Source organism: Haematobia irritans, chromosome 4 (genome assembly GCF_050003625.1).
Source record: "Haematobia irritans isolate KBUSLIRL chromosome 4, ASM5000362v1, whole genome shotgun sequence".
NCBI lineage: Eukaryota > Metazoa > Arthropoda > Insecta > Diptera > Muscidae > Haematobia > Haematobia irritans.
This window is the reverse complement of record NC_134400.1, coordinates 206,586,283-206,708,178: the sequence shown is the minus strand read 5'-3', so window position 1 is coordinate 206,708,178 and position 121,896 is coordinate 206,586,283. Positions and strand designations below refer to the sequence as shown.

The 121,896-nt window shown below is 33.9% G+C and overlaps 5 protein-coding genes and 2 long non-coding RNA genes across 18 annotated transcripts; 3 read left to right on the top strand and 4 right to left on the bottom strand.

The window, feature by feature from the left end:
* Positions 1 to 1,286: 1,286 nt before the first annotated feature.
* On the bottom strand, positions 1,287 to 31,091 carry nwk (FCH and double SH3 domains nervous wreck). Of its 10 annotated transcripts, none has more exons than XM_075306824.1 (12): positions 30,960 to 31,091; positions 19,109 to 19,493; positions 18,472 to 18,701; positions 16,689 to 17,772; positions 16,487 to 16,622; positions 13,683 to 13,864; positions 12,983 to 13,616; positions 8,409 to 8,462; positions 7,402 to 7,428; positions 4,449 to 4,474; positions 3,169 to 3,496; positions 1,287 to 3,105 (listed from the first exon to the last, which is right to left on the bottom strand). In XM_075306824.1, the coding sequence occupies exons 2-12, from the start codon at positions 19,127 to 19,129 to the stop codon at positions 2,759 to 2,761; spliced, it is 3,069 nt and encodes a 1,022-aa protein (XP_075162939.1). In that variant the 5' UTR covers positions 19,130 to 19,493; positions 30,960 to 31,091; the 3' UTR covers positions 1,287 to 2,758. The 10 variants fall into 10 exon arrangements, with proteins under 10 accessions (XP_075162939.1, XP_075162938.1, XP_075162942.1 ...); XM_075306823.1 differs by having other exon boundaries at positions 30,874 to 31,012; XM_075306827.1 differs by lacking the exons at positions 19,109 to 19,493; positions 30,960 to 31,091 and adding an exon at positions 30,314 to 30,840 and having other exon boundaries at positions 12,983 to 13,399; positions 13,457 to 13,616.
* On the bottom strand, positions 29,476 to 30,307 carry LOC142235567 (uncharacterized). Its single transcript, XR_012721860.1, has 2 exons — positions 29,791 to 30,307; positions 29,476 to 29,727 (listed from the first exon to the last, which is right to left on the bottom strand). It is a non-coding gene; the product is annotated as an uncharacterized LOC142235567 (long non-coding RNA).
* A 5,423-nt stretch (positions 31,092 to 36,514) lies between the features above and the next one.
* Pdss2 (Decaprenyl diphosphate synthase subunit 2) lies at positions 36,515 to 39,777 on the top strand. The gene is made up of 4 exons (XM_075304395.1): positions 36,515 to 37,099; positions 37,745 to 37,934; positions 37,995 to 38,544; positions 39,146 to 39,777. Exons 1-4 carry the CDS (start codon positions 36,699 to 36,701, stop codon positions 39,415 to 39,417), a joined length of 1,413 nt encoding a protein of 470 aa, XP_075160510.1. The 5' UTR covers positions 36,515 to 36,698; the 3' UTR covers positions 39,418 to 39,777.
* Positions 39,628 to 40,759, bottom strand: LOC142233459 (methyltransferase-like protein 22). Its single transcript, XM_075304396.1, has one exon. The coding sequence runs from the start codon at positions 40,597 to 40,599 to the stop codon at positions 39,772 to 39,774; it is 828 nt and encodes a 275-aa protein (XP_075160511.1). The 5' UTR covers positions 40,600 to 40,759; the 3' UTR covers positions 39,628 to 39,771.
* Positions 40,760 to 45,453: 4,694 nt separating this feature from the next.
* Positions 45,454 to 68,780, top strand: fmt (phosphatase 6 regulatory subunit 1-like protein fmt). 3 transcript variants are annotated; one of them, XM_075308507.1, is made up of 14 exons: positions 45,454 to 45,584; positions 46,505 to 46,643; positions 46,766 to 46,845; positions 49,609 to 49,728; positions 49,788 to 50,112; positions 50,409 to 50,716; positions 50,797 to 50,938; positions 51,006 to 51,124; positions 51,212 to 51,449; positions 60,568 to 60,632; positions 60,700 to 60,996; positions 61,082 to 61,118; positions 63,787 to 64,481; positions 66,589 to 68,780. In XM_075308507.1, the coding sequence occupies exons 2-14, from the start codon at positions 46,584 to 46,586 to the stop codon at positions 66,821 to 66,823; spliced, it is 2,721 nt and encodes a 906-aa protein (XP_075164622.1). In that variant the 5' UTR covers positions 45,454 to 45,584; positions 46,505 to 46,583; the 3' UTR covers positions 66,824 to 68,780. The 3 variants fall into 3 exon arrangements, with proteins under 3 accessions (XP_075164622.1, XP_075164620.1, XP_075164621.1); XM_075308505.1 differs by having other exon boundaries at positions 63,682 to 64,481; XM_075308506.1 differs by lacking the exon at positions 45,454 to 45,584 and adding an exon at positions 45,984 to 46,204 and having other exon boundaries at positions 63,682 to 64,481.
* Positions 61,142 to 63,473, top strand: LOC142237145 (uncharacterized). Its single transcript, XR_012722365.1, has 2 exons — positions 61,142 to 62,961; positions 63,023 to 63,473. It is a non-coding gene; the product is annotated as an uncharacterized LOC142237145 (long non-coding RNA).
* A 36,922-nt stretch (positions 68,781 to 105,702) lies between the features above and the next one.
* Positions 105,703 to 107,273, bottom strand: Prdm13 (PR/SET domain 13). The gene has a single exon (XM_075307212.1). It carries the CDS (start codon positions 107,271 to 107,273, stop codon positions 105,750 to 105,752), a length of 1,524 nt encoding a protein of 507 aa, XP_075163327.1. The 3' UTR covers positions 105,703 to 105,749.
* Positions 107,274 to 121,896: the final 14,623 nt, after the last annotated feature.

The window sequence follows — 121,896 nt, the reverse complement described above, 5'->3', positions numbered from 1 at the left end:
CATTTGCGACGGTATAATACGTATGTCGCTAAAGTCGTAAACCTACTGTAGAAAACCAAATTTTGAATAGAAGAAATCCTGAAAATTTTTTAATTTAGTTTGACAACATTCGCTATGAGTTTCTGCAGAAATTTGAGAAAGTTTTCCCACGGTCAAGCCTATTTTTTTAGGTAGTATCGATATTACCCTTGGTGAGTGTGCAAAATACCTTGGGGTTATATTGGACAGGAGACTGAACTTAAAGCTAAGAAAGGACGAGAAGATCCACGGTTACCGTGTACTCGTGCAAAAGGCAATAGGGAAAATGTGGGGGCTAAAACCGAAAATGATGAACATTCCTAAGAATTGAAACACCTTCGCACATACCATCGTCTTGGTTATCTTCGAATTCGCTGACTAGCTGACGCGACTAAAGTATTTTGAATTTGCGACTTTTGTTACTTTTTCTACATTTACGTTTACAACTTTGTGACAGTCGCAAACCTAAAAAAAATTGATACAGACCATCTCTGCCCGCAATGCCACCACTTGTATACTTTATGAATTACAACATTATCACACGAAATACCAAAAATAGGGACCTTTGTTTTTTCTTATTTTTATCAACGTAGAAATTTGCAGAGAATATACTAGAGAAAGACTCTCATGTTTGGAAAGTTATATCTGAATTAATGCATTAATGATAATATTCAGCTCCAATGTGTTATGGGTTTAAACAATTATTTTATTTGTTGTAAAAATTATAAACAATTGACAGGCTAGTATTATATCAAGTGTTATATATGTAAGTAATACATTCATGAATGCGATTATGAGTGAACAAACAAAGGATTATTAATAATTTAATTTAATGTAAAGTTTATTTAATCAAAAATTGTTCTATATATATTGAACTATAACCAAATACATTTTTGCAATTACATTTCTACGTCTTTTTTAAGCAGCACAACTTGATGAAGAAATTCATTCACACGTTAACATTATATTTTGCATTGAAAAGTTTCATTCAGGGATTTTCTAGCATATTTACACATTATATATAGTATTGTATTATCATGTATATTTTTGAATAAATTATTTTTTATGAATTCCCTAATAAAGTAGTATTTTTGGGTATTTTTTTTTTTATTAAATAATTATTTTATCTTGTCCTTGTTTTGTATAAATAGTGTTTATGGAAACATTGTGGGATGTGATGTGATGAATAGGAATGATACAAATACCAATTAATTATATTTTATACTTTTAGTGATAAGAGATATTTATTTGGTTTTACTGCGTTTGGAATATTTTTGGGTTATTCGAAGGCTTTGACTATAGAATTTATTGTAATATTCTAAAGTTTTGAAACTCAGGTCGACATTTCCTGGATAAAGCGTAAACAGTTGACATCAAACAGAAAATCTAGAAAAGATCGGATAAATGTGACTTTTCTTAACATGTCATGATTTCTCAGTTTATTTGACACACATGATATTTTCCAAATAGAAATATTACATACGTATGTAAATATCGATATTAGGGTATAGTTTTATGAGAACTTAAAAAATATATAAAAAATATATATTTAGTAATGGATAGTCAAGTCTTGGTTGACTGAAAGAAAATACAGAACTCGTTTATCAGGCACACGAAATCTAGGCTCTGTAAAATTAAAATTAGGATTAATATCTCAATTTCATTCCATTTTTTTGCGACATATTAAGAAAGCTAATCACATATAAGCTAATTACATGTTAGTTTAAAAATTTATTATTGAACAAAATAAATAACTAACATGAATCGATGAAACACACACTACATAGGAACGAGCAATTTGGTTAATTTTAGAACATTTTATCCAAACCGTACAACAAACGACGATTACATGCCTATTTCACAAAATAAGTAAATATTTTTCAACAAATTCGAACAAAATTTATTTTTTTTCACTTGTTAAAGAAAGAAGAAAATTTCGTAGTTTAAAGGAAAACATTGGAGTTCAAAATTGCAAAAATGTCTTTAGTGCCATACGATGGTCGCATTTGTGGTAAAATGTACACATTTAAAAAATTCTGAACTATTTTGTGGGGTGAACGAAATTAGTAAATATTTATGCTTTATTTGTGTAAAATTTTTTACCCTGTTTTAGTTCATTTAACTAACTTCCGCAAAAAAAAACTTTAAAGTCAATGACACGTTCCTCCAATATAATAATGCCATGAACTAAAATAGAGTTAAATTGGCTTTAGTGCCTTAGAGGGTATCCAGTACCAAAGGAAAACTATCCTATCATTGTCGGATATTTATATATAATCGGATATTTATAACATAGTCGCATATTTATACAAACATCTTATTTGTATTTCCATTTGCATTTCGTCAGCCATCCAACTGAAACACCTTGTCTTGATGTATAATTCATTTGATCAGTAAAAGAGTACTTGGTATTTTTGCCTTGAGCATTTTCATAGAGTAGGAATTGTAAATAATACATTTATTGTGAATCATTGGGTTGTGTTTTGAGTATTTTCGTTTGCCTTAGCTCTTAGTTCTAGTGCCCATAATGTAGTGTTTAACATATTTTTTGGACTTTCTTTTAATAATTTGTTAATTTGCATTTCGCTGCATCATTTGCCTGTGTGATTGTTTTTATGTGTACATATTCATATTTATATATATATAGTATTTTATATGTAGAAGTAGATGTATTCAAATATTTGTATATAGTACTTGTGGCTAGTTCACGCCAGTACTGATGTTGGGAATTGGTAATTTCTTAAGCGTTAGATTCCTTTAGATTCTGCAGTCGTGCCAATTGATTCGAGTCCAATTCTTCGGGTATACTTGCTCGGCCGCCCACAACTTGTTTGGGTGCATCCACATCAGTCTGTTCCTGTTCAGATTCATCGACACTTTGTGGACCACCTCCTCCGCCGCCTCCGGTATTGGCAAAGGCATCATCGAAATTCGCGTCAAAATTCGCCTCAAAATTTGCCTCAAAGCCACCAGCGGAAGATTCTGAAGCTCCGGCAGCATTCGATTTTTCATTGAATGGATCTTCAGCCTCGTCCAGTGGCTGGACATCGGATGAATCATGGTCCTGATCGGATGAGGGTAAATCCTCTGGATTGGGTGTAGGCGAGGTTAGTGTTATTGTTACGCTTACAGCCTCTAAGGCTATATTACCTTCTATTACTGGGTTTTTATCCGTTTGTCTGGTGGTTGCCTGATCTCCTTTCTTCGTCTTGTTCTTGTCATCACCACCACCTGTAACAGTCTCGGCTTTGCCATTGTCCTTATCCTCAACTTCACTATTATCTCTCTCTTCTATTGGAGGGAAAGATTTATCGGATCCGTCTTCAACCATAGGGGTTGCAGCGGTAACAATAATTTGTGCCATACCTAAATTTAAATTATTTCCTTTGTCCTTTGGTACCTTTGCATCCAATGAGGGTGCTGCAAATGAAGGTGGTGGTTGCGATGGTGGTTGATTACCATCTTCCTCTATATCGTCCTGTAAATGTAATACAAATATGATAAATATTAAAATCGAAATTGTGTTGAGCATTTTGAAAGAGGCGATGTAGAATCCCCGAGCAATATACTGGTAGCTAACACGAAGATTTACAAAATGTACACTAATATATATTAGTCAGACTAAAAATATCAAGAGCTTAATTCGGCTTGTTTTAATAACGGCTCATTATATTATATGCAATTCACCAAATCAACTGCGACTTTGACACATTATTAATCAGTGAACGCACAAAAATTTGGTGGTTTATATTGGTAACAGTACGCGTAAGCCACTATTTAAGTATCATCATGAGCCATTGAAAGGCTCATCATCAAAATAGTTTAGTTACCCAGCAAAAAAAGCGTCGCCAAAAAAGTAATGTTCTTTTTGGATCCGGAAGTGGTGCAAAATTGACGCAGAAGCGATTAAGTTAACATGGGCTTGTCATAGGACGGAAGTCCTTCATTTCAACAGCCGTTGCACTGAATTTGCCTCACTTCATTAGGTATGATCCGAATTCAATGTTTTGGATGTAAATTAAAAAGTTCTGTGAGATTTTGTCAAATAAATAATTTTTATAATTTTTTATAATTTTTAGTGGATTCTAACGCTTGTCGGAAACGTTTGACTTCAAATATTTTCAAAAATTCACAATGTTTTCAGATTGGATTTAGCATATTTTTCAACAAAATTTTAATGATTTGTACCATTTTATGAATTCTTACTCTGTTCTTAACTATTTCAAACAAAAAAATTTTAAAATTACCCATTAAAAGTATGAAAAAAAAACAAGTTATAAAATATTGAATTAAAAGAACTTCTTGGGTAGTTAAAATAAAGAACATCATTGGGAGTGCATCTTCTGGAAGTGCTTTTAAAGTTGTGCCTTTGGAAGAACTTCCAAATTTTTTTGCTGGGTATTTATATAAAATATATTTTCATTATTTACCTCATCCTCTTGCTCCTGTATGAGCACTAATGAAAGCATTAAATAAAAATAAAATATTCTTCAATAAATTGTATTTAAACATTGGTTTATATGTCTAACATTTTCGATATAATTGTTATTTAGGTTTATATTTATGTAATGAAAAAAAAAAACTACTACAGTGTAGAGAAAAAAATAATTGAAATAAATACAATAATATTACATGTACTTTAGCACTAACTACGGGATTTCAAATTTCTAAAAGCCGGAATGTTCTCTCGTCAGGAAAATTTTTCACAAAACATTATTCCAGACGGAAAATAATCGTTGAACCAGTGTTTAGTAAAATTAAACATAGATCTTTTTACCGGCTTTTAAGAAGAAAAAAAAAAAACAAAAATACAGGTGGAAAACACAATAACATAATATATAGTGTAATTCAAACATTTTTGTGGTATTATCATGCGTTTTTCAACGTGCTTAAGGATTCGGAATTGTCTGGTTTTTTTGTTCACAAATATATAAAGAATTATTTAAGGACAACCATTAATGTAGTAGTAAACTTGTAGGAGAACAAAACTTAAATAGTTTGGTACAGTTAACAAAGGAATAAGGATAAAAGTTGACAACAATAATTGGACCCAAACTATCACTACACTCAAAAAAAGTGAACCCTATATGTCACTAAAGCCAATTTAGTTATGTTCTAGTTAATGGAATTATTATGTTTTAAGAAAATTTCCTTGAATTTAATAATTTTCGCGTAGGTTAGGTAAATTAACTAAAAAAGTGTAAAAAATTATATACAAATGAAGGATAAATATTAACTAAATTCGTGTCTCCCACAAAATAGTTCTAAATTTCACCAATATTGCTCTCATTTTGTAATTCGCTCTAAAAACTTTTTTGTAATATTTGCAATTTTTTTCCTACCAACCGAAATTTTTATTTAAAAAGTAAAAAAAAAAAGAATAATATCCAAGAAATCGACGTAACATCTGTTTCGTTAATATTTTCTAAAATAAACCAAAATTTTCCTTCTTGGTGGGTTCACTAGTTTTTGAGCGTATATAATTGAAAACATTACAAAATGCAGAGTGTATTAAATATATATGTTAAAAAAAGACAGTGCTTCCTACCCATTTTTTGTGATATATACTATCCATTTACAAAACAAAATGAGTATTGTAGCTGTTGTACTGAGTCCTCATGTTATGCTCATAGGCTTAGAAAGGCCTCTGGGGGAGGGCTTAGCCCCTCCAGAAAATGTTTAGAATTACATTACTGTATCATACATAGGGGGCTATAGCTCTCCTAGCTAAAATTTCTAGAATCGCTAATGGTAAAGTCGAATCAATATTTAAGTCCAAAAGTGTACCTTTCTTTATAATCTCAAACTTTCAAAAAGGGCACTTTTTTGAAATGTTACCAACAACCTTTGCGGATGTTGTGCCTTTGTAAGAGACAGAAAATAATTTATTGCTTCAAACAATGTGAATTTAATATGAAATCTTAAGGTAAATCCCAGAAAAAAAAAATAGGTAATGAGGTGAAAAACTGTTTACCGACAGCATTTATGTCATGCCCCCAGCATTACCATGTGCTTGGAAATAATGACTTAGCATCACATGACGATTTCGATTACCATACATCACATTTTGTCATAAGTACGTATGAAATAGATTTATTGTTTATTTCTCGTAAACCACATTGTTTGCTCACCAGTGCTCCAGTGCTCCAGTTTGTCACAATTTTTAAATTTGCATATAATTTACTGATTTCTATATTCTATTGATATTATAACCTTATTGCATCTACATATTTACTGAAATGCAATTATCAGAATAACATAATCAATTGTTCCAATATTGCAAGTTTTTCTTTCTGGTGCGAGTTTTTCTTTTCGTTTCTTAAGATTCATGCGGACATGTTTATGGGGTAGTCAAACAAATTTGACACAGGACATTTCTTATGGAATGAGTCCTATCCTACAGTGTAAATTCACGCCATTAATGACAAGCCCATGATAAAGTGACCGATCCCTTGCATACGTTTTGGGATTGGACTGGTCCATACACACCAGGGACTAGTCCTGCATCGTTCTTGGGTTTGGTTCATTTTCTATAGAACATGTCCGTGCAAAAGCAATCAAGATTTCCATTTAATGGTAATTGCTTACCAATTTTGAACTAAGTAACCTCAAAGTTTATTTTTGTAATGAGAGTTTTTGCTGGGACAATTCCCTCTCGTGGTCTGATCACATGGCGCAAATTTTCACAAAAAAATCCGATTCCCTCGAAAACAACTGCATTAATTTTACAGTAGAATACAACAGATAGGGTGTTATCGGGACAAAAGGCGAATAAAATATACATGCTTTGAGAGATAAGAAATACAAATTCTCCATTTAAAAAAATGTATTGAACTGTACTTCACGTATAGTAGAACTAGATTTAAAATAGCTAAAAAAACTAACACCAACAAGTTTGAACTTTATCCTTGGTTGTACTTTTTGTACTGCATGTATTTGTATGAGAACATCTAACCAAAATATCTGATGATTTAAATACATAAATTATTTTTTTTTGGGAAATTGAATCAGCATTCTCCACTTTTGTAATATTTTCTAAATTCAAATTATCGACTGTCTCAAATTTGGGAAATGCCGATTTATGGGCCTTTTGCTAATGTCGGACTTAACCGATTTTTTTTTTCAAAATTTCCCAAATAACCGTTTGCACTTTTTGGTTTACAATAATTCAATGACCACCTCATACTGCAAAACTCATCGAAATATTCTACTCTATAACATAAGGACAAACGAAATAAAACTAAGGTTATATTGAGTCATTTGAAGAAACTTGATTAAGAATATATTTTAAGAGAAAACTATTTTCTACCAGAGGTGTAGTATATAAAAAAGAGATCTCAACGAAACAACACATAGAACGCAAAAGAAAGAACAAAAAATTACCCTTTTTGGCAGTGCTTTTTTTCGGTGCTTAAAACGAAAGGATTAGACGCATAATTTCAAAAATAAATAAAATACATTTAAAGCGGCAGATAGGCATATCACACTCAGAAACTAAAAAATTTTAATTAAAAAAAAAATATATATCTTAAATCATACGAAAAACAAATGAAAATTATCACACGAGGTAAAAACAATGGCAACTCTTTGTTGATTGATTATCAAACGGAAACGGAAGAAGAAAACAACAACGATGACAAGCATCGTATTGCCATAGTCGTCATTATCCTATTGTAATCGCTGGTTTTCAAGGCTGTAAAGAAATCAAAAGAAAAACCCACAGGACACATACACACCTACAGTGGAAATACCCACACACATAGAAAAAATACACTGAGATATAAAACAATATATATAAAAAACTTTTGGGGGGGAAAAGTTATACATTTTTACTGAAGATATGACAACATTGGAAATTTTGAAAGAACAAAGATTAGTTTTTATCAAATTTGTTAATAAATAGTAAAGAATTCAGTAAAATGAAAAGGGGATTGTAGATAAGAAAATACCAGAATTGAAAAAAATAAAAGATTTTAATTTATAGGTTTCTTCAGACTTGTTCGAAGCAACACGTTTCTACACCCTCGACCATATTTAAGGGGAGGCGTTTCCCAAGGAATTTTTGTTTTGTTATTTTGTTTTTTACCTCTTAAGATATACAGAAAAGCAGTAGGATTATTATGGGTTATGATCTTATTGATATGAAAATGGGGGCAAAACGATACTTTAGGAATGGAGTGAATGTTTTAAGGAAAGAAAGTGAAAAAATAACTTAGTAGAAATTGAATCGTGAACTTGTTGAATGATATAGTACGAAATTAAATTAGAAAAATGATAGTCGAACAAGGAAATCGTCAAAACTATATGGTAGAGAAGACTAAGGGTATAGTGAGAGAGACATGAAAAATACACACAATTTTTAAATATTACCAAAACTGAGGAACATTTACCTGGAGGAGGCATACTGGGTGCAGTACCGTTAGGTATATAACCACTATCGTCATCTGTAAAAGAAGAAAATACAAAAATACTCAATTGTTTAAATTTCCGAAAGTATAGATAAACAAGTAAGGAAAGTCTAAAGTCGGGCGGGGCCGACTATATTATACCCTGCACAACTTTGTAGATCTGAATTTTCGATACCATATCACATCCGTCAAATGTGTTGGGGGCTATATATAAAGGCTTGTCCCAAATACATACATGTTTTTGGGACAAGCCTTTATATATTGATAGACTTCTACAAAATCTATAGACTCCAAATTTAAGTCGTCTAATGTACTAGGGTGGAACACTAAAGGGTGATACGGTCAAAATTTGGTCAAGGGAAAACGCGTGTAAATCGGTGAAATCGTTTATTTAAAAATTCAAATTAAATTTCTTTTTCAAGTTCAATTAGTATAAAATTCAGGAAAAATATTCAGTTAGGCTTTCGCTTTTCCAAATCCGAATTGCCGGGCCTCACGTTTGACACCTGCCATCAGATTTTGTACAGCCACCTTGTCCACCTTCTTCGCAGAAGGCGGTTTGCCTTGAACTGCTGCTCGTCCTTAGCAGTTTTTTGGTATTCTTTTGGTTCCGCTTGACAATAGCCCAGTATTTCTCAATTGGGCGGAGTTCTGGCGTGTTGGGATGGTTCTTGTCCTTGGGAACCACCTGTACGTTGTACCACTCCATGGCCTTTTTACCGTAATGGCAAGATGCCAAATCCGGCCAAAACAGTACGGAACAACCGTGTTTCTTCAGGAAAGGCAGCAGACGTTTATTCAAACACTCTTTCACGTAAATTTCTTGGTTAACAGTCCCGGAAGCTATGAAAATGCTGCTTTTCAAGCCACAGGTACAGATGGCTTGCCAAACCAGATATTTCTTTGCGAACTTACTTGAAAATATCTGCTACCTTTCCCCTTCCTTTTGCCGTATAAAACTCCTGTCCCGGAAGCTGCTTGTAGTCGGCTTTGACGTAGGTTTCGTCGTCCATTACCACGCAGTCAAACTTCGTCAGCATCGTCGTGTACAGCCTCCGGGATCGCGCTTTGGACGTCGTATTTTGTTTATCATCGCGATTTGGAGTCACTACATTCTTGTAAGTCGATAGTCCGGCTGGTTTTTTGGCTCGATGCACGGTTGTAGACGATACACCCAGCTTATTTATGGCATCTCGGAGAGAGAGGTTAGGGTTTCACTTGAAACTGCCAGCAACTCTCTTTGTCGTCTCAGCGGCTTCCGGTTTTCGATTTCCCCCCGATCCAGACTTCCTGGCTGTCGACAAACGTTTCCCAAACACTTTAATTACATTTGTAACGGTTGATTTGGCAACTTTTAGTGATTTTGCCAGCTTTGCGTGCGAGTAGCTCGGATTTTCGCGATGCGCGAGCAAAATTTTGATACCCTGCTCTTCTTGCTTGGACGGCATTTTGACAACTGAAGAGTGAATTCCAAAATCAAAATAGGAGCAACATTCTACACACACACCTTCAAAATGAGGGGTGTTCAGGTTTTTAAATACAAAATTGAAAGAAATACGTCAAGTTTATATTGACCAAATTTTGACCGTATCACCCTTTATGTTAGTAAAAAAATGTGGGAAACATTTAAATCTGAAGCAATTTTAAGGAAACTTCGCAAAAGTTTATTTATGATTTATCGCTCGATATATATGTATTAGAAGTTTAGGAAAATTAGAGTCATTTTTACAACTTTTCGACTAAGAGTGGCGATTTTACAAGGAAAATGTTGGTATTTTGACCATTTTTGTCGAAATCAGAAAATCATATATATGGGAGCTATATCTAAATCTGAATCGATTTCAACCAAATTTGGCACGCATAGCTACAATGCTAATTCTACTCCCTGTGCAAAATTTCAATTAAATCGGAGTAAAAGATTGGCCACTGTGGTCATATGAGTGTAAATCGGGAGAACGATATATATGGGAGCTATATCTAAATCTGAACCGATTTCAATAAAATTTGGCATACTTGACTACACTACTAATTGTACTCCTAGTGCAAAATTTCAACCAAATTAGGGTAAAACTCTGGCTTCTGGGACCGTATTAGTCCATATCGGGCGAAAAATATATATGGGAGCTATATCTAAATCTGAACCGATTTCAATAAAATTTCGCACACTTGACTATAGTACTAATTGTTCTTCTTGTGCAAAATTTTAAGCAAATTAGGGTCAAACTCTGGCTTCTGGGGCCATATAAGTCCATATTGGGCGAAATATATATATGGGAGCTATATCTAAATCTGAACCGATTTCTTCCAAAATCAATAGGGTTCTATTCTGAGCGGAAACACATACTTGTACCAAATTTTAAGTCGATTGGACTAAAACTGCGACCTAGATTTTGATTACAAAAATGTGTTCACGGACAGACGGACATGGCTATATCGACTCAGGAGCCCACCCTGAGCATTTTTGCCAAAGACACCATGTGTCTATCTCGTCTCCTTCTGGGTGTTGCAAACATATGCACTAACTTATAATACCCTGTCCGCAGTGTGGCGCAGGGTATAAAAAGTTGACTTGGTCTCGAAAATATTTGCCTATGTTACATTTCATTCTACATATATTTTAATTTTCTTTTATACAGTTATTTGGATCCAAAGAGTTTAACTTACTCTTAAGGATTTTGGTATTGATTCCGAGCCTGAGATGTGGCTACCTTAAAATAACGACAGTTTTCTAAAAATGTATATAACTTTGAATCTAGGCTCTATAAAATTTAAATTGGGATTAGGGATGCCAGATTTTGAAGATGCAAAAAGAGCACATTCAGTGTATAAAAAGAGCACATACGAAAAAAAGTGCTCACTTTTTAAAATAAAATAAAAACATTTAATTTCATAATAATTCATTTAACCATCTGTAGCTGACGTTGTGTTCTGACAGACACTGCAAAATTAATTTTCTTGCGTATCTTCCCAAATTACGAAGCATCAATGTCTCCGCTCTCATTACATTTTTAATTTATTTAATTTGTTTTTTAGATTTTGTTTGCTTAATAACCATATGCTTTTAAGGAAAATATGGCCAAAAACTTTTTAATCAGAAATGTTAACGTAGGTATCAGTTTATAAATGAGGTCTGCTGGGGTGGATCTGCTGAGGTGGATTAAATCACCTCAGTTACAGAGGGTTAAACATAAAAAAGGTTCATAACATATGTGTACATAAAATAAACCACTTTCAACTCAAGCTAATTTTCTTACAATACTTTGTAAGTCATTTTTTTTTTTGTTAAAAAAAATTATTGCAAAAAGTTTGTTTACATTTAGGACCTTTCTTATTTTAAGAGCACATTTTGTAAAAACGAGCACATGTGCTCTTTAAAAGAGCACGTCTGGCATCCCTAATTGGGATACAGATCTCATTTATCGGATTTTCATTCTACTTTTGCGAAACTTTTCAAAGCATACAAATGTCAATTTAAAAATCCAAATTATAACAAATACTTCAAAGTACAAAATGTTTTCTAAATTTCAAATAAAAGCTATAAATCAAAGATGCAAAATCCTCAAAAATAAGTCTTAGCCTATATTGAAGCTGTTTTATCTTTAATCCAAAGACTCAATCTCTCTGTTTATTTAAAGTTTGTTTCAAAAATAGTTTTCTTTACTTTAAGGAATTTTTTCTTACTTCAAAGACATACAAGTTTAACGGAGGGACTCAAAAGTCAAATATTCGTGTCCTAATATAATATTGTGCAAATTTACGTCCTAAAATTTAAGTTGCTTAAATATTCATATTAGGGCCATATATTTCGTCCAAATGCAGTCAACGAATCTCTTAAAATTGATTAAATACAAATTGTGAATTTTGTGAATAGGACAGTGTCGGCTATATGATAACCTAAACACCTTACTGAAGTATAGGGTTTTTACTATACTGAGAGATGTAACAAGGTTAAATTTAAAGATTTTGAACTTTGTTTAAAGATTTTTGTATTGATGCCGAGTCAAAGGCGAATTGTCTGGATACGAAAGACTAGATAGGTACATTTATTTAAAAGTGGTATGCAAATTTCGTTTATCAAATAAGCAATGTAATGTAAATTAAGGAAAATTTAAGGAAACATTTATATGAAGAATGAAATTTACTTCCTGTTAACTGGCAGTTAAAGTATAATGGAGCTACATGAAAATGGGCGTAAAACAAATAAGCTGTAAATTAACTGAGATAGTGAATCTTTGTATTAAAGATAAAAAGAGTCAAATATTGGATAATATTTAATGTGAAGATGTTACTTTACAGATTTATTTTTCTCTGAGCTGTCTGCTGTAATTTATATTTTTTAATCGGACCTTTATTAGTTCGAACATAGTCATGTATTTGGAACGGAATCATTACCAGCGTGAAGGACAAAATCTGACTGACGATTGAATTAATTGTATCGATTGATTTCTGGATTAAACCCAAAAAAATATTTTTTATGAACATATGTGATAGTGATGATGGGTATACACATTTATCTTTTGATCTAATCTTCGTACAATGCCTCGTTCAAAACTTACCCGCTGTATCTTGTGAACCAAACATATCTTCAGTCAATTCATGGGCATACTCTGGCGGTAATGCTGGGGCAGGTGGGAGTGCAAAACTGGGTGGAGCTGTCGGTGGTGGTGAATCTTCCCCACCTTCCGTTAAAGGTTCACCATTCTCATCACACTCTTCTACAACCAACGAAGGGAAATTACCAAATTTCCCATCTAATTCACCCTCCCACCATCCATCGTCTACCCCATGGGCCGTTTTAGTAACAATTTTAATGATTTGACCTTCTTCAAAGGTCAATTCATCTTCGGCCGTAGCATCATAATCGTACAAGGCAATACAATACATAATATCCGATTTCTTCTTCTGTGGAGCCATAATAACCGAAACCTGATCGGGCGATTGCATAGAGTCCACTGTTTGATCTTCCGTATCAACTGTGTAATCGACAGATGAAAAAGATATCTGCGAACGTAATTGATTAGCCCCACTACCATTGCCAGCTGCGTCCTGTTCAATGTCCAAATAGTTGTGTGGTACATAACCTTCTTCGCCTCGATAATTGCGAGCCCTTAACCAACCATCACCGTCGCCTTCGCCAATCACCTCAAGTTGTTCATTCTCAACAATGGTTAATTCATCAGGATTTTGAGCCTATATAGAATATAAAAAGATGTGATATACAAGGTATACGGCCTAGAACTATGGGGAAAAACTTACAGTATAGCTATATAAAGCCGTACACTTAAATATGGCCTCTTTGGGTTCAGGAACAATAGGTTCTTCTGTTTCCTCTTCTTCATCGTCGCCTCCCCAATTAACTTCAGTAGGATCTTCCCAGGCATTGCTGGAGGTCATTGCTGGCATCGATGTGGTAGGCTCCGGTATATGTTCTTCCGTTTCTATAAATAGGAAAATCATCTAATTATTTTGGCTCATACTTATAAATATGTATAAACTCAAAGCAAATGTTACAATAAGACAAATAATAACTCATAACTCTCCACCTGTTGATGGGTTGAGTTGTAAGGAGGATCAAGATTTCGTGGTGTCAAGTCGGCTGACACACACCTAAGACAACATCATCATACACTTCCTTAATTCCAATAATTCATTAATTTGTTTCCAGCTCCTGTTTTCAAGCTTAGGCTTGACCTCATGGAGTCACCATGATCATACATAGGGACGTGGGCTCAACCTCAGTTTCCATCGAAATGACATTTCTGAGTATTTTAAGCTTCTCTATGTGGTTTCACCGCAATGTGGAACACCGTTCGGACTCGGATATTAAAAGTAGGTCCCTTGTCATTGAGCTAAAACGTAGAAACGAGCATCACTCAGTGACAAGAGAGAAGTTCACCACTGTGGTATCACAATGTACTGAATAGTCTAAGTGAGCCTGAAATATCGGGCTGCCCTTTTTCTTGATAGGGTTCCACATGTTATATCCTATATCTATCGCCAAATCATTTACCTTTATCAAGTTTGTCTTTGTAATGTATCGAAATAGTAGATGTAGTTGTATCAACTTACAGAAGTTGTTATGAAAGGTGATCATCGTAAATTTGCCATTAGTGATTACGTTCTCCGAATTTTAGACGACCATATAACGTTAATTGATGAAGTAAAAGGATATTTCTTGTGATTCGCTACTAGAGATAGATTCCGACATGTTTGGATATGGTTGCCACATCTATTTAATACTTATCGGGAGCCTGTAATTGTCGCGAAAATTATGTATTTTGTCTTTGTGAAAAGAAATTTCTAGCCGAGAAAAATGTTTGCTGGCAATAAGCATTTAAATGGTTCTCAAATGCCGCAAATATGTTCTATTATTTAAATGATAGAATTTGAGACCATTACATAGACGGGAAAATCATGTACCCATTAAATTGTTGCCTGAAATTTGAAATGCGGAGGTATTTTAGGATCATAAAGAGGTGTTCCAAAAATGGTGACTATCGGTCCGTGTTTTGGTATAGCCCCCATATAGACCGATCTCCTGATTTTACTTCTTGGGCTTATAGAATCCGTAGTTTTTATCGAATTTGCTTGAAATTGAAAATCTAGAGGTATTTTAGGACCATAAAAAGGTGTGCCGAAAATTGTGAGTATCGGTTCATATTTTGATATAGCCCCCATATAGACCGATCTCCAGATTTTACTTCTTGGACTTATAGAAACCGTAGTTTTTATCCATTTTGCCTGAATTTGGAAATATAGGGGATATTTAGAACCATAAAGAGGTGTGTCAAAAATGGTGAGTATCGGTCCATGTTTTGATATAGCCCCCACATAGACCGATCTCCTGATTTTACTTCTTGGGCTTATAGAATCCGTAGTTTTTTATCGAATTTGCCTGAAATTGAAAATCTAGAGGTATTTTATGACCATAAGAAGGTGTGCCGAAAATGGTGAGTATCGGTCCATATTTTGATATAGCCCCCATATAGACCGATTCCCGATTACACTTTTTGGGCTTGTAGAAACCGTAGTTGTTGTCCAATTTTTAGATTTTAGACTCGCAAAAACCTGTACCGGATTTAGTTTTTATCGGTCCATTTGGTAAGGCCTCCACATAGACCGATTTCATTTCTTGAGAGTATAGAAGGCGCACTGAAAATGAAAATTGCTTGAACTTAATGTACAATTTCCGGATTTTACTTCTCATAATCATGTAAATAATGGGGGTGAAAATCTACATATTTTAGATTTCAAAACAAGGCGATATTTCATAATTTTCTGGCACACTTACAAGAGATGTTAATGATTCCTCTAAAACTCAAACAAAAATGGTTCTTATAAATCCAGAATCTGCTATAGTTCTCATAAGGTGAGTATTAAGTTCGAGTTTAGCCGCTAAAATCGTCATTTTTTCACTAAAGTGAAAACTAAATCCGTAAAAAAGGCATAAAAGTATACATATTTGTTGCAGATTTCATTATAACTTGATGGGGAATAGCCCAAAGCAAATGTTCACAAAGTTTGTTTTCCATAAAATGGATTATTAAAGAAAAGTAATCGTGAAAAAATGACGATTTTAGCGGCTAAACTCGAACTTAATACCCACCTATAGGTAAAAATCTTTAAATTTTTCTTAAGGAGTGTACTAATTGAACTGCTCTGCTTGGAAGAATATCTGTCATAAACTATAATATTTGATTCATGGTGGTGGGTATTGAAGATTCGGCCCGGCCGAACTTACTGCCGTATATACTTGTTTTTTAAATCATGTTTCTTCTCTGCTTTTATTGGTATAAAGCTATTATCCTCTCACCATATAGTAATCAGTTACTATTCCCGTGATGGTGAAATTTTTATCCGATTTCATACAAGCCTGATAAAAGAGGATTTTAATAACCCACAATAACTTCTTATAGATATAGAACTAATCATAGCATCCGTATATCCGAATCCGAAAATTTACATCTTGAACCCGCCTGAATTTTAACTGACGGGGTACTTAATAATCCACCATATCTATAATGCACTTTATTCATGTGAAATCGATGAATTGAACTTACCTTCATCACTGTCACTGAATGTTCTATCCCGAGTAAGTTGAGGCTCTTCCTTGGTACCGGAGGCCGCAGCAGCAGGAGCTCCTCCTGCAGCTTCCTCTTTGTCACTGTCATAAAATGAATCAGAACTTGGATTCTCCTATAAAAAAAATCAAATATTAAATCTTATCCTCAAATAATGTCGTTATTATTAAATTGAACTCACTCCTTGTCCTGAAGCATCGGTACGCATGGAAATCGAACTGGCTGATCTGGTAAGCTCTTGAGCTCCTATAATCTCTGCTTCTTGTACCCATTCATCTACGTTAATACCTCCCTCGCGAAGACTTTGCAGACAGGCTTCAGCCTTGGCTTTCTCAGTTTCTGATCTTCGTATTTGATCGCGGAACTCTTCAATCTTAGTATCTAGATCGGGACCATTGGGATCATTTGGATCGGAACGTTGTCCTGAATCTCTAAGGGCTACACACACAGCCAACTTTTTGGCATTTTCTCGAATTGAAACATTTTCTTTAACCACTCGGCCAGCTAGATTTTTAGCTTCCTTTGTTAATGTTTCGGCAGCGGAATCATGTTCTGTGGTAACCTTACGTACCGGATCATTGTCACAAGGTTCGAAATCATATTGAATGTGTTGTTTGAGCACTGGATAAAATAGGTAACAACATTGCAAATTATACTCCCTCGTCAATTGTTGGGCCTGATCGCGAATCTTTCCAAATGAATTTTGTGTAGCCGAACAAGTTAGTAATTCGGTGCGACCCATGAGAGTCAGATACTCGGCTACACGTTCGAAAACGTAGTTCTCCATAGTGGTCATAGTTGTCTGCAAATCGACCGTAAAATAACGATTCTGATGAGCGTTGGCTGCGGCCAAACTTAAAATGTAATCATTGCGAGCTCCCGTGGATTTCTCCTCCAGCAATTCCTTACGCGAGGTAACACGAGCGCTGTTTTTCTGCAGCGATGTAATCGATTGGAAAAATGAACCTTTTTTCTTTTTCAATTTTTCCTCAATGTCACGTGCTTTGTCACGAACATCGTGGGCACAATGTTCCTCATCGAAATATTGTTTTTTGGTCTTGTCCAAATCACCAACACTCAAGTGCAACTCCTTTTGGACATTCACAATATATGACAGAGACTTTTTCGCAATACCCAATTTGTAATCTCTCAAGACTTTGGCCTCATCGGCAATTTGCTGTTGGAACACCTCAATAGCAGCAAGACGGGCACGGGCCAACTTTTCATTTTCCTCTAAAACTGTACGCCAAACACTCCACATGTTCCTATATAGATAGGGAGAAAGAAATAAAAATATATTTATCAGTATACAAAATATATGGGGTGTGTATCGGGTGTCTGCTATTCACAAGAAATGGTATTGATTATAAAAGATCCACCCTCAAAATACAAGTGATTACAAATTCTACACAAAACACATGTTGCTTTATTCCAATTAAATATTTGGAATGAACGGTTTGATTGTCAAAAAAAAAATTAAAAAAAAATATTTTGAATATTTTTTTCTCTGGTTGTGGCGTTTTGTCTGCCCTTAGGTTAGGTTAGGTTAGGGGGCAGCCCGATGTATCGGGCTCACTTAGACTATTCAGTCCATTGTGATACCACATTGGTGAACTTCTCTCTTATCACTGAGTTCTGCCCGATTCCATGTTAAGCTCAATGACAAGGGACCTCCTTCTTATAGCCGAGTCCGAACGGCGTTCCACATTGCAGTGAAACCACTTAGAGAAGCTTTGAAACCCTCAGAAATGTCACCAGCATTACTGAGGTGGGATAATCCATCGCTGAAAAACTTTTTGGTGTTCGGTCGAAGCAGGAATCGGACCCACGACCTTGTGTATGCAAGACCGGCACGCTAACCATTGCACCACGGTGGCTCCCTTTGTCTGCCCTTGTCTTGTTATTATATTCGACCCACATTAATATATGTACACGTGCATAAGTACATTTTTCTTTCGACTTACCATCGCTCCTCCATTCCTTCCATTTTGATATCGGGTATATTGGGTATTTTTTTATTCAAATACTGCGAAGATATCTTCAACAAAGCTTCACTGTACGACTTCTCCACCGCAGAACGCTTAATGGTGAATTGTCGTATATCCTCGAGCAAATCGCATTCATGTTGATTCTTCAACTGCAACTTGGCCACTTGTTCCGTGTGCAAATTCTTTAGGAATTTCACATAGTTACCCTAATTAGACACACGTGAAGAAAGGAAAAGATAGATAAACAAAAATAAATAACAGGATACATATAGGGCAAATAAGTTTCAAACATTTTATGTAGGAATGATTGATAGAGCAAGGAGTGATGTATGTTTACATATGCATATTACCTTTAAGACAAATTGCAAATTGTATGGGTGATTTCTATACTCATAAACACAATGCATGAATATAGTTATGAGTACGAGTATGCATCAATAAAGTTATGACTATGAGTATCAATGAGTGTTTGTATGAAATGTTATTCTACTCGTATATAAGCAGTGAGTAATAGAATAAAAACTTGAGTAACTTAAGGTCCATTTACAAACGAAATTCGATAGTTATGATTGGTACTGTTTAGACGGTATTCAATTCATATGGATATGCTTACCTTACGCGGTGGGGGCTGCATTTTATTAATATGTGTTCTACTTTATATTAATATTTAGTCCAAATTATGGATTGATATCTTATGGCTTATTATTTTTGTTCTTTTAAATTTGGATTTTCTTTTTAGCAGTTTTTGTTACTTTTGGTATATTGATGTAGGTGTGTAAATGTGTATATGTGTGTACGTGTATATTGTATCTATTATGGGAGCGTTTATAGCTTTAGGTTTTTTCGATTCCTGAAAAGTCCTCCAGTTTTTATTTTGCTATAATATGCATGTAATATGATTGTGTGGATGTTTAGTGCATTTAAGCGTTAAGCATTTAGCGTTTTTTTTCTTAATTTCTTTTAATCAACACAAGCAGGAATACATTTTTCGTTTTTATCTAGAAATACAAAAATAGAAAATGATACCATGAATATTCATATTGATAGATATTTATGAATAGTTTAATTTATTAAACACATATGTATGTGTGTTTGTGTGCATTTCGTCAGGTCCTCCATCTCCACCATTATGTTGACCTGTTCAGAGGTCATACCACGCCTATGAAAAAATGTGTGCCAATCAGCATTCTTTATTTTTTATTACCCTACACTGAAACAAAACTTGCCCATTTCCAAATGATTTTGGCCTTCATTTATTTAAGTCTGTGGACTACACAAGTCTTACTGACCAACAGAATTAAAAGTAAATAAAATCTAAAGTACACCCTCAAAAAATAGCTTGTCTAACATATGTTCCATACATATTTTGCAGGAAGCACATATATTCTTGGATATTGCCTAAACATAATTATGTTTGTTTTATGTGTACATATTATATGTTTGGAAGCATTTTGAGTCCAAAAATATTATAGGCTTGGAAGAATTTTCTCCCAAAGACTATTGTGCTCAAGAAGCATTTATTTCGGCCTAATTGCATTTTCTCTCACACCTTACTCACTTCCACGAGGTTTTTTTTAGTTCTTAGCACCTTTTTCAGTAACACAAACAATGTTAAAGAAATTATTAAATTTTTTAAATTTTACCTTTCGCCTGGACGGAGAATCGAACCGAGGACCATACAGTTTATAAGCCAACACACTCTCCACTGGGCTACGTAGCGGTTATTGTCATCAATAGACAATTATCGTTATAAGTTATATTTATATAGCATAGTTTCCGGCGCCCACGAACCGATGCAAACAAAACATTATTTAACATAAACATATATTTGTTGGCCAAGTGGAACAATGGTTAGCATGTCCGCCTTGCATGCAAAGGGTCGTGGGTCCTATCACTGCTCCGACCGAACACCAGTTTTTTTACATTTATTCTTACATATATTCCAAAAACTCCGAAAAGATGTTCGACATTACATGTTACTATATTAAATTTTTACAATGAAACTTCGAAATGTGGGTTATGAAAGATTTACACTCAGAAAATAACAGTGCTTGATATAAACGAAATCGACTGAGCTTTTGGATAAAATATTATTATTTTTATTGCAAAAATAACAATATTCTAGCCATAAGCGTAGGAAGGTCTCTGGGGAGGGGGCTTAGACCCCACCAGAAAATTTTTCGAAAACACTAAACTAACTAAAGTATATCAAGTTTTTGGCGATGCCTTTTTATATTAAAGGATTGATTGAACTCAAGGCGACTGTACGGACGAAAAAGACTGTGTTTCATACGTTTGAGTGTAAAAGTTATATGTTTGGAACTAAAATTTTTTAACACAATATTTTTAAGTGCAAGCATACAATGTTCATAAACTAGCATAAGATGTTTGGGACATATATGTTAATATGTTACAACATATTATGTTTGGGACATAAAATGTTTGTAAATATAATATGCTTGGATGCAAACATATATTAATTTAGAAATAGCCTATAAACATATATGAGTTTAGAAAGAGAGACCTAAAGAGTATGCTGCAAGTAAAAGAGTGGAAGTAACCAATTGGCGCCTTAAAAATATTTCATTAAAATTTTTTTCTACCCGTGTAGGCCTAATGTTAAACATAATATGTTTGAACAATACAAATAATATTTTAATTGGACCAATCCTGAAAATATATATGCTTGAAGCAAAATGTGTTTGGGGTATATGTTACAGAAGCAATTTTTTTTTGAGGGTGTGCACTTCAAAAGAATTTTCTTTTATGTAAAAGTACTATTTTTTTAAAGTTGAATCGCTTAATCTACTTCAATGAAATGTTTAAAAAAAGTAAAAAATCTTTGTTTCGAAGAAATGCGTCTTCTATGCCAAGCAAAATTCGAATTCGGATATTAAGGATAAGAAATCTTTGTGCTTACAACAATATTTTTTCAGCGTAGATTAATTATGAATTATTTTTATATATATGATTATTTTTGATATGGATGTGCCATGTTTATGTATGTCATAAAACTAACTTCAGATCGTCTTTAAATTGCATAATTCTAAAAGTTAGATCTGAACACACACTCAAAAAAAAGTTTACTTTTATTCAAATATCCAAAGGATAAATTGCAAATAAGTCTGTTTTAAGTTCATAATATAACAAATACTTCAAAGTAAGAAATGTTTCAAAAATAAACTTTAAACCAAAGACGCAAAATCGTCCAAATAAGTCTTAGTGTATATTTCATTTTTATCTTTAATCAAAAAATGCAATATCCTTGCTAATTTAAAGATTATTTTTTTACGTCAAAGTGTTTTTATTTGCTTTAAGGAAAATTTTCCTTTTTTCAAAGTCTTCCGAATTCAAACATTCAGTTTCAAAGATTGTACTCAAAAAAAAAGTGAACTATATATTTCACTAAAGCCAATTTAACTTTATTTTAGTTCATGGAATTATTATATTTGGAGAAAGCTTCATTTACTCTAATATTTTTTTGCGTACGTTAGTTAAATTAACTGAAAAACGGGGAAAAAATTATACACAAATTAAGCATAAAGATTTACTAAATTCTTATTTCACACAACATAGTTCATTATTTCTTTAAATTTGTAAATTTTACTAGAAATACGTTTATTATGAACTTCGTATGTCACTAAAGACATTCTTACAATTTTTACACGCAAAGAAAAAAACTTTTGGAAAACGTGTACCGAAAACGTTTTTCTTTTGTTAGAGTTTTTTGAATTGCTTGGAAAAGTATACACTTTTATCACCAAAAAAATTCGTTTGTTACAAAATTTTTATTTTTTCAATAAAAAAAGTTATTTTTGAACCAAAAACACAGTCCATTTCGTTTATCTCAAACACTGTTCTTTTCTGACTTTAGGTATTTAATAAGACACATTTTAAAGTTCATAGTAAAAATTTAATATAGTAGAATGTAATGTGAACATTTTTTCGGAATCTTCCGACCCTATCTGGAATATATGTAAAAAAAAAACAACAAAAACTTTGGTCGAAGCAGATATCGAACCCACGGCCCTTGGCATGCAAGTCGGATGTAGCAACCACTGCTCCACGGTGCCCAACTAAATGTATTTTTCTGTTAAATAAACTTTTTTTAATCGGCTCGTGGGCGCCGCAAGCTATGCTATATAAATATAACTTATATGGGTAATTGTCTATTGATGACAATAACGGCTACATAGCTCAGTGGATAGTGTGTTGGCTTTCAAATTGCATGGTCCGCAGTTCGATTCTCCGTCCAGGCTAAAGGTAAAAAAAAAATTTTAATTTATAAAATCATATAATTTCTTCTACATTGTTTGTATTACAGAAAAAGGTGCTCAGAACTAAAAAACTTCGTGGAAGTGAGAAAGATGTGAGGGAAAATGCAATTAGCCAGAAAAAAAATTTTTGAGTACGTCTTTATGAAATTGTTATTACATCCTGGAATAAACGTTTATCACAAATATACACTGTTAGAAAAATATGTTTTTCATATGTTCCGATATAAACAAAATGTGTTTCGGGCACGATTTTAAACCACAATATATTTAAGTGCGAACATGTAATTTTCCTAAACTAACACTAAATGTTTGGGACATCTATGTTAATATGTTAGAATATATTATGTTTGGGGCATGAATGTTTCATAAAAATCATATGTGTGAATACAAACATATATAAATTTACAAATTTCAACTAAACATACATATGTTGTGATATTTTATTCAAAGCGACAGAGAGAGTATAGAGAGAAATAGAGATGGAAACCGGGAGAGTTGACGAAAGATATCAATATAACACAGCAAAAGAGTCAAAAGAGAACAATTTCTGTGAAACCGCTTGTATGTTGTTTCGGAAAACTGTTTTATGATAAGGCCAAAAATTTGATATGTTTAAGTCTAAATATTATTTAATTTGAATAAAGAGAATATACATTCTGAACCAAGAGAATAGACATTTGAAAAACAAACAGCTTATGTTTTCGCCTTGAGAGCATCATTTTATGTATGTGTGGACATATGTTTTGTTTATCATTTTGGCATTATTTTTTTCTTGGTTCGTTAAAAGAAATCAGGGGTCTTCATAAAAATAACGAAAGGGCACTATACTCTTTTTAGAGTTGGGACGGTAAAATGAAATAAGGAGGAAATAGTGAAAAATTACACAGTAAAATGTAAAAAAACAAAGTTTAGTTTCTCTTTATTAAAAAGTAGTCCACTAGGAGTTGACGGACACCATCAAATATAAAAGCGGGCATTAAGTTCGACTTTTACAGCTAAAACAATTTAAAAAGTTTATTTTCTTTAAAATGAATTATTAAAGAAAAATAAAAGGAATTTTAGAGCGATGGTGTTAAATGCTAGTAAAAAACTGTTCACTCCTAAATAAATTTATGTTTATATTATAAAATTATGTATGTATGTTTATACTCGACTCCACGTTCTTCTTTTGTTAGTTTTTGAATTCCTTCCAAATTTTAAAGTTTTGTACAAAAACAGTTTTTTATTACAAGATTGTTATTTTTGCAATAAAAAATAATATTTTATCCAAAAATCATTCAATTTCGTTTATATCAAGCACTGTTACTGACTATAAATCTTTAATAACGCACATTTCGATGTTTCATTTAAAAAAATTAATATAGTATAAATATAAATGTGTAAATTAAAAAAAAAAACAAAAAAAAATGTTCGGTCGGAGCAGGGATTGAACCCACGACCCTTTGCATGCAAGGCAGACATGCTAACCACTGCTCCACGTGGCAAACAAATGTATGTTTCTGTTAAATAATGTTATGTTTGCATGGGCTCGTGGGCGCTGCAAACTATGCTATATAAATGTAACTTAAAACGATAATTATCTACTGGTGACTATAACAGCTACGTAGCCCAGTGGATAGTGTGTTGGCTTACAAACTGTATGGTCCTCGGTTCGATTCTCCGTGCAGGCGAAAGGTAAAATTTAAAAAATTTATAAAAGTGAATAATTTCTTCAACATTATTTGTATTACAGAGAGGTGCCAATAACTAAAAATTTCGTGGAAGTGAAAATTACGAGTATGTTAGGGAATGAGCACAATCGTGTTTGGGAAAAATTCTTCCAAGCATATAATATTTTTGGCTCAAAATGCTTCCAAACATATAATATGTTCACATAAAACAAACATATTAATGTTTCGGCAGTATGCAATAATATATGTGCTTCCTGCAAAATATGTTTGGAACATATGTTAAAGAAGCGATTTTTTTTGAGGGTGTATGTATGTAAAGGGTGATTCTTTTGAGGTTAGGATTTTCATGCATTAGTATTTGACAGATCACGTGGGATTTCAGACATGGTGTCAAAGAGAAAGATGCTCAGTATGCTTTGACATTTCATCATGAATAGACTTACTAACGAGCAACGCTTGCAAATCATTGAATTTTATTACCAAAATCAGTGGCAGAAAATCCGCTTTTTTATCGACAAATTTTGTTCAGCGATGAGGCTCATTTCTGGTTGAATGGCTACGTAAATAAGCAAAATTGCCGCATTTGGAGTGAAGAGCAACCAGAAGCCGTTCAAGAACTGCCCATGCATCCCGAAAAATGCACTGTTTGGTGTGGTTTGTACGCTGGTGGAATCATTGGACCGTATTTTTTCAAAGATGCTGTTGGACGCAACGTTACGGTGAATGGCGATCGCTATCGTTCGATGCTAACAAACTTTTTGTTGCCAAAAATGGAAGAACTGAACTTGGTTGACATGTGGTTTCAACAAGATGGCGCTACATGCCACACAGCTCGCGATTCTATGGCCATTTTGAGGGAAAAACTTCGGAGAACAATTCATCTCAAGAAATGGACCGGTAAGTTGGCCACCAAGATCATGCGATTTGACGCCTTTAGACTATTTTTTGTGGGGCTACGTCAAGTCTAAAGTCTACAGAAATAAGCCAGCAACTATTCCAGCTTTGGAAGACAACATTTCCGAAGAAATTCGGGCTATTCCGGCCGAAATGCTCGAAAAAGTTGCCCAAAATTGGACTTTCCGAATGGACCACCTAAGACGCAGCCGCGGTCAACATTTAAATGAAATTATCTTCAAAAAGTAAATGTCATGGACCAATCTAACGTTTCAAATAAAGAACCGATGAGATTTTGCAAATTTTATGCGTTTTTTTTTTTTTAAAGTTATCAAGCTCTTAACAAATCACCCTTTACTTTTCTTCCAAATACACTTCATTTCAACGAAAAGCAAATTAGAAACGAACTTAGGTTAGGTTAGGTTATGTGGCAGCCCGATGTTTCAGGCTCACTTAGACTATTCAATCCATTGTGATACCACATTGGTGAACTTCTCTCTTATCACTGAGTGCTGCCCGATTCCATGTTAAGCTCAATGACAAGGGACCTCCTTTTTATAGCCGAGTCCGAACGGCGTTCCACATTGCAGTGAAACCACTTAGAGAAGCTTTGAAACCCTCAGAAATGTCACCAGCATTACTGAGGTGGGATAATCCACCGCTGAAAAACTTTTTGGTGTTCGGTCGTAGCAGGAATCGAACCCACGACCTTGTGTATGCAAGGCGGGCATGCTAACCATTGCACCACGGTGGCTCCCGAAATACTTAGAAATACTTTGGGTAACATTTTACAATCAACAAATTTTACGAGCTGTTAGCCCCCAGCCCTCAAAGTTCAAAAAATTAAAAGGAAACATTTTTCTATGAGTACATATAAAAATTCTTTGTTTATACAGTTTTCGCAATTAATTTAAATTTTATTATTTCTACAGAGCATCTAAAACAAATGTTTTACACTCAACAGTGAACTCACCAGGAAGGAAAATCTTGGTTAATATTAAAAAATGCGGTTAAATTTTGAAAATTTGAACTAAACTGTATTACAAACAACGATGCCACAACGATATGATGATGGAAAAAATTTAAATTCAAAATTGTAAGAATGTCTTTAGCACCATATGAAGTTGTGGTAAAATTTGCAAATTTCAGGAAACTGTGAACTTTTTTGTGGGAAATACGTATAATTTTTCTTCTTTGTAGTAAAATTAACTAACGTACGCAAAAAATTATTAAAGTGAAGAACATAATAATTCCATGAACTAAAATAGGTTTAAATTGGCTATAGGGTTCACTTTGTTTGAGTGGGGAAGTGCACAGACCCATTTCGCGGTTAATGTGGAATTTGCGATAAAATATTTGACATTATAATTCTTCATTAAAGTCTTCATTTTAAATACATTTTTATACCCTCCACCATAGGATGGGGGGTATATTCACTTTGTCATTCCGTTTGTAACACATCGAAATATTGCTCTAAGACCCCATAAAGTATATATATTCTGGGTCGTGGTGAAATTCTGAGTCGATCTGAGCATGTCCATGTGTTGAAATCACGCTAACTTTCAAACTAAACAAGCTATCGACTTGAAACTTGGCACAAGTATTTGTTATTGATGTAGGTCGGATGGTATTGCAAATGGGCCATATCGGTCCACTTTTACGTATAGCCCTAATATAAACGGACCCCCAAATTTGGCTTGCGATTGCTCTAATAGAAGCAAATTTCATCTGATCCGGCTGAAATTTGGTACATGGTGTTAGTATAGGGTCTTTTACAACCATACAAAAATTGGTCCATATCGGTCCATAATTATATATAGTCCCTATATAAACCGATCCCCCGATTTGGCTTGCGGAGCCTCTAAGAGAAGCAAATTTCATCCGATCCGGCTGAAATTTGGTACATGGTGTTGGTATATGTTCTCTAATGACCATGCAAAAATTTGGTCCACATCGGCCCATAATTATATATAGCCCCCATATAAACCGATCCCCAGATGTGACCTCTGGAGCCTCTTAGAGGAGCAAAAGTCATCCGATCCGATTGAAATTTGGTCCGTGGTGTTAGTATATGGTCTCTAATGACCATGCAAGAATTGGTCCATATCGGTATATAATTATATACAGCCCCCAAATAATTCGATCCCTTGATTTGTCTTGGCGGAGCAAAATTCATCCGATCCGGTCGAAATTTGGAACGTGGTGTTAGAATGTGGTCTCCAACAAACACGCAAGAATTGGTCCATATCGGTCCATAATTATATATAGCCCCCATATAAACCGTTCCCCAGATTTGATCTCCGGCCTCTTGGTGGAGCAAAATTCATCCGATCCGGTTAAAATTTGCAACGTGGTGTTAGTATAAGGCCGCTAATAACCATGCCAAAATTGGTCCATATCGGTCTATAGTTATATATAGGCGATCCCCAGTCACACAAAAATTGGTCCTTATCGGTTCACAATCATGGTTGCCACTTTAGTGTCCATTTTTTATTTTTATAGAAAACATTGTCAAAATGTTATTTCTATAGAAAATTTTGTCAAAATTTTATTTCTATAGAAAATTTTGTCAAAATTTTATTTCTATAGAACATTTTGTCAAAATTTTATTTCGATAAAAAATTTTGTCAAAATTTTATTTCTATAGATAATTTTGTCAGAATTTTATTTCTATAGAAAATTTTATCCAAATTTTATGTCTATAGAATTTTTCTCCAAATTTTACTGCTATAGAAAATGTTGTCAAAATTTTATTTCTATAGAAACTTTAAACTTAATTATATACGTATTTAATCGGCCTTTTTTAGTTTAATATATACCACGTATGGACTATGTGGTATATATTACGGTGTTAGGAAGTTTTAAGATACCTTGCCATCGGCAAGTGTTACCGCAACCCAAGTAATTCGATTGTAGATGACAGTCTTCAGTAGAAGTTTCTACGCAATCCATGGTGGAGGGTACATAAGCTTCGGCCTGGCCGAACTTACGGCCGTATATACTTGTTTTTATTTTTTTAACGAATTTCGAAATACTAAAGTGACATCACATTTGAAGAATTAATGCCGTGGATGCTTTATGTCCCAGCAAAAAAGCGTCGCCAAAAAAGTAGTGAAAATGTTCTTTTTTGATCCGGAAGTGGTACAAAATTGGCGTAAAAGCGATGAATTTAACATGAGCTTGTCATAGGACGGATGTCCACCATTTAAACAGCCGTTGCACTGAATTTGGGAGCCACCGTGGTGCAATGGTTAGCATGCCCGCCTTGCATACACAAGGTCGTGGGTTCGATTCCTGCTACGACCCTCAGAAATGTCACCAGCATTACAGCGGTGGGTTATCCCACCTCAGTAATGCTGGTGACATTTCTGAGGGTTTCAAAGCTTCTCTAAGTGGTTTCACTGGAATGTGGAACGCCGTTCGGACTCGGCTATAAAAAGGAGGTCCCTTGTCATTGAGCTTAACATGGAATCGGGCAGCACTCAGTGATAAGAGAGAAGTTCACCACTGTGGTATCACAATGGACTGAATAGTCACAGTGAGCCTGATACATCGGGCTGCCACATAACCTAACCTAACCTGCACTGAATTTACATCACTTTTTAAGGTGTGATCCGAATTCAGAGTTTTAGATGTGAATTAAACAATTTTGTGATATTTTGCCAAATGCATTCTAATGTTTGTCTGAAACGTTTTACCTCAAATAATTCCAAAAATTTGCAATTTCTATAGAATGGATTTATTCTTTTTTCGTCAAAATTGTAATAATTTGTACCATTTTATTATTTCTTACTCTGTTTTTGACCTATTTGAAACAAAAAAGTTAAAATTTCCCATTAAAACTATGAAAAAAGCTAGTTATAAAAAATTGAATTAAAAGAACTTCCTGTGAAGTTAAAATAAAGAATGTCTTTGGGAGGAAATTTTTGGAGGTCCTTTTAAAGTTGTGCCTTAAGAAGAACATCCAAATTTTTTGCTGGGATGATGAATTCCGCCCTTTCGATAACACAAGTCCATGTAAAATTCATTGCTTCTGAGCCAATTTTGCACCACATTTCGATTGCTTTCTTGACTACGTTTTTTAATGGGTATAAAAGCAAAGGATAATATGTTTTGAGCAAATAAAAAATCGATTTAAATAAATTTTTAAATAAATCTATTATAGTTATTTTTTTATTTGTTCGTTACCAGCTTTATTAACATATCGCAAATTTTTTTCCAAAATGTATTTATTTAAAGAAGGTGTGCTTTCGGATAATCCGTCGAAGTTATTTGTTCGACAATGTAAAGCTATTTAAAAAACAATTATTTTGCATTTTATTCCAGCCAACAATTATTTGCTTTTGTGTGGAAAATCTATACATAGAATCAATTAAAATTTTAACCCAAATCTATTAAAAAAAAATTAAAGAAAACATTAAACATTGCTATGACGAAATTTTCTTCATACATACTTGTCATTGCCATGGTGGAGTGTGGAGGGTGGTATGGTGATAAGTTTTTCTCGGTCATGAAATTCTGAACATAAAAAGGATATTTTCGTTTCGTATGTGTGTGGGTGTGTTTGTGTCTTATGTACACTTATGTAATGTTTGTATATGAAAAAGAAGAAAATAAGACGAACACACTCAGAACACAAATGCACAATTTTCCATTGCTTTCGATATAAATGAAAACTTCGAATTAGATTGACCCCAAAATTGTATATGCAATTTTTAAATCATAGATCATCCCTTTCCACTTTATTCCATTTATTTATGTATATTTTTTATTTGATGAACCAATTTTCACATCACAATGCCAAAGGCTATTTTAGCAGCAAAGGCGGAGGCCATTAAGCAGTTCTCTTCTATCCGAGCTTTAATAATCGAATACAACAACAGGAATTTTGAGGAGAAAGGTAGTTTGCGGCAGTAGAGTAAATTTTTAGGTGTGATATATGGTAATAGATATTAAATATATTGAAAATTTTCTAACACTTTTCTTGGTTGTAGTCTCCTTTCTGGCCATTGATTTTCTTCACATATACCAATAGAAAACACAGGTTTCCCGTTGCGAATGTAGCACAATTTCTTACACTTGATATTTTCACCGAGATAACTTTTTCTTTTATAATTTCATTTGACTTTCTTACGTATCGATTAGGACAGCGACGACAATGTCGTCGATGTTGATGGAAAAAAAATTGTTCTGTTCCAAAGAAATCTTGTTCTTATTCGTGTTGTCGTTATGTTGTGGTGGCTTTTTTGATTTCTATACTGGATGTGAACATTTTTAACTATGAAACTGGAATAAATAGCGACGACCGAGTTTATGGGCATTTTATCGACTCTAGTGAGAGAGAGAGAGTATAAATTTCCAATATATTCTCTTTTCAGTGCCGCAAATGTTTATCATTGGGGGTTGCTTTAAGGATATCGTAAATGTTTTCATTCATAAATGACACTTGGTCCTTTCGCATGGTCAAATCAGAGTTGTATTTTTTACACATGCGCTACTTTAAACACCCTTCCAATCAGTCACATTGTTTGGCATACCGTTAATTTCTGAAATGCTTTACAGTCATTGTCTAACGGTTAATGCACTCTTATTTTCACCACGATTAACTGTTTGAGGTTCATACCACTGACGATGATAAGATTATGGCTAAAATTCTTAATAATGGATGATAATACTCCATTATACTTTTTTCATTGCTTGCAAATGTTAAACTAATTTTTGTTTTTTTTCATTTATTTCAACGTGTTGTTTGCTGTTACTCGATATGTTTATTTTATCAGTTGGGCCATTCTAACAAAAAGACCTTCTTCGTTGACAACGTTTTTACTCAATTGGCGCGACATAGTACGAGTGTAATAAAGTGGTCGAGTCTAATACCATCTCGAAGATAAAACAATAGATGTGTTTTAATTTCATTGTAATTAAATAATTTATATAAATCCGAAAATAAACGCCAAACAATCCGGTTTGCTCTAACAAGAAATATTTTCTAAAACTAAACTCAAGTCAATAACGGAAATGAACTACTTATGCAAAATATTACGATTTGTTGCCTTCCTTCAGTTCGGCGAACTGGTCGCTAACGGTCACTTGTCCTAAAGGAAGAGGCCTGTCCCTTTTATTAGTAAAACAACAAATTAACATGTGGTTGTCATAGGAGGGGTAAATTGACACCCATATAGATACCTATAAACCAATCAATTGATCGGTTGCTTTCAACTCATCAATTAACAAGTTATTCTGTGCTTTGCACACAAAGAAAATTTCATTAAAACTGAGACAACGAAAATTTTTCATTGATATAACGAAAAATGTTCATTAATACAATTAAATAAATCGTTAGTAGTACGAAACGTTACCTTGATTAACAGAAAATTTCATTGTATTAACGAATTTGTTTTATTGGCTCACTTTTAATGAAACATTTCGTTAATATAACGAAATTTTTTCTATCAGTGTGGAAGTTCATTTGAATAGAGAAATTGAAAAAACTAAAAAGCAATTTTACTTTTTATTTTCATCACTATTTGTATTACATTTTTATTTCCTAACTATCTAATTTTTACAATTTGAAAAACTTTTTCTCTCCGACCAGGGGCGGAACCTGGGTTTGTTGGGACCATAATAGAACATCTAGCACACTCAGCCGCAAATGCCATAGAACACGTAGCATCGAAACGTCAATTCAAATGTTTGTGATATTGGTAGAAAATGAATAATATGAACTATCCCTGTTACAGATGCCTAAAGACCAGAAAGGTGTGATAGAGACATTTACAGCCAATTTCTCATATCCGAAACGAATGCTTTCTTTCGACTAGAATGCCCAAAATAGCTGAATTTATAAAGGAAAATCAGTTGTTTTTGGCATTTCAGTCGAACGAAAGCGTTCGTTTCGGATATGAGAAATTGGCTGTTAAACCAGTTAGGCGATAGGTCTTCTAAAGACAAATGCTTGAAGTGGCTACCAACCAGCTAAATACAACCAGTCCCATGACTAGTATAAATTTCCAACTGCTTGGAAATAGGAGTCAATTGGCACCCAAAAAACTGAAGGGATATTATTGATATATTAGGTAAACCCAGAGAAATGGTTGGTTGTAATTCGATCATTACAATAACCCTGCCAGCATTTCCAAGTTCCATTTCATCCTCATCGCTAAGTGACACTACAACAATCGCCAACTGTGATAGTATTTTGCCATCACTATTGTTACAAGAGCCATTTAATATTTTGTGAAACACCAAGCACAACTAGCTTTTTATAATTTATTTAAATAAAAACGATAATGAAGTGCTCAAAACATAGTTATTTCGCTTAAAATTGTGAAAGGTATATTGGTGAACAATTTTTTACTTTCCAAATAGAATAAAGTGATAGTTTTTTCAAATATTTTTCCTCCATTGGGAATAAAAGCACTGGCTGATAGACGCTACAACATGTAACTTGCAACTTGTAACTCAACATCAATCTTTTATTAATGCACAAAAATATGTTAACTGTGATGTGATAGTCGTATACATTTTATATTTATGAAAATTTATAAATGTTTAATAAAATTAATAAACATCTAAACAATCGTGTTTTACTTGACCACAATGATTCTTTTACAACTACCTTAAAATTCACTTTTTCTGATTGTTTGAAGGGGGCTCTTATTGGTGTCCTTCTAAATGTATCCATAAAGGCACCTAATAATTGCGATACTCATGCGATACTTTTTTGTAGTAACTTGGCGTGGTACAACTTCTCAATAGTGACGGCGCTTTTCCGAGTAGTTTTGGATATCGTATACGACTGTTTTCGACGTAGTGGGGATTCTCAGAAGCGCCCCCAAATTCAAAAAATGTTGGCAGGGAAGGAGATAATGACAGTAACATATTTTTTTGTTACAAGAACAATGTTTTGATTATTTCCTCCATTATATATCCAACACAACTGTAAAAAAGTTCACAAAATCAAATAGGAATTCCCATAACTATTCACTTGGTTACAATAACCAATGCCGATCAATTTAGTTGTATGTTTCATAAAATTGTGGAGCTAACCACCAGCATAGTGAGACCTACACCATGGGAATCAACAAATGGTTAGTGTAACTAAAAGTTGAGTATACTAAAAGAATTTTAGTTCAATCATGGGACGCACGTAAGGTAGTTGTTGCAACAAATAAATAAAAACAATAAATAAATTTGGCTTAAGGTAAGTATCGTACCGATTTAGTAAAAACAGAATATTATAAAAATTTCCCTAAAATTTGCATACACCAACAAACACACGGCAGCGAGTTTTTTCTACTGTATTAAGCACATAAAATTCTAGAATGATTCAACGGCGTTTCTAAGTCGATCTGTATTTATATCTAGAGGCTTAGGGAGGAAATCTCTTGTAAGTATATATTGCATTAGGTTTTGTATTTTGACCACATAACAACTATCTGCCATTGGTGTACAAAATTACCCCTATAAAAGTAGACAAAAATTATTTCATCCTTCTGTAAATTGATCTCACATATAGGGCAAAAACCTTTGTTGTTACACGGGCGAAAAAGTCTGTTTTTCGTATGCTTGGGTGTAAAAATTATATGTTTGGAACTCAAATTTTTTAACACAATATTTTTAAGTGCAAGCATATAATGTTCATAAACTAGCATAACATGTTTGGGATATATATGTTAATACCCTGCCAACATTTTTTGAATTTGGGGGCGCTTCTGAGAATCCCCAGTACGTTGAAAACAATCATATACGATATCAAAAACTCGTCGGAAAAGCGCCGTCACTATTGAGAAGTTGTACCACGCCAAGTTACTACAAAAAGGTTTCCCATGAGTGCAATTATTAGGTGCCTTTATAGATCAATTTAGAACGACGCCAATAAGAGACCCTCCAAACAATCAGAAAAAGCACATTTTAAGATAGTGGTAAAAGAATCATTGTGGTCGAGTAAAACACGTTTGTTTAGATATTTAATAATTTGATTAATTATTTACAAATTCTTAAAAATATAACATTTATACCACTATCACATCACATTTAACATATTTTTTTGCATTAATGATGAGGTAGAGTTACAAGTAGCGAGTTACATGTTGCAGCGTCTATCAGCCAGTGTTTTTATTCGATGGAGGCAGCGTGTCTGTAAAATATTTGAAAAACAATCACTTTATTCCATTTGGAAAATCAAAAATTGTTCACCAATATACCTTTCACAATTTTAAGCGTAAAATCTATGTTTTCAGAACTTTATTTTCGTTTTTATTTAAATAAAATATAACAAGCTGGTTGCGCTTGGCGTTTCACAAAAAATAAAATGGCTTATGTAAAAGTAGTGATGGCAAAATACATGTATGAAGTACATTTTGTACTTTATGATATGCTGCCCCCATCACAGTAGGATGGTTGTAGTGACATTTACGAGTCTGTGGTAGCGATGAAGATGAAATGGAACTTTGAAATGCTGGCAGGGTATGTTAGAACATATTATGTTTGGGACATAAACTGTTTGTAAATATAATATGCTTAGATGCAAACATATATTAATTTGGAAAAAGCCTATACACATACATGTGTTTAGAAAGAGAGACCTTGAGAGTATGCTGCAAGTAAAATAATGGAAGTAACCAATTGGCGCCTTAAAAATATATCCACACAAAGAAAATTTCATTAAAATTTTTTTCTACCAGTGTATGCCTAAGGTGAAACATAATATGTTTGAACAATACAAACAATATTTTGTTTGGACCAATCCTGAAAATATATATGCTTGAAGCAAAATGTGTTTGGGGTATATGTTACAGAAGCGATTTTTTTTGAGGGTGTAGCACCTAATCTTTTTTATATTTATTTTCATAATTTATTATGATTGTAAATCTTGTAATAAATAATAAAATCTCAATATAATCTGCACTTTTCATTTAATATTGGAATCTGGTTAGTATATCTAACAATTTGTTAGGGTAATAATAAATAACATAGAGGACGGTTGCACCAACAAACCAAACAATTAATATGAGATTGCAAAGTTGGTCATATACTACCATGCAGTTACAATTACCAAATGTTATGTGTGCTGACAGATATCATTGATAGTTTATGGAATCACCCGCTTTCGATTGGGAAATAATTCGGTTGAGGCAACGAATTTGTTTTCTGTACTAATTTTGAGTTTGGCAGAACTGGAATAGGAATGATCCAGAGCAAAAATTTAAAACGTTTATTAAAACTTCTTTAAAAGTAACTTTTGAAGAAAATTAAATATTATTTTTTGTAGCATAATGCGAACATCATACCGGTCTTAGATTTTTGGTTATATATTCAGCTATTTGTCTCCATTTCAGTCGATCTATAGAGCTCGTTCGACATACAGAAACAGGCTGTTAAGGCTATTTGACTCAATTGAACTTTCTGTGCAGCTAAATTAAAGAACTTCTTTGGGAGGACATTTTTGGAAGTGCTTTTAAAGTTGTGCCTTTAGAAGAACTTCCAAATTTTTTCACTGGGCTCTTATTTGAAAAATACGTATTACCTTGTGCGAATTTCATATTTTGATTTAGTTGTGTGCTTCATTTGTATAAAACGTTAAGTTCATGTCATTATAGTAAGCAAAAAATAATTAAATTAAATAAAAGTGTTCTCACATTGTGCAAAATGTAACTAAATTCAACTAATTTTAATGAACTACAATAAATTTAAAACAGCTATCGATGGAATTAGAATAGATTTTAATGATATAGTATTGCCATCGCATATCCAGTTTTTGAACTCACCACTAAGCATTGTTGTTGCTTGATCATTTGAAAATTCTTTTTCTTGAAATAACTCAACAAATAACAAAACATTACATGTTTTTATTAAAATACTTTATTAAAAATGAAAAGTCGTGCAATATTGACCATCAAAAACACGCGGAAACAAGAAAAGAGGAAATTTTCACCGACAAGATTATTGTATTTGTTGTCGCGGCGAAAATGTTTCGCCTGTCGCTATAGTTATATTTACACACTTTCATGGATTCCACTATTTACTACGCATTATTTGCATTAAAGGAGAAATTCCAGTAAAAACGTAAATAATTAACAAAGATTTTAAAATTCTCTAATCACCCTGTTGCCATTGGGGATCAATAAAAGTCTGGCATCACCATCCACCTCATCTGTTATTGTTTTTTGATTGAACAGCTGTTTACTGTTGGCCCAAAGTTTGGGCCTAGCTTTTAGTGAGAGCTAAAATCATCAGCAACAGGCCGTTGAGTCGAGTTTCACTTTCAGCTTTTGGTAGAAGCATCAACAGCGGCAGATTGCATAAATTCAATAATTAATAGAATAAAAAAAAACGAAGCTAAAATCAATATTCCTATAAAATGCAATCGAGTAAAATATTAATACCTCATTGGAGGAGATTTAGTCAAATGCAACTAAACAGAAATTTGGCAATCATCAATAGTTGGAAGCTGCATTGTTTAACTTCATATTCCCCAGTCTTGACAAATAAAACTTTCACTTTTACACAACAACAAGAAATGTATATTCAACTTAGATGGTCCACAACTTCTATAATCCAGCAAACAAACAACACAACAATAGCGAAGCCAGCACCACCCAAGCATGATTGGAATCGGGCAGTTAGTGAAGCAGAGCGTATTGTTGGTTATCCCACATCCTTCCTAAGTCTACGGTGGTTGCTCAGCGATGAAATAGCCAATGTGGCTCTTTACTTGCGAAAATTAGTTGGAAGCAGTCATCCTCTTTTGAAAACGGCCAAGTAAGTTTAAAGAAATCTCTCATTACGATAGAATAAGATGTGTAGAGGGGTTGGGTAGGGAGTTATACAAATGATGGTAGTGACATGTTTGTGAATATGTACATGATAGATGGATTGCGAGACTAAGTGTGAATGGAATGCTAATGTGCTTATTTTTTATTGTTTAAATATTTTATGTAATGTTTAAATACAGTATTTGTTTGTTTAGTTTTTATAGTTATTTTGTGAGGGCAAATGATCAAAGACTTTGAGGTCAATAGTCCATTGAGTTTAAAAATATAACGAACTTTTAACTTTTGAATATATGAACTATTTTCATTTATTAACACACACTTTAGAAATACTGGTCTCCATTCCGAAAAAGTAGCAGATGAGACGACGTCTCATCGCTGGCGGGTAAGGAGACGTTCCTCCATAATGGAATTACAAGAGCATCAAACATGGCTGGCATTCGGCCAGGTCTAGATATACAATTTTTAGATGGACACTACTTCGATATAGATAGTTGTTAGAACGATTGTTTTTTTATTTTCACTATAGGTCAATACATTTTAAAAGAGTTTCCTTATTAAAAATGAGTGAAATTATTATTTGGCTTTGAGCCATTTAATTAACCTTTATTAATATATATTTTATATTAAACAGAGGTCTTATGTACAATGGCAAAAATACCATGCAAGCATGGGGATTAATTGTACTATTGATTTCTAAAGCGGCTGGCCACGCTCCATCCGTACCTGATATGGAGCAGGACAAAAGCGCAGGAGTTTTACATAGTCAAAGAGCTTTGGTTGAAGTCACAGAAATGATTCGCATTTCTCATTTAATACACAATGTAAGTATAACAATATTAATGCTAGTAGACATTTATATTTTCCATTCCTTCTTTTTTTAGAGTTTGGTGAATTTGCAGAGATCCACTAAAGCTGGTCAAGATGCTAGCACCTATGATGATATGACTTTTGGCAATAAAATTGGTTTACTAATTGGCGACTATCTATTAAGTCATTCCAGTATTGAATTGGCAAATTTAAAAAATCAAATTGTTGTCGGACTCATTTCCTCCACTGTCCGAGATTTTTCTGAATCGGAATTCATCGGTGAACGGGATGAACAAAATAATCCCTTACCCTCAAAACCTGGATCCGTGTACAAGCAAACGAATTCATCGACATCTTTTACTACTGACATTGACTATGATGCTGATGATGTACTTAAACCTATGGATATTTCAAAGTTTATGGGGAATCCGGAAAAGGAATGGGAAGCCCGCAATATGTTAAATGTTGGAAGTTTATTGGGTAAATCATGCCTGGCCTCATTGCAGTTAGCCGAGCAAAGTGAAGAATTACAAAAGAAAGCGTATCTCTTTGGTAAACATTTGTCTTTGGCTTGGCAGGCATGTTTGGATGCTGAACCATTTCAATTGGCCACTCTACCATATGGTAAGATATTTTTAGTCGATAGAGTATTAAGAATTGTACAAAACAAACAAAACAGTTAAAAAAATAGTATAGATATTAACTAGAAAGGATGTTCTAAGGTCTGGCGCAACGTACTATACGTTTTCCTAGACCAATCCTGCTGGATTTATTGTATTCGGGGCATTTGAGAGGTATTACAAAATAGAAGGCCTTGTGTCGTTTCCAATGCTAGATAGAATCGGCAGATTAATCTTCAAGGATCAGATCTAGTTGTTTTTTTATTACCACAATGGACTGAATAGTCTAAGTGAGCCTGATACATCGGGCTGCCACATAACCTAGTTGTTTTTTAATAATAAATGAATAGTGAAAACTAAACACCGAAAACAATTTTTTGTAGAACTGCTAAATTATTTGCTTGTTTTAGAAATATACAAACTTTGGGACTTTCCTTTTATTATTTAACACTTAATTATCTTTTTGACAACCAATAGAATAAATAAATAAAAGACAAATTTGTATGCTATTCTATATTTAACTTTTCCTTTCTGCTTTATTTACTAACAAATTTCATTTTTTTTTTTTCAAGTAATAAAAACTTCACTCTTTTTATTTTTTGCAGATGCCTCTTTCAGTTTAGTTAGTGCCCCCGTATTATTCCACTTGGAATATGATCCAAAACTTTACGACGAAATAGAAAAGGGAAAAGTATGTGTCGACAATGTGGACTATGCCAAAATACATCAGGCTATTTTACAGGGACCTGGATTGGAAAAAACAAAGGAATTACAGCGCAAACATACAACTGCAGCTTTACATGTTTTGGAAAGTTTTCCCAATAATGATGCCAGAACTGCTTTAGAAAATATTATATTAGCTATGCAGGATTTGTAGACATTAAACATTTTCTATAAGCCGTTTTATTCCAGAGGAAGTTCATTAATAGGTAAAGTAAAAAATTATCTGGATATTATCTTAATATTGACAAACCCATCTATTGTATCCCGCAAACATGGACTTCAACCAGAAACTAGGCTTACATTTAAACATTTTCACACAAGTTTTTATCATTTTACAAAAAATTTTGCTGTTGAAACACAAACCTTCACTTTGTTACTATAGGGGTATTTATTTATATATTTTTTAACAAACAAATTTGTATATTAGTTAAGAATAGATCAAAAAATATATACATACATGTTTATGTTATATACATATATATAAAATGCAATCTAAGTTTTTATAAAATTAAAACTGCTTTGTAATTTTTAGCAGCACCAAATGTTTGCAACGTTCATATTTGAAATATTGAGTGAAATCTGTCTCAACGTATTCAAACTTCCATGGTTTATGCAGTGTCTGTTTCAGGAAGTATTCAAACATTGGAGCTACAGCATCCAATTCAGAGAATGTGAAGACGTAGCGCTTCTCCAGTGCTATGTAGATTTCTTTCTTGCGTCCACTAACTTCTCCACGTTGCAAAATTATATCGATTACATTTATAAAGGCATTGGTAAGGTCATCACAATATATCGTGTCTGCGGCGAAAACTATGTCACTTTCGTCAATGGCTTTCAAAAGTTCTGGCTTATAAGAACTCACTTCTTGCATGAAATCATATTCCATAACATTAATTTTTCCAGTATCACAAAGTTGGCTATTCAATTTCACATTATTCCTTATCAAATCAAGAATTCCTCCTATATCGACGTCGGTACACACAACCTTTTTCACATAGAAAGCTGCAGCTAAGCTCGTTAAACCAACTCCAGCTCCTAGCTCCAGCAATTGTTTATCTTTGAAATCCTGACGTTTGTGAAATATGTAATCGGCCAATAGTAAAGCCCCTCGCCAAACCTGTAAGCCTACCAATTTGATTTCAGTTGCGTCGGAATGTTGTAGTTCTATAACACCACAATTGTGTGGTTCACCCTTTCTTGTCACCTCATAATCACCATCCTTATCCTTATGTATTTCGGGATATTTGAACTCGAACTTTGAAGTAACTTTTCCATCTTTCCCCTTAATGGGTTTGAAATTTGTTTCCTTATATATTTCCGAGGTTACAGTGTACATTATTAATATGAACTTGAACTTGGTTCGCCTTGCTTTATGTAATGACTGCCCACCATAGCATCATTTGTTTATAGGCATTTGTTAGATATATTCAACATTTTGAGATTTGTTTACGTTTATAAATAGCTAGCAAAAACAACTATGTTCACTACCGGGATAAATTTATGAATTCATATGTATTTTCCCATTAAGATAAATTGTACAATCTACTTTTTTCTCTCTGATGAACGAATAAACACAACCCAACCAGAGAATGAAGCCGCCGAGTCGCGCCGCCGATTTCAGTCGCCGCCGACGATTTTTGACCAGTCGACGCCGCCGCCGAATATATCGACTCATCTCGACTCAAATTTAGCCGCCAATTAATCAAAAATATCGATTTAAATCAGAAAAATGTATTACTAATTGTCGTATTTTATTCCAAAATTTTGAACCTTCCACCCACAATCAATCTATTTCACACTGCTATAATAACTTTGCAAAAAAATTTGCTCAGAAAATTTGAAGTCAATGTAAATTTGATTGTAAGATTGGTTGTACAACTAATCTCATTACCATACGAATAACTTCAAATTGATTTTATAATGGATAATTGTCCACCGCCGAATGGACAAATCTATATCGGCTTAGCCGTCAAGCCGCCGCCGCCGGAGACAAAAATTTAGTGTCAGCCGCCGCCGACAAAAATGGGTCGGCTTCATTCTCTGAACCCAACCCAATAAACACAGGATGAGCGTTTTTCAAATGCAACAACTTTTCAGTTTGAGGGTAAATAAAGGGTGATTTGTTAAGAGCTTGATAACTTTAAAAAAAAAAAAAAACGCATAAAATTTGCAAAATCTCATCGGTTCTTTATTTGAAACGTTAGATTGGTCCATGACATTTACTTTTTGAAGATAATTTCATTTAAATGTTGACCGCGGCTGCGTCTTAGGTGGTCCATTCGGAAAGTCCAATTTTGGGAAACTTTTTCGAGCATTTCGGCCGGAATAGCCCGAATTTCTTCGGAAATGTTGTCTTCCAAAGCTGGAATAGTTGCTGGCTTATTTCTGTAGACTTTAGACTTGACGTAGCCCCACAAAAAATAGTCTAAAGGCGTCAAATCGCATGATCTTGGTGGCCAACTTACCGGTCCATTTCTTGAGATGAATTGTTCTCCGAAGTTTTCCCTCAAAATGGCCATAGAATCGCGAGCTGTGTGGCATGTAGCGCCATCTTGTTGAAACCACATGTCAACCAAGTTCAGTTCTTCCATTTTTGGCAACAAAAAGTTTGTTAGCATCGAACGATAGCGATCGCCATTCACCGTAACGTTGCGTCCAACAGCATCTTTGAAAAAATACGGTCCAATGATTCCACCAGCGTACAAACCACACCAAACAGTGCATTTTTCGGGATGCATGGGCAGTTCTTGAACGGCTTCTGGTTGCTCTTCACTCCAAATGCGGCAATTTTGCTTATTTACGTAGCCATTCAACCAGAAATGAGCCTCATCGCTGAACAAAATTTGTCGATAAAAAAGCGGATTTTCTGCCAACTTTTCTAGGGCCCATTCACTGAAAATTCGACGTTGTGGCTCGTTAGTAAGTCTATTCATGATGAAATGTCAAAGCATACTGAGCATCTTTCTCTTTGACACCATGTCTGAAATCCCACGTGATCTGTCAAATACTAATGCATGAAAATCCTAACCTCAAAAGAATCACCCTTTATAATTTTCAACATAAAGCCAACTTGACTTGAAACGGCTCATTTTCAAATTGTTTGCAAATTACTTCCAATTTGCCAAAATGTTGATGAAATCTCTGAAAATGTGTTAAATATAATATAAGAAAACTTTGACAAAACACTACCCTAAAATGCTACGAAAAAAATCATGTGGTTTTCAATACTTATTTGTGCAACGAAGTTCGTGGTCAATTGGAAGAAATAAAAAAATTGCTACGAAAAAATCATGTGGTTTCAATACTTATTTGTGCAACGAAGTTCGTGGTCAATTGGAAGAAATAAAAAAATTGGTAAATTTTAGAAATAACTGAATTTACACGAAATAGTTTATAATAATGGGTAAGTGAAAATAAAAAAATAAATAAAACCTAAAGGAAATCACTAAATGTATATCTCTTTGCAGAAAACTAAAATTATGGATTATACGTTCTTGAAAACATTAAAAAGCTTACCGATGTAAAAATGTTGAACTGCTTGAAATAGTTTATAATAATTGGTAAGTCAACATGAAAAATTAAATCAACAATTTAGAGAAGTCACTAAATTTAAATCTCTTTGCAGAAAACTAAAATCTTTGGATGCTACATTCTTGCAACCATTAAGAAGCTGACCAATGAAAAATGAGTGGCTTATCGACTAGAAAAAGTTTCCAGAAACATTTCAAGTGCAAGTGCAACCAAATAAAATTGTTAAAAACAACAAATTGTTGAAATCAACAACTTCTGGATTAAAATGTGCATCACATCGTCAGTTTAATTTATTTATTTTATTTTATTTTATTTTATTTTATTTCTGCATGATTGTAACATAGTCGATCAGACCCTAACACAGTTACAATTAAAATACAAATAGCATTACTACTAGAAAAACTTAAATATAAAAATATATAAATACCCTGCCAACATTTTTTGAATTTGGGGGCGCTTCAGAGAATCCCCACTACGTCGAAAACAGTCGTATACGATATCCAAAAATCCTCGGAAAAGCGCCGTCACTATTGAGAAGTTGTACCACGCCAAGTTACTACAAAAAAGTATCGCATGAGTGCAATTATTAGGTGCCCTTCTGGATACATTTAGAAGGACGCCAATAAGGGCCCCTTCAAACAATCAGAGAAAGTGCATTTTAAGATAGTTGTAAAAGAATCATTTTGGTCAAGTAAAACACGATTGTTTAGATGTTTATTAATTTTATTAAACATTTATAAATTCTCATAAATATAACATTTATACGACTATCACATCACATTTAACATATTTTTATGCATTAATAAAAGATTGATGTTGAGTTACAAGTTGGAAATTACATGTTGTAGCGTCTATCAGCTAGTGCTTTTATTCCCAATGGAGGCAGCGTGTCTGGAAAAATATTTGAAAAACTATCACTTTATTCCATTTGGAAAGTCAAAAATTGTTCACCAATAAACCTTTTACAATTTTAAGCGAAATAACTATGTTTTCAGCACTTCATTATCGTTTTTACTTAAATAAATTATAAGAAGCTAGTTGTGCTTGGTGTTTCACAAAATATAAAATGGCTCTTGTAACAATAGTGATGGCAAAATACTTCCATGCGAATAGTGACGGCAAAATACTATCACAGTTGGCGATTGTTGCAGTGTCGAGTCTGTGATAGCGATACGGATGAAACGGAACTTTGAAATGCTGGCAGGATATATATATATATATATATATATATATATATATATATATATATATATATATATATATATATATATATATATATATATATATAAAATTGTGAAAAGTAAATTGGTGAACAATTTTTGACTTTCCAAATGGAATAAAGTGATAGTTTTTCAAATATTTTTCCAGACACGCTGCCTCCATTGGGAATAAAAGTACTGGCTGATAGACGCTACAACATTTAACTTACAACTTGTAACTCAAAATCAATCTCTTATTAATGCATAAAAATGTGTTAAATGTGATGTGATAGTCGTATAAATGTTATATTTATGAGAATTTATAAGTGTTTCATAAAATTAATAAACATCTAAAAAATCGTGTTTTACTTGACCACAATGATTCTTTTACAACTATCTTAAAATGCACTTTGTCTGATTGTTTGAAGGGGCTCTTATTGGCGTCCTTCCAAATGTATCCAGAAGGGCTCCTAATAATTGCACTCATGCGATACTTTTTTGTAGTAACTTGGCGTGGTACAACTTCTCAATAGTGACGGCGCTTTTCCGAGGAGTTTTGGATATCGTATACGACTGTTTTCGACGTAGTGGGGATTCTCAGAAGCGCCCCCAAATTCAAAAAATGTTGGCAGGGTAGTCGTGTAGTCGTGATAGTCGTGTAAATGTTATTTTTATGAGAATTTATAAATGTTTAATAAAATTAATAAACATCTAAAAAATCGTGTTTTATGCGCTTTACAGACTATCAGTTATTCCGGACGGACTGTCGGTGTTGGTAAAGAATCTTACAGTGTGTCGGATCGATACGACATGTCGGCGATGACTAAATAATCGGTAAATGTGTTATCGATCCCATAAACATTCAGCAGTATCGATTATGCCTTCGGACTTAATTTATAATGTGGCCGATATATGGGATATGTTCGACACGAGCACTGTCATCCGGAATAACTGATAGTCTCTAATACTACGTTCGTACTAGGCACGAAATCTCGTTATTTAGAACTCAAATCTCTTTACAAACTCAAGTGTTCGAACTGGCAAAATAACGAGATTTCGTTGATTTGAGGATTTAACAGCTGTTTGTAATATCAATACAAACACAAACCCGTATGTGCACACGCACACACCCATTCATCCAGAAGGAAAATTGGGGCAGGGTTACAAAAAGCGCATTTTTAGTACTAAAACCACAGTTGTACAAGGTAGTATAGGGGATTTTGAAAGAGATTTTGTTGAAATCCTCTACGAGTCAACTGATATTTGCCCATTGCAAATGTACTGAGATCTAGGAGGATTTCAGCCAAAATCCTCGTTTACGAGGATTTCGCGTCTAGTGCGAACGTAGTATAAAGCGCATCAAATTGTAAAGTTGTTGTATTTGAAAAACGCTCATGCTGTGTTTATTGGGTACATAGCCGTATTTATTATGAGTCTTCATTTTTAAGGCGTTTGGCAACTCTGTCCAAAAGACGTATCTGACATCGACATATTTTGCGAGTTCCGACTAACATTTATAGCAAAAATATAGTTTTTGCTTTCTTTTTACAGTTTAATATATTTTAAATTTGTAAATTATTATATATAAAAGGTGAGTGACTTTTATATAGTCAATCAACTAATTTTAATTAATCATCGGCTTACTGGGTGAAGATTATATTGTGGTTAAAGTGTTCGAACAGAAATGGTTAAAAAAGTGTGCGTGTATGAAACGCCTTTATATGGTGACAATTTTTTTTTTGTTTAGTTTATCACGAAACATGTTTAAAGACAACTTTTTGTGGACTCTGTCATGAGGTTAAATGTCATACATATTAAATTTCGTCAGAACTCATTAAAATTGTAAATTGTGGAATAAAAAATGATAAAAATGCAACAAGTATGACAGATAAACTTTTAGGCACACTTGACGTTTCTAATAGTTGACTGACACTAAGTGAGCGTATGAAAGACAAGTTCCAAAAGAGAACATTTTGCAAATGTCATGACGCGAGTAACCGAAGAGCGAAAATATTACTTTGATTCGCCCCAATATTAAAGTTTGCCAAGACGGAAAGTGGAAAAAATAGTCGAAAGATTTAGAACGCAGAAAGTATTCATAATTTAACAAAAGTTTGTTTACACAAAAATAATTCATATAGAGTCTAATAAAAATGTAATTGGATTTGTAAATTTATCACTTATAACATTGAGACGCAAAATTTCGCAAAGGTAAGGTATGGAAAAAATGCGGAAATCAATAAATGATGTGTGTGTAATCACGATTGTGCTTCCTTGTGGGGGCGACAAAGGAATGAAACGTAACTCCCCCCAATACAGAAAAATATTGTATGGGATTTAATAGTAAAGTGTTTGGATTTTGTCTTTGGGTGCCACTCCATTCATATTTTGTATGGTCGTTGTCGGTCATTACATAGTTCTACTCATCATCATCCAGTCTTACATTCTAGCGTCACGCAACAAATACAATGTGTTCTTTTCTTATTTATTTATATATTTTTTCATAAAAAGTGTGGCTGCCACAACTACAACGTCGAAGACGTAAACGAAGGAAAAAACAAAAATCTCGCGGTTGAACATCACCACCATCATGTTTTGGGATAAAAACGATTCGCCCTCACAGAATATCGAGGCTTTATTGGAGAAGGAAGTAAGTCATAGAAAATTGGTATAATTATTTATAAAGGTGACAACAATATTTTATTTTTTTTTTCTTTCTCTTCAATCTCTGTACTCTGTAATTTACCCTATCTGGTTCACACTCGCATACAGAATGTCACAGTTGAGGAGTTTTTAGATGAAGACGACATCATACAAGAATGCAAGACCCACAAGAAAAGCATTGTTAACTAGTAAGTATAATAGATTACTCATCTAAAGTCCACTAAGGCGTCTCATTAACAAAACAGCCTAATCGTAACATCTAATGAAACGTTTTAAAAAATAAGTTCATTGCTCTCTCTTTGGCTAAAGTATTGTGAAGTGTATTTTAAAATGTTTGTATATGTTATTTCGCTTCCTTTGCATCATAACAGAATTTTTTTTTTATATAATTGTGTTTAAGATTGAAAAAGATTCTCCGCTAGCAATGGTCGTAAATACAACAAGTGATGAATAATATGCTTGTTCTTGTTTATATCCTAAAACTCCATAAAAATTTTGTAAATGTACCTAAATGTTGGTCTTTGGCCCAAATTATATATACCAATCGAAGTAAGAATCACTTGGCTGAGTATTTGTAAAAATGGACGTCCACTTTCCAAATATATGATGTTCGCAAAAGCAATGTCTCAAATTCTTATTCGATTTTCATCAAATTTGGTGAGGACAATTATATAGCATTATATAAATAGCAGTCCATCTGACCTCACCCTTATATTCCGAGCTACATCTTGGTTTCTCAATTTTTTCTTTGATGTGAGATTATTATCTAAATATGCTTTCTGTATTTTTGTACTATTGTAACACATTTTTTTGTTACGTCAATTGTAATCGGAAGGAAATTTTGATCACAATTTCTGAATCAAGCTTTGAACGGGAGTTCACCTAATTTTTTAACTAATTGTGGTAGATGTTCAAAATTGCAATTTTGTCATATATCGTATATATCTTCAAATTCATTATAAATCACTCACCTTTGGTCTCCCTTTAAAAAAAAAAAAGCAAATATTTATTGCCCGATTTGTACAAATATGGCCATATTTTCCCAGCAACTTTTAGGATCTATTCATATATAGATCCTAAAAGTAATCAATAATATGCTCATCTTCCTAAATTTAGTACATTCCACATTCCTATCAATTATGGACAAGTAAGAGTCAAGAGTTGCACAGAAATCCTGCCTGCTTTATTCTGAAAGCAGCGCTCTGCCAAGATTGTGTCGTAATGCACTGAGTGTAGCTTGGCTACAGAGTCTAACAGATTGGCTGATAAGTCCCCGGTCTAACAAAGAAAAACACATTTTTTTTGTCAAAATTCGTTTTATTATTCAACATGGTTCCCTTCAAGAGCGATACAACGATTATAACGACCTTCCAATTTTTTGATACCATTTGGGTAGTACTCTTTCGGTTTTGCCTCAAAATAGGCCTCAGTTTCGGCGATCACCTCTTCATTGCAGCCAAATTTTTTCCCTGCGAGCATCCTTTTGAGGTCTGAGAACAATAAAACGTCGCTGGGGGCCAGATCTGGAGAATACGGTGGGTGGGGAAGCATTTCGAAGCCCAATTCATGAATTTTTGCCATTGTTCTCAATGACTTGTGGCACGGTGCGTTGTCTTGGTGGAACAACACTTTTTTCTTCTTCATATGGTGCCGTTTTGCCGCGATTTCGACGTTCAAACGCTCCAATAACGCCATATAATAGTCACTGTTGATGGTTTTTCCCTTCTCAAGATAATCGATAAAAATTATTCCATGCGCATCCCAAAAAACAGAGGCCATTACTTTGCCAGCGGACTTTTGAGTCTTTCCACGCTTCGGAGACGGTTCACCGATCGCTGTCCACTCAGCCGACTGTCGATTGGACTCAGGAGTGTAGTGATGGAGCCATGTTTCATCCATTGTCAAATATCGACGGAAAAACTCGGGTGTATTACGAGTTAACAGCTGCAAACACCGCTCAGAATCATCAACACGTTGTTGTTTTTGGTCAAATGTGAGCTCGCGCGGCATCCATTTTGCACAGGGCTTCCTCATATCCAAATATTGATGAATGATATGACCAACACGTTCCTTTGATATCTTTAAGGCCTCTGCTAACTCGATCAACTTAATTTTACGGTCATTCAAAATCATTTCGTGGATTTTTATGATGTTTTCGTCGGTAACCACCTCTTTCGGGCGTCCACTGCGTTCACCGTCCTCCGTGCTTATTTCACCACGCTTGAATTTTGCATACCAATCAATTATTGTTGATTTCCCTGGGACAGAGTCCGGAAACTCGTTATCAAGCCAAGTTTTTGCTTCCACCGTATTTTTTCCCTTCAGTAAACAGTATTTTATCAAAACACGAAATTCCTTTTTTTCCATTTTTTTCACAATAACAAAAGCATCTCACAAACTAATTGACTTACAGACGTCAAATTTTGACACGAATCATTTGAAGGTTGGTACTATATAAAAATAATATGCATTTAATACTAGCGACGCGATCTATATGTCAGACCGGGGACTTATCAGCCAAACTGTTGCACTGGTGCCTCATGGTTCACCAGAAGTCTCGAAGGTAAATTTTGTCTATTCCCAGACTGCAAGTGATTGATGACCTTGTTCCTACTTCATATCATCACAAACAGCTATAACGGGAACGGGTTGTCTTGAAAGGCTGCCGTATTTTATCCTGCTCGAAGAAAAGCAAATAAGGGGACAAAATCCCAGAACTATTAAGTCGCAGTCTAAAATTTGGTATATAATCAAATTTATATACGTAGTATAAGTATTTAAATAGTTTTTCAAATAATTTCTATGTGGATTTTCTGGCATGATTCATTCTTGGAGTGCCCCTTTTTTAGTTGGAAGATTTTCAGAATTTTCATCAATATAAAATCATAAATCCATAGTTTTATCCTATAATAATCAATATACCCACCCCATTATTATTAATCTCCTTGCAGCTTTACTCGCCCAGATGTCATAAAACGTATGATAGAATTAATAACAACAGAACCTCCAGAGGATTTACCATTGGCTCAACGTTTTCGCCATGCCAATGTCGCTTGTGAAATTTTATTGCTGTAGGTTCTTCATTTGATAGTAGTTAACATTTTTATTATTTATTTCTTATATACATTAGCGGCCTACCGTCCTTAGATGAGAAATTGATCTCCGATGAAGATACATTAAAAATGTTATATTCATATCTGGAAAATGAACCACCGTTAAATCCCTTGCTAGCTTCATTTTTTAGCAAGACATTTAGCATGCTCTTTACGAAAAAGTCTGATCAAGATTGGTTTTTGTATCAACAATTGTGCCTGAAACTTATGGAGTTTTTAAAAATGCAAAGTAATTTTTTGGATTTGATGTGCAAGCACTTCAGCACACCCGTTATACCCGATGTTATAATGGAGATATTGCGAAATGTTGAGGGTGCCCAATTGAAAAGGAGTATGTATGAGGTAAGAAATTACAATAGCTTGGATAGGATTGAAAAGCCCGTGTAAAAATTGGAAGATAAAGGTGATATGATATGACCAGATATAAATAGATATGATGATTGTTGCATTTAACCATCATAGATAATGGTGTACATGTTGAAATTTCACTCAGATATTAGATCTAGATCAATACTGAGATTTGATCGGATCTAATTTTATAGAAATTGGAGTATCTTCTGAGATTCGGTCATATCAAACAAGTTATTGCAATTTTTACTCAGGTATATATTAAATATATTTATGTTATGTTTCTTTAGTGGCTAAACGAAGAAAGGTTGACTGAAAAACTCATTGAAATTATTGGTGATCCCGAACAAAGTGAAAATCACGCAAATGTGGCTGAATTTCTCTGTGATCTTATACACCAGGGACGTGTCATGCGTTATACTGAAAATGATACTTTCGAACCGATTTTTCAAGATTCAAATCCAATATTGAAAACTATCGAAAGTGCTCCCACTTTATTTGCCTTGTTTAATGTGATTTTACAACCGAATGCCCTCGAAAGTGCTATTGTATCTGGCATAACGGTTGTGCTTAAAGTTATCCAAAAGGTCATAATGATGTAAGTCAACTTTTAAATATATGCATTGGTTAATTTTTTTCACTTAAATTTTCTTTTTTTAACATATTGCTGTTGTTTAGAGATGAACGCGATCCATTGGGACGTTCAATGGTTTACCAACAGCGTGCAGACAAAACACATGACGAATATTTAACGACTGTGATGCGTGTTATTGAACCTCAATTAAAAACCTTTAATGAATTACTTAGAAACCCGCCAAAAGTATGATCATTCAAACAATATGTTTACAATATTTAGTATAGTTCTTCGCAATTTTTTTCACCTTTAGAAAGACGAAATTATTACATCTGCTGCTGTATTGTCGCCACCATTTGGTATAGCCCGCTTGCAAGTATGCCGCCTTTTTACAGTATTATTGGAAACCGGCAATGAACAGATTTGCAAAGCGTAAGTATACTGTATTCTATCCATCTCTTTGTGAATTATTAAAATGCTATTCTTTGTTGTTTTTTGTTTCATTCAATATAAAAACAGCATATGTGAAACAGATTTCTTTGAGATTCTGCTTTCACTATTCAAAAAATACTGTTGGAATAATTTTTTGCACAATGAAGTAGAAAAGTGTCTTCACATCGCTTTAAAAAATAACTGTCCGTATGCAGAAAATCCTGCTAAACGTACTGATGCAGAGGAAATTGATTTTATGCTTGGTATAAATTCTCCAAAACTTACAGAGAATGGAGAGATTCTTCCGTCCCACATTCAAACTCATGTGAGTTATATTTTAATAATTCTTTATGTATATTATAAAAGTATCAGACTTAAAAAGGTTGTCTTTTCCATAAAAAGATAGTTTTGCCATTATTTATTTATTCATTCATTTGTTTAAGTTTAAATTTAAATTTTTAGGTTATGTGGCAACAAATTCCATAACCTTCCAACGCGAACCGAGTTAGACCGTTCAAGTACCGAATGGGAGAAATGCTCAAGAAGACTCTGAGAATTTCTACTAGTTTAAAAGAACATGATAGAATTCACATGGTCTTATAATTTATAAATATGGTCTTATAATTTAAAAATCTTTATAAATTATAAGACCATACAATATGTTTGGCATAAAGAATGCATGTGTACACCTGAATCTTACATATTCAGTCAAACTAACGTTGAGACTATAAAGACGTCTAAGAGTCATATTTACCTGTGAACGTATATGGGCTATATGAGTAGTAAATATATAGCATAAATAAACTTGGGCCACGTATAGAATAGCAGAGGAATAGCAAAAAATATCAAAAACGGCGGTATTGTATTTCAATTATTTTAAGGGTACTTTTCCTTAATGATTTATTTTAAAGAAAATAAACTTTTTGCATTGCTACTTTGGATCCTTATCATGTTATAATAAGTTATAATAAAATGTGCCAGATATACAGTGCTGTTCAAAATATTTGCAACTAGCATACATTAACTTAATCTCGGTATATCTCCCATAATAATAACGTTATTGTTTAGCTTCCACTAAAATATAATCGTTATGGAGTGGTATTTTCCAATTCTCATTGGGAGAATGAATGGGCTGATATTTAAAATTGATATTTCACGGTAGGTAAAGAATCATATGATTCGACCTGTTCAAAACATTTGCAACTACCTAGCATTATTTTTTGTATTTTTTACCTGAAATAGTTATAAGGAACTATAAGAGGATGGATTAAACGTACAAAAATAGCATTGGCTAATTTGGTCATAAACTGATCGCCATAGGCCTTTATGCCCTATTTTTAGAATAATTCGATGATTTTAAAGTTGGGATATCACAAAAATGAATTTCGGAAGAGTACAATGTCCAAAAACCAACTGTGTCTCGAGTTATAAACAGTGGATGCACCGAACTGTACACTGGGGTAGAAGAAAAAACCTAAGACTATGCCAAAAGAAGATCATATAATCAAAAGAACTATGCACCAATTCAATCAAATATCATATCAATAAGTCAAAAATTAAATTCAATTGGGTATATCAACCATAAAGCTCAGATGTAGAGCTTTAGAAGTCAGAGTGCGATTATACAAAAATGTCAAAAATCACTTAGCGCGTCTTCAAATTTCACAAAAATAGCTTAAATGGCCTGAGGAGCAGTGGAAATGTGTTATATTTTTCTACGAATCAAAGAATAATTTGCATGGTTCGGAATAGCGAAAAGATTACCTAATCACTGTAGTGTTTTTCAGGCTGAAATATTGGCAATAAGAGAGGTGGTGAATTGGCTGAGAAGTAATGTTCCAACAAATATTGGCATTAATATATACTCAGACAGTCAACCTGCAATAAAATCCTTGGACTCTGTGTTCCTTAACTCGAAAACGACCATAGACTGCCGCAAATCTCTCAACGAGATGGCTGAGCAGTACAATATTCACCTAATATGGGTGCCTGGCCATAGGAACATACCGGGGAACTGCGAAGCAGATGTGCTAGCAAGGCTAGGAACTACCTTACATATTCCAGGGGAACTAGAATCTGTTGGTATGCCTCTGGCCTCCTCCAAGCTCGTACTGCGTGAGAAGGCTGTTATGATGGCCAATATTCGATGGGAGAATTGCAAGGGTTGTAACGACACCAAGCAAATATGGCCCCATTTAAACTTAAACCGCACACTAGATATGCTAGTGTTCTCAAGGCGTCAGATAGCACTCCTGATATCTGCTATAACGGGTCGATAGGGAATTTGCAAAAACTATAGGTGCGAAGGATAGTCACTATTATATAAGCTGTCATGATGTGGAGGAAAGGAATCAATTAAACACCTCTTGTGTGAGTGTCCTGCTTTTTGTGTAAGGCGTAAGCGAATTTTAGGAGCATATAGCTTTAGATTACTGGCGGACCTAGAAAATGTTAACGTAAGCAGTTTGTTAATGTTTTGGAGCAATCTGGTTGGTTCAACAAAAGTAAATAATAGAGAAGGTTCAGTGGTTAAGACTAGAAGTGCCCATATGTAATAGGTACTTTTAGTTAAATGTGGTATCACAATGGACTGAATAGTCTAAGTGAGCCTGAAATTTAATCGGGCTGCCACTTTAACCTAACCTATGGTTCGGATGGTAGAAGTTTAGTACGAAGGTCCCTAGGAAAGTCTTAATCCAAGAAATACAATAAGTTCCATCAATCATGATGGGGGCAATATTATTGTGTGGGGTGTTTTTCTGGACAAGTTTTTGGGCCGATTTATAGAGTCGAGGGTATTATGCCGTCGGAAGTCTACAAAAACAGTTTGTCCCATCTGTTATTGCCATAAGCATTCCGGGAAATGACATCTGCATGGATTATTTAGTGCGATTATGACCTCCAGCACACGTGTAAGGTGGTAAAACAATGAATTTCTGATGAAAAATTGCTTCTGCTTGACTGGCCTGCTCAGCCGCCTAATGTAAAAGTCATAAAATAACCTTTGGAAAGTCGTAAAACGAAAAATTGGTATTAAATTTCTGCATAAGGCTTATGGTCTCTATTTAAAGCTGAACCATAGGATATCATTGACCGTTTAATCCTAACCAATGGCAGAAGTTGCGCAGAAGTTATCAAACGGTATGGTTATAGTATCAACTATTAAAATTTATCGTTAAAAGGTACAAAAACTTTAATTATTTTCAAAAATATATGTGCCACTTAATATTAGTTGCAAATGTTATTTTTAATTAATTTTATAAATTATCAAAAAATATTTGTCAATAGTTCCCTTAGTCACATAAATCTTTCAAATTGACAACAATATTGCATTAAAAGTTTGGTTTTAATATTTTTCATTTCATTATAATTATTACTTATTACGGTTTATTTTTATACCCTGCGTCACACTGTGGAACAGGGTATTATAAGTTAGTGCATATGTTTGCAACACCCAGAAGGAGACGAGATAGAAACATGGTATCTTTGGAAAAAATGCTCAGGATGGGCTCCTGAGTCGATATAGCCATGTCCGTCTGTCCGTGAACACATTTTTGTAATCAAAGTCTAGGTCGCAGTTTTAATCCAATCGACTTCAAATTTGGCACAAGTATGTGTTTTGGCTCAGAATAGATCACTCTTGTTTTTGGAAGAAATCGGTTCAGATTTAGATATAGCTCCCATATATATCTTTCGCCCGATATGGACTAATACGGTCCCAGAAGCCAGAGTTTTACCCCAATTTGGTTGAAATTTTGCACAGGGAGTAGAATTAGCATTGTAGCTATGCGTGCCAAATTTGGATGAAACCGGTTCAGATTTAGATATATCTCCCATATATAGCTTTCGCCCGATTTACACTCATATGACCACAGATTTTTAACTCCGATGTATTTGAAATTTTGCACAGGGAGTAGAATTAGCATTGGTGCTATGCGTGCCAAATTTGGTTGAAATCGGTTCAGATTTAGATATAGCTCCCATATATATGTTTTTCTGATTTCGACAAAAATGGTCAAAATACCAACATTTTCCTAGTAAAATCGCCACTGCTTAGTCGAAAAGTTGTAAAAATGACTCTAATTTTCATAAACTTCTAATACATATATGTTATATCGAGCGATAAATCATAAATAAACTTTTGCGAAGTTTCCTTAAAATTGCTTCAGATTTAAATGTTTCCCATTTTTTTACTAACATTGTGTTCCACCCTAGTGCATTAGCCGACTTAAATTTTAAGTCTATAGATTTTGTAGAAGTCAATCAAATTCTGTCCAGATCGAGTGATATTTAAATGTATGTATTTGGGACAAACCTTTATATATAGCCCCCAACACATTTGAGGGGTGTGATATGATGTCGAAAATTTAGATCTACAAAGTGGTGCAGAGTATAATATAGTCGGCCCCGCCCGACTTTAGACTTTCCTTACTATTATAAATTACGGTTTATTTTCAGCAGGGAATGTGATTGCAAATGTTTTGAACAGCACTGTATATCCTTAATTTAATTGTCAATTAACTTTCTTTAGGAACGGACAAAAGCCTTCTCTATTTTCTTCTATTTGTTTATGTGTTAAAATTTTCATAGCCTCGTCGTAAAAATAAATTAATTAAAAATCATAAAAGAAATTTTATTAAAAAAGGAACTCAAGCCGAAATAAGAAATAAATAAACAAAAATGTATAATTTTATTCCGCTTTTAGTGATTCATTTTTGATTTTAGCCGCTAGGCTCGAAATTAATATCCATCTTTAAGAAAAACTATTACACTGAAAGAAGAGTTTTCTTTTCTGAGGAACGAAATTTCCGACTTTATAAACAAATAGGAGAGATTGTGATGAGTCCTATTTAAAGAATTTTACTATGAATGCTCAGCCTAATATTAACATTGGATTTTGTAATGTTCAGTCACTTAAGCCTGGTACTAAATCTACAAAGTTTGATGAGTTGAGAAAATTTTTGGGTGGAGGACATCTTGACATCATTGGATTCGCTGAAACATGGTTGAAACCGTACGTATCTGGCAGAAGTTTAAGCATTCCGGGATATAGTCTATTTCGCAATGACCGTAGTGACAGACGTGGCGGCGGTGTTGCGTTTTATATATCCTCTAATCTTAAGGCTAGTGTTTTGAGTTCTGTTTCTGTGCCTGAATGTGAATTATTATTTATTAAGATTGATATGAATACGTATACTGTTGTTGTAGGTGTTGTTTATTTACCGCATGGTTCTATTGATGCCTTTGAGGGTTACATTTCCGATGTTGTGTCCAGGTATGGACATGTTATTCTTATGGGTGACTTTAATTATGATATCTCTAATCCTAGAAATTATTCGACTTTTCGTCATTTACTTACTAGATGTAATTTGTCGGTTCTACATAACAACATGCCTACGCATTATGATCTCGTCAACGATTCTGCTTCAATGATTGATTATTTCTTGATTGGTACTACGTCTTCGGTTCTGAAGAGTAGACAATTCTACTTTCCTGCTGTAAATTCCCATCGCGCCTTTTGGTTAATGCAATACAATTTGGAATTTTATGTATCCGAATCATATATTTCATTTAGGGATTATAACTTAGTTAATATGGATGCAATGGTAGAGGATATTACTGCTAGAGATTTTTCGGTTCTTTATGATACTAATGATACTGATCTACAGTTAAGAGTTTTGAATGGTAATGTTATGGATCTCTTTTTGTCACATGTACCTGAAAGGACACGGCGCATTAACGAGAATCAACGTGGTTGGTTTAATTCTGAAATTAAGACAGCCATTATTAATCGGGATTTGGCATATAGAGCATACACTGAGAATAGGACTGATAGCAACAAGATGATTTATAAGCAGTATAAAATGCATTAGGCAGGCGAACATGATTATGGTACTCGTTTCTTCTCAGGGGTACATTCCTCACGCTATTTCGGATTCGGAATTGTGGCGCGACAAACTGTGATACCTGCAACTGTGATATTGACCCGGCCGAATTAAATACTTTTTTTACACCTGTGTCGTCAAGTTCTATGTCTAGCCTTAGTGATTTTTCTCATATAGACAGGGATGATGCCCTGGCCTTTAGAGGTATCGATGAAAATGAGCTGTTTTGTGCAATAAATAGAATTAAGTCCAATGCTGTTGGTGCTGATTATGTTCCTATTAGATTTATAAAATTAGTGTACCCATTTCTTTGTCACCACATACTGCATGTTTTTAATACAATTCTTATGACAGGGAAATTTCCAGAGGCTTGGAAGCTCGCGAAAGTTTTTCCACTTCGCAAAAAGGGAACTTCGGGAACGATATGTTCGGATTACAGACCCATTTCCGTCTTACCCGCGCTCTCTAAAGCATTTTAAATAATTCTAAAGGCTCAAATATGCTCCCACTTGAACATTCACTCATTGGTGGATTGTCGTCAATCTGGTTTTAGGAGGCATCATAGCACGACCTCATTGATGATTCACCTCACGGACACTATAAGAAGGTCAGTGGATTCTAGATATCCGGGGATCCTGGCAATATTAGATTTAAGTAAAGCCTTTAATTCTGTTGAACATCATGTTCTTCTAAGGAAATTGTACGAACAGTTTAATTTTTCTTATTCTTCGTGTAAGTTAATATCTTCGTTCCTGTCTTGTCGGTCTCAGTTCGTCTTGTCCAAAGATCGTATATCATCGTCACGTGAGGTAGTCTGTGGTGTTCCGCAGGGCTCTATAATTGGCCCGATTTTATTTATGTTATATGTAAATGACATGCGTGACTGTGTGTTTAACTCAGAACTCAGTATTTATGCGGACGACATTCAGTTATTTTGTTCTTCTGTCTCTTTGAATGATTGCATAAGTGATCTTGATGCTGACATTGGTCGGATTTGTGACTGGTGTGCTGTTAATAATATTGCTATGAATGTTAATAAGACTAAGTGTACATTTTTTTTATGGTGTTCGCGGTACATTGTCTGTGCCACCACTTATAGTTCATGGTACAGAAGTTCTTTGTTCTGAGCGTGTATCCTGTTTGGGATTTGAGGTTGACTCTGATTTAAGCTTTACTAGCCATATAGCTCATGTGTGTTCTAAAGTGAACTTTACTCTCAGGCGTCTTTACAGTCTCAACGTTGTTATGCCTGAAACAGTCAGATTTAGACTGGCTCATGCACTGCTTATGCCAATCTTACTTTATGGTCTTGAAGTATACACAGGCACTAACTGTATTAATTTACGTAAACCTGATATTTGCTTTCATAGCATCTTGAGATTTGTATATGGCAGGAATGCTCGTGATAATTATGAAATGTATGCTTCTCGTTTTTTTGGTTGTTCGTTTAACAACTTCTTGCGATTTAGGTGTATTTATTTTTTCTTCTGTGTGGTCAAGTATGGTCTTCCTTTGTACCTTTTTAATTCTATTACTTTCTTGAATTCTAGTAGAAACAGTCAGGTTCTTATTGAACATTTCTCCCATGTAGTGCTTGAACGTTCTTTCTCAGTGCGTTCTTTCTCTTATTACATTTCTCGAACGTTTGATTTAGTACTTTGTTGGGCTCCGATACTGACAATTTATCTCCTACTGTGTTTTACTAATTTTAATTCAAATTTACATATTATTAAAAGATTGTGCGCTAGGTTAGGTTAAGAGTTAGTGGTAAGCAATTTGCTTTGAATTATATTAAATCTATCAACATTTAGTCCATAGAGGCGTTAGTTGATTAAATGAATAAATAAATAAATAAATAAATAATTAGAACAGTTTAGAGACAATCGTCGAATCGAACACTGCTAGAAATATCTTTATAGTTAAGTGATTCGAGTTAAAATGGGTATCTTAATGTGGAAAAAAAAATCTAGATTAAGGTCAACTTGGCTTAATAATTCTGAAAATTGTTTTCAAAATTTTTGTTTGTTTTTGTTGTTGTATTTTTTTGTTGTATCTTGGCCACAAAAGTAAAAAGCGTTCAAAAATAGGAGTTGTCGTTGAGTTTGATGGCACATGAAGAAAAAAAAAACAGAAAAAACCTATGAATTCAAATTTTTCTCCTAGCAACAAGTATTCAAAAATTTAAATGTGTCATAAATGTATCATTGCTTCAGCTTCTTTGGCTCGGACCATAGATGGTCTGTATCAAACAGTTTTAGGTTTGCGACTGTCGGAAAGTTGTAAACGTCGTAAACGTCACATACGCCTTGTAAATGTAGAAAAAGTAGAAAACTTCGCAAACTTAAAATACTTCAGTCCCTTCAGCTAGGAAGCGAATGATATTCAAGATGATATGTGCGAAGAAATTTTAATTCTCAGAAATGTCCAAAGAATTATTGACGATTTAACAAAAAAAAAAACTTGAGAATACAGTTATTTCCATTGGAGACTCCAAGGCAAATGTACTATGAACTACTTGATGGTGCAGGCAGTAATTCGTGATGCAACTAAAGCTTGGATGGACATTATGGACCACGCAAAGCAAGAATACTTTCAAGCTGCGAATGAGAGATGTAAAACTAGTAGAGTTTTGAATATATACAATATAAAGCATTTTTTGCATTCCTTTTATCGAGGAGCCTAAATAAATTAAATTAAAATCATTATATTTCATGTTAGCCTGATACCGAAACAGGCAATTGACGTCCAAATGCATTATATCTAATTATACAATTATTTTTCGAGCTTTATGGACAGATATAGAAATCTATATCTGTCCATAAAGCTCGAAAAATAATTGTATAATTAAATTAAAATCTATTCAAAACTAGGTTTACGACTTTTGCGACATACGTATTATGCAAATAATACGTATGTCGCGTCCTGGCTCGGACGCAATGCTAAAGTATTAGTGTAAAGATCACATTTTTGGAACCGGACGAGCTTTTTTCATTGTATATTTTTATTAATCACTGCTTTCATTTGAAAGGTTTGGGAAATTGGCTCCGCCAATAGTTGTATACAATATGGGATCGCTGGTTTATGTTTGGTATTGGGGCAGCCCTTTATTTTAGGCTCACTTTGACTAATCTGTCCATTCTGGTGCCTCAAGTGGTGAACTCTCTTATCAATGAGTCTTGCCCGGTTATATGTTTAGTTTCACATTACGGTGAAACAACTTAGAGAAGCTTCAAACCACTTAGAATTATCGCCAGCATTACTGAAAGGTGTTTGGACAAAATTGGGATTGAACCCATGACCCTTTGTATGCAAGGCAGGCATGCTGACCATTGCACTACGGAGGCATTATATATTTTGTTTTGCTTAATATTTGTCACTAATAATTTGAATTTGAAATCAAATTAAAACCGACTGTCTCTTAAAGAAAATTCACAATAACTTGTTACATTATCTTCTTTTAGCTGTGTGATAACTATTAAGAACGAGAAAGCTTTCTTATATTTACTTTTTTTTGTTTTTCTGAACACTTAAATAAATTTTTATTACATCTCATTGCAGCTTATTGTTAACTGTCACCTGATTTCAAGACTTATCGAGTGCTGGACATTGAATAAGGAGAATGAGTATGTACTTGGCTAGTATAGCACAAAAGCATTTTTTTTTAACATTTACATTTTCTGATTTGTACAGAGGTCAAAATAAGGGTCGTCGTTTGGGCTATATGGGACATTTGATTAAAATCATCGAACATATTACAACTTGTATATCAGAATCGAAACATATCGGTGCCTTAATTGAAAGTAATCTTAAAGACGATGCGGAACGTGAAGTCTGGAAATCTATAACGGATAGCACAGATGGTGAACTAACACAAGCCTTGACAATCCAAAGTAAACAATTGGCAAATTGGCAATTGGCAAAATGTGAAGCCGGCAATTATGATGTTTCATTGGACTTCTCAACAGACTATAGTTGGTCAGATGCTTTGTAAGTAGAGTGAGATATACAACTTTATATAATACACAACAGTCAACATCATTTCATTTTCGTTTCTTGTTATTTTTTGTTTTAGCAATGAGGTGTGTGCTGCTATTGATTCTAGTAACTTCGTAAGTATTTTTGAAACTGTGTTTTGTAATCTTGTATTGTTGGATGATTTCTTTTAATGCCAATATACCAAAACTGGCAGTTTTGGTATATACTGCGACATCGATGTTTTCGAAACATCGATGTTTTTCTAAAATATTGAGTACTTCTAACATCGATGTTTTAGTTCCGATGTTTTATCGACATCGATGTTTTTTTATCGATGTTTTGACTCAATGTTTTTCTCTCTGACTGCGATATCTAACGTTATTTCGTCAGTGTCATCACTGTGTTTATTTGTGGATTTATTACTTTGAACATTTTTTGTGAATTTTTTAATTATTAAAATGCCTCCAAAAAGTGACATATGGAAACATTTCACAAAAAAAAAAAAACAATAATTTTGCTTTATGCAAGTTATGTGGAAAAAATTTAAAGAGTTGTGGAAATACTACTAATTTAATTGGCCATTTAAAGGCTAAACATATATGCGAAAAATTTCGCCGCCTCTAAAACCAAAACAGCATCACGTTCGGAAGATATACCATATACGGACGAAATGCTTAGTACGAGTTCAGCAAAACCAGAACAACCAACGGGATCAACAGGTAATAATATTAAAAACTTAATTTTTATGCTAATTCGACTTAAAAATTTTCAGGTCTTGCAAGGCAACAGTCCTTGGAAAATTGTTTTAATACAATTTCATCCTTCAAAAATTTTAATTTAATAGAATAACAACTACAATGTTGTACATGATTTGCAGAGACAGTCAACCCATCTCCATAGTTGATGACGATGGATTCAAATATCTTTTAAAGGTTACGCACCATCGACAATCTCCTTGATACAAAATACGAATATATATCAAGTTTAGTGAAAGCAGAATTGCAGAAAGTGCCTCATGTATGTCTAACTACGGATATATGTACCGAAACCCATAAGTCAAGAAGCTTCCTCGGAATAACTGCTCATTTCATCTCGGGTAGCTATATTGACTCGAAGTGAAGTTTTCACATGGAAAATGTTACTATTGGAGCCTTTGAGTTAAATGAACGTCACACTGGAGAAAATTTAGCCGTTGAGATAAGCACAAAATGCTCAGAATGGGGTATCAGTAAATAGAGGGTGATAACCATTGTGACGGACGGAGGAGCAAACATCATAAAGGCTGTTGAAATAGCATATGGAAGAAAACATACCTACTGTTTTGCATTTATCAAACCTTCTTGCTGACAAAACAATGTCTATTTTTAAAGAGGGCACGGCAGTTATAGAGTGTAATTGGAAGTGATGAGCTACGAAAAAAACGCAGATTTAGACGCAAAGGTGCCTATATAATCTGTGGAAACCAGGTGGAATTCCACATTTTATATGGAGGAACGATTTTTGTTGTTGTGTGAAATTGTCAACAACATAATAACATTTAACGCAACTGCCCCACCTATGATTACTGCATCCGAGGTAGATTATTTAAAGGATTTTATTGTGTTGTTACAACCGATTGAACGGGCAACAAAAGAGCTATGCGGCGAGAAGTTTGTCACCTCAAGTGTCGTTATACCTGTTTTAAGGCTGATGAAAAAACAAATATACGAGGCCGTTGTAACTTCCAGCTTTGGCAAAGAAACAAAACAAATTTTAAACGCTCAGTTTCAAAAAGGTTTGATGGCATAGAAAACAATTCCTTTTTTTCCATAGCTACGCTACTAGATCCAAGATTTAAAAACCTTCATTTTGTAGATAATGTAGCCCTAGCGACAGCGATAAGAAAATTAAGTACATAAATAAAGGAAAATGAGGAATATTCATCAGAATCTGATGGACAGTCATCTAGCACAAATAGACCAAGAAAAATTCCTTCATGTATATATTTTGCACTAACAACATGTTAAAATATTTAAAAATAAATTGTGCAATTTTACAGGTTTGAACTTTTGGGACGACCATCATAAATTGGTGCAAGAAAATTGGAAGGCCAAAAAAAGATATAGAGTTATAGATCAACTGGAGACTGCTCAAATGCCCGCAGAACTGACTATGTATTTAAAAAACCCAGTATCTAGATTAAATGAAAACCCTCTTGATGGATGGCAACAGTGCTATATGCCCAAAAATTTGGCGTTGATGAAGACTGCTATGAAGTATTTATCAATTATGGCCACTTCAGTCCCTTCTGAAAGGTTGTTCTCAGCTGCGGGCTACATTACTTCTAACAGAAGAAACTCTATTTCGGGGGACAAGCTTCAAAAAGTACTGTTTTTACAGACAGTCGACTCAAAATTCTGGAATCTTGAATAACAACCTATTATTTAATTACAATAAACACAATTTCATTTAATTATAATAAAATTAATTTTAAAACTCTTATTACTTTATTAATCGTCTTTGAATTTCTATCAGAATTTCGAAAGGGCAAAAACATCGATGTTACTAAACATCGATGTTTTTTGATCGATTTTTCATCGACATCGATGTTTCAAATTTTTGTTTTTCTATAGATGTTACTAAACATCGATGTTTTTTCATCGATTTTTCATCGATTTTTCATCGACATCGATGTTTCAAATTTTTGTTTTTCTATAGATGTCGCAGCACTATGGCAATGATAGTGACGATAATGATAATGAGATGTGCAAAGACGAAAGTCAAGCCAACCAACAAGTCACAAATGTTCTCAATTTGTTTCAGTTCCGTCGCAGTAATGATGATGATGAAGACGATGAGGATGACGATGAAGACTCTGGAGATGCACTAACATTCGAGGCCAAAATGAAATTAAAATCGTTCACAACGACGAGTAATCCCTGGGACACCAATGATGACTTGTCTATTTTTAAGTCTCCCACCACATCTGTAGCATGGCCTGCAGAATCTACCGACAACTTTGCCGATTTCGATGCTCATTTTAGTTCCTTTTCTAACGATATGGGTGAGAGTCTAACAGGAGATACATCAGCAACAACACCAAAGGGTAATGATAATAAAGATGATTGTCCGCCCTTCCAAGCGGAGGAAACATCTTCTAATTTAACAAACGTCACAACCACATCTGCAACAACTTCTGAAGAATACGATAACAATGCAAATGTTGAAAAATTGACATGGCCTGGAGAGCTCTCATCATTAAATTCAAGGCGAACATTTGTAGACGACTATGAAGATGACGAAGGTATGTGGACGAAACCTCTGGGGGAATCAGCGGAAAGTGATCGCTCTGAAGATGAAAAGAAGGACGTTGACAAAACAACGTGCGATGATGGAGAAGCAGATGCTGATAAAGATGCCAATGAACCAGTTCTTACGAATGGTCCCACCAAAAGTGTGGAAGAAGAAGAACCTCCCGCTGGTAAAAACGAAGAATCTAAGGCTGAAACAAATCAATTGTAAGACACACATATATACTTCATTTTAATCATATTTTAGCCTAAATCCTAATTACAGAGTAATTCTTAACCATTGTATTTTTAAGTCACCAAGCTTTATTTAATGACACAACTGCATACTAAATTCACAAATTTCTAAAATATGAACTTTCGATGTATTTTATTATTGGTTAATTTAAAATTGATTTTCATTTAAACCAGAGCTGGTAGAATTCTGACGAAAATTGTAGATTTTTTACTGTTTGGTATATTGGTAGAATTCTTGATGTTTTGGCAGATTTTGCAAAATATCCCTTTTTTTCTATAGAAATAAAATTTTGACAAAATTTTCTATGGAAGTGAAATTTTGACAAAATTGTTTATAGAAATGAAATTTTGATAATTTCTATAGAAATAAACTTTTGACAAATTTTTCTATAGAAATAATATTTTTACAAAATGTTCTATAGAAATACAATTTTGACAAAATTTTCTATAGATATAAAATGTTGACAAAGTTTTCTATAGAAATAAAGTTTTCTATAAAAATCTTGCCAATTAAGATTTTTTGTTTGGAAGTTTTTTGGTAAAATTTTCTCCAAATTTTGGTAGAGACGCGTGTATTGTGGTTGCTTTCCAATTTCTTCACCACCAAGAAGAAGCATTTTAATTGGTTAGTACGGCGACAACAATTTGGAGATAACATATACATATTAAAAATAAAAGAAAATTGCAAAAAGCAAATTTTCTTTTGTTTACAAACTACTTGTTTTTTTATTTTTATTTCGTGTCAATGTTGCACATTTTTATTCGTATTTAAACGCAAGCAGTGTGGTATTTGCAGGGGATTTCGGGACCATTGTGGTATCACCATAAAATGTTGGACATTCGTGTACAACACGTTTTTCCCAAACGAAATCGCCATATCTTTGGATTCTTATATTGGGCTTAATGGATCCCAAATGTTCTTGACAACAAAGTAGGAAAAACAGTAATCATTGTAGCTATACCAAAATTGATTAAGTCTTCACAGTTTTCGGTGCACGTATTTGCAAACTAAAATTGAAAATCAACTTTTCAAGGATTGCAAATGACGAATGTAGACAGACAATTGCGCTTAAACTGCGCCCTACAATGCTCTGAAACGGTCTAACGGCTGTGTTGTTGGTCCGCGATGAAAAAAATTAGATCCCGCCCACCTTCTGGACTGTCAATATTAGATTTACGTTTTTTGTCACGGTACATTTCCGAGCAGTCGATTTCCGAGCTCATTAATCCTTTGACTACCGATGTCCACTTACGAGGTCATTCGAAAACGATACCAACTCTATTTCCCCACTTAGTTTCGATTTACTTCTTGATGTTATTTTAAAGTAGGGGCTTTACTCTAAAAATATTAAATATTTTCCATATTTGTGAGCACTAAATTGCATATTTATACACTTCTTCTTTAACAATAAACGAAAAATACAAAATTTTGAGACAATTTTTCTACTGTATGTCTCCAGTAAATAGACATTCTTACAAAAATTTTAGCCGAGTTATTTTATTGTATTTATTCTCACACTTCGAAAGATATTATAGGCCAAATGGCTCATATAGCTCTTGAAGTAAAGAGGTAAAACCTAAAAATCACAATTTTTGTTCTACATGTTGTTATTGAAAAGATTAAAAAGCAACATGCGACCGCGTTAAAACTTTAATTAATTTTTGACGGAATCTTTCGAAGGAGAAGAGCCATCGTATACAGCATCTATGCGCTGAGCTACTTAGCTTCCAAAACCATGAATGGAATACTCGGCCAAGATAGCTCTGTTTTAGATTTTTTTACATTTCGGCAATAGCCGTTTACGATATTAAATTGCTCTTACGATTGCGTTTGGCGGTGAGCAGTAACCTTAAAATTAGGCTTTTCTTAATTGTGAAGAAGTGAATTTTTCAAAATTTTTAAAATTACTTTACAATCAATAATTCAGTTGTTTCTAATGATTTTCAACTTTTTCAAATAATTTTGATTGTTCTGTTAATTTTTTTTTAAAAGCTTGTCAGTTCAGATGTATCTAATCCCCAGTAATTTTGAAAAAGAATACTATAACCAACTTTCGTTTACTCTCCTCTCGTAATATAGAAATAATTCAGAATCCGAACAACCTGTGCAAGATGACAACAATTCCAGTAGCAACATCACAACAAATGAACAAACTCCCGATAAAGAAGTTAAGGACATAAATGAAGACGATTTAATAAACAAGCACAAATCAATCACAATAGAAGGCGAAAGTAATGCTACAGATATTAAGGAGGCAACAACAACTGATATCATTGTCAATGCTATTACAACAACAGATGATACTGCAACGTAAGGTGTTGGAATTTATACAATGAGATTTTGGAATGTATGAAAACGATATGTAATGAGAAACTATTTATTCAGCCACACACACACAATACAAATGTCACTACGTCGCACATATACAAACAAAACATTATGAACCATTAAGTGTGGTAGGCATATTACTTACCGCACTTCCTCTTCAGCAAAGCAATCTTTTGTCCAAAAGGAATAATATACCACAACTTTCGAAAAGACAATGTTGTATAGAATTGTAAATTAACACATAATATCATTCAAATAAGAATGTAAGAAGATGACTAGTTGAGAGGTTGATTATGAAGACATGTTTTGTAGTTAGACTTATGTTAACTATTTTATTTTTCTTTCCTCAACTACCAGTACAGAAGACATTTCATGTTTGTTTAAAACTCCTCTATTTTATAAACTTTCCTTGTCCCCATATCAAAACACCGAAGAAGATGTACACGATTCCTTTTTACTTCCTTCCATAGGATGGGTTGTGGGATGGAGGATGTACAAAAATTCCTTTTCCCCCTCCCCAACACACCATTTTCATAGCAATTGTGCAAGATGCAACAATATTTAAATAGCATTATAATAAAATATTACTAAGAATAATGATAATAATAAACAATAATCAATTAGGCTCCTAGTACATTAAACAAATTGTGTATTAATTGCCCGCCCAAAGCGTATTTAATGGAAATTACAAAATAATGAAGAGATCATGTAAGGAAGAAGCGACTTGTATCACATACTATTACTGCTATATACTAGTACTACTATATAAAAAATATATACATATATAGTTGTATTTTTTAAATAATTTCAAAAACAAAAAAAAGTTAAGTCCTCGCTCGTATTGCCAATTTTGTTTAATTAGAGATATGTTATAGACATTTTATTTAGAATATTTTTTCGTTCATTTATCTAGAGTTTTTTGTCTACTCTTCCTCAATGATAATAATATTGTTGATTTTACTTTTAGTTTGTCTCATATACATACAAAACAACATACATTTACACAAAAACAAAACAAACTACAATAATAATATATTTTTATAGTTATGTTTCATACGCTTAAAGCGAAGTATGTGCTGCTCACTTAAAATTACAAATCACTAAATTTAATTAAAAAATTGTTTAAATAAAAAGAAAGAAAAATACAACAACATTTATATGTACTAAAAAACTGATGTAAAAATGTCGTAACGAAAGTTTATACCAAATTATAGTTTTTATTTAATATAAACACAAAACATTCATATGGAAAATGCTTCTTGTTGTTAAGTTTCAAATTCAAAACAAAAAAGAATAGAAAAGCGAAAAAATAAACAAACAAAACGCATTTTTTACTTTCACCAAGTGTTCGTCCAATAACAAATAATAAGAAAAATCATAAATACTATTATAAAAAAATGGATAACCTATGTTTGTTACTCACAACAAAATATAAAAGGATATTTTATTTAATTAAATCATCCACTAAATGTAATCCCCGCCTTACTATTTAAATATCTCTAATTGAACGTTTAACTGAGCTAACTTTATGGAAATCCATATAAAAATAATATAGGGTGATATAATTCATATAATTTTTCACTTATTCTAACCAATCTAAAAATCTATTTTCCCGAGGTCTAGGAAAAAGTCAATAAGTCGAAATATATAAAAAAAGTCTACCTGGTAAAATTCAGACAAATCAGATTAAACTCGGTCTAAATTGGTGCTATATAGAAAATCGGCAGATAAAAAACATACTTAGCTTATCTGAATGGGTGTTATATAATCTCGGATTCCAATTTTCTGGTAAATTGGAGTAGAATCGGGTGCATATTTACATCTTATGGGCCTAATTAATTTTTAATATTTCTATGTTTTTCTCCTGGAAGACAAAGAAGACATTAAAATAAAACATTTGTTAAATAAGAAATAAAATATGTTGTTTTATATTAAAAATTATATTCATTTTTGTTTTGTATCTAAAATTTTGAGAAATCTTTCCCGTCTTTGTTAGAGTAATAAAAAAGTTGTTAGAACTTTTTTAAATTCAGACACATCGGCACATGGACCATCATTGGTACATGGTTCTAAAAGGTAATAGGAACTTTAGAACCCTATTTTGGCGAAATCGAGTGGAAGATCAGCTTACATAGGAGGAATTTATCTGAAAAATGACTTACAAGCCCATTTTCGAACTCAACCTGCCTAGTGAAAAAATAATCTTTACCACATTAAAATAAAGACGAATAGTAAAAGCCAGTTTCTCATCCACCTTTACTGGAAGATAGACCACCGCTTGGTAAAAATTTAGTATGGAATCAGCTGTTTCATCGACACATACAATACATTGAGAAACCGTCTCTTAGAATGTCTTTTATGGGGTAAAAACGATTTGTTACATACCAAATGGAGTGTATAAACACAAGTCAAAACGGAAAATTCATCTGGTCCGAGATTTAGGCACTCGTTTTATGGTTGACAAGTTGGAAATCGGCTCTTTACTTTGGCTAACATTTGCATTACTGTGGTAATTGAGTGACGTCATATGAATGGAGTGGTATTCCATGTAGTATTAGGTAAATAAATCTTCGAGAAATATCACAATTTTATTGTGATTCACTTTATTTGCAGGGTATCAACACAAAAGTAAGGGAAACAATGAATTGTTGCTCTTTAAAATGTATAATCCCTGCCAATAGTTCTGGGGGCTAATCACGGCATTCGATATCGAATTCATAATCGTATCGAAAAAATTGTCGATACGATTAAAAGTTTGGATCACGGGATTCGATCGAAATTTGATGCAATTTCTTAAGCGTTGCCAACAGCAAAAAACGAAGCAGAACAAAATGAAATGACAAAATTAAGTTAGCGTCACAAAATAATGTAGAAAAAACATGTTTTTGGAGGTTTCAAAGTAAAAAGTAAATTGTATTGCATTATATCTTATGGACCCATACATTCCTCCGAATTCCTTCCTAATTGCAGGATGAGATGAATATAAAATAATTCAGCGACAAATAAGGAATAAAAGTGCATATTGTTATTGGTGTAAGTACATGGGTTTGAAATGGTGTGCACTGTTAGAAAGTCACCTTTTGCAGGCTCAATGGACGATTTCGGCTGGTGTTCAAATGGGAAATAATTTTTGGTGGCATCACTTTACAATTGTCTGCCGTCTTAAAATTTGTTGCGAGTGGAAACCTTCATAATTCACTATTCTTGCAAGGTGGTCCAGAAGCGTTATGTTGTCACGGAATGGTACGGTATTTGGTTGATCACAATCTCTTGGATATCGATCTAGCATGTGCACTTTATATATGGTTCTTTGCCAAGCTAGGATGCTCGCTCCCGGACTCGACTATGACCAATTTTTGATTAACTTTTATTGGAGTTGCCTTAGTCCTAAATATTCAAAATATGTTCATTATATGTAAATTTACTACAAATTCGAACTAAAACTAATATAATTACTATTCCTATATGGCGAAAACAATGTAAAAAAACAAGTGAAAAATGTTATACGATTGCAATTTACCAATCGAAAAAATTGTCGATCCAAAAAACTCGATATCGACTCCCGTGATCCGAAAAATTTAGATTTCGATCAAAAGTTCTCGATATCGAATGCCGTGATTAGCCCCCTGGTTCACATACTTATCGCTTACGTGTATACAGCAATCGCATTTAATGTTAAAACTATTTATTTTCAAAATTAATAGACTCATATATTTTAATATTTTTTTATAATATTTTTATATATACTATTTATATATTTCCCAAATATAATTAACAAAATTGAAGAAAATATTCTCCTGATGGCTGTTTATTTCTTGGGGTTGTTTTATGTGAGTTCGAAAAGCGGCTTTAGTTTATAGAACATGTCTGCAAATATGACTCAGAAAAACAGTTGGTCATTTTTCGATCAAAAGTGCAAAAAAAGTAATCGCACATGAGAGTAAGAACAACACATTTTTTAAATGTGTAGTGTACTTGTGATGTGTGGTGTATAAAAGTAAGTAGTATGTTCGCTTTTCGAGTTGAAAATTTCGCGGTTACTTTATTAAAACAGTTCAATATAAAGCATATAAATTAACTCAATGATGTGCAGTTTCTTGTTCCTCTAAATTTCGGCAAGACACTATGGGAATATGTTTGTTTTCATTTATAATTTCGATTACTTCAGGAAAAGTAATCGCGAAAATAAAGTGATTTTCAACTCGAAAACCGAACATAATACTCACCTTAATGCGGCAAGGCTCAGAATATTCTAATACCAAATCCATTTCAAAGATGGATTTTATCCCCATCGTTAGCAAGACCATGTCGCGATCTGCAACGGTAATAATATTTTATCATGACTATCTTTAAAACCTCATACACATTCAAAATCCACTTTAACTATATTCCAATTGTCATTATGTCATTATAAAAAAAGAATATCAAATCTACTTTTAGTAGATTTCGAGCCTAATGTGAATGGCGTATAAGCTTAAAATAATCAAAAACAAATGGTCGATTTTCAATGTTAAATAATGATTTCAGATATTTTTCCAAATATACATATAATGGATAAAAACATTCTATGTCAGATGCCCGCATTTCATAGGGAAATCCCACAGCCTTCTCTTAGTAGGAGAACATGAAAGAGTTGTTCTGGATTTCGTAAGAATGACATTAAAAATCACCTGTTTCATCCTTGCGAGCATTTCAGTGTTCTATTTATCGCTATCACTCATAAGTGACACTAAAACAATCGTAAATTGTGATGGGAAATGTACCAAAAAAAATTTAAAGTCGTATGCCATCACTATGTTTAGAAGAACCATATTTACCATGCTGCTTTGCTAATATCACCATTGGTAGGAAAACAAACATAGCTATTGTGTATAGCGATACGAATATTCTAAGTGATCTGTGGCATTTGTATTATTTAAACAAATAGAGGAGAGAGAGAATTAATAAATGTACAGACTCATGAAATCTTACACTCAAAAAAAGTTAACTTGGATCCAAAGATTTTGATCTTGCCTTAAGGATATTGGTATTGATGATAGCTTAAAATCTAGGATCAATGAAATTAAAATTAGGATACAGATCTCATTCTCTTTTTTATGCTATATTAATAAAGCTATCAACGTACAAACAAATATCAGTTTCAAATCCAAATTATAACAGATACTGCAAAGTAACAAAAAAAGTTTTCTTAATTATACTCCCCTACAAAAAAAAAAAAAACTTTAAACCGAAGATACAAAATCTTCAAAATAATGGCGTCGTACTTCGGTGGCCAAATAATTCTATTTTCGAGTAACTGGACAAAAAAATCTTCAAAATAAATCTTAACCTACATTTGTAGCGTTTTTATCTTATGGCCTGTTCCTGTATATAGAACGAAAGCTTTCTTTCGTATTCCAAACGAAAGAAAATTGATTTTTATACCCTCCACCATAGGATGGGGGTATATTAACTTTGTCATTCCGTTTGTAACACATCGAAATATTGTTCTAAGACCCCCATATATTCTGGGTCGTGGTGCAATTCTGAGTCGATCTGAGCATGTCCGTCCGTCCGTCTGTTGAAATCACGCTAACTCCCGAACGAAACAAGCTATCGACTTGAAACTTGGCACAAGTAGTTGTTATTGATGTAGGTCGGATGGTATTGAAAATGGGCCATATTGGTCCACTTTTACGTATAGCCCCCATATAAACGGACCCCCAAATTAGGCTTGCGATTGCTCTAAGAGAAGCAAATTTCAAATTGGTCCACATCGGTTCATAATTATATATAACCCCCATATAAACCGATCCCCCGATTTGGCTTGCGGAGCCTCTAAGGGAAGCAAATTTCATCCGATCCGGCTGAAATTTGGTACATGGTGTTAGTATATGGTCTCTAACAACCATGCAAAAATCGGTCCACATCGGTCCATAATTATATATAGCCCCCATATAAACCGATCCCCCGATTTGGCTTGCGGAGCCTCTAAGAGAACCAAATTTCATCCGATCCGGCTGAAATTTGGTACATGGTGTTAGTATATATTCTCTAATGACCATGCAAAAATTGGTCCACATCGGCCCATAATTATATATAGACCCCATATAAACCGATCCCCAGAATTGACCTCCGGAGCCTCTTAGAGGAGCAAAAGTCATCCGATCCGATTGAAATTTGGTCCGTGGTGTTAGTATATTGTCTCTACACGGATGAAAAAGACTGTTTTTCATATGTTTGGCTATAAACATTATATGTTTGGAACACAAATTTTTAAACACAATATTTTTGAGTGTAAGCATATAATGTTCATAAACTAGCATAACATGTTTGGGACATATATGTTAATATGTTAGAACATATTATGTTTGGGACATAAAATGTTTGTAAATATAATATGCTTGGATGCAAACATATATTAATTTATAAATAGCCTATAAACATATATGTGTTTAGTAGCTTGGAGCGCTATTTAACAGGGAGCGATATTGAATTAAGTTGGTGGTTGTTGCTTGTTATTACAAAATTAACATTTTATTTTTCCTTGGGCAATTGATCAGCTACTTCTTTGATCCTTACAAACTGTGTGGTCCGCTGTTCGAATCCCCGTCCGGCAAAAGGTAAAATTAAAATAAAAAAATCATAAAATTGAATAATTTCTTCTAAAATGTTTGTATTACAGAAAAAGGTGCTAATAACTAAAAAATCTCGTGGAAGTGAGAAAGATGTGGGGGAATATACAATTAGGCAGAAACAAAATTTTGAGCATTCAGTTCGAAAACCTATGTTGTTAGCACCTATATTACCTGTTTATTTTCATAATTCATTATGATTGTAAATATATAAATAAATAAATAAAATTTTGAGCACAATATTGTTTGGGAGAATTTTTTTTAAGCATATAATATTTTTGGGTGCAAAATGCTTCCAAACATATTATATGTTCACATAATAACATATTGTTTTTTGGAAGACAACATTATTGAAGTTGGATGCAAAAATACAAAATGTTTGGAAATTGACTATCCAAACATATATTGTTTAGACCAATATGCTTTCAAACATATTATATATTGGAAGAGATCAAACATATAAATGTTTGGGCAATAGCCAAAAATGTATATGCTTGAAGCAAAATATGTTTGGGAGTATATGTTACAGAAGCGATTTTTTATGAGCGTGTAACAACCATGCCAAAATTGGTCCATAATTATATATAGCCCCCATATAAGCCGATCCCCAGATTTGACCTCCGGAGCCAATTTAAAAGAAAGTTTATAATCATAAACTTTCTTTTAATTCAAATTTCAGTAATTTAAAGAAATTTGTCCTCAATACTGAGTAAACCCTGCCAGCATTTCAAAGTTCCATTTCAACCTCATCGTTACCACAGACTCGTAAATGTCACTTCAACCATCATGAAAAGGTACATCAAAAAGTACATGCAAGTAATTTGCCATCCCTACTGTTAAAAAAGCCATTTTTTTTGTGAAACGCCAAGCGCAACCAGCTTGTTATATTTTAATTAAATAAAAACGAAAATAAAGTTCTGAAAACATAGATTATACGCTTAAAATTGTGAAAGGTATATTGGTGAACAATTTGGGGTTTTCCAAATGGAATAAAGTGATTGTTTTTCAGATATTTTACAGACACGCTGCCTCCATGGAATAAAAACACTGGTTGATAGACGCAGCAACATGTAACTCGCTACTTGTAACTCAACATCATCATTAATGCCAAAAATTATGTTAAATGTAATGTGTTAAATGTAATGTTAAATGTAATATAAATGTTATATTTTTAAGAATTTGTAAATGTTTAATCAAATTAATAAATATCTAAACAAACGTGTTTTACTCGACCACAATGATTCTTTTACAACTATCTTAAAATGCACTTTTTCTGATTGTTTGGAGGGTCCCTTATTGGCGTCGTTCTAAATTGATCTATAAAGGCACCTAATAATTGCACTCATGCGAAACATTTTTGTAGTAACTTGGCGTGGTACAACTTCTCAATAGTGACGGCGCTTTTCCGACGAGTTTTTGATGTCGTATATGATTGTTTTCGACGTAGTGGGGATTCTCAAAAGAGTCCCCAAATTCAAAAAATGTTGGCAGGGAATTGCGCATTTATTTTTTCAGTATATATTTATACATTTTAAAGGTCTTTCCCTGCCAACATTTTTTGAATTTGAAAACAGTCGTATACGATATCCAAAACTCCTCGGAAAAGCGCCGTCACTATTGAGAAGTTGTACCACGCCAAGTTACTACAAAGAAGTATCGCATGAGTGCAATTATTAGGTGCCCTTCTGGATACAGTTAGAAAGACGCCAATAAGAGCCCCTTCAAACAATCAGACAAAGTGCATTTTAAGATAGTTGTAAAAGAATCATTGTGGTCAAGTAAAACACGATTGTTTAGATATTTATTATTTTTATTAAACATTTATAAATTCTCATAAATATAACATTTATACGACTATCACATCACATTTAACATATTTGTATGCATTAATAAAATATTGATGTTGAGTTACAAGCTGCAAGTTACATGTTGTAGCGTCTATCAGCCATTGCTTTTATTCCCAATGGAGGCAGCGTGTCTGGAAAAATATTTGAAAAACTATCACCTTATTCCATTTGGAAAGTCAAAAATTGTTCACCAATATACCTTTCACAATTTTAAACGAAATAACTATGTTTTCAGCACTTCATTATCGTTTTTATTTAACTAAATTATAAGAAGCTAGTTGTGCTTGATGTTTCACAAAATATAACATGCCTCTTGTAACAATAGTGATGGCAAAATACTATCACAGTTGGCGATTGTTGCAGTGTCACTTTCGAGTCTGTGGTAGCGATGAGGATGAAATGGAACTTTGAAATGCTGGCAGGGTTATTGGGTAGACTCATTTTATTTCATTTCATTGCCTAAACTACAAAAAACCCTTTTTAATTTAAACAGTGGATAACGTTTTGTTTGTATAGTGTCACAGATTAGCTGATACGTGCAAATCTTCCCGATATTGTCAGATTATATTTTGAAACAAAACATTAAGATAAGCATTTATAATCAGATATTGTATTTGCTGCCATAGCACATTTTTAATAACGAATTGATTTGCAAAATTCACAAAATTTTAGTACGTATGTGTCTTCCTTAAAACCCAACTTCAACCCATTATAACAACAAAATGACAATTTAGACAAATTTGCAAAATATTACATAAATGAAAGTAAAAGAAAAAGTAATATAAATGTGTCTTGTATTGCATAAGAAAATGTAGAACAATTTTTGTATTTGTAATTACATTATTTTTGTATAAGGAATAAAGTATTAGCCACAGACACACTGTACTAATTTCATTAGAGAAAGCTTTAATACACATTAAAAATAAAAGAAAGGTATTTATAGAGATTACATCGTAATTATTTAGATTATAATGAAATATACGTAAAATAGATGTAAGATATCCATAATCATCGCTAAATGTTCATCGTAAGTGTAAGCCAATAGTTATAAAACATATTTGAGTATCACTGATTCTTGTATTTATTTTGATTTTTCTGTTTAACTACACTCATTGAAAACAATTTGCAGTCGATGTCTGCTGTTTGTTTTTTTCTGCCCTCTAATATCCTTAATAACTTCTAAATGCAATCAGTAAACATTTTGTTTGCTGTATGCCTTAAATTGAGAAATAATAAGATTTTTGAGCACATATTTACAAGACAAATTCGCACTATATTGTTTTTATTGTATTACAATGTCACACGACAATGTTTGTTATTTCAGCAAACATTGACTGCATTCCCATTTCAACAGGCTTTTGCTGTTTTAGCAAATTTGTCTGCTGTGTTACTAAATATTTTTTCAATCTTATGAAATTTGAAACGATAATAAAAAAATTCTATTGATTTTTCGATCAACACTACAATCAATGGCATAAATTTAATTAATTATTTATTTAATAGGCTACGTGATTAATACGATTTCAATTAAATTAAAAATTAATATCATGTTTGATTGATTGATTTTCTGTGTATGTATAAAGTCAGAGTTAGCAATAAAACAATTTATCGTTTCGTGTCCAGGATTTGCTAAATTCATCAGCTCACAATTGAAAAAATGTTTGACCCCCAACGATATTCCGAACAACTAAAATATAGGTTAGTGTGATTTTTTCCGATGCTTTTTTTTGTGTGATTTTTTTGAACCGTTTTTTTTTGGTACGATTTTTTTGAACCGTTTTTTGATGTGATTTTTTTCGATGCGTCAAACTAAGAAATAATATCGTCTTCTCTTGTTATTTGAATCGATTGTTATACAAGTTTTTTTTTTTTATTTTTTAGCAGTGTAAAGTATGTACTTCTTTTTTATACCCACCACCATAGAATGGTGACGGGGGTATAATAAGTTTGTCATTCCGTTTGTAACACATCGAAATATCGATTTCCGACTATATAAAGTATATAAATATTCTTGATCAGGGAGAAATTCTAAAGGTTGAATTACACACCATGCGCCAATCCGTGCGTTGATGGAAGGGTTGATTTTTTCTGTTTGCGGCAGACTATTCGAGCTTTTGATTTCAAAGAGAAATTTCAACTCTTCAATCATCGGACGCATTGTACGCATTGAACGAATGTTCAATGCGTGCAATGCGTGTTAAGACGATATAAGCATGTCCGTCTGTCTGTCTGTTGTAATCACGCTACAACCTTCAATAATGCCCTATCGTGCTGAAATTTGACACAGATTCATCTTTTGTTTGCAGGCATGTCAACTTCGAAGATGGGTTATATCGGTCCAAGTTTTAATATAGTCCCCATATAAGCCGACCTCCCGATTTGGGGTCTTGGGCTTATAAAAACTGTACTTTTTATCCAATTTGCCTGAAATTGGAAATCTAGAGGTATTTTAGGACCATCAGTGTACCGAAAATAGTGCCTATCGGTCCTTGTTTTGGTATAGCCCCCATATGGACCGATTTCCCGATTTTGCTTCTTGGGCGTCTAGAAAGTTTATTTTCTATCCATTTTGCCTGAAATTGAAAATCTAGAGGTAATCTAGGACCATAAAGAGGTGTGTCGAAAATGGGGTGTATCGGTCCATGTTTTCATAGAGCCCCCATATAGACCGATCACCCGATTTTACTTTTTGGTCTTCCAGAATTCGTAATTTTTACCCAATTTGCTCAAATTGGAAATCTAGAGGTATTCTAGGACCTTAAAGAGGTGTGCCAAAAATGGGGAGTATTCGTCCATGTTTTGATATAGCCCCCATATAGACCGATCTCCCGATTTTACTTCTTGGGCTTCTATAATCCGTAGTTTTTATCCAATTTGCCTGAAATTTGAAATCTAGAGGTATTCTAGGGAAATAAAGAGATGTGCCGAAATGATGATTATCGGTCCATATTTTGATATAGCCCCCATATAGACCGATCTCCCGATTTTACTTCTTGGGCTTCTAGGATCCGTAGTTTTTACCCAATTTGTCTGAAATTGGAAATGTAGAGGTATTCTAGGAAAATAAAGCGATGTGCCGAAAATGGTGAGTATCGGTCCATGTTTTGATATAGCCTCCATATATGTTAGACTGATCTCCCGATTTTACTACTTGGGCTTCTAGAATCCGTAGTTTTTATCCAATTTGCCTGAAATTTGAAATCTAGAAGTATTCTAGGACCCTAAAGACGTGTGCTGATTATGGTGAGTGCCGGTCCATGGTTTGATATAGCCACCATATAGACCAATCTCCCGATTTAACTTTTTGGTCTTCCAGAATTCGTAATGTTTACCCAATTTGCCTCAAATCGGAAATCTAGAGGTATTCTAGGACCTTAAAGAGGTGTGCCAAAAATGGGGAGTATCGGTCCATATAGACCGATCTCCCGATTTTACTTCTTGGGCTTCTATAATCCGTAGTTTTTATCCAATTTGCCTGAAATTTGAAATCTAGAGGTATTCTAGGAAAATAAAGAGATGTGCCGAAATGGTGACTATCGGTCCATATTTTGATATAGCCCCCATATAGACCGATCTCCCGATTTTACTTCTTGGGCTTCTAGGATCCGTAGTTTTTACCCAATTTGTCTGAAATTGGAAATCTAGAGGTATACGAGGAACATAAAGAAATGTGCCAAAAATTGTGATTATCGGACCATGTTTTGATATAGCCCCCATATAGGCCGATCTCCAGATTTATTCTAGGACCATAGAGAGGTGTGCCGAAAATGGAGTGTATCGGTCCATGCTTTGATATAGCCCCCATAAAGACCGATCTCCCGATTTTACTTCTTGGGCTTCCAGAATCCGTAGTTTTAATCCAATTTACCTGAAATTTGAAATCTAGATGTACTCTAGGACCCTAAAGACGTGTGCCGAAAATGGTGAGTACCGGTCCATGTTTTGATATAGCCACCATATAAACCGAACTCCCGATTTTACTTCTTGGGTTTCTAGAATCCGTAGTTTTTATCCAATTTGCCTGAAATTGGAAATGTAGAGGTATTCTAGGAAAATAAAGCGATGTGCCGAAAATGGTGAGTATCGGTCCATGTTTTGATATAGCCTCCATATATGTTAGACTGATCTCCCGATTTTACTTCTTGGGCTTCTAGAATCCGTAGTTTTTATCCAATTTGCTTGAAATTCTAGGACCATAAAGAGGTGTGCCGCATATATAGAGTATCGGTACAGTTTTTGATATAGCCCCCTTATAAATCGGCCCTCCGATTTGGGATCTAGATTCTAGAACCACAATTAAATGTGCTGAATACTGTGTGTATCCTTCCATGTTTTGGTATAGCCCCCATTACAACGAACTCCCGATTTAAATCCTAGGGTTTCTAGAAATTGTAGTTTTTATCCGATTTGCCACAAATTGAAAATATACTGGCATTTTAGGCCCATAACAAAGTGTATATGATTTAGTTTTATCGGTCTATTTGGTACGGCCTCCATATAGACCGATTTCACTTATTGAGGATATAGAAGGCGCACTGATCTGCTTGGGAAAATATCTGTCATCAAACCCCCCTGAAATTTTCAATGGAAACTATTATATTTGATTCATGGTGGTGGGTATTTAAGATTCGGCCCGGCCGAACTTACTACTGTATATACTTGTTTGTTATTATCGTCGTTTATTGTGAGAGTACATAATTTTTAGTTTTCATCGTATGTCGTGGGATATATTTCATTACTGGGGATCGATTTATATGGGGGCTATATATAATTATGGACCGATGTGGACCAATTTTTGCATGGTTGTTAGAGACCATATACTAACACTATGTACCAAATTTCAACTGGATCGGATGAAATGTGCTTCTGTTAGAGGCTCCGCAAGCCAAATCTGTGGGTCCGTTTATATGGGGGCTATACGTAAAAGTGAACCGATATGGCTCATTTGCAATACAAGTCGATAGCTTGTTTCGTTCGGAAGTTAGCGTGATTTCAACAGATGGACGGACGGACATGCTTAGATCGACTCAGAATTTCACCATGACCCAGAATATATATACTTTATGGGGTCTTAGAGCAATATTTCGATGTGTTACAAACGGATTGACAAAATTAATTCCATCCATCCTATGTTGGAGGGTATAATAAAAATTTTTTGAGTTCGACTTTCTCAAATTGTTTTCTCATGCTGTAAAAAGAGTCAATGTTTATCACCAAAAGGTAATACTTTTGTTGTTTGTCAAAAAAAAAATCGTTTAGGAGGAACGATTTAGTGTTTTAGTGTAGATCCTGTTCGATTGCTCTTGAGCATAGTATACCAATTCCACGATTAATTTGAGCTTTAAAGGCTTTAATCGTACTTCTCTTTGGAACCAATTTTTATAGAATAAACGGTTATGGGGTCGGATGTATTACTTTAATCTACCAGAACTCCCTAATAAAAGTCTCTAGAATGATCAGATTAATTAGATCAATTCATTTTTAAACAGGCATCGTTGATTGTGTTACTATAATTTTCGTGATCAATAAAAAATCATTGGACCAATAAATTCCGTGATTAAGCAATTTCCAATATTAAAATTGTTAATTTTGTGTTTGAAGTAAATGCAATCAAAAAAATTGAACCCTATAGGCCACTAAAGCCAATTTAATTCTATTTTAGTTCATGGAATTATTATATTTAGAGAATGTTTCCTTGATTTTCCGTAGTTTTTTTGTGTATTTTAGTTAAGATGCACGAATAAAGCATAAAGATTTACTAAATTCATATTTCCCACAAAATAGTTCACAATTTCTTAAAATTTGTAAATTTTACCACAAATGCGCATATCGTGAAGTTCATATGGCGCTAATGAAATTTTTGCAATTTTGAACTCATTTTTTTCTCCTTTTAACTACGAAATTTTCTTTAACAAGCGAGTAATTACTTCTAATAATTTTTTTCGAAAAAATGTCTGCCAAAAAAATGTTTACTTAGTTTTGTGATATCCGTGTTTGTTATACAGTTTACGTAAAATTTTCTATACTTAATCTAAATGTTCCTTCCTAGTGGGTTCACGGCCTACGGGAAATTTGTGCAAATTGCCACTAACGGATCTACCACAGGACTGGTACAGGGCTTCAGTTTGTCGCAATTTTTAAATTTTCATATAATTTATTGATTGCTATACTTTCTTGATATTAAATTGTTATGGGGTCTACACATTTACTGAAATACAATTATCAAAATTCAGTGATGCCACACCCAGAAGAAAGTTGAACTTCGTATAGCGCCAAAGACATTTTTATTTTTTTGAACGATGTGATTTTCGTTGAAATTAGGTAGAATGCATTACATATAACAGGTTGGCTGATAAGTTCCCGGTCTAACAAAGAAAAACACATTTTTTTTGACAAAATTCGCTTTTATTATTCAACATAGTTTCCTTCAAGGGCGATAAAGGGTGATACGGTCAAAATTTGGTCAAGGGAAAACACGTGTAAATCGGTGAAATCGTTTATTTAAAAAATTAAATTTCTTTAAGTTCAATTAGTATAAAATTCAGGAAAAATATTCAGTTAGGCTTTCGCTTTTCCAAATCCGAATTGCCGGGTCTCACGCTTGACACCTGCCATCAGATTTTGTACAGCCACCTTGTCCACCTTCTTCGCCGCAGAAAGCCAGTTTGCCTTGAACTGCTGCTCGTCCTTAGCAGTTTTTTTGGTCTTCTTTAGGTTCCGCTTGACAATAGCCCAGTATTTCTCAATTGGGCGGAGCTCTGGCGTGTTGGGAGGGTTCTTGTCCTTGGGAACCACCTGCACGTTGTTGGCGGCGTACCACTCCATGGCCTTTTTACCGTAATGGCAAGATGCCAAATCCGGCCAAAACAGTACGGAAAAACCGTGTTTCTTCAGGAAAGGCAGCAGACGTTTATTCAAACACTCTTTCACGTAAATTTCTTGGTTGACAGTCCCGGAAGCTATGAAAATGCTGCTTTTCAAGCCACAGGTACAGATGGCTTGCCAAACCAGATATTTCTTTGCGAACTTTGACAGTTTTATGTGCTTGAAAATATCTGCTACCTTTCCCCTTCCTTTTGCCGTATAAAACTCCTGTCCCGGAAGCTGCTTGTAGTCGGCTTTGACGTAGGTTTCGTCGTCCATTACCATGCAGTCAAACTTCGTCAGCATCGTCGTGTACAGCCTCCGGGATCGCGCTTTGGCCGTCGTATTTTGTTTATCATCGCGATTTGGAGTCACTACCTTCTTGTAAGTCGATAGTCCGGCTCGTTTTTTGGCTCGATGTACGGTTGTAGACGATACACCCAGCTTATTTGCGGCATCTCGGAGAGAGAGGTTAGGGTTTCGCTTGAAACTACCGGCAACTCTCTTTGTCGTCTCAGCGGCTTCCGGTTTTCGATTTCCCCCCGATCCAGACTTCCTGGCTGTCGACAAACGTTCCCCAAACACTTTAATTACATTTGTAACGGTTGATTTGGCAAATTTTAGCGATTTTGCCAGCTTTGCGTGCGAGTAACTCGGATTTTCGCGATGCGCGAGCAAAATTTTGATACGCTGCTCTTCTTGCTTGGACGGCGTTTTGACAACTGAAAAGTGAATTCCAAAATCAAAATAGGAGCAACATTCTACACACACACACCTTCAAAATGAGGGGTGTTCATGTTTTTAAAATGCAAAATTGAAAGAAAGACGTCAAGTTTATATTGACCAAATTTTGACCGTATCACCCTTTAGAACGACCTTCCAATTTCTTGATACCATTTTGGTAGTACTCCTTCGGTTTTGCCTCAAAATAGGCCTCAGTTTCGGCGATCACCTCTTCATTTTTTAGTTTTTATCCAATTTGCCTGAAATTGGAAATGTAGAGGTATTCTAGGAAAATAAAGCGATGTGCCGAAAATGGTGAGTATCGGTCCATGTTTTGATATAGCCTCCATATATGTTAGACTGATCTCCCGATTTTACTTCTTGGGCTTCTAGAATCCGTAGTTTTTATCCAATTTGCTTGAAATTCTAGGACCATAAAGAGGTGTGCCGCATATATAGAGTATCGGTACAGTTTTTGATATAGCCCCCTTATAAATCGGCCCTCCGATTTGGGATCTAGATTCTAGAACCACAATTAAATGTGCTGAATACTGTGTGTATCCTTCCATGTTTTGGTATAGCCCCCATTACAACGAACTCCCGATTTAAATCCTAGGGTTTCTAGAAATTGTAGTTTTTATCCGATTTGCCACAAATTGAAAATATACTGGCATTTTAGGCCCATAACAAAGTGTATATGATTTAGTTTTATCGGTCTATTTGGTACGGCCTCCATATAGACCGATTTCACTTATTGAGGATATAGAAGGCGCACTGATCTGCTTGGGAAAATATCTGTCATCAAACCCCCCTGAAATTTTCAATGGAAACTATTATATTTGATTCATGGTGGTGGGTATTTAAGATTCGGCCCGGCCGAACTTACTACTGTATATACTTGTTTGTTATTATCGTCGTTTATTGTGAGAGTACATAATTTTTAGTTTTCATCGTATGTCGTGGGATATATTTCATTACTGGGGATCGATTTATATGGGGGCTATATATAATTATGGACCGATGTGGACCAATTTTTGCATGGTTGTTAGAGACCATATACTAACACTATGTACCAAATTTCAACTGGATCGGATGAAATGTGCTTCTGTTAGAGGCTCCGCAAGCCAAATCTGTGGGTCCGTTTATATGGGGGCTATACGTAAAAGTGAACCGATATGGCTCATTTGCAATACAAGTCGATAGCTTGTTTCGTTCGGAAGTTAGCGTGATTTCAACAGATGGACGGACGGACATGCTTAGATCGACTCAGAATTTCACCATGACCCAGAATATATATACTTTATGGGGTCTTAGAGCAATATTTCGATGTGTTACAAACGGATTGACAAAATTAATTCCATCCATCCTATGTTGGAGGGTATAATAAAAATTTTTTGAGTTCGACTTTCTCAAATTGTTTTCTCATGCTGTAAAAAGAGTCAATGTTTATCACCAAAAGGTAATACTTTTGTTGTTTGTCAAAAAAAAAATCGTTTAGGAGGAACGATTTAGTGTTTTAGTGTAGATCCTGTTCGATTGCTCTTGAGCATAGTATACCAATTCCACGATTAATTTGAGCTTTAAAGGCTTTAATCGTACTTCTCTTTGGAACCAATTTTTATAGAATAAACGGTTATGGGGTCGGATGTATTACTTTAATCTACCAGAACTCCCTAATAAAAGTCTCTAGAATGATCAGATTAATTAGATCAATTCATTTTTAAACAGGCATCGTTGATTGTGTTACTATAATTTTCGTGATCAATAAAAAATCATTGGACCAATAAATTCCGTGATTAAGCAATTTCCAATATTAAAATTGTTAATTTTGTGTTTGAAGTAAATGCAATCAAAAAAATTGAACCCTATAGGCCACTAAAGCCAATTTAATTCTATTTTAGTTCATGGAATTATTATATTTAGAGAATGTTTCCTTGATTTTCCGTAGTTTTTTTGTGTATTTTAGTTAAGATGCACGAATAAAGCATAAAGATTTACTAAATTCATATTTCCCACAAAATAGTTCACAATTTCTTAAAATTTGTAAATTTTACCACAAATGCGCATATCGTGAAGTTCATATGGCGCTAATGAAATTTTTGCAATTTTGAACTCATTTTTTTCTCCTTTTAACTACGAAATTTTCTTTAACAAGCGAGTAATTACTTCTAATAATTTTTTTCGAAAAAATGTCTGCCAAAAAAATGTTTACTTAGTTTTGTGATATCCGTGTTTGTTATACAGTTTACGTAAAATTTTCTATACTTAATCTAAATGTTCCTTCCTAGTGGGTTCACGGCCTACGGGAAATTTGTGCAAATTGCCACTAACGGATCTACCACAGGACTGGTACAGGGCTTCAGTTTGTCGCAATTTTTAAATTTTCATATAATTTATTGATTGCTATACTTTCTTGATATTAAATTGTTATGGGGTCTACACATTTACTGAAATACAATTATCAAAATTCAGTGATGCCACACCCAGAAGAAAGTTGAACTTCGTATAGCGCCAAAGACATTTTTATTTTTTTGAACGATGTGATTTTCGTTGAAATTAGGTAGAATGCATTACATATAACAGGTTGGCTGATAAGTTCCCGGTCTAACAAAGAAAAACACATTTTTTTTGACAAAATTCGCTTTTATTATTCAACATAGTTTCCTTCAAGGGCGATAAAGGGTGATACGGTCAAAATTTGGTCAAGGGAAAACACGTGTAAATCGGTGAAATCGTTTATTTAAAAAATTAAATTTCTTTAAGTTCAATTAGTATAAAATTCAGGAAAAATATTCAGTTAGGCTTTCGCTTTTCCAAATCCGAATTGCCGGGTCTCACGCTTGACACCTGCCATCAGATTTTGTACAGCCACCTTGTCCACCTTCTTCGCCGCAGAAAGCCAGTTTGCCTTGAACTGCTGCTCGTCCTTAGCAGTTTTTTTGGTCTTCTTTAGGTTCCGCTTGACAATAGCCCAGTATTTCTCAATTGGGCGGAGCTCTGGCGTGTTGGGAGGGTTCTTGTCCTTGGGAACCACCTGCACGTTGTTGGCGGCGTACCACTCCATGGCCTTTTTACCGTAATGGCAAGATGCCAAATCCGGCCAAAACAGTACGGAAAAACCGTGTTTCTTCAGGAAAGGCAGCAGACGTTTATTCAAACACTCTTTCACGTAAATTTCTTGGTTGACAGTCCCGGAAGCTATGAAAATGCTGCTTTTCAAGCCACAGGTACAGATGGCTTGCCAAACCAGATATTTCTTTGCGAACTTTGACAGTTTTATGTGCTTGAAAATATCTGCTACCTTTCCCCTTCCTTTTGCCGTATAAAACTCCTGTCCCGGAAGCTGCTTGTAGTCGGCTTTGACGTAGGTTTCGTCGTCCATTACCATGCAGTCAAACTTCGTCAGCATCGTCGTGTACAGCCTCCGGGATCGCGCTTTGGCCGTCGTATTTTGTTTATCATCGCGATTTGGAGTCACTACCTTCTTGTAAGTCGATAGTCCGGCTCGTTTTTTGGCTCGATGTACGGTTGTAGACGATACACCCAGCTTATTTGCGGCATCTCGGAGAGAGAGGTTAGGGTTTCGCTTGAAACTACCGGCAACTCTCTTTGTCGTCTCAGCGGCTTCCGGTTTTCGATTTCCCCCCGATCCAGACTTCCTGGCTGTCGACAAACGTTCCCCAAACACTTTAATTACATTTGTAACGGTTGATTTGGCAAATTTTAGCGATTTTGCCAGCTTTGCGTGCGAGTAACTCGGATTTTCGCGATGCGCGAGCAAAATTTTGATACGCTGCTCTTCTTGCTTGGACGGCGTTTTGACAACTGAAAAGTGAATTCCAAAATCAAAATAGGAGCAACATTCTACACACACACACCTTCAAAATGAGGGGTGTTCATGTTTTTAAAATGCAAAATTGAAAGAAAGACGTCAAGTTTATATTGACCAAATTTTGACCGTATCACCCTTTAGAACGACCTTCCAATTTCTTGATACCATTTTGGTAGTACTCCTTCGGTTTTGCCTCAAAATAGGCCTCAGTTTCGGCGATCACCTCTTCATTTCAGCCATTTTTTTCCCTGCGAGCATCCTTTTGAGGTCTGAGAACGAGAAAAAGTCGCTGGGGGCCAGATCTGGAGAATACGGTGGGTGTGGAAGCAATTCGAAGCCCAATTCATGAAGTATCATTTTATAAGAAATTTTACTTAATTTGAGGAAACTTGGTTTTAACATTTCTTGTTTCTTGTTCAGGAATAGTTAATGAACTATTCCTAACTGCTTTCAGTTTAGGATTTTTTACTGAATCAAGTAAATTTTATTATTTTAAACAAAAATTTAACTTAATGGAAATAAATTGGCTAAACTAAATTGATGAACATTTGTTCCTTTAGTTCCGAAGGCATTTTTTTCTGGGTGCAGGAAATTTTTTGAGAATTCTCTAAGCGGCTCCTAAAAATTCCCTTTTTTCCCTACGCACAAAATTTTTTCCCTACATTTTTCGATACGGTAAAAAATTGACTAAATTCAAACAAATATGGCAAGAAAATAACAAATATTTCTTTAAAATTAATAGTCAGGGACTATATCCCTCAATAAAGGGACCAAATGTGCAATAATATTAATACTGACATTCTTATGGCCAGTTTCTCATCCTCCGATTAATTTTAACCGGTGGATAGACTTCCGGTTAGTAAAATTTTTGTATGGAATCAGCTGTTTTATCGACACGATAAATAATAACAAGACATTGAGAAACTGGCCCTTAGTGTGTAAATATAACCATAGCGATAGGCGGTAGGCGAACACTTATTTACGTGTATTTCTTATGGGAAGCCCAAAATCCGCGACGGAATACCGTGACGGCTAGCGGCGTGTCGCTAAATTAAGACTTATTCTAACTCCTTGGCGAAAACTGGTATAGTGTTGCCATCGCTTATCAATTTTTTTTTAACTCACCACTAGGAATTGCTGTTGCCTGGACACGTGTAGATTATTTTTTCTTGAAATAACTCAACAAATAACAAGCCATTGTATGTTTTTATTCAACTTCATTGTTTAATATTGTCAAAGCATGCTGTATTGACAACAAAAACGCTAGGAAACGTGAAAAAGGGAATTATTCGCCGTCAAGCTTATTGTATTTGCCGTTGCGGCAAAAATGTTTCGCCTACCGCCTATCGCTATGGTTATATTTACACACTTAATCGGATTTCAAACTTTGCAACATCATTGCTCATTTTTAACACTACCAACATTTTTCTTGTGAACTTTAAAGGCCGCGTGTTTCTTCAGGTCAGATTTTCCACAATTTACGAATTTTCCACAAGCAATGCACTGACATTTAAAATCGTCATTTTCTAGCCAATCCTTTAATTCAACATTGAGCCAATTTGCATAAAAAGGTTGTTTTCTACATTTTGCTGGAATGGTTTTTGTAGATGACATTTTTTTAACAAATTAAAAACTCTTATGAATGTAATTTGCCCATAGGTACACCCAAAAAAAGTGACCCCACCGTGGAAGAAAATGTAGGTTTATTTTAGAAAATTTTAACTTAAATAGTTTTCGAATTGCAATATGTTACAAATAAGTTAAAGAAAATTTTTAAAAATAATTATTTTTTTCTATTGTTTAAGAAAATTTCATATGTTGGAAGAAAATTTGAAAATTGGATTTAAAAATCGTTAAAATGTCTTTAGCGCTGTACGAAGTTCGAGACAGGTACAATATTAGTAAAATTTACTAATTTGAGAGACTTATGAACTCAATTTAAGCAAACTTCTGTCATTTTCGGAAAATATGAACTATTTTATTTTTTAGTAAAATTGTGCACTATATTTGTAAACAACTTTTTTTCTTATTTTTAGTTCACGTCATTAAAGTTAGCAAAAAATTATTCAAATAAGGAACATTTACTAATATTGTGCAAAATTTAACTAAAATCAAATCAACTAATGTTCATGAACTAAAATAAAGTTCATTTGGCATAAGAGCCCCTTTTTTTGGGTGTAAACAGCGTACAACAGTTATTGAAAAATATTCCGGAATAAATATTGTACATTTATATAAGCGAACCGCAAATGCACTGCTGAAGTGATCTTTGTATTAGAAAATATTGGAAAGCACCAAGTTGGGGAAGCCATCACCTGTTTATGTACCTAAATGGAAGCGTTCATCCCTGCAAAAGTGAATCTATTTCATGTTATTAAAAACAAATGGAAAAACATCTTTTAACGATACCGCTGACCTTTTCTAAATAATATCATTACAATAATATCGTTGACGGTGAATTACGTATTCAATTAGTTGATGCCTTGACTACCATATATTTTGGATCTTATAATATTTGAAATATTAAGCAAAAGTACTCTTCTTGTTGCAAAATATAGTAAAATCTAAAAATTTAAAAAATTCCCTACATTTGTAGAAAAAATTAAAAATCTGTCCTTTTTCCCCTACAGATGTAATTTTAGGAAAAAATCCCCACAAAAAAGGATTTTTTCCCTACGCATGGCATCACTGATCAGAATAATCTATTGTTCAACTTGCATCTCTGATGCGATTTGAATCTTCAAAACGAAACAGGTTCTACGTAGTAGTCTTACTATGTTGTCTCAGAACGTTTCCTTTGGAATGAGTCAAAAAAAAAGTGTACATGTACCCCCTCGATGACAAACCTATGTTAAAGTGTTCGGTCACTTCCATTAGTTTGGACCACAACTAGGACAGGTCCATACACCCAAGGGACTAGCCGGTCCAGGGGTTGATCCATTTCCCGTAGATCTGTTTTTCGAGTGTATATTTTATTCTGTACACACCGAAAAAAAGTAAACAGTTTTATAGGAAGAATGCACTACCTGGCGCTAAAATTGAACTAAATTGTACTCCACATTTTGAGATTTCCATAAAGCGTATCTTTTAATTGCAGATCACGAAATTACATCCTCTTCTAGAAGAAAAAAGTAACTAAAAGTAAAGAAGAAAATCATTGGCGCCAAATCATGACCATTTTAACCATACAGTAGATCATTCTTTCTTTTTTGGGAATCCTACAAAAATTCTCTTTTGCTTTAAGGTGCACCCAGAAAAAAGTGACCCCTTCTTTAAGTTAAAATGAACTCATTGTGAAGAAAGTTGAACTTCGTATAGCGCCAAAGACATTTTCATTTGTTTGAACGATGTGATTTTCGTAGAAATTAGGAATAATGCATTCCATATATTAGTTAACATTTTCCTATATTTATATACCACTATACTACAGAATGAAAAAATTTAACTAATTTGAATTCATATATGGAATGATTTTATTGAAATTTTTTCATTCATTTCGACAAATCTTACACATTTGTGGTAAAACTTTTACTTCATAATTAGAACTGCTTACCTTCGTTTTTCAATACAATTTTATTTATTTCTATAAGCAATTTTATCTTCAATAAAAGACATGTTTTATTAATATATTGAATATATTTATTAAGAATCAACAGCATCGAATCTCTTTGAAATATTAGTTTATTATTCCACTATTTCCAATTTCCGTGTGATATTATCAACTGTAAAACGCACTTTTTCTTCTTCTTGTACTTTTCACTTTTAATAAGTTGCTGCCTAACGATTTTGTCCTCCTTTTACAATTTCAATACCTACAAATATAAAAAATCATAAAACATTTTTGTTGCAAAAGGTTAGCGTCACTGAATATTACCTGATAATTGAAGATTCCAAAATGAAGACAAATGAAAGGGTTGTTATTCTGCTGGTGTTTTCTTTCTTTATACACTATCACGAACATTGATACATTTATTTAAAAAAACGAAAATTTTTCTCACTAATTTAAAATAACAAATATTTTATATATTTTATTTGTTATTTATTATATTATTTTACCATATTATTTTTTAACAATCTCTCCGTATACCAAAACAACGCGATTCCAACTAAAAAAACAACCGACGCGCAAATATATCGATTACACCCACGCGCAAACACATCGATTACGATTACAGGTATCGATTACAGGTAGACAATAGAAATTTAGGAAAATTTCCTTTTTTCTAACAAGTGTGTTTCCTTAAGTTTTGAAAGGATTGCATACTTCTTAGTACGAATGAACTAAAATATTTTTCTATGCCAAGTGTTGTTCGTATGTATGAAAAACTTTCTATTATAAAGGAAGTCGTAATTATCATTTTATAAGAAATTTTACTAATTTTGAGGAAACTTGGTTTTAGTTCGTTTTTTGTTTATTTTTACGAATGCTTTGTTATCGGTGAATAAAATTTTCTTTTTCAGTAGTAAATTCTTATACCCAGCGAAGAAAATAGTATGAGTAAAATTCCATGCCTTATTCTAGTTAATGAACTATTCCTAACTGCTTACAGTTTAGGATTTTTTTACTGAAACGAGTAAATTTTATTATTTTTCACAAAAATTTACCTTAATGGAAATAAAATGGATAAACTATATTGATGAAAATTTGTTCCTTTAGTTTCGAAGGCACTTTTTTCTGGGTGTGGGTATTAAGTTCGAGTTTAGCCGCTAAAATCGAAAACAAATCAGTAAAAACAATTATACCTCTTTTATGGCAATTTTAGTAAAACTTGATGGAGAATACCCTAAAGCAACATTTCACAAAGTTTATGTTATTTATAATGGATCATTAGAGAAAAGTAATCGTGAAAAATTGGCGATTTTAACGGCTAAACTTGAACTTTCTACCTTTAGTTCATATTGAAGTTAAATTTAGCGTTAGTTTAACTACGGATTTTGTTTCTGTGTATACAATACGGATTCTCATTTGGCTTCATTATTAAGATAAAAATAAATTTCTTGAATTCTAATATTTCATATCATTGCCCTGAATCCAGTCTTAATTTAAACTTTATCTTTTGGATTTATAGTATTGTTTGAAAGGTTTTTTTTTTGTTTTACATATATAAGTTACGTCTTAAAAACAGGTTGTAATTTTTAATGGCGCAATTAGTATTTATTTAGAAAAATTAACCAAATACTACTAAAAATAAAAACATTCAACATACACAATTTGTAAAAAGTAAAATTTAAAGTAAAAACAAATAGTTAGGTTAGGTTAGGTTAGGTATAGTGGCAGCCCGATATTTCAGGCTCACTTGGACTATTCAGTCCATTGTGATACCACAGTGGTGAACTTCTCTCTTATCACTGAGTGCTGCCCGATTCTATGTTAAGCTCAATGACAAGGGACCTCCTTTTTATAGCCGAGTCCGAATGGCGTTGCACATTGCAGTGAAACCACTTAGAGAAGCTTTGAAACCCTCTGAAATGTCACCAGCATTACTGCGGTGGGATAATCCACCGCTGAAAAACTTTTTGGTGTTTGGTCGAAACTGGGTTTGAACTCACGACCCTGTGTATGCAAGAGGGGCATGCTAACCATTGCACCACGGTGGCTCCCAAAAAAAAAAAAAAAAAACAAATAGTTAATCAGAAAATAAAATTACCTTATTGGGAACAACAACGATTGTAATATATAATGAAAGAGAATATTATAAAATTATGGTATACATATTAATTAAAATAAAATAGTAAGCATACAAATTGAATAAAAAAAAAATATTGTTACATATAAAGAAATAAAAAAAATCAAACAAATAATCAATAAATTTAAAAAAGCTTAGACTCAAATATTAATTATACAAACACATCCCAGCAAAAAAATTTGGAAGTTCTTCCAAAGGCACAACTTTAAAAGCACTTCCAGAAGATGCACTCCCAATGATGTTCTTTATTTTAACTACCCAGGAAGTTCTTTTAATTCAATTTTTTATAACTTGGTTTTTTCATGCTTTTAATGGGTAATTTTAACTTTTTTGTTTCAAATAGGATAAAAACAGAGTAAGAATTCATAAAATGGTACAAATCATTTAAATTTTGTCGACAAAAATGCTAAATCCAATCGGGAAAATTTGTGAATTTTTGAAAATATTTGAGGTCAAACGTTTCCGACAAGCGTTAGAATCCATTAAAAATTATAAAAAATTATAAAAATTATTTATTTGACAAAATATCACAGAATTTTTTAATTTACATCCAAAACATTGAATTCGCTTCAAACCTAAAGAAGTGATGCAAGTTCAGTGCAACGGCTGTTGAAATGGAGGACTTCCTTCCTATGACAAGCCCATGTTAAATTCATCGCTTCTGCGTCAATTTTGCACTCCAAAAAGAACATTTTCATTACTTTTTTTGGAGACGCTTTTTTTGCTGGGATAGTTCCGCCCCTCCCTCTAACTTTACCTACATATGATTAAATATAAAAATTAAACTATCGATACATATTATAAACGTTCTTATATTTCAATGTATTTGTAACACTCTTTGTATTTCGAATGACAAAATACCTATAATAACTATATTCAAAACTTTATCAATAAGTTACAAACCCAAGTGTGCTTCGAAAAAAAAAAAACATAAGTAATATGAATTTAAAACGATTGTCCAATAAAAAAAATTAAACGCCTAAGCGTAAAATTTCTTTACATTCAAATATTAGAAACATTTTAAATATCCTATGGTTGAAATGTTGTTTTTTTTATTATTTGTTAGAGTTGATAAGAATTATTGAAATAAACAGAAAATTATTGGTGTCTATTTATCCCTATCGACATGATAAAAAAAAATACCTTTTCTACAGTTAACTAAAAACGAAAAGTAAAAAATTAGATTTATTACTATATACTTAAACAGAAAATTCTGCAAATGGTTTATCAACACGGAATCGTCGAAACGGGAAAACGAAACAAATACATATGCCTAAGACAGTTAAAGATATGAATAACAACTTACACATTTTCATAAACACCGACAATGGTACATGGTTTGTCATGTAATATGTCCTATATTTGAAATTAGGATAGAAAATATTTGTAACTGAGAAATCAATGTAAAACTTAAAATATTATAGCTGTAAGCAATTGGAAGGAACATGTATGAGTTAAGCCTAAAAGGTAGAGTAAGAGATATACATTAAAAACTAATAAATAAATTTAAATTAAAAAATGGAGGCATGTTTTTAGATAATTTATGACTACTGCTGAGTACTATGTTCAGTTTTCAAAGCTGAAAACCAGCTTGTTTTCACGGTTACTTTTTTTAATTAATTAATTTAGAAATATAAATATTAGCGTAGCTAGACAATTTTCCTAGGGGGGGGGGGCTTATCACAATGGACTGAATAGTCTAAGTGAGCCTGAATCTTAATCGGGATACCACTTTAACCTAAGGGGGGGGGGGGGGGGGCTATAGCCCCCCTAGCTAAAACTTTATAGACTGAACTTATAGGTTCAACTAATGTTTTATTTCATAAAATTGAATAAAAAATAGACATCAAAATAACTCGACAATCAATTTATAATAAAGCAACTAAAAGTACGGACCTATCACAGAACTGGTACCTGTGCTCCAGTTAGTTGCAATTTTCACATTTAGTGAAATAAAATTATCAGAATAACCTTTTGTTCGAGACTGGTTCCTGAGGACCTGTTTATGGGTTGCTCCTGCTAAATTGTACCAGGACGTGTCCTTTGGGATGAGTCCAAGACGCGTCCTAAAATGTAAGTTTACTCCGTCAATGACAAACCCATGTTAAAGTGGACGGTCTCTTCCTTACGTTTTGATCAGAACTGGGACTGGTCCATACACACCAGGGACTAGTCCTGCACCAGTTCTGTGGTTGATCCATTTCCCGTGGGGTAGTTCCACACTTTTCCCAGCAAAAAATTGGGAGTTGTTCTAAAGGCACAACTTTAAAAGCACTTCCAAAAATGTCTTCACAAAGATGTTAACTATTGTAACTATACAGGAAGTTTTTTTACTTCTTTATACCCTTCACCACTACTGTGGTACAGGGTATAATAAGTTTGTGCATTTGTATGTAACGCCAAGAAGGAAAATCTGAGACCCATCGTTTAGTATACCGATCGTCTTAGAATTAAATTCTGAGTCGATTTAGCGATGTCCGTCTGTCTGTCTGTCTGTCTGTCTGTCCGTCTGTCTGTCTGTTGATGTATTTTTGTGTGCAAAGTACAGCTCGCAGTTTTAGTCCGATTGTCCTAAAATTTGGTATGGAGTCCTGTTTCGGCTCAAAGACGATCCCTATTGATTTTGGAAAAAATCGGTTCAGATTTAGATATAGCTGCCATATATATTTTTCACCGATCTGGTCATAATTGGCGTGTATATCAACCGATCTTCCTCAAATTCCGTACATCCCAATATTATATGAGTCTCGTAAAACTTGCAAAATATCATCCAAATCGGTTCAGATTTAGATATAGCCCCCATATATAGCTTTCGCCCGATTTACACTCCTTTGTCCACAGAGGCCAATTTTTTACTCCAATTTAGTTGAAATTTTGCACAGGGAGTAGAATTAGCATTATAGCTATGCGTGTCAAATTCGGTGGAAATCGGTTCAGATTTAGATATAGCTCCCATATATAGCTTTCGCCCGATTTACACTCATATGACCACAGAGGCCAATCTTTTGCTCCGATTTAATTGAAATTTTGCACAGGGAGTAGAATTAGCATTATAGCTAAGCGTGCCAAATTTGGTTGAAATCGGTTCAGATTTAGATATAGCTCCCATATATAGCTTTCGCCCGATTTACACTCATATGACCACAGAGGCTAATTTTTTGCTCCGATTTAGTTGAAATTTTGCACAGGGAGTAGAATTAGCATTGTTGCTATGCGTGCCAAATTTGGTTGAAATCGGTTCAGATTTAGATATAGCTCTCATATATATGTTTTTCTGATTTCGACAAAAATGGTCAAAATACCAACATTTTCCTTGTAAAATCGCCACTGCTTAGTCGAATAGTTGAAAAAATGACCCTAATTTTCTTAAACTTCTAATACATATATATCGAGCGATAAATCATAAATAAACTTTTGCGAAATTTCCTTAAAATTGCTTCAGATTTATATGTTTCCCATATTATTTTTTACTAACATTGTGTTCCACCCTAGTGCATTAGCCGACTTAAATTTTAATTCTATAGATTTTGTAGAAGTCTATCAAATTCTGTCCAGATCGAGTGATATTTAAATGTATGTATTTGGGACAAACCTTTATATAGCCCCCAACACATTTGACAGATGTGATATGGTATCGAAAATTTAGATCTACAAAGTGGTGCAGGGTATAATATAGTCGGCCCCGCCCGACTTTAGACTTTCCTTACTTGTTTTTTTTTTATATTTTAATGCGTAATGTTTTGTTTTCTTTTTTCAAATAGTTTAAAAAAGAGTAAGAATAAATAAAATGGTACAAATTATTCAAATTTTGCCACAAAAATGCTAAATCCATTATAGAAAAATCGATAATATTTGAAAATATTCGAGGGAAAACGTTTCAAACAAGCGTTAGAATGCATCACAAAAAGGTATATAAATTATTTATTTGGGAAAATATCACAACATTTTTAATTCACATTCAAAACACTGAATTCGGATCACACGTTAAGAAGTGATGCAAATTCATTGCAACGGTTGTTGAAACGGTGGACATTCGTTCTATGACAAGTTCATATTACATTCATCGCTTAATTTTGTACCACCTCCAAGCCCAAAAAGAACATTTTCACTTCTTTTTTGGCGACGCTTTTTTGCAGCATTATTAAGATATTAATTTATGAAAGAATAGTTTTAATATCAATTACTATTTTTTATTCAACTAAATCATAAGTTCAACCACGGCTTTATTTCATAAATATCAGACTTCTACCACAACCCAAGTAATTCGATTGTGCATGAAAGTCTTTAGTGGAACTTTGTGCGTTGTACGAGTATACACTTGTTTAATTTTTATAAAAATGTAAAATCGTAAATAGGATTTCAAATTCTGGGGGGGGCTAAAATTTTTCCTGGGGGGTCTAAGCCCCCTCCACAGAGGCCTTCCTACGCTTATGAATATACAATTATTTGCAATCAATTCCTTGGATCTTTTCCATCTTTATCTTTATTTGGCAAGACTTGATCAAAATATAATCATCTTCATAAATATATTTGTACTTTTAATTTAGTGTTTTGGTGAAAAAAACCGAAAGTAGTACTCACCTTAACGTTCGTTAATGCGGCGAAAATAAATAACATACAGCATAACCAATAGTTGTATTAATACATTTTTGTGTTGGTTCAATATTAACGCTCAAAACCCGAAGTGATATTCTATCTCAAAATAGCCAAATTGACTATATTACAAACGCCGATTATTAGACATTTTTTGTCATTTGTATTTTGAAGTAAAAATTTGGGGAAATTTAGGAAATTTTTGACTATTTTGTGCTTAATTTGTGAATAGATTGTTTTTATACCCTCCACCATAGGATGGGGGTATATTAACTTTGTCATTCCGTTTGTAACACATCGAAATATTGGTCTAAGACCCCATAAAGTATATATTCTGGGTCGTGGTGAAATTCAGAGTCGATGTAGCTATGTCCGTCCGACCGCCTATCCGTTCGTCTGTGGAAATCCGAACGAAAAAATATATCGACTTGAAACTTGGCACAAGAAGTTGTTATTTATGTAGGTCGGATGGCATTGAAAATGGGCCATATCGGACCACGTTTACGTATAGCCCCCATATAAACCAGACGCTCTACGAGGAGCAAATTTCATCAGATCTGATTGAAAGCTGGTACGAGTTATTAGTATATGACCTTTAACACCCATGCAAAAATTGGTCCATATCGGTCCATAATTATATATAGCCCCCATATAAACCGTTCCTTATATTTTGCTTGCGGATCCTCTTGGAGGAGGAAATTTTAATTCGATCCGCTTGAAATTTGGTACGTGGTGTTAGTCTATGGTCTCTAACATGCATGCTAAAATTGGTTTGTATAGGTCCATAAATATATATAGCCCCCATATACAGTGCTGTTCAAAACATTTGCAACTAGGCCTACCATGAACCTAATCTAGGTATATCTCCCACTAAAAAAATAATCTATATGGAATTTTATTTCCAAATTCTAATTCGGAAAATGAATGGGCTGTTATTAAAAATTTATATTTCACGAAAGGTAAAGAATCGTATGATTCGACCTGTTCAAAACATTTGCAAATACCTATCACCCTGTAATATTTTCTTCTTTAAGGGCATTAGTTTTTTTGTATTTTTTACCTGAAATATGTTAGTTATAAGGACCTATAAGAAGATAGATTAAATGTACAAAAATGGCATTGTAGGAATATTGTTAAGTTCATTGCTTAATTTGGCCATAAATTGATTGCCATAGGCCTTAATGCCCTATTTTTTTAATAATTCGATAAAATTACCGGCAATAAGCATAATCAACATACTAAAAAGCAAAATATCGATGATTTTATAGTTGAGGTATCACCAGAGATGGTCTGTCGTAAACTGTAAAGTATTTGACATACGTTTACGACGTATTTTACCATACGTCAAAAACGTCGCAAACCTACCTAAAATACTTAGTTTTTGACAATATTGAAATTTGTATAGTATACGGTTTTTAAAACCAATTATTTCATACTATTTTCTATGCCTTCAGGTTCAAGGCTTTGAAAATCTGACTTTTGCCACGGCAATTTTCACATTTACAACAATTTGAAAACGTATTGCATTTAGAAGTTAATCAAATACCAGTTTCTCTGGAAAATTTTGCAAATTACTTTTGAATAAAAAATTCAAATTATTATATTTATAATTCTAAAATTCTTCAATATGTCTTAGGATAATAATAAAATAGTTTGAAATCAAATCTAAGCATCCTGTAAGTGTTTTTTGACATTTACTACGTTTTATACAGGTATATGACGTTTTCGACGTTTACAACTTTTTGACAGTAGAAAACCCAAAATATTGGTAATCGGACCATCTCTGGGTATCACAAAAATGAATTTCGGAAGAGTAAAATGTGCAAAAACTAACTGTGTCTCGAGTTATAAACAGTGGATGCACCAAAACTGTACACTGGTGTAGAAGAAAGCCTAAGATTACGCCAAAAGAAGATCATATAATCAAACGAACTATGCAACAATTCAATCAAATATCATTTAAAGAAGTCAAAAATTAAATTCAACTGAGTATATCTACCATAACGTTAACGAGGTAGAACATTATAAGTCGGAGTGCCATTATAAAATAATGTCAAAAATCACCGATTTCAAAGAAAACTAGGTCAGCGCCCCTTCAATTTTTACAGAATTACCTTAAATGAGCTCAGGAGCAGTGGATATGTGCTATATTTTCCTACGACTCAAAATTTAACTTGTATGGATCGGATGGTAGAAATTTAGTACGAAGGCTGCCAGGAAAGCCTTAATCCAAGAAATGCAAAAAGTTACGTCAATCATGGTGGGGCCAATATTATGGTCTGGGGGTATTTTTCTGGACAAGTTATTGATTTATAGAGTCGAGGGTATTATGCTGTCGGAAGTCTTCAAAAACATTTTGTCCCATGTGATATTGCCGTAAGCATTCCGGGAAATGCTGTCCGCATGGATTATTCAGCGCGATCATGACCTCTAGTACCCGTTTAACGTGGTAAAACAATGGATTTCCGATGAACAATTACGGGTGCTTGACTAGCTTGTTCAATCGCCTGAAGTAAAAGTCATTAAACAACCTTTGGAAAGATGTAAACCGAAAAATTGGTACGAAATTTTTGCAAAGGGCTTACGAAATCTATTTGAACCTGAACCATAGGTTATCATTGACCATTTAATCCTAACCAATGGCAAAAAGTTGCGCAGAAGTAATTAAACGGCATGGCTTTAGTATCAACTATTAACATTTATCGTTAAAAGTTACAAAAACATTAACCTCCATTTTCATGAAGCTCCGTTAGTGCTACGTTAGCTAACGAACTTTTAAACCGTGATATCTACATATCTGTCATCTTGCGTATATATTCTATATGCGAGTTAGAAACTTAACTGCTGAAAATTTTTCAGTTAAAGTTAACCGGAGAAAATATATTTCCAGTTTTCTTTCTGTTAACTGGCAGTTAAAGCCTAACGGAGCTATATGAAAATGGCCGTAATTATTTTTAAAAATATGTGACACTTAATATTACTTGCAAATGTTTTGAACAGGCGAAAACTCTAATTTTTTTAAGAAAATATAAATTATCAAAAAATCTTGATCGTTAGTCCCGTTATTTCTTTGAAAGTTTAAAATTGGCATAGTAAGTAATATTAATGCATTAAAATTTTGGTTTTAATATTTTTATTTTCATAATAATTACGGTTTATTTTTAACATTAAATTTGGTTGCAAATGTTTTGAACAGCACTGTATAAACCGATGCCCAGATTTGACCTCCGGAGCCTCATGAAGGAGCAAATTTCATCCGATCCGGTTGTTACGTGGTGTTAGTATAGGGTCTCTAACAAACATGCAGAAATTTATCCATATCGGCCCATAATTATATATAACCCCCATATGAACCTATCCCCAGATTTGACCTCCGGAGCCCCTTGGAGGAGAAAATTTCATCCTATCCGATTGAAATTTGGTACATGGTTTTAGTATATGGTCTCTAACAACCATGCAACAATTGGTCCATATAGGTCCATAATTATATAGCCTCTAACAAACATGTAGAAATTTATCCATATCGGTCCATAATTATATATAGCCCCCATATAAACCTATTCTCAGATTTGACCTCCGGAGCCCCTTGGAGGAGAAAATTTCATCCTATCCGATTGAAATTTGGTACATGGTTTTAGTATATGGTCTCTAACAACCATGCAACAATTGGTCCATATCGATCCATAATTATATAGCCTCCATATAAACCTATCCCCAGATTTGACCTCTGGAGGAGCAAATTTCGTCCGATTTGGATAAAATTAATCCATATTATAATTATATTTTTATTAGTCTATTGTCTCTAACATTCATGCTAAAATTTTTCCATATCGGTTTATAATTATATATAAGCCCCATATAAACCGATCACCAGAATTGTCCTCCGGAGGCTCTTGGAGATTAAATTTCTTGGAGGCGCAAAATTTCATCCGATTCGGTTGAAATTTGGTAGTATATGGTCATGTCAACAATCATGCCAAAAGTGGTCCATATGGGTCCATATTTATATAAAGCCCACAGATAAACCGATCCCCAGATTTTACTTCTTCCTGGATAAGCAAATTGCATGTGTTCTTGTTAAAATTTGGTACTAATAACACAAAAATTGGACCATATAGGTTCATAATTGTATATAGCCCCCAGCAAAAAAAGCGTCGCCAAAAAAGTAGTGAAAATGTTCTTTTTGGATCCGGAAGTGATGCAAAATTGGCGCAGAAGCGATGAATTTAACATGGGCTTGTCATAGGACGGATGTCCACCATTTCAACAGCCGTTGCACTGAATATGCACCACTTCTTTAAATGTGATCCGAATTCAGTGTTTTGGATGTGAATTAAAAAATGTTGTGGTATTTTGACAAATAATTAATTTTTATAATTTTTTATGATTTTTAATGCAATCTAACAGTTGTCTGAAACCCTTGACCTTAAATATTTTCAAAATTTCGCAATTTTTCTAGAATGAATTTAGAATTTTTTTGGACAAAATTTAAATAATTTATACCATTTTATTAATCCTTACCCTGTTTTTAACATATTTAAAACAAAAAATGTTAAAATTGCCCTTTAAAAGTATTAAAAAAGAGAGTTATAAAAAATTGAATTAAAAGAACTTCCTGAGTAGTTAAAATAAAGAACATCTCTGGATGGACATTTTTGGAAGTGCTTTTAAAGTTGTGCCTTTAGAAGTACTTCCAAATTTTTTTGCTGGGCCCGTATAAACTGACCCACGTATTGCACTTCTGCCTCTTTTTTACCGCCCAAAATTTCATACCGGTCAAGAACTGAATTATATAGCTTTTTAATCTGGACTTTTTGTCTAATATATACCCCGTATGGACTAACTTCCAATTTAGAAGACGATGTTAAGGAGTTTTAAGATTCCTTGCCATCGGCAAGTATTACAGTCTTTCGTAGAAGTTTCTATGCAGTCCATGGTGGAGGGTACATAAGTTTCGGCCTGGCCAAATTTACGGCCTTATATACTTGTTTTTGTGATTGAGTTTTGTTTCAATTCAAAAACCAAAAACCAACCAAAACCAAAAACCAAAAATTATTAATGTTGAGGAAACTTTCTCATATTGGTGAAATTTTAACTAAAACATGTTAATTTCAATGAACTAAAAGAAAGTTAAATTAAAACCCCTATTTGTGCGTGTAATATCCTTAAAAACTTATAAATGAAACCTGCAAACATTTTATTTGATGTTATGTCGTAATTTGAGAATTATTCAGAATTGTTGACAAATACAAGATATATTTTTCATTGTGTTAGCATAGCCCCTAATTTAATCTTTTGTTTGTTTAGCAAATTAAAACTAATTCTATGGTAATCGAGTGGAAACAACACACAAAAAACAGTGACCCGACTAGGAGGGAAATTTTTAATTAATTTTAGAAAATTTTAACTAAATTGTATTATAACCGTAGATGTCACGACGATTTCAAAAAATTCAAGAAAATTTATTAGATATAATTATTTTTTTCACTTGTAAAAGAAAATTTCGGAGTGTGAAAGAAAAAATTGGAATTAAAATTTGCAAAAATGTGGGAGACACAAATTTAGTAAATCTTCATGTTTCATTTGTGTATAGTTTTTCATCTTTTTAGTTAATTTAACTAACGTACGCCAAAAATTATTAAAGTCTAGAAAACTATTTCCAAAATTAATAATTCCATGAACTAAAATAGATCAATTGGCTTTAGTGCCATATATCGTTCACTTTGTTTGAATGCACTGTCATATACAATCGAATTACGTGGGTTATGGTAACAGTTATGGGCAAACCTTCAAAAACCTTAAAAGGCAGATTAAATATAAAAAAATTTTGTCTTCAATCACGAAAGTAATTGATCCAATTAATTTTTAATTGACTGAAATGATAGTATCAATTAAAAAATTATTTGAGAGTCAATTAAAAAATTAATCGATACTATTATTATACCCTCCACTATAGGATGGGGGTATATTAACTTTGTCATTCCGTTTGTAACACATCGAAATATTGCTCTAAGACCCCATGAAGTATATATATTCTGGGTTGTAGTGAAATTCTGAGCCGATCTGAGCATGTCCGTCCGTCTGTTGAAATCACGCTAACTTCCGAGCGAAACAAGCTATCGACTTGAAACTTGGTACAAAAAGTTGTTATTGATGTAGGTCGGGTGGTATTGCAAATGGGCCATATCGGTCCACTTTTACGTATAGCCCCCATATAAAGGGACCCTCACATATGGCCTGTGGAGCCTCTAACAGAAGCATATTTCATCCGAACCGGCTGAAATTTAGTACATGGTGTTGGTATATGGTCTCTAACAACCTTGCAAAAATTGGTCCACTTCGGTCCATAATTATATATAGCCCCCATATAAGCCGATCCCCAGATTTGGCTTGCGGAGCCTCAAAGAGATGCAAATTTCATCCGATCCGGCTTAGATTTGGTACATGGTGTTGGTATATGATCTCTAACAACCATGCAAAAAGTGGTCCACATCCGTCCATAATTATATATAGCCCCCATATAAACCGTTCTTCAGATTTGACCTCCGGAGCCTCTTGGTGGAGCAAAATTCATCCGATCCGGTTCAAATTTGGAACGTGGTGTTAGTATATGGCCGCTAACAACCATACCAAAATTGGTCCATATCGGTCTATAGTTATATATAGCCGATCTCCAATCACACAAAAATTGGTCCATATCGGTTCATAAACATGGTTGCCACTCGAGCCAAAAATAATCTACCAAAATTTTATTTCTATAGAAAAATTTTTCAAAATGTTATTTCTATAGAAAACTATGTTAAAATTTTATTTGGTTCACAATCATGGTTGCCATTCGAGCCAAAAATAATCTACCAAAATTTAATTTCCATAGAAAATTTTGTCAAAATTTAATTTCTATAGAAAATTTTGTCAAAATTTTATTTATATAGAAAATTTTGTTAAAATTGTATTTCTATAGAAAATGTTTGTTAAAACTTTATTTCTATAGAAAATGTTTGTCAAAATTTTATTTCTATAGAAAATTTTGTCAAAATTTTATTTCTATAGAAAATTTTGTCAAAATTTTATATCTATAGAAAATTTTGTCAAAATTTTATTTCTATAGAAAATTTTGTCAAAATTTTATTTCTATAGAAAATTTTGTCAAAATTTTATTTCTATAGAAAATTATGTTAAAATTTTATTTCTATAGAAAATTATGTTAAAATTTTATTCGGTTCATAATGATGGTTGCCACTCGAGCCAAAAATAATCTACCAAAATTTCATTTCTATAGAAAATTTTGTCAAAATTTTATTTCTATAGAAAATTTTATTAAAATTTTATTTCTATAGAAAATGTTTGTTAAAATTTTATTTCTATAGAAAATGTTTGTTAAAATTTTATTTCTATAGAAAATATTGTCAAAATTTTATTTCTATAGAAAATTTTGTCAAAATTTTATTTCTAAAGAAAATTTTGTCAAAATTTTATTTCTATAAAAAATTTTTTGAAAATTTTATTTCTATAGAAAATTTTTTTGAAAATTTTATTTCTATAGAAAATTTTGTTAAAATTTCATTTCTATAGACAATTTTGTCAAAATTTTATTTCTATAGAAAATTTTGTCAAAATTTTATGTCTATAGAAAATTTTGTCGAACTGAATTATATACGTATTTGATCGATCTTTTGTGATTTAATATATATGGACTTACATACAATTTAGGAGACGGTGTTAGGAGGTTTTAAGATACCTTGCAAGCGTTACCGCAACTTAAGTAATTCGATTGTGGATGGCAGTGTTTAGAAGAAGTTTCTACGCAATCCATGGTGGAGGGTACATAAGCTTCGGCCTGGCCAAAATTACGGCCGTATATACTTGTTTTTGTGATTGAGTTTTGTTTCAATTCAAAAATTTTTTGAATCAATTAAATTTTTAATTGAATATTTTTTTAAACTCAATTAAGACTTTAATGGGAAAACTTTCGTGAATTTTGTTTCTGTGTATATAAGCCCGGTTTGTTCTTGATTGGTTTATATAGAGGAGGATATGAAGCAATTTTTGCATGGAATTAGAAGGCCAAACTTCAACCAGATTGGATTAATGTTGCTCTTCCAAGAGGCTTCGGGAGTCATATCTGGTGGTCGCTTTATATGGTGGATATACCTAAAAGTGGCAATACGATCTGACCTACATCAATAACAGCTACTTCTGCGAAGTTTCAAGTTTGTGTTGTCTGGAAGTTAGCGTGATTTAATAAGACGGACGGACGGACCGACATCGCTAATTCGACTCAGAATTTCACCATGGCCCAGAATATCTACTTTATTGGGTCTATGACCAATATTTCCATGTGTTACAAACGTAATGACAAAGTTAGTATACCCACAGCCACTTTTCTTTGGTAATAAAGTAAAATTATACAAAAATGTACGTTTGTTTGTCTTCAATAACGAAATGATTTTTTTCATCATGAGCTGAAAATGGGATACTTCCTTAAATCTCCAAAAATATGTTTTTTATAGAAATAGTTTAGTTCATTTTCATCATAATGACCGGGAAAGAAACCACTTGGTGGAAAAAAATACCAAAAAAAAAACGTAACAAAATTCGTAATATTAATTTTAATTATTTATTATTAAAGAAAGCCATTGTATATCGTAATTTAAAATTAACACTTATATCTAATATCACATTCGTTTCTTTGAGAGGGGGTTTTGGCCTATGAGGTAGCTGGGATTCCTGTATTTCTGTTATTATCGCTAGATTAGTCGGAATGACTTGTTTCAGTTTTGTCTGTTGTGGACATTCCAGAATCACCATGTCTATTCTCCATATGCTTTTGTAGATCTCTACGACGACCAAATGTTTTATGGCACAAACTACACTGATAAGTTTCTGCGGATGTTTGACCCGTGTTCGTACTTGACTGCAAATGTAGGCGTATATGTTTATTCAAATTGCTGGGATCACCAAAAGGTCTTAGACAGTATTTACACTTTAATGGTTTGAAACCGGTATGGGTTCGTATATGAATTTTCAAGCCGTATTTACGAGAATACATTTTTCCACAGTATATGCAGAGATGACCTTGCTTAGATGCTCCCATATTACTCACTATGGCTTCAATTTGAGCAGCAGCATTAAGAGGATTCGAAGAAGGTGGTTGCAATAGACTCATGTGGGGGAATACAGCTGTGGAGAGTGATGGTAAAAAGGACATATGCGATGTAGAGGTGTGATGGTGGGGAGCTACACTTAGAGCAGTGGCCAAAGAAACGGGTAGTGATGTTGGGGTAGCATGTTGTTGCTGGTGGTTAGTTGGTGTTGCGAGTGATATGGGTTTAAAGGCTGAAAATCTTGGTGCTGGTTGCGAGTGTTGTGCTGTAGCAGGAGGTGAGTATGAGGGCGATAGGGTGCGTGTCGATATTGTAGAACTTGTCGTGGGCAGTACAGGCGAGGTGCGTGATGGTGTGTTATCACTTCCCAATGGAATCGGCAGAATCTGTTGAGTATAGTGTTTGGCTCGCAGTGCATAATGTAGGCGTATCCACAAGACATCTATGTTGTGGCGACCACAACCCAAGGCCAGGTGAATTTTTAAAGGATTCGGGGTTTCAAAAGTCAAGTGACACCAATGACACATATAACGATTGTTTCCTTGAATATTCATGGGTGTCAGGAAAGGAATGGCCATCAACAGGGTCAGCTCCTCACCGAACCATGCTACCAGTTCTTCATCTCTTTCAATGTCTCGCACTGCACGCAATGTGACCTGGCCTCCTTTAAGCTCGAACAATGCATTGTAGCTGTGAATATCCTCAGAGAGCTTAATTTTACGCATAATCGATGCAGTCATTGACAGTTTATCGCCTTGTGGTGTGAGCGAGCAATAGGCACGTGTCAGGGGTTCTGTTGTGGTGGTCACTTCGGCGGTTGTGGCGGCAGATATTAGGGCTTGAGTGTCGATTACCACTGAATTGGTATCTTTGGGTATTAGCTGGGTCACGTGCACTCCGGCTCTTATGAATTTTGATTTTTTGGGTGACATTTGATTAGCCGTGGTTAGGGGTGGTGTTATCGACGATGTCCCAGAGGATGGAGCAGGTGCAGCGGCTGTGGTAGGCGGCAATAGATGTTCAATACGAAAGATCATACTGGAGCTGCGTTTTAATCCACTTGGTTGTGTTGGACTATGTGTGGTCTGACGTGAAGAGTTTTGGCTATTCGTTTTGTTATCCACTAAACGATTTTGTTGTACAATGTGCGAGCTGGGCAATACCGGAAGCATATTTCGTTTCGAAAACACTAATGTGAAATCCGTTTCCGTTTTTTTCTAGCTGATGGTTGGTATTCGTTTGACGTCTAACTTGATTCTGAGACTCCAATTGGAAATGTCCTCTACTTTTATATGCGTGCAGGATGACATGCTCGCTCTCTCCATCTTTCGCGCACCACGTGCTAGCAATCAGATTTTTTGGGTTTTGCAAAACCCTTATCCCTTCTGCCTTATTGGCTTGGCATTAGGGGTTTGTGCGCCCAATTGCGATTTGCTAAACGATTTGTTACGGCTTGCAGTGTCAAAACACAACAAAACAATCTAAGCTGACAACATGTGCCAACAAGTGTTACAATTCCCAGCGTTTGCGCGCCTGTATAACCATTCGGTCACAAAAGAAGCTGTCGCAGCAGCAGTAAGGATAACAAAACATCAACATTCAATCATTGCATACCCCAACAATAGGGATGTCATTTGAGATTGCATTGTGTTGAGTGTTCATAAGTATGACCAAGTTAGGTGAAAACAGAATGTTAACAGCCAAGTAAGAATCATTTTTTGGATTTTTCTACTTATCTGTTTTTAGTAACTAATCTTACCTTTGGGTGCAGTGCTTTTAAATATTGTTCTCAGACTCCATTGTGGGCCGTGGTGTCCGTCCGTCCTCTAAGAATCATCAATTGGTCCATATATGTAATTACTTTTGAGCGTACATAAGATCCGGCGTGGCGGAATATACATGATATCTTTATTATAATGACCGAACATCTTATAGCTGAAAGCGTAGTACATGGTGTGAGATGCCATTTTATAAATCTGATAGTTTTTTGAAAGGCAAATTTCCATTGTCTGGGATTGAACCAATGATCCTTTGCGTATTGTTTAAGATACGGATATAGACTTAACAAGTAAGGAAAGTCGGGCGGGGCCGACTATATTATACCCTGCACCACTTTGTAGATCTAAATTTTCGATACCATATCACATCTGTCAAATGTGTTGGGGGATATATATAAAGGTTTGCCCCAAATACATACATTTAAATATCACTCGATCTCGAAGAATTTGATAGACTTCTACAAAATCTATAGACTCAAAATTTAAGTCGGCTAATGCACTAGGGTGGAACACAATGTTAGTAAAAATATGGGAAACGTTTAAATCTGAAGCAATTTTAAGGAAACTTCGAAAAAGTTTATTTATGATTTATCGCTCGATATATATGTATTAGAAGTTTAGGAAAATTAGAGTCATTTTTACAACTTTTCGACTAAGCAGTGGCGATTTTACAAGTATATGTATATGGGTGCTATATGTAAGTCTGAACCGATTTCAACCAAATTTGGCACGCATAGCTACAATGCTAATTCTACTCCCTGTGCAAAATTTTAACTAAATCGAAGTTAAAAATTGGCCTCTGTGGTCATATAAGTGTAAATCGGGAGAAAGCTATATATGGGAGATATTTCTAAATCTGAACCGATTCCAACAAAATTTGGCACGCATAGCTACAATATATATATAATATATATATATATATATATATATATATATATATATATATATATATATATATATATATATATATATATATATATATATATATATATATATTATATATATATATATATATATATATATATATATATATATATATATATATATATATATATATATATATATATATATATATATATATATATATATATATAATATATATATATATATATATATATATATATATATATATATATATATATATATATATATATATATATATATATATATATATATATATATATATATATATATATATATATATATATATATATATATATATAAAGGTTAGGTTAGGTTAGGTGGCAGCCCGATGTATCAGGCTCACTTAGACTATTCAGTCCATTGTGATACCATATTGGTGAACTTCTTTCTTATCACTGAATGCTGCCCGATTCCATGTTAAGCTCAATGACAAGGGACTTCCTTTTTATAGCCGAATCCGATCGGCGTTGTACATTGCAGTGAAACCACTTAGAGAAGCTTTGAAACCCTCAGAAATGTCACCAGCATTACTGAGGTGGGATAATCCACCGCTGAAAAACTTTTTGCACCACGGTGGCTCCCTATAGCAATAAAAGTTTGACAAAATTCTCTATAGAAACAAAATTGTAAATAAAATTTTCTATAGAAATAAAATTTTAACAAAATTTGCTTCATAAATAAAATTTTGACAAAATTTTCTATAAAAATTTAATTTTAACAAAATTTTCTATAGAAATAAAATTTTGACAAATTATGGCTTTTTTATTTGGTAAAATTTTTGGCTCGAGTGGCAACCGTGGCCTAGACACAGAAATTTTTAATTAACCTTGGACCATTTCCTGTATCACGATTCTGCTCTCACAATATATATGACGAGTTATTTGGGAACAGAAGACAGTAGAAGTCTGAAAATACTACTCGAAAAGATCAGAAATATTGATCGATTGAATGAGATTAGAAATATGAAGCGTTGTGGGCATAATTCTGTTAGATGGGGAATTCTATTTAGGATAATATGTCCTAGTTATGGTATGGTCATTAAGCTGTAAATGACGCATGCAATGGTTAACATGGAGTTGTGGGTTCAATTCCATTTTCAACCGAACACCAAAAAGTTTCTCGGTTATAGTTTATGTTCTCTCTGTAATACAGTTGACATTGCTGAGCGTTAGAAAGTTTCTAATAGTGATTTAAGCTCCCTGAACTTTTACTCACAGTTATTTAAATTTACCTGTTGATGAACGCAATTATCTCAGTGGAAGTAAAGTAAACGTACATTTATTACTACACGGACGAAAGAGTGCTTTTCGTTTTGCGGGGGAAATATTGAACCATTTTGCATATGACAACCCTATCACATAGAGCCTCAAACATGAGGCATAACGTTGTTTTCATTCACTGTTTCCACTTGTAAATTAAGGGCTGTTCACCAACGATGACGATATGCCTGTACATCATCATCCTGCTCTGCTACCGTGTGTTTGTAGCAAGTGCAAAATCAGTTTTTTTTCTGTCCCTCAGTCGAAATAGCATCGGTATTAGAGGCCTCGGCAAGTGTACAATTTCCAAAACGAAATCAGTACCACCCCTCTTGACTAACATGATGCAGCCTCATTGTCAAGGATAAAGTGAATGTGAATGAATGCTTATGGAACAATGAGCAGCGAATGCCTTGCAAGCAATTGTCATTGTAAGCCTTTTTGGCTTTTTGGGTGCGTGTATCTATTAAAAGGTTTTTAATTGAATCTAAACGATCGTGTACGGAACAAATATCTCCCAACACTCTTGGCATATTGGGCAAGGAGTGTTTGCATTTTTGTGCAAGAAAATCATCCCCTACCCATTGCATATTGTCATTATAATTGACTAATGCCTTAATTATTGGCTATATCTTGTGGTTTAGGGTTGGTCGTGGATATGTAGTTGTTGAGTGGTAGCATCACGGGCCCTTAGCATAAGAGGCCACGGAGAGTGGTGGAAGTAATTAATATTATAAAATATTATTGTTGATTAATTGATTATTATATAACATTAATAACATATTTCTTTTATATTTTTATACCTTCCACCATAGGATGGAGGGTATATTAACTTTGTCATTCCGTTTGTAACACATCGAAATATTGCTCTAAGACCCCATAAAGTATATATATTGTGGGACGTGGTGAAATTCTGAGTCGATCTAAGCACGCCCGTCCGTCTGTTGAAATCACTCTAACTTCCGAACGATACAGGCTATCGACTTGAAACTTGGCACAAGTAGTTTTTATTGGTGTAGGTCGGTAGGTATTGAAAATGGGCCATATCGGTCCACTTTTACGTATCGCCACCATATAAACCGAACCCCAGATTTGGCTTGCGGAGCCTCTAAGAGAAGCAAATCCGATCCGGCTAAAATTTGGTACATGGTGTTATTATATGGTCTCTAACAACTGTGCAAAAATTTCCACATCGGTTCATAATTATATATAGCCCCCATATAAACCGATCCCCAGATTTGACTTGCGGAGCCTCTAAGAGAAGCAAATCCGATCCGGCTAAAATTTGGTACATGGTGTTATTATATGGTCTCTAACAACCATGCAAAAATTGGTCCACATCGGTTCATAATTATATATGGCCCCCATATAAACCGATCCCCAGATTTGGCTTGCGGAGCCTCTAAGAGAAGCAAAATTCATTCGATTTGGCTGAAATTTGGTACATGGTGTTAGGATATGGTCCCTAACAACCATGCAAAAATTTGTCCACATCGGTCCATAATTATATATAGCCCCATACAAATCGATCCCCAGATTTGATCTCCGGAGCCTCGTGGAAGAACAAAATTCATCCGATTCGGTTGAAATTTGGTACATGGTGTTAGTATATTATCTCTAACTACCATGCAAGAATTGGTCCATAATTACATATAGCCGCCATATAAACCGATTCCCAGATTTGACCTCCGGAGCCCCTTGAAAGAGCAAGATTCATCCGATTCAGTTGAAATTTGGTACGTGGTGTTAATATATGCCCTCAAGGACCCATCCAAAAATTGGTCGAAATCGGTCTATAATTATATATAGCCGCTATATAAACCGATCCCCAGATTTGACCTCCGGAGCCCCTTGGAAGGGCAAAATTCATACGATTCAGTTGAAATTTGGTACGTGGTGTTAATATGTGGCCTCACAGACCCATCAAAAAATTGGTCGAAATCGGTCTATAATTATATATAGCCCCCATATAAACCGATACCCATATTTGACCTCTGGAGAAGCAAAATCCATCCGATCTGATTGAAATTTAGTACGTGGTGTTAGTATATGGTCTCTAACAACCATGCTGGTATTGGTCCATATCAGTCCATAATTATAAATATCCCCCATATAACCGATCCCGAGATTTTGTTTTGGAGCCTCTTGGAGGAGCAAATTTCATCCGAGTCAGTTGAAATTTGGTAAATTGTTCTAGTACATTGCCGCTAACAACCATGTTTAAGTATTACCACAACCCAAGTAATTCGATTGTGGATGACAGTCTTTCGTAGAAGTTTCTACGCAATCCATGGTGGAGGGTACGTAAGGTTCAATTAAAATACTGATTGATGGAATCAATTAAAAAATTATTTGCTTTTTGCAATCAACATTAATTAAGTTTTTAACTGAATCAATTAAAACATTAATTGAAGTTTTCAAATTAAATCAATTAATTTTTTATCAAATATTTTTTATGCTCAAACTGTGATTGATACTATGATTTCGTGATTGAAGACATATCAATTAAAAAATTAATTGGATCAATCTATTTCGTGATTGAACCATAATTTTTTTGTGTATAAACCGAACGATCTCTTATCACAATATGCATCAACTACTTACCCAGCAAACCCTGGGTAAGTAGTTGATGTGAAAAACTGATTACAAAAATTCCATCACAGCCTGGCTTCGGTTAACACGCATCAGCTTTTCATAAGCACTACCATGTAACCAATATATTTTTAATGTTTATTTCTCCCACACTACATTTTTACTCATATCTCGTCCACACTTACAATTCAGTTCTGCACCCTCACAAAAAATCGCTTCTGTAACATATACTCCCAAACATATTTTGCTTCAAGCATATACATTTTTGGGTATTGCCCAAACATTTATATGTTTGATCTCTTCCAATATATAATATGTTTGAAAGCATATTGGTCTAAACAATATATGTTTGGGTAGTCTAAGTTCCAAACATTTTGTATTTTTGCATCCAAATTCAATAATGTTGTCTTCCAAAAAACAATATGTTATTATGTGAACATATAATATGTTTGGAAGCATTTTGCACCCAAAAATATTATATGCTTAAAAAAATTCTCCCAAACAATATTGTGTTCAAAATTTTATTTATTTATTTATATATTTACAATCATAATGAATTATGAAAATAAATAGGTAATATAGGTGCTAACAACATAGGTTTTCGACCTGAATGCTCAAAATTTTGTTTCTGCCTAATTGTATATTCCCTCACATCTTTCTCACTTCCACGAGATTTTTTAGTTCTTAGCACCTTTTTCTGTAATACAAACATTGTAGAAGAAATTATTCAATTGTATGATTTTTTTTTTATTTTAATTTTACCTTTTGCCGGACGGGGATTCGAACAGCGGACCACACAGTTTGTAAGGATCAAAGAAGTAGCTGATCAATTGCCCAAGGGAAAATAAAATGTTCATTTTGTAATAACAAGCAACAACCACCAACTTAATTCAATATCGCTCCCTGTTAAATAGCGCTCCAAACTACTAAACACATATATGTTTATAGGCTATTTCTAAATTAATATATGTTTGCATCCAAGCATATTATATTTACAAACATTTTATGTCCCAAATATAATGTGTTCTAACATATTAACATATATGTCCCAAACATCTTATGCTAGTTTATGAACATTATATGCTTGCACTCAAAAATGTTGTATTTAAAAATTTGTGTTCCAAACATATAATGTTTATAGCCAAACATATGAAAAACAGTCTTTTTCATCCGTGTGGGTAATGCTACAAAGAAGTACTTTTCTCATAGGCTATTGCTGAAAAATCGAAGAATTACTTTATTTTGTGTATGTAAGCAAACACTTCATTATGTAGCATTTGCATAAAGGCCCCTTTATAACTACAATAACACAAAACACAAAATGCCCCTCTGTACATATTTATTGAATAGTTTAAGGATTTTCATAACACAATTAATATGTTTAACATCCGAACAACGATGACGACTACAAACAATAATAGCCGTAATGAAAACCCAAAGGATCAACAGGACACGACAACATTTAAACTCTGATATTTCTTATCTGATTTCAATGTTCGCTGTTTGTGTACAAATCCAAAAGAACATGTGTTCCAGGTCACATGGCACACGCTCAGTGACTATTTGAAGAGCTACTCATGCTGACAAACGTCCAATAGGAATAGCTGTCTTGGTGGTTGGAATTTGCTTTGCACATTTATGACGCTTCACTGGAAAGTCATGGTGTTTGCTTGTTTTTAACCAGGATATCTTTTTGGGGTCTGGTGCTATGCAGTTGGTTGATGGTGATGCTGGGTGGCTTGGATTTCCTTCGAGGCAGTTTGGTTTTAAAATCACAGCTGGTTCAGTTTGTTTTAATATCTGATTTTCTCCTGTGCAATTTAGAACCCACTCAAGTACTTTATTAAATAAATGAATGAATGCAAAAATAACAAAATAATAGCATCAATTTCAAATGTAGATCTTCAATAAAGATAAGAGATGACTGCGGGAGTTTGTCCAGATGTTGGTGAGATGAAGCCATATAATAGGACAAAGAAAAATGGAATTTTGACATTAGCGGTATAGATGGAGATTTTCCAATCTAGGTCGAATATTCATATATGAAAGTTGGAATATGTGTTGAGCAATTATTTAGTGTACTAAAATCTATAACTTCTACACTTGATCCAATTTAATAAAGTAATTGGTGGGATATAAATGCAATTAACATAGACTTTGAATATTTTAGACAGTTTTCCATTCATCCAATTATTTTCGTAATTGATAAAAATCGTATTTTATTTTTATACCCTCCTCCATAGGATGGGGGTATATTAACTTTGTCATTCCGTTTGTAACACATCGAAATATTGCTCTAAGACCCCATAAAGTATATATATTCTGGGTCGTGGTGAAATTCTGAGACGATCTGAGCATGTCCGTCCGTCCGTCTGTTGAAATCACGCTAACTTCCGAACGAAACAAGCTATTGACTTGAAACTTGGCACAAGTACCCAGCAAAAAAATTTGGAAGTTCTTCCAAAGGCACAACTTTAAAAGCACTTCCAGAAGATGCACTCCCCATGATGTTCTTTATTTTAACTACCCACGAAGTTCTTTTAATTCAATTTTTTATATCTTGTTTTTTTCATACTTTTAATGGGTAATCATTTAAATTTTGTCGAAAAAATGCTAAATCCAATCTGAAAAAATTGTGAATTTTTGAAAATATTTGAGGTCAAACGTTTCCGATAAGCGTTATAATCCATTAAAAATTATAAAAAAATTATAAAAATTATTTATTTGGCAAAATATCACAGAATATTTTAAATTACATCCAATACATTGAATTCGGATCACACCTAAAGAAGTGATGCAAATTCAGTGCAACGGCTGTTGAAATGGAGGACTTCCGCCCTATGACAAGCCCATGTTAAATTCATCGCTTCTGCGTCAATTTTGCACCACTTCCGGATCCAAAAAGAACATTTTCATTACTCTTTTGGCGTCGCTTTATTGCTAGGTAGTTGTTATTGATGTAGGTCAGATGGTATTGCAAATGGGCCATATCGGTCCACTTTTACGTATAGCCCCCATATAAACGGACCCCCAAATTTGGCTTGCGATTGCTCTAAGAGAAGCAAATTTCATCCGATCCGGCTGAAATTTGGTACATGGTGTTAGTATATGATCTCTAACAACCATGCAAACATTGGTCCACATCGGTCCATAATTATATATAGCCCCCATATAAATCGATCCCCCGATTTGGCTTGCGGAGCCTCTAAGAGAAGCAAATTTCTTCCGATCCGGCTAAAATGTGGTACATGGTGTTAGTATATGGTCTCTAATGACCATGCCAAAATTGGTCCACATCGGTCCATAATTATATATAGCCCCCATACAAACCGATCCCCAGATTTGACCTCCGGAGCCCCTTGGAAGAGCAAAATTCATCCGATTCGGTTGAAATTTGGTACGTGATGTTAGTATATGGTATCCACCAACCATGCAGGAATTGGTTCATATCAGTCCATAATTATATATAGCCCCCATATAAACCGATCCCCAGATTTGACCTCCGGTGCCTTTTAGAGAAGCAAACTTCATCCAATCTGGTTGAAATTTGGTACGTGGTGGTAGTATATGATATTTAACAACCATGCCAAAAGTGGTCCGTATCAGTCCATAATCATATATAGCCCCGATCCCGGGATTTGGTTTTGGAGCCTCTTGGAGGAGCAAATTTCATTCGAGTCAGTTGAAATTTGGTACATTGTGCTAGTATATGGCCGTTAACAACCATGCCTAACTTGGTCCATATCGGTCAATAGTTATATATAGCCCTCAGATAAATCGATCCCCAATCACACAAAAATTTGTCCATATCATCCATTCAACCAAGGTTTAAACTATAAAAAATTTGATCTCTCTAATAAAAACTCGATTTTCCTATTCTTGATCATATGTATGTACTTATTCTCTTTCCATTCAGAAACCTCCCAAGCGATTTCAATGAAGCAATAACTTCCAACTAGAATGCAGGATACCGCAGGATGCTTACTAATATAGTGTGAATGAAGCCAACTGACGGCGCAACTAATGTTTCCAAAAATAATCGCATAAACTATAAATTCAATATGCATACAAGTTTTACAACCACATATAAAGATACTGCCATTGTGCGATGGGTAATCAACCACCATCATAGCGTATAACTGCGACGTACTAAACTACCCCACCATCACCACCATTCGCAGGACCAAACGAACAACCAACCAAGAAAAACCAAAGCCAAGGCATTTGGAAACATTTGCACTTGCTAAATAACACAAAGTTACCCGCTTAGAAACCAACAAATGTTGGTCCATCCATCCCGCTAGTCATCGAGTCAGCTTGCTTTGCGACCAGAGTAGTAGGTCTATATGGAATTTGCTACGCACCCATTGCACTCAAATACCGCCCGCATTAGAATGTGCCAAATTCCTTGCTTCCATTGTTATTTGCAGATTAAAGCTATGCATTACGGACTCATATCCGATGTCATGGCTATTTTTGCTTTGTGGTGGTACGATTGTGGGCGAATGATTTAATCGAAACAATTTCGTTTTTAGTTGCCTGGGGTTGAAGTGATCGGCTTTGTATTTATAGTTTATTCAAACATATTTGGAAAATTGAGATGTAGTTGAGATGAACGACGCAAAGTGCATGTCATAGGAACAGGCGCACTTGTGCCCTGGCACATATTCTTCGCGATTTACACCACCGCATATATATGATAAATTAGCCTGGTGACACTTGGTGGATGACAATCATCAATGTTCATTGCTTTAATGGAAAACAGATTGTGAAACAAAATGGATGGATGTGGTGTGAATGGCAGCACATGTTCAAGGCCACATTTATAGTGGATTTGCCTATTTATTAAAATTTTGCGGTCAAATATAATCACAACGAAAATATGATTTGTCAAATGCTATATTTGGTCTGTTCTACTATATGCAGTGGAAACCTGGACCATCAAAAGTGCAGACGAGAAAAAAATTGAGGCATTTGAAATGTGGATTTATCGACGAAACTTGAAGATATTTACCCTACACTTCTCACACTACAAATCAGGAAGTTCTGAGATGAATGCATACCGACAGACAACTACTAAACATGGTCAAAAGTCGCATCTAATGAGAAATGGCAAATACAAATTTGTACAATCTATATTAAAATGTACTATTGAAGAACGCCGTAGCAGAGGCAGAAGAGAAATGTACTTGCTTAAAAACATTCAAGATTGGACAGGATACAGGGACGAAATAAATACAATACATGCTGCTAAAAAACGAGAGCTGACACAATTAATATAAGGATATGAGAATTGAAAAAATATGTAATATTGCACCCAGAAAAAAGTGACCTCTTCTTTAAGTTAAAATGAACTTATTGTGAAGAAAATTGAACTTCGTATAGCGCCAAAGACATTTTTATTTGTTTGAACGATATGATTTTCGTAGAAATTAGGTAGAATGCATTACATACATTAGTTAACATCTTCCTATATTTATGTACCACTATACTACAGAATGAAAAAATTTAACTGAATTGAAGTCATATATGGAATGATTTTATTGAACATTTTTCATTCATTTGGATAAATCTTACATATTTGTGGTAAACCTTTTACTTCAAAATTAGAACTGCTTATCTTCGTTTTTAAATAGAATTTTATTTATTTATATAGGCAATTTTTTCTTCAATAAAAGACATGTTTTATTAATATATTAAATATATTTATTTAGAATCAACAGCATCGACTGGCCTTGAAATATTAAAACACATTTTTTTCTTCTTCTAGTACCTTTAACTTTGAATAAGTTGCTGCTAGCAATTTTGTCCACCTTTTACAATTTCAATGCCTACAAATATAAACAAAAAATCTTAAACCAATTTTTTCACAAAAGGTTAGCGTCGCTGAATATTACTTGATAATCGAAGATTCCAAAATGAAGTCGAATGAAGGGGTTGTTATTCTGCTGGTGTTTTCTTTTTTTATAAACCAATTTTCAAAAAACAAAATTTTACTCACTAATTTAAAATAACAAATATTTTATATATTTTATTTGTTTTTTATTATATTATATTTATTTTTTAACAATCTCTCCGTATACCATAACAACGCGATTCCAACTAAAAACAACCCACGCGCAAACATATCGATGACAGGTATCGATTACAGGCAGATAAAAGAAATGTAGGAAATTTTCCTATATTCTAATAAATGTGTTTCCTTAAGTTTTGAAAGGATTGAATACTTCATAGTAGGAATATAAATAAATAAAATAAATAAATAAATTTATCATTTTATAAGAAACTTTACTAAATTTGAAGAAACTTGGTTTTAGTTCGCTTTTTGTTTATTTTTACGAATGCTTTGTTATCAGTGAATAAAATTTTCTTGTTCAGTAGTAAATTCTTATACCCAGCGAAGAAAACAGTATTAGTAAAATTACATGCTTTATTCTAGTTAATGAACTATTCCTAACTGCTTTCAGTTTAGGATTTTTTTACTCAAACAAGTAAATTTTATTATTTGACACAAAAATTTAACTGAATGGAAATAAAATGGCTAAACTAAATTGATGAACATTTTTTCCTTTAATTTCGAAGACACTTTTTTCTGGGTGTGTATGATCGCTTTATATTCGAATATCGGATACGCAAAATAAAGAAGAAGATAATCGGAGATTATCATTTAGATATGTGTGCAAATTCCTATTGAAATTAATTAATAACATCATGTTGTATGAAAAATTTACATTAAACGAAAGACTTAAGACACAAACCGTTTTTGGGCTTCAATCATGAGTTTATTTAATCCATTTAATGTTCATTCTGTGAAATCTTGAAAAAAGATTCATATCTTATTGGTTCCTTCCACAAAGCACGTGGAAGTCTTTGGTGAGTATACTTGCTATATATACAGGGTGGCCGATATGTAATGAAACAAAGCAAAAAATATCGGAAATCTAACATGAAATTTTAGAATCAGTTTAGGTTTGCTCGAATTGGCTACCATTGCCACGAATTATAGTAGATGAACCATACGCTCCACAAAGATGGCTCTGCGGTGCTTTGGCGCCGTCTTAATTTTTTAGTGCCAATCTTACTATCTCAAATGCCCCAGGCGCCCCCAGTTTAATGGATTGAGATCCGGAGATTTTGGTGGTACAAACAACTAAAATAAAAAAAAAGAATTGCCTCTTAAAGGTATACTTATATGAATTCTCCGTTTTTTTTTTGCTCGGACATTAGTGAAAGATGGCTTTGGTTATTAGTGGAGACAAAATCTTTGAAACCTGATGTCCTTTTTAACAATGCAATTAAACCCGATGATTTTGTTTGTTCACTGCTCAATTTAGAATGGCGTCTCATCGGAAAACCTCAATTTCGTAAAAGGCCACATTCACTGTCAGTATCACGGTAATGAGTAGTGGCATGAGAAATAAAAGATGAATCACATTTGAATACTGGAGAACTCTACGGGAGCCGCTTGCGGTTTTCCACTCAAATATAGAGGAATCACATTATTACGCTTGAATTTCATTACGAATAACTTTATGTCGGAATGCAAAGGAGCCATTGGAATAAAACTTTCAATTGTCTGTTTACAAATTATAGCAACCTGAAGTTGGTTGGTTTGATATATAAACAGAAATAAAAATTCTTTCGTTTCAATCACGGAAATGACGTCAATTAAAAAATCAATTGTTCCAATTAACAAAAGTAATTGTTCTAATTAAAAACTTAATTCCAAATAAAAATGTATCCGGCATTTTCTTTTCAGCAACTTAATAATATCAATTCCCTTAATCTTCCTGTCCAACAAGCTCGAATAAATATTGTAATAATATCTAGTTTAAATGATTTGGACATTGAACCAGCCTGCATTGATATCAGGCTAACATAAAAAAATATTTCATTCAATAAATATTTCTGAATGGTTTTTATTTGGACTAAAAAATATTGAAACGAATTAATTTTTTTATTCATTCTTTTTTCTAATTCAATAAAAATTTTAATTGAGAAAATATTGGTTAAATTTTTTTGTGTACGAGGGCGGTTCGGAAACTTCTTAGCCTATCAATGAAAGAGAATAGTTAGTTTTTCAAAAATATTTTTATTTTTCAATAAAGGGTGATACGGTCAAAATTTGGTCAAGGGAAAACGCGTGTAAATCGGTGAAATCGTTTATTTAAAAAATCAAATTAAATTTCTTTTTCGAGTTCAATTAGTATAAAATTCAGGAAAAATATTCAATTAGGCTTTCGATTTTCCAAATCCGAATTGCCGGGCCTCACGCTTGACACCTTCCATCAGATTTTGTACAGCCACCTTGTCTACCTTCTTCGCCGCAGAAAGCCAGTTTACCTTGAACTGCTACTCGTCCTTAGCAGTTTTTTTGGTCTTCTTTAGGTTCCGCTTGACAATAGTCCAGTATTTCTCAATTGGGCGGAGCTCTCGCGCGTTGGGAGGGTTCTTGTGCTTGGGAACCACCTGCACGTTGTTGGCGGCGTACCATTCCATGGCCTTTTTGCCGTAATGGCAAGATGCCAAATCCGGCCAAAACAGTACGGAACAACCGTGTTTCTTCAGGAAAGGCAGCAGACGTTTATTCAAACACTCTTTCACGTAAATTTCTTGGTTGACAGTCCCGGAAGCTATGAAAATGCTGCTTTTCAAGCCACAGGTACAGATGGCTTGCCAAACCAGATATTTCTTTGCGAACTTTGACAGTTTTATGTGCTTGAAAATATCTGCTAACTTTCCCCTTCCTTTTGCTGTATAAAATTCCTGTCCCGGAAGCTGCTTGTACTCGGCTTTGACGTAGGTTTCGTCGTCCATTACCACGCAGTCAAACTTCGTCAGCATCGTCGTGTACAGCCTCCGGGATCGCGCTTTGGCCGTCGTATTTTGTTTATCATCGCGATTTGGAGTCACTACCTTCTTGTAAGTCGATAGTCCGGCACGATTTTTGGCTCGATGCACGGTTGTAGACGATACACCCAGCTTATTTGCGGCATCTCGGAGAGAGAGGTTAGGGTTTCGCTTGAAACTACCGGCAACTCTCTTTGTCGTCTCAGCGGCTTCCGGTTTTCGATTTCCCCCCGATCCAGACTTCCTGGCTGTCGACAAACTTTCCCCAAACACTTTAATTACATTTGTAACGGTTGATTTGGCAACTTTTAGCGATTTTGCCAGCTTTGCGTGCGAGTAGCTCGGATTTTCGCGATGCGCGAGCAAAATTTTGATACGCTGCTCTTCTTGCT

Bases quoted from the DNA above. Each gene is read 5' to 3' on its own strand.
- nwk (XM_075306819.1), bottom strand. From the start codon at position 30,346: ATGGCCAGAAAGGAGACTACAACCAAGAAAAGT. The intron at 8,463-12,982 runs GTAAGTTTTGAA...CTTCTTTTACAG, and splicing joins TGGTTCACAAGATACAGCGG to ATGACGATAGTGGTTATATA. The intron at 4,475-7,401 runs GTAATTTTTTGT...TGCTTTCATTAG, and splicing joins AAAAAGCACTGCCAAAAAGG to TGCTCATACAGGAGCAAGAG.
- Prdm13 (XM_075307212.1), bottom strand. From the start codon at position 107,273: ATGCTTCCGGTATTGCCCAGCTCGCACATTGTACAACAAAATCGTTTA.
- fmt (XM_075308505.1), top strand. From the start codon at position 46,584: ATGTTTTGGGATAAAAACGATTCGCCCTCACAGAATATCGAGGCTTTA. The intron at 51,125-51,211 runs GTAAGTATACTG...ATATAAAAACAG, and splicing joins AATGAACAGATTTGCAAAGC to CATATGTGAAACAGATTTCT. The intron at 51,450-60,567 runs GTGAGTTATATT...ATCTCATTGCAG, and splicing joins CGTCCCACATTCAAACTCAT to CTTATTGTTAACTGTCACCT.
- LOC142233459 (XM_075304396.1), bottom strand. From the start codon at position 40,599: ATGTACACTGTAACCTCGGAAATATATAAGGAAACAAATTTCAAACCC.
- Pdss2 (XM_075304395.1), top strand. From the start codon at position 36,699: ATGCAATCGAGTAAAATATTAATACCTCATTGGAGGAGATTTAGTCAA. The intron at 37,100-37,744 runs GTAAGTTTAAAG...TATATTAAACAG, and splicing joins CCTCTTTTGAAAACGGCCAA to AGGTCTTATGTACAATGGCA. The intron at 37,935-37,994 runs GTAAGTATAACA...TTCTTTTTTTAG, and splicing joins TTTCTCATTTAATACACAAT to AGTTTGGTGAATTTGCAGAG.